General features: G+C 41.5%; 9 protein-coding genes across 13 annotated transcripts; 8 read left to right on the forward strand and 1 right to left on the reverse strand.

Annotated features, from left to right (window-relative positions):
• The first annotated feature begins 269 nt into the window (after window positions 1-269).
• fbxo3 (F-box protein 3) lies at window positions 270-14,421 on the forward strand. 2 transcript variants are annotated; one of them, XM_014175162.2, is made up of 11 exons: window positions 270-410; window positions 4,522-4,611; window positions 4,928-5,091; window positions 5,516-5,630; window positions 5,772-5,976; window positions 6,958-7,003; window positions 7,499-7,583; window positions 12,688-12,810; window positions 12,932-13,047; window positions 13,264-13,454; window positions 13,666-14,421. In XM_014175162.2, exons 1-11 carry the CDS (start codon window positions 319-321, stop codon window positions 13,798-13,800), a joined length of 1,362 nt encoding a protein of 453 aa, XP_014030637.1. In that variant the 5' UTR covers window positions 270-318; the 3' UTR covers window positions 13,801-14,421. The 2 variants fall into 2 exon arrangements, with proteins under 2 accessions (XP_014030637.1, XP_014030638.1); XM_014175163.2 differs by having other exon boundaries at window positions 13,669-14,421.
• Window positions 14,422-19,005: 4,584 nt separating this feature from the next.
• LOC106587124 (CD59 molecule (CD59 blood group)) lies at window positions 19,006-22,684 on the forward strand. Of its 3 annotated transcripts, none has more exons than XM_014175164.2 (4): window positions 19,006-19,422; window positions 20,982-21,063; window positions 21,587-21,688; window positions 21,777-22,684. In XM_014175164.2, the coding sequence occupies exons 2-4, from the start codon at window positions 21,009-21,011 to the stop codon at window positions 21,974-21,976; spliced, it is 357 nt and encodes a 118-aa protein (XP_014030639.1). In that variant the 5' UTR covers window positions 19,006-19,422; window positions 20,982-21,008; the 3' UTR covers window positions 21,977-22,684. The 3 variants fall into 3 exon arrangements, with proteins under 3 accessions (XP_014030639.1, XP_014030641.1, XP_014030640.1); XM_014175166.2 differs by lacking the exon at window positions 19,006-19,422 and adding an exon at window positions 20,468-20,571; XM_014175165.2 differs by lacking the exon at window positions 19,006-19,422 and adding an exon at window positions 20,704-20,890.
• Window positions 22,685-24,984: 2,300 nt separating this feature from the next.
• Window positions 24,985-27,352, forward strand: aplnr2 (apelin receptor 2). The gene is made up of 2 exons (XM_014174779.2): window positions 24,985-25,113; window positions 25,243-27,352. The coding sequence occupies exon 2, from the start codon at window positions 25,403-25,405 to the stop codon at window positions 26,723-26,725; it is 1,323 nt and encodes a 440-aa protein (XP_014030254.1). The 5' UTR covers window positions 24,985-25,113; window positions 25,243-25,402; the 3' UTR covers window positions 26,726-27,352.
• A 2,514-nt stretch (window positions 27,353-29,866) lies between these two features.
• On the forward strand, window positions 29,867-39,996 carry prs6a (26S protease regulatory subunit 6A). 2 transcript variants are annotated; one of them, XM_014174749.2, is made up of 12 exons: window positions 29,867-30,141; window positions 30,655-30,735; window positions 30,928-31,053; window positions 31,263-31,367; window positions 33,286-33,348; window positions 33,474-33,611; window positions 33,708-33,851; window positions 33,993-34,141; window positions 34,276-34,372; window positions 39,192-39,337; window positions 39,480-39,561; window positions 39,710-39,996. In XM_014174749.2, the coding sequence occupies exons 1-12, from the start codon at window positions 29,917-29,919 to the stop codon at window positions 39,818-39,820; spliced, it is 1,467 nt and encodes a 488-aa protein (XP_014030224.2). In that variant the 5' UTR covers window positions 29,867-29,916; the 3' UTR covers window positions 39,821-39,996.
• Window positions 39,997-40,086: 90 nt separating this feature from the next.
• mtch2 (mitochondrial carrier homolog 2) lies at window positions 40,087-56,070 on the reverse strand. Its single transcript, XM_014175167.2, has 13 exons — window positions 55,746-56,070; window positions 54,682-54,766; window positions 45,009-45,115; window positions 44,657-44,683; window positions 44,468-44,524; window positions 44,041-44,098; window positions 43,860-43,911; window positions 43,708-43,767; window positions 43,354-43,447; window positions 42,787-42,834; window positions 42,268-42,335; window positions 40,928-41,003; window positions 40,087-40,781 (listed from the first exon to the last, which is right to left on the reverse strand). The coding sequence occupies exons 1-13, from the start codon at window positions 55,830-55,832 to the stop codon at window positions 40,695-40,697; spliced, it is 906 nt and encodes a 301-aa protein (XP_014030642.1). The 5' UTR covers window positions 55,833-56,070; the 3' UTR covers window positions 40,087-40,694.
• Window positions 56,071-81,550: 25,480 nt separating this feature from the next.
• On the forward strand, window positions 81,551-85,720 carry LOC123724004 (low choriolytic enzyme). The gene is made up of 9 exons (XM_045708961.1): window positions 81,551-81,717; window positions 81,828-81,867; window positions 83,518-83,595; window positions 83,684-83,836; window positions 83,963-84,080; window positions 84,245-84,423; window positions 84,798-84,879; window positions 85,036-85,160; window positions 85,438-85,720. Exons 1-9 carry the CDS (start codon window positions 81,649-81,651, stop codon window positions 85,452-85,454), a joined length of 861 nt encoding a protein of 286 aa, XP_045564917.1. The 5' UTR covers window positions 81,551-81,648; the 3' UTR covers window positions 85,455-85,720.
• A 12,157-nt stretch (window positions 85,721-97,877) lies between these two features.
• Window positions 97,878-102,007, forward strand: lce (Low choriolytic enzyme). The gene is given in 9 exon segments (NM_001165261.2): window positions 97,878-97,979; window positions 98,090-98,129; window positions 99,836-99,913; window positions 100,002-100,154; window positions 100,259-100,376; window positions 100,542-100,720; window positions 101,095-101,176; window positions 101,333-101,457; window positions 101,732-102,007. Coding segments are annotated over 9 exon segments (861 nt in total). The 5' UTR covers window positions 97,878-97,910; the 3' UTR covers window positions 101,749-102,007.
• Window positions 102,008-112,794: 10,787 nt separating this feature from the next.
• Window positions 112,795-116,913, forward strand: LOC106586984 (high choriolytic enzyme 1). The gene is made up of 9 exons (XM_045708864.1): window positions 112,795-112,961; window positions 113,072-113,111; window positions 114,738-114,815; window positions 114,904-115,056; window positions 115,182-115,299; window positions 115,465-115,643; window positions 116,018-116,099; window positions 116,256-116,380; window positions 116,658-116,913. Exons 1-9 carry the CDS (start codon window positions 112,893-112,895, stop codon window positions 116,672-116,674), a joined length of 861 nt encoding a protein of 286 aa, XP_045564820.1. The 5' UTR covers window positions 112,795-112,892; the 3' UTR covers window positions 116,675-116,913.
• Window positions 116,914-127,686: 10,773 nt separating this feature from the next.
• On the forward strand, window positions 127,687-131,831 carry LOC123723643 (low choriolytic enzyme-like). Its single transcript, XM_045708482.1, has 9 exons — window positions 127,687-127,853; window positions 127,964-128,003; window positions 129,656-129,733; window positions 129,822-129,974; window positions 130,101-130,218; window positions 130,383-130,561; window positions 130,936-131,017; window positions 131,174-131,298; window positions 131,576-131,831. The coding sequence occupies exons 1-9, from the start codon at window positions 127,785-127,787 to the stop codon at window positions 131,590-131,592; spliced, it is 861 nt and encodes a 286-aa protein (XP_045564438.1). The 5' UTR covers window positions 127,687-127,784; the 3' UTR covers window positions 131,593-131,831.
• The last annotated feature ends 11,594 nt before the right edge of the window (window positions 131,832-143,425 follow it).

The raw sequence follows: 143,425 nt of genomic DNA on the forward strand, positions 1-143,425 counted from the left end.
ACCATAACCGTAGGTGCACACAATGCCTATAATAGGAAATTCCCTGAATAGGGCATACAGTTGGTGAAAGTATTTTATGATGATTCATATCAACCACCTACGTAAGCATCCTACTAGTTTGAAGTAATCCATTACTAATATGTGTAAATGTTTACACAGGAAGCTGAGATAGATGAGAACAACCTGATCACATTTTTCATATCAACTTCTCCCTAGCCCCACTCCCCATGTGCGAACTATTTGATAACAAGAAAGCATGCGGAAACGCTCTGTCACAATAGATGGGGCGGGACTTGAAGCAAAACTCCAGGTTCCAAAATGGCAGCGTCCATGGAGCTAAGCTTGAACAATTTACCCTCCGATCCTTTGCTCTTAATGTTATCCTTTCTTGACTTTAGAGATTTGATAAGGTATGTATAACACGCTTCAGAGGGATAAAGGCCTGTGCACAAAATACCATACGAGTTTATGTTGTGTAATAGAGCTATGCTTAGCTACAAAAGCTGGCTATAGTTAACGTTCTCAAGATGTTGTTAGCTAAGCAAATATTTCACTTTTGTTTACTAGCTAGCTTGCTATTGCATGCCAATGTGTTGTCTTTCCTGATTGTTTGGTCATTAGTCTTATTCAATATGACAGTTGCAGGTATATTTATTGCATAAAAATGTAACTTTCAATTAGCCGTGAGCTAATTTACCGTCGCTAGCTAGGGTTGGCTAGTAGCTAGGCTAATGCTGCGTTTCTAACCAAGTGGGAAGGTGGTATTTAGTAGTTAAATAAATAATCCACTTTAACGCCCCTCCAATTACTAGTGGGAAATGTGTCTATCATCCATGTGCTGACCCCTGACGTCATCTACTAAGAAATTACCTAGATAACAGCATTTTCGGCAGTAACACATTATTTATAAAAAATAAATGTCTGTTTTTTTTTTAACACTAATTTGTTTACAAGCATGATAGCGCTACTTTAAGTTAATTGAGCTTGTTGGCCATCAGCCAATCAGTGTTTCTCAACGAGTTCAAAGCACTTGAACGCAGCCAACTTGTATTTACGACTTCACAGCTGATAATTACCTCCTTCCCACTTTGATATTAAAGCAGCATAATGGTTTGTTTTGGTTTCAGATGCCTTGTTGTTGTAGCTAGCTAATGTTACTTCTCCACTATCCCATTCAAATTAGATGGTAAATGTTATTAGACATTATACCGCGTCTATACACAAAGCTGTCTGCCGCCTGTAGACGCTCCGACGGTGTACAAAAATGCTCTGTATAGACAAAAAGAGCCCAGCACGAGATACAATTTTCGAAACATTTGGAACTTAAAGGTGCAATATGCAGAAATCGCTCCGCCATTTCCTGGTTGCAAATTGTTTTGTTTAAACCGCTGTGAAATATATTTTCAATAACCGAACAATATTGTTTTTTCAGCTGTTTGAACCTTGTGTACAAAACCGAAAGTAAAAGACTAAAAACGAAATTTAGGAAGAGGAATCATAGAAATAGCACACAGAACATATCTATCGCTTCTTGTACTTGCTTTAAAGACAGCATGACAGATACAGCCACAATGGGCATAAACTGGTCGTTCCTGGGTGAGAGTACTTGAATCTAAATCATTATTTGTCCATATTTGGTTTTTGTGCTGCTGAATAAGATGAATTTACATGGAAAAACTGCAGACCTTAAGTGTATATTTTGAATTTGAAAGATTCTTTCTCCCTAGTATGAAAGTTAAGTTCCAAAAGTTTACAAAACCTTATCGCTGGTGAAGTGTATTTGCATTTAGACAGAGCGTCAGTATTAAACGGAGAGCAGGAATTATAGTTCATGAGGGAGTCAACTTTGATCAGTACCATGAGCAGAGAACCCAAGGGGGGGGCAAACTGTAATCTGGGTATGCCCAAAGACGAAGAGAGGCCCAACTCGGCTGAAAATCTTTGTCCCTCCAGCGGGTGGTGTTGTTTTGCCCACCAAGCAAGAAGTTTTTGTATGGAGGTCAATGAGAGAGTGTCAAATTTGGTCGTCAAAAAAATGTATGGCTTATTTGTTCCGCAAGATTTATTTGATCGAATAGAAGTTTGGTAATGCTTATGTTGTTACGGAGTGTATTGATATAAGTAATACATTTACATCCTGGCAACTTTGAGATAACACTTTATATCGGAATGGCAATGCATATTCATGACATGAGGCTAGTAGAACAGCATCTCTCTCCATTGAAAACAGGCGGAAACGATAGGCTGGAGCTTGACAGCCCGCAGTGCCGCTTTGTGGACATTGTTTTTTATTTTTATTTAACAAGGCAAGTCAGTTAAGAACAAATTCTTATTTACAATGACGGCCTACCAAAAGGCCTCCTGCGGGGAAGGGGGTTGTGATAAAAAAAATATTTATTTATTTATCAGGACAAAACACATATCACGACAAGAGACAACGCAATACTACATAAAGAGAGACCTAAGACAAAAACATAGCAAGGCAGCAACACATGGTAGCAACACAACATGGCAGCAGCACATTATTGGGCACAGACAACAGCACAAAGGGCAAGAAGGTTAGGGCGAAGAGACATGTATCTTTACAGTATATCGATAATCTTTGGTATACACCTTGGGTTCTTGAGAGCTACTTATTTGCCAGACTATTAGCGTCCGAGCTAGCTAATGCTAACCTGGGTCTGTTGATTTTATAAGCCTCAAATGATTCTCCCCTGTATGAAGTGGGATTTCAAGAGAAATTGGCTAGTTAGTATAAATAGCAAGCTAGCTTTGCCGTCTTATACAGTTGAAGTCGGAAGTTTACATACGCTTAGGTTGGAGTCATTAAAACTCGTTTTTCAATCACTCCACAAATTTCTTGTTAACAAACTATAGTTTTGGCAAGTCGGTTAGGACATCTACTTTGTGCATGACACAAGTAATTTTTCCAACAATTGTTTACAGACAGATTATTTCATTTATAATTCACTGTGTCACAATTCCAGTGGGTCAGAAGTTTACGTACACTTAGTTGACTGTGCCTTTAAACAGCTTGGAAAATTCCAGAAAATGATGTCATGGCTTTAGAAGCTTCTGATAGGCTAATTGACATAATTTGAGTCAGTTGGAGGTGTACCTGTGGATGTATTTCAAGGCCTACCTTCAAACTCAGTGCCTCTTCGCTTGACATCATGGGAAAATCAAAAGAAATCAGCTAAGACCTCAGAAAAAAAAATTGTAGACCTCCACAAGTCTGGTTCATCCTTGGGAGCAATTTCCAAACGCCTGAAGGTACCATGTTTATCTGTACAAACAATAGTACGCAAGTATAAACACCATGGGACCATGCAGCCGTCATACCGCTCAGGAAGGAGAAATGTTCTGTCTCCTAGAGATTAACGTACTTTGGTGCGAAAAGTGCAAATCAATCCCAGAACAACAGCAAAGGACCTTGTGAAGATGCTGAAGGAAAAAGGTACAAAAGTATCTATATCCACAGTAAAACGAGTCCTATATCAACATAACCTGAAAGGCTGCTCAGCAAGGAAGAAGCCACTGCTCCAAAACCACCATAAAAAAGTCAGACTACGGTTTGCAACTGCACATGGATCGTGCTTTTTGGAGAAATGTCCTCTGGTGTGATGAAACAAAAATAGAGCTGTTTGGCCATAACCATCGTTATGTTTGGAGGAAAAAGGGGGAAGGTGGCAAGTCGAAGAACACCATCCCAACTGTGAAGCACAGGGGTGCTTTGCTGCAGGAGGAATTGGTGCACTTCACAAAATAAATGGCACCATGAGGAAGGACAATTATGTAGATATATTGAAACAACATCTCAAGACATCAGTCAGGAACTTAAAGCTTGGCCGCAAATGGGTCTTCCAAATGGACAATGACCCCAAGCATACTTCCAAAGTTGTGGCAAAATGGCTTAAGGACAACAAAGTCAATGTATTGGAGTGGCCATCACAAAGCCCTGACCTCAATCCCATAGAAAATTTGTGGGCAGAACTGAAAAAGCGTGTGCGAGCAAGGAGGCCTACAAACCTGACTGTTACACCAGCTCTGTCAGGAGGAATGGGCCAAAATTCACCCGACTTATTGTGGGACGCTTGTGGAAGGCTACCTGAAACGTTTGACCCAAGTTAAACAATTTAAAGGCAATGCTACCAAGTACTAAATGAGTATGTAAACTTCTGACCCACTGGGAATGTGATGAAAGAAATAAAAGCTAAAATAAATGATTCTCTCTACTATTATTCTGACATTTTACATTCTTAAAATAAAATAGTGATCCTAATTGACCTAAGATGGGACATTTTTACTAGGATTAAATGTCAGGAATTGTGAAATACTGAGTTAGACAAATATATTTAAGGTGTATGCAAACTTCCGACTTCAACTGTAACAGCTCATTTGAGCTAGCTAGCTGCCAGCTGATTGAATTTCTACAGGTATCGCACCATCACATCCTGATATACTGAAATTCATGCGAAGAACCTGCTAACTAGCAATAACTTTTTTATTTTCTATCCATAGTTGCAGTTTTGTGAGTAGACGACTCAACGAGCTTTCCGGCCACAACCCATTATGGAAAGGCCTCTGTTTGAAACATTGGCTCTTAACTGAGTAAGTCTGATCAACAACAAAAAAACATGGATTTCATCAGCCTATGGACAGTGTAAAGCCTGTGTATGAGAATCTTGTCTGTAGCAAAGAGTAGAGTTGTAGTTAACTTGCTCTGGTTTGTGGTGAAGAGTAACAGCAAAACATTCACATAAAAACGTTTCAAATTTAAAAGGATTCAAAATGGCTTGTACCAACATTCTTTTGAGCTCTTATTTGCTGTAATAATCAGGAATGTTTGTACTGAATGTGTTTATTTTCCAAACGGAATAGTACTGATATGTTTTATTTAGCTAAATATTTTGTTGTTGTTGAGCAGGTCAGACAAAATTCAGAAGGTTCAAACCTGGAAGGAACTCTTCCGAGAGTTCTATACTGACTTGGGTCGTTACATTGATCACTATGGCACACTGAAGAAAGCCTGGGATGACCTGAAGAGATACCTTGACCAGCAGTGCCCCAGGATGATTGCCTCTCTCAAAGGTAAACCTCCACAAGGAATACACATCACCACTTTAGGGGATTTGATCGCTGTGGGATGGTTCAATGGAACCATTAGGCCTTATTGGGGCGGCAGGTAGCCTAGTGGTTAGAGAGTTGGGCCACTAACTGAAAGGTTGCTAGATCGAATCCCCGAGCTGTCAAGGTAAAAATCTGTCGTTCGGCCTCTGAACAAGGCAGTTAACCCACTGTTCCTAGGCCTTCATTGTAAATAAGATATTGTTCTTAACTCACTTGCCTAGTTAAATAATTTTGTACTTTTTTTAATTTAACCTTTATCTTAAAACCTTCAACCAATATGCTGATGGATTTCCAAATGTATTGGATAGAAAATCCTTACCTTTTTAAAATTATTTATTTATTGTAGTTTGTTTGCCTAAGTCATTTGATGATTTCCCCTGAGCAGAGGGAGCAAAGGAAGAAGAGCTGGATGGCATTGAGGCCCAGATTTGTTGCAAGCTTTCAGATGACTACCGGTGCTCATACCGGATACACAATGGGCAGAAGCTGGTCGTTCCTGGGTATGAGAATTCATCAATTCAAATAATTGTTTGTCTATATTTTTATTTTGTGCTGCTGAGCTGAATAAGATGAATTTACATTAACAAATTGACATAAAAGTATACTTATGGTAAAAATGATCTACCCCTATTTTCTTCCAGGTTAATGGGAAGCATGGCCCTGTCTAACCACTACCGCTCAGAGGACCTGCTTGATATTGAAACGGCAGCAGGTGGATTTCAGCAGCGCAAGGGCATGAGGCAGTGTTTGCCCCTCACCTTCTGCTTCCACACAGGCCTCAGCCAATACATGGCCCTTGAGGGCACTGAGGGCCGCAGCCGCAGCGAGATCTTCTACCACTGCCCGGTCAGTTTTCATATGAGACCTCGGCCCCCTCCCCAATTACAACTGGGAGACAGCCTTTTATTCTCACACACAGGTTAAGGATGAAAAGAATAAGGAAGTGGGTAGCATCGCTTAGTAATAATAAACCACTCCTTAATTTGAGCTTTATATAACTTTTAGTATTTATGTTTCCTAAGTTATTTGGGACAGATATAACTCATTGCAACTGGGGGGAGCCATTTTCTAGCTATCTCACCACGTCAGTTGCAAACAGCTTCCAGTGTTTACGTTTCATAAATTGTCTGGGGCAGGACAACTCTTTGCCACTGGGGGTAGCCCTTTTCTAGCTATGGTATCTCACCACAGGCAGGAGATAATGTTGAATAATGGAAATTAACTAATGGCAGTGGTGGAAAAAGTACCCAATTGTCATACTTGAGTAAAAGTAAAGATATCTTAATAGAAAATGACTCGAGTAAAAGTCACCCGTTAAAATAATACTTGAGTAAAAGTATAAAAGTCTTTGGCTTAAAATATACTTAAGTATCAAAAATAAAAGTATAAATAATTTCACATTCCATATATTAAGCAAACCAGACAGCACAATTTTATTTTTAAATTTAATGATAGCCTGGGACACACTCCAACACTCAGACATCATTTACAAACAAAGCATTTGTGTTTAGTGAGTCCGCCAGATCAGAGGCAGTAGGGATGACCAGGGATGTTCTCTTGATAAGTGTGTGAATTTGACAATTTTCCTGTCCTGCTAAGCATTTGAAATGTAACGAGTACTTTTGGGTATCAGGAAAAATGTATGAAGTAAAAAGTACATTATTTTCTTTAGGAACGTAGTGGAGTAAAAGTTGTCAACACTATTTATATTTAAGTACAGATTAGCCCAAAACTACTTAAGTAGTACTTTAAACAATTTTACTTAAGTACTTTACATCACTGACTAATGGATGACTAATAGGATTGTTCTACATTTTTCTATTATAGGATCAAATGGCACAAGATCCATCTGCAATTGACATGTTCATCACAGGTATGATGAGCTATTAGTTTGTTACATATATTATACAAATATTTCAGTTAGGTTGTGTGAAAATGTTTCATTGCAACATGTCACTGCAAGTTGAGCAATTGTAAACTTTTATATGGATGCTTAACAACTAGGTTATTATGCACTTCTTGGAATTGTTCAAGGTACAGAGGATGCAGTGCCCGGTTAATCTCTCCCCAATCAGACTTAAACAGGAAGGCACTGCTCCCATTCTTCAAATATAAATAAATAAACTGTTGTATTGCAACATAGCACTCCATGAATGGATTAATTTAATTAAAGGTTAACTAGGCAAGTCAGTTAAGAACAAATTCTTATTTACAATGAATAAAAAAATGGAACTCTGGATTATTTGCTAAATTAATATTTCTTGATATTCAATGTGTTAGTTCCTCAACATATGGGTTTGAACTTCTAATGCAGTGTCTCACACTTTCTCATTATTTTGCTTCCTCTCACTTTAATTTCTCACCTTAGGGTCCAGCTTTACTGAGTGGTTTACCTCATACGTCCATAACGTGGTAACAGGAGAATACCCCATCATCCGGGATCAGATCTTCAGGTAATCTCCATTAACTTTCCCTTTCTGGAATACATAACAGGCACATGCAGGAAGGTCATAGTTTCTGTGTCATTATTGCAATACTCAACAATATGTAGTAAGGCTGACCCCATGTAGTCGACTGGTCGATTGTTTGGTTGATAGGCTGTTGGTCGACCAAGATTTCTTTAGTCGAGCAGTAGCAAAAAAAGATATACAGTACCAATCAAAAGTTTGGACACACCTACTCATTCAAGGGTTTTTCTTTATTTTTACTATTTTCTACATTGTAGAATAATAGTGAAGACAAACTATGAAACTATGGAATCATGTAGTAACCAAAAAAGTGTTTAACAAATAAATCTATTTTATATTTGAGAATCTTCAAAGTAGCCACCCTTTGCCTTGATGACAGCTTTGCAGACTCTTGGCATTCTCGCAACAGCTTCACCTGGAATGCTTTTCCAACAGTCTTGAAGGAGTTCCCACATATGCTGAGCACTTGTTGGCTGCTTTTCCTTCACTCTGCGGTCCAACTCATCTCAAACATCTCAATTGGGTTAAGGTCGGGTGATTGTGGAGGCCAGGTCATCTGATGCAGCACTCCATCACTCTCCTTCTTGGTCATTGTCCTGTTGAAAACAAATGATAGTCCCACCCTAAGCACAAACCAGATGGGATGGCGTATTGCTGCAGAATGCTGTGGTAGGCATGCTGGTTAAGTGTGCCTTAAAATCCAAATAAATCAGACAGCGTTACCAGCAAAGCACCATCACACCTCCTCCTCCTCCATGCTTCACGGTGGGAACCACACATGCGAACATCATCCGTTCACCTACTCTGCATCTCACAAAGACACAGCGGTTGGAACCTAAAATCAAAAAATTTGCACTCTTCAGACCAAAGGACAGATTGCCACTGGTCTAATGTCAATTGCTTGTGTTTCTTGGCCCAAGCAAGTCCCTTCTTCTTATTGGTGTCCTTTAGTAGTGTTTTCTTTGCCACAATTTGACCATGAAGGCCTGATTCACGCAGTCTCCTCTGAACAGTTGATGTTGAGATGTCTGTTACTTGAACTCTGTGGCTTTTATTTGGGCTGCAATTTCTGTGGCTGGTAACTCTAATGAACTTATCCTCTGCAGCAGAGGTAACTCTGGGTCTTCCATTCCTGTGGCGGTTCTCATGAGAGCGTTCTCACGTTCTGCTAGCGGAACCCCGTTCTGCTAGCGGAACCCCGTTCCGCCTGCGGAACTCCAAGCCAACAGCCAATGGCATCGCACGGCGCGAAATACAAAACCAACTAAAATACCACAATTCAATTTTCGCAAACAATCAACTATTTTACACCATTTTAAAGATAACTCTCGTTAAAATCTAACCACATTGTCCGATTTCAAAAAGGCTTTACAGCGAAAGCAAAACATTAGATTATGTTAGGAGAGTACATAGACACAAATAATCACACAGCCATTTTCCAAGCATGCATATATGTCACATAAACCCAAACCACAGCTAAATGCAGCACTAACCTTTGATGATCTTCATCAGATGACACTCCTAGGACATTATGTTATACAATACATGCATGTTTTGTTCAATCAAGTTCATATTTATATCAAAAACCAGATTTTTACATTAGCATGTGATGTTCAGAACTAGCATACCCACCGCAAACTTCCGGTGAATTTACTAAATTACTCATGATAAACGTTGACAAAATGCATAACAATTATTTTAAGAATTATAGATACAGAACTCCTTTATGCAATCGCTATGTCCGATTTTAAAATAGCTTTTCGGCGAAAGCACATTTTGCAATATTCTGAGTACATAGCTCGGCCATCACGGCTAGCTATTTTGACATCCGCCAACTTCAGGGTCACCTAAACTCAGAATTACTATTAGAAAAATTGGATTACCTTTGCTGTTCTTCGTCAGAATGCACTCCCAGGACTTCTACTTCAACAACAAATGTTGTTTTGGTTCCAAATAATTCATAGTTATATCCAAATACCTCCGTTTTGTTCATGCGTTCAGGTCACTATCCGAAGGGTAACGCGCGAGCGCATTTCGTGACAAAACAATTCAAAATATTCCATTACCGTACTTAGAAGCATGTCAAACGCTGTTTAAAATCCATTTTTATGCTATTTTTCTCGTAAAATAGCGATAATATTCCAACCGGGCAACGTTGTATTCATTCAAAGAGAGAAAGAAAAAAATTGAGAAGTCTCGTGAACGCGCATCTCAGTCTCACTGTCCCCAGACTGACCACTTACAAACTCTGCTGCTGTACTTTGCCCAGAGACAGCAGACACCCCATTCCACTTTCTGGTGGCTTTAGAGAGCCAATGGAAGCTTTAGAAAGTGTCACGTTATAGCACATATGCTGTAATGTCGATAGAGATGCAACAGAAGGACAACAAATTGTCAGACAGGGCACTTCCAGTATGGAATCTTCTCAGGTTTTGGCCTGCCATATGAGTTCTGTTATATTCACAGACATCATTCCAACAGTTTTAGAAACTTTAGAGTGTTTTCTATCCAAATCTACTAATTATATGCATATTCTAGTTTCTGGGCAGGAGTAGTAACCAGATGAAATCGGGTACGTTTTTTTAACCGGCCGTTAAAATACTGCCCCCTATCCCAAAGAAGTTAATTTAAATGCATTCCAGGTCACTACCTCATGAAGCTGGTTGAGAGAATGCCAAGTGTGTGCAAAGCTGTCATCAAGGCAAAGGGTGGCTACTTTGAAGACTCTAAAATAAATGTAGATTTAACACTTTTTTGGGTTACAACATGATTCCATATGTGTTATTTTATAGTGTTGATGTCTTCACTATTATTCTTCAATGTAGAAAATTGTCAAAATAAAGAAAAAAGGTGTGTCCCAACTGTTGACTGGTACTGTATATCTACAAAAATAAGACATCCTGCTTCTGTTGCATGTTTGAGTGCTTGTTTAATAGCCTACTGATTCCATGTGCACCAAGCGTCACGCAATGACATGTCAAGTACACAATTTCACAAATTCGGCTGTTTTTAATCTTTGCTTTGCTGTAATAAAGGCTTTAGACTTAATTTTGTTAGAACAGCATATCTGGTGTTTATAATTTATTGTGTTTACACTGTTCAAATTATATTATTAATAAAAATAATAATACTCCATGTAATGTCATTATCATTAATATGCTTAATAGACTTGTATAACCACCATTAGATTTTTAGGCCTAAGAGCGCATCCTGTTTAGTCTTAATACCATAACTTACTTAGGCAGAAAAACATTCCCACAGCATGATGCTGCCACCACCATGCTTCACCGTAGGGATGGTGCCAGGTTTCCTCCAGACGTGACGCTTGGCATTCAGGCCAAAAAAGTTCAGTCTTGCTTTCATCAGACCAGAGAATCTTGTTTCTCATTGTCTGAGAGTATGTGCCTTTTGGCAAACTCCAAACGAGCTGTCATGTGCCTTTTACTGAGGAGTGGCTTCCGTCTGGCCACTCTACCATGAAGGCCTGATTGGTGTGTGCTGAGTGCTGCAGAGATGGTTGTAAACAATTGTTGGAAAAGTTACTTGTGTCATGCACAAAGTAGATGTCTTAACCGCCTTGCCAAAACTATAGTTTGTTAACAAGACATTTGTGGAGTGGTTGAAAAATGAGTTTTAATGACTCCAACCTAAGTGAATGTGAACTTCCGACTTCAACTGTAGTTTTGGCATGGCGGTTAGGACATCTACTTTGTGCATGACACAAGTAATTTTTCCAACAATTGTTTACAAACAGATTATTTCATTTATAATTCACTGTATCACAATTCCAATGGGTCAGAATTTTATATACACTAAGTTGACTGTGCCTGTAAACAGCTTGGAAAATTCCAGAAAATTATGTCATGCCTTTAGAAGCTTCTGATAGGCTAAGTGACATAATTTGAGTCAATTGGAGGTGTACCTGTGGATGTATTTCAAGGCCTACCTTCAAACTCAGTGCCTCTTTGCTTGACATCATGGGGAAATCAGCCAAGACCTCCAGAAGAAAAAAAACAAGCATACTTCCATAGTTGTGGCAAAATGGCTTAAGGACAACAAAGTCAAGGTATTGGAGTGGCCATCACAAAGTCCTGACCTCAATCCTATAGAACATTTGTGGGCAGAACTGAAAAAGCGTGTGTGAGCAAGGATGCCTACAAACCTGACTCAATTACACCAGCTCTGTCAGGCGGAATGGCCAAAATTCACCCAACTTATTGTGGGAAGCTTCTGGAAGGCTACCCGGAACGTTTGACCCAAGTTAAACAATTTTAAAGGCAATGCTACCAAATACTAAATGAGTATGTAAACTTCTGACCCACTGGGAATGTGATGAAAGAAATAAAAGCAAAAATAAATGATTCTCTCTACTATTCTTCTGACATTTTACATTCTTAAAATAATATGGTGATCCTAACTGACCTAAGACGGGGAATTTTTACTAGGATTAAATGTCAGAAATTGTGAAAAAGAGTTTAAATGTATTTGACTAAGGTGTATGTAAACTTCCGGATTTCTGTTTTATTTTTTAATACATTTTCAGAAATGTCATACCTGTTATTGCTTTGTCATTATGGGGTATTGTGTGTAGATTGGTGAGGGGAAAATGTATGTAATCCATTTTAGAATAAGTCTGCAATGTAACAAAAAGTTGGAAAAGTCCAGGGGTCTGAAATTTTTATTTATTTAAACCTTTTATTTAACTAGGCAAGTCAGTTAAGAACAAATTCTTATTTACAATGACGGCCGACGCTGGGCCAATTGTGTGCCGCCCTATGGGACTCCCAATCCTGGCCGGTTGTGATACAGCCTGGAATCGAAACAGGTCTGTAGTGACGCATCTAGCACTGAGATGCAGTGCCTTAGACCGCTGCGCCACTCGGGAGCCCCGAATGCACTGTACTTGATTCGATTAAAACACATAGGATGTGTTTAAAAAATGTTGACCAATCGATTGGTCGAATGAACAGACAACACTTGGTCGACCAAGATTTTTGTTGGGTCGGGACAACCCTAATATGTAGTTAACATTTAAAGCTAGGCTTCCAACGGATTTTGAAGGTTTAATAAGCTTTGTCACTATTCACAGGTACGTCCATGATAAGCAGTGTGTTGCCACCACGGGGGATATTACTGTTTCAGTGTCTACCTCATTCTTACCGGAGCTTAGCTCAGTGCATCCTCCACATTTCTTCTTCACCTATCGGATCAGGTACCACTATTTCCCCTACTGATTTCAGCTCCTGATAATGATTACAAATATAAATGTGTAAATGGATCATAATACAGCTGTCGTAACTTCCCTAACCTTATGCATTAAATTCTACCCTCAGGATTGAAATGGCAAAGGATGCCCTCCCTGAGAATGCTTGCCAACTGGACAGTCGTTATTGGAAGATCACCAATGCTAATGGCAACGTGGAGGAGGTCCGTGGGCCAGGCGTTGTTGGTAGGTGACTAGAGAGGATTCTGTGGACTTACCATAATGTTTAATTCTTAATTGTCTCCATTTGGTAGCAGTGTGGAAAAACCTGTTACGATCTAAGAATGATTTACAGCTAACAGATTACTAATGTAATTGTCATGTTATATACTAATTAAATAAGTTAACATTTCATGAGTAACTTATGCATGAGATATACTAACCACATGACATTGTCTGCAGGAGAGTTCCCGGTGATGACTCCGGGTAAAGTACATGAGTACGCCAGCTGCACGACCTTCTCTACTACCTCAGAGTACATGGAAGGCCACTACACCTTCCACCGCCTCAAGAACAAAGAGGAGATCTTCGACGTCTGCATCCCCCGCTTTCACATGGTTTGCCCTCCGTTCCGTGAGTCAATTGTACGGTCGGTAAGTGTTTATGGTTTATGAGATGGCGATGAGTAACAATTGGATTCAGTTTTAAGGAACTTGGTAAATCAATGATCAGGGCCACCTTTTAGGTTAGGGTTATTATATTAAAATGTTTTGTTGGTCTTTTTATTTGTCCATTTTTGGTAATACAATAAATGGTAAAGTTTTGAAACAAGAACTTGGTTTAATATTTGCTCCCCCCCATCAGCAGGGATCGGCAAGGGATGTTTCAAGTGCATCTTTTAACGAAGACAACTCGTCAGACACCGACGATCATAATGAGGGTGAGCTTCGAGGCATTAACATGGCAGCCCCAGGGGGACGATGCCCACGCCACATCTGACACACTTTTCTCACCACAGGACTCAATTAGGAAAGGGGCTAGGAAGGACTTTCACAATTACATAAGAGTAAAGTTTGTTTTTATTGTTTGTAAAGCTGTATTTACCATTGGCTGATAGTCATTGCCCTGTGTGAACTTTTCCACCCCAGCTCGATGAGATACAACCACAGCCTCTGCAATATGCCCTCCCATGTAAATCCAAGATCGCTCCATTGTTTGTTTTCTATTTTTTTCAACAATGGAGCGATCTGGAACTGGACATTGTCTATTGAGAGCAGGGTTGTCACCTCTTTTTCAATAGTAGCATTGTTCATTCTCTAGCTGGCTGACTAGTGCATAGAGCTAAAGTGCAGATTGGTGCTCTATCTAAATCCTGAGTATTCCCTTTTTTCCTTGGCATATGTAGTGTGTGTGTGTAGTCATATTCCTTATATAAAAAGCCACAGCATCTCTACAGGTCCACTGTAGGTGTATTGGCGATGCATCATCAAAAATGACATTTATTTTACATTGCAGCTGTTTTTGCAGCAGTGTTAAACATGTTTAACTATGACGATCTTAATCAGAGATGGTCACTGCCAGTGGTTTTCAAACCAAAAAAAAAAAGGAATTATATGGAAACACACAACTCATAAAAGCTGGGATGTTTGCATATGCTAATGACAAAGAGAAGCCCACATCAAAGCTGTTGAGCTACATTGGATGCTGTCTGTATATCTAATAGATATTCAGGAACATGTTAATGTGGGCTTGACTCTGTCATGCATTAACTCTGTCATGCATTAATGCATATCATATCTTATTAATTGCAATGTGATTATGACTATGATCCTTTGAAAGTCTGCAGAAACAAACAACTGTTTAGTAAAGCAGCCAATCAGTGTGCAGTTTCTCATAGAAATCTGAATGTTTGAACAATGAGCTACAGCATCACACCCCTCTGTATTTATTTGGACAGTGAAGCTAAAGTTAGTCAAATTTTGCTCTATACTCCAGCATTTTCAATTTGAGATCAAGTGTTTTATATGAGGCGACAGTACAGAATGTCACCTTTTATTTGAGAGTATTTCTATACCTGTCTGTTTTGCCGTTTACAAATGAATGCACTTTATGTACAGTGCCTTCAGAAAGTATTCCCACCCATTTACTTTTTCCACATTTTGTGTTACAGCCTGAATTTTAAAATGGATTAATTTGAGATTTTGTGTCCCTGGCCTACACATAATACCACAATGTCAAAGTTGAATTATGTTTTTAGAAATGTTTACAAGTTAATTAAAAATGAAAAGCTGAAATGTCTTGAGTCTAAGTATTCAACCCCTTTTGTTATGGCAAGACTAAATAGGTTCAGGAGTAAATTTGTAAGTCATTTGCTTAACAAGTCACATACGTTGCATGGACTCACTCTGTGCAATAATAGTGTTTAACATGATTTTTGAATAACTACCTCATCTCTGTACCCCACACATACAATTATTTGTAAGGTCCCTCGGTTGAGCAGTGAAAGCCACACAGATTCAACCACAAAGACCAGGGAGGTTTTCCAATGCGTCGCAAAGAAGGGCACCTGTTGGTAGATGGGTAAAAATTAAAAAAAAGCAGACATTTAATATCCCTTTGAGCATGGTCAAGTTATTAATTACACTTTGGATGGTGTATCAATTCAACCAGTCACTACAAATATACAGGTGTCCTTCCTTACTCAGTTGCCGGAGAGGAAGGAAACCGCTCAGGGATTACACCATGAGGCCAATGGTGACTTTAAAACAGTTAGAGTTTAATGGCTGTGATAGGAGAACACTAAGGATGAATCAACAAGATAGTATGCTGAACAAAAATATTAACCCAACATGCAACAATTTAAGCAATTGTATTGCGTTATAGTTCTTATAAGGAAATCTCATTAGGCCCTAATCTATGGGTTTCACTTGACTGGGCAGGGGCGCAGCAATGGGTGGGCCTGGGAGGGCATAAGTCCACCCACTAGGGAGCCAGACCCAGCCAATAAGTATTCGTTTTTCCCCACAAAAGGGCTTTATTACAGACAGATCTGCGGTTTTGAGGCCGGTTGGACGTACTGCCAAATTCTCTAAAATGATGGTAGATAATTTAATGTTCATTTATCTGGCATCAGCTCTAGTGGACATTCTTGCAGTCAGCATGACAATAGCACGCTCCCTCAACTTCTGTGTTGTGTGACAAAACTGCACATTTTAGAGTGGCCTTTTATTGTCCCTATCACAAGGTGCCCCTGTGTAATGATCATGCTATTTGATCAGCTTCTTGACATGCTACACCTGTCAGGTGGATGGATTATCTTGGTAAAGGAGAAATGCTCACTAGAAGGGAGGTAAACAAATATGTGCACACATTTCAAGAGAAGCTTTTTGTCTGTATGGAAAATTTCTGGGATATTTTATTTCAGCTCATGAAACATGGGACCAACTCTTTACATGCTGTGTTTATATTTTTGTTCAGTATAGTTACTCCATAATACTAACCTAATTGACAGAGTGAAAAGAAGGAAGCTTGTACAGAATAGCAAATATTCCAAAACATGCATCCTGTTTGCAATAAGGCACTAAAGTAAAACTGCAAAAAATGTGTCAAAGAAATTAACTTTATGTCCTGAATACAAAGAGTTATGTTTGGGGCAAATGCATCACTGAGTACCACTCTCATATTTTCAAGTAGGTGGTGGCTGCATCATGTTTTGGGTGTGCTTGTCATCGGCAAGGACTAGGGAGTTTTTTTTTAGGATAAAAAGAAACGGCATAGAGCTAAGCACAGGCAAAATCCTAGAGGAAAACCTGGTTCAGTCTGCTTTCCAACAGACACTGAGAGACAAATTCACCTTTCAACAGGACAATAACCTAAAACACAAGGCCAAATCTACACTGGAGTTGGTTACCAAGATGACATTGAATGTTCCTGAGTGGCCTAGTTACTGCTTTGACTTAAATAGCCTTGAAAATATATGGCAAGACTTGGAAATGGCTGTCTAGCAATGATCAACAACCAATTTGACCGTCGAAAAATAATGTGCAAATATTGTACAATCCAGGTGTGCAAAGCTTAGACTTACCCAGAAAGACTCACAGCTGTAATCACTCCCAAAGGTGATTTTAACATGTATTGACTCAGGGGTGTGAATACTTATGTAAATGTTTTTCATTTTCAATACATTTGCAAAAATGTCTAAAAACATATTTTCACTTTCTCATTATGGGTTTTTGTGTGTAGATGGGTGATAAAAAAATGTATTTAATCCATTTTGAATTCAGGCTGTAACACAACAAAATGTGGAATAAGTCAAGGGGTATGAATACTTTCTGAATGCATTGTATCTAGTCTCATTTGTTTTTTTCCCTCAAGTCTTTGGACAAATTCAAAGAATTTACAGAAGAACAAGAGGAAGTGTAAGTTACAGAGGAAGAAAGATCATACCCCCGCAAAATACTCCCCTCTCACAATTACCATTAACAGAGGCGGTTCGCATTTTTTCCGGGGTATGATCTTTGTTCTTCTATAACTTTCGCAGTCTTTATTATTCACTATTCATTCATGATGATCCATAAGCATTAATGTAGAAGTATTCTGAAACATCTATTCTTATTTACAATAAAAGTGACTCTAAAATGACATTACATTATTCACTATTCAGTTCCTATTGGGTGAAACATAATCTGAAACACAACCAAAACAAACTGCAAATACATCCAACAAGTATCTAGTCACAAGCTTGATGTATTCATTGCATGCTAGGAATATGGGGCCAAATACTAAACTGTTGACTACTTTAATATAATATACTTAAAGTTCTTTCATTTCTAAACGGTAAAACAGGTATGTTTGAAAATACCCTCAAATAAAAGGAGACATGTGCTGTCGCCTCATATGAAACGTTTGATCTCAAATAATGAAATGCTGGAGTATCGAGCCACATTTAAAACATTTTGCTTGACTGTCCAAGTAAAATACATCGGAAAGTGTATATTGTCTGGTTTATATTGCTTTCTGGTGCAATTTCAGGTCATTAGAGGGACATTATCTCAGCTTTGAGCACACGTGTATCACTCATCTCAGCACGTACTTAACTGGACATGAAAATACCCTGGCTCAGCTGAGCAAATTCAGTTTTCCCAAGGAGATGTTTTAGCTTTGACATTGTTGCCAGGAAGATGTGCTGTTATGTATTATTTGAAAATAATTTCCTCTAAATATGGAATTAAGGCGTTTTGCCTTCTGTTCTTCTCGTCTATGAATGGCAAAACATATTTTGTGGGTAATAACTGATTATTTTAATCCTGTTTTCCCCTTGTACTTAGCTAAGCTGTGCAATAGTGTCTGGCTATTCTCTATGATAATTTCAAACCTCATTTGATTTGCATTTAGGTATTTGTTCAGTATCACTGTTTTTTACTTCATAAAAGTGTGTTTTTGTTTTTCTATGTTTGGGGTAAATAAACACTAAATGCTGAATTTGTAAGCACATTGATTTTTGTTCATGAATTGTTGTGATGGATTCATTTCATCGATATCATTGGTGTTTTTATATTCTATTACCTGCGGCTACTGAGAAATAGATTCATAAGAATCAGTTCGAAATTGGATGCGATCAGTGTTTTTAAGACTATCTTTGATAGAGAACAATTGTGCATACAGTACATTATACAATCTCTACAGAAGTAAACGTTGAACCAAGATGCCTATTGAAGAACATTGTACAAAATGTTTCTTAATAGGCCGATCTTAGTTCAACTTTCACTTCTGCAGAGATTGTGTCAGGTTGAAAGCACAATTCACAAAGAAATTCATCAAATTGTTTCATTAAAATAACTAGGGTGATCCCACACAAATGGCATACAGAGACAAGCTCACAATTGTCTATTGTTTGTTTTGGAATGTGTCTTGATGGTGCCAGATATTCTTCAAGTGTTCTCTGTTGTGGCCCGACCAATGTTCCTTTGTTCAACTGTTTGGTTGGCCTACTGGTGTAAACCAATAGCCTCATTTCACCCATTCATGACATGATAACTAATGTAAAGTAGGGTGCAATAAGTTGGTCTTATGACTATTATTCAGTCTGATATGACAACTGTATTACAGTTGTCAGTTTCAGTTTATTTTGTCTTCTATTCCAATGAATATAGCACATTCCAAGGATGCATTGTACAACCCAGCTGTTCATTTTGCCCTGATATTCATTTTCTGAAACAGACCGGTGTTGACAGTTGTGGGGTAATCAGTTAGTCTACCTGAAGATAGGAGTTTCGGCCCAAATAGTTGGCCATTTTGAAATGCATTTCAACCTCCAGCTTGGTATGGTTCATGTCATATGTAGATGAATAAATAATGAATCAGTCATTAAATTACTAATGCTTCCTCATACAGTATTAGGAAATGGAAATTGTTGTACCCTGAATATAACATCACACCTTGAATAATACTGCATTTATTTAATAGGTTGGTGTGTCACCACCAATCAGGATAAAATAAGGTCACCGCCGAACCACGCTCCCCAGTAGTGGTCAGTTTATTTTATAAAGGGGAGGGGCCATGGTTATTTTGGGTTCCGAAGCGCTTGCATGTCATTTTGCTTTCGTTGTTCGATGAAGCAGGGTAAGTAAATACCTCTTTCGTTAAAAATGTCCAGCTTCATAATAATTACTTAGCAATAACTATAGGTGTATTTGAACCAAAAATATGAACAATGTATGGACTAACGTAGCTATTTGAGAGTTAATGTGATGTGGTTGGCTATCTAGCATGCATAGATTTGAGCTAACATTACAGAACTAATGTTAGCTACTGTAGTTAATCTAATTTTAGTACGGCCAGTTGATCAAGTTGTTTGGCCATCACTAGCTACTCTGTTGGTCAGGTTACTGTAAACCATATCATATGCATATAGAAATATAAAGCTGTCTCATCTCTGCAGTGTTTTAACAAGGCATGGGCCATAGGCAATTCCATTAGGCAATACATTTGTGTGTAATTCGTAATCGCAATTTAGCTAGACATAGGAATTGCCAGTGACCTCACGATACGATATTATGTGTGTTCGTAAATTCGATCTGGAGTGCCCTACCTACTCCTCGGCGAGATCTTCCAGGAATGTGGGCTCTGAATTTACGAACGGACAATATGAGCGCACACTGGCACTCCAGATTGAATTTACGAACATGCGAGTCGATGTTCCAAATTTATCTCACCATATGTCTGCTGCCATATGGCTGCTGCCGAGGGACAAGAGAAAGCCATGATAACTATTTTTGATCAGTCAGGGAAATGATGGTACTGAAAACAAAATTAGCTGCCTATTTAAAAAGATGGTGAACAAACTATGAAGGAAACATACTGTCACGTCCTGACCAGTGAAAGAAGTCATTTGCCATAGTAGAGTGGTCAGGGCGTGGCAGGTGGGTTTGTTTTGTAGGTATTTTGGGTTTTCTGTTTCTATGTGGGTTTGTTCTAGTTATCATTTTCTTTGTGTTGGTTTTCATGTTCGGCCGTGTATGGTTTCCAATCAGAGGCAGGTATCTTTCGTTGTCTCTGATTGGAAGCCATACTTAGGCAGCCTGTTTTTCCTTTGGGGTTGTGGGTAGTTGTTTTCCGTTTAGTCTTAGTACCTGATGGGACTGTTGTTGGTTGTTTTCTTGTTTTGCTGTTGTAGTGTTTTCATTAAAAGATTAAGAATGAGCACTATCCACGCTGCGTCTCGGTCTCCATTTTACGACCCCTGTGACACATTCTGAGGTTTTGGTGAAGGTACAGAAAACTAGAGCAAAATGTATATTGCGACATTGTCAAAATTCTATGATATATCGTCAAACATAATATCCCGATATGTAACTTAATAGATTTTTACTCCCATCACTAGTTAAAGCCAGTCCTTAATCGAGACAATGGCAAAGCAGTCACCACACCCCAGTTTTAGTAACACGATGAGGGGTGGGGCCTGGAGAAATGGAACCAATTTACATTGTTTACAAACAGATTAAAACAAGTTTATATTTTGGGCTCTGATGGTGTACAGCAGTTGAACTAAGCTTATGAGGCATTTATGTTATTCTTCAATAATTAATTGGTATATATCATTAATTTATAAATCCAAAAATTGATGTAGCAACTAAGGATTCCAGCTTTAAATGATTCTTCTCTCTTTTTTTTTTCTCCAGGCGTGACAGTCAGCAGAAATCAAAATCATGAACAATTATTCTGGGATATGCTTAGTGTTCTGTTTTGCAATATTTGGATTGGGTAAGCAATCATTTTTGTTGTCTTCACACTCTGCCATTGAAGTTGGTTCTTTTGATACTGTTGAGTCTCGCCTAGCTCTCGAACTGAAAGCCATATAGCCATAGGGTTCGCATTTACAATGCTCTGTCTAACCATTAATAATCACTGCATGCAATACGGTTTTGGAAACCTCAAACTGTACTTTCATAGCACCCGGAAATCATTTTACAAATACAAAAGATGCATTTACTGTGTGCCGTTTTAAGATTCCCACAGAAGTTTTTTGACTAGCTCAGGAAGTGCAATACAAACACATCTGTGGAAATGTGTGTTAAAACAGTAAGTTTCTGTTTTGTATTTGTGAAGTTATTTTTGGATGATGATCAAGTTGAGTGTTCAAGTTTTCCAAAACTGTATCGCAATCAAGGATGCATGTTTTTCTAGATGAATCACTCCGCTTCCCTTGATTAGCTGCTGGGATTTGGTCAAATGTGAAATGCTCCTAGTCATGAGAAGGGCTAAGTGTCTCCCCTTGTTTTCTCAGGATCTGCCATCCGCTGTGTCAAATGCAAGGATTACACAGGGAGCTGCACAAAAACACAGGACTGCACTTATGATGATGCCTGCCTGACACTGACTGAGAGAGGTGCAGTAAAATGTGTAATCTGAAACGAATTATGAAAATCCTCCCATGTCTCTGCGTTACCCTGTAACTCCTATGTTCTTTGGCACAGGGGGACAGACGTATCGGCAGTGCGTCAAGTACTCTGACTGCGACTACAATCGACTGGCCCAGATGTTCCCAGCTGTACCAAACTTCAACTTCAACTGTTGCACCGGTGATCTATGCAACGGAGCCACATCCATTGGCACTGGCAAGCCCTTGCTGGGCCTTCTTGCCTCATTGGCAGTGATGTGGTGGTGTATGCACTAACCGCTCCTCACACTTCCGCCTTAGAAGCTCTAATGCTGCCATTCGACTGAACAGAAGCCACTGATGGAACGGCAAGCAGGAAGATATGGGTTAATGGCTCATGCTGAAATTCTGCCGTATTAGTATTTGCCTGATTTACTACTGCACATTTCTAATATTGAATTTGACTCTTTACACTAATAGGATTTGTAATGCTTTCTATGATAACCCATTTGTTGATTACCAATGCTTTGTGCTTCAGCCCAAAGGCTGAAAATATGAAATGTGCTCACAGCTCATGAGTTTGAAGAAGGTATATCATTCAAACAATCCTCTTTTGAGGCTAGTAAAATAGACTTTGGCACTTAACAATTTCCATCTATAGGTTGTCTATAGTTTGCCGACCAAAGTTACTGTAATGTGCTTAAATGTAAGGGATAATTTGAGAAAATTGTTGAGTTTTTGTGTGTCTGTGATTGAGTGGACAAAGTATTGTATAATTGAAAATGCAAATACTGTAGAATTCATGATGTGGAATTTAGAACTGAAGGTTGATCCATTTGGGAGAGACGTTTGTTCACACGCAATGCCTTCACTGCTTTTTTACTGCCTAGCGGCATACCCTGTTTCATAACATTGCTTTTCCTGTTTAATAGGAATCTATTAAACCAACCTGTCTCTTTTAAAGGGCACAGTAAAGACCTTTTTGGATTAAATATTTCACGTGGATGGTGTTGTCTTTTTATTTTAATCTCTGGCCAATAAAAATAAATTAAAAAAGATTGCCAAATAAGCCATATTTATTTGTCAGAAGGCTGCCTTCATGTTTACCCTCATGTTTTGATTCAGAGGAATGTAGAGCTTCGTTTGACAGTGGACTACAACAATCTTAGTATTGACGAATGGAGTTTGTTTTGTAATGTTCTCAGCATCTTCGGTTAGAAAGGAGCTAGAAGAGTAGTGCAGACTGGCATAATTATTCATTTTCCTAATCTACAGCATAACCCAAGGAGTCCCTGTAGTGGTGAACTAATGGGGTATCTTATAAGTGAAAATGGCATGTTCTTGAATGTGATTCGATATATGTTTCTGAAATTTGTTTCATAATGTATGCTAATATCTCAGCAAAATTGTTGATTATAGACTTTTATGAACAAGGCAGGATCTCAATGTGTTGAATACTCCATTACTTTCAGTATGTTAATTAAGAGTTAAACTGAGCAAGCATTGAGAAATGCATCATACAGAACATTTGCGGAGTGGTTTAATGTTATCCGGTGAATTTGATCTCCCAAAATGCCTACCTGGATGGCAGTCAGAGAAGTCTGACTTTGAAATTAGTGCATGTAATCCATTCAGTTTAATTTCCCCATTTCCTTTTACACTCCTACTGATACGTTCTGTTGTGCGGGAGTTTGTCACAGAGTTGGCTTTACTTATCAGTACTACAGCCAAATCCAAGGTCCTTAACTATGACAACATCCATGGCTTATCATTTACCTAGTAGAGAGATGCCAGAGGCCATATTCCCCCATACCCTACTGTTCGACCCCATGCCCTTCATAAACGTCATCCTGTTTGGACAGCTGGATGAGCCAAATAGCAGAGAACAAGAAAGGAAGTAAGTGAGAAAGCAGAGAGCAATAGCAAATAGAGGAGTGAAAAGGACACACAGTGGTAGGAACTTGGTTTTGGTGCATTGTTAAGAGGTTACAAGTTAGTATGGCTTGAGTGGGCACTATCAAACAGCTTTTACTTGGTGGCTTGACGCCTGATACTTGATACTTTTCTAAATAGCACGATCAACAGCTATTAATAAAGTAACCCATGATACAGAGCACAGCAACAAAATGCATTATGGCCATGGGCCTGTGTCAAGTAGAATTTGTCAAATGCGATTTTCAAAACTTGGACGTGAGATTTGAAATATTCCTTCATATAAATGCTGTGTATCAATCTGAGCAACCTAATTTGCCAGAATAAGCCTAAATCACAGTGTTTCAAAAAAAGTTGCTGAGATAAACCATTCTGGGGACAAGATGTGGCCCCATGTTGTTCTTTCACACATTTGAGAGGAGAAAGTGGTGTTTCAATATTTACACAGTGTCACAGTGACATCCTATAAACCATTGGTCCATTGGTTATGCTAACGACATGCCACAGTCTTAACTCAAAGGTACTCATCCTCTGTTGACGTGGTCTTTTCACTCTCCAGGCCACAGAAATAGGGCCCAGTGTTGTGTAAGATGCCTCAATGTTTGTGCTATTTACTGTTAAATGAAAAGAATGTGGGGATGCTCTGGCAACAGATGTGTGCCATCACAACTAGCAAATAAAATTGTAACCCTTCGGGTCAAATCATGATGCTGACCAAGCCTGTAGAGACACATTATTACAGGAATGAACTGTTAGTCAGTTTCCAGGATATAGGAACAACCGAAGGCTGTACAGTATGACACAATTATGTGTATGTCCATATTGCCAGTAGTAACAATAGTAGGATTTATGTGTTAACCTAGTGTTATTAACCTGTTATTAACATTTCTTTGTTTTCTGCTGAAGCACTTATTGGATCTATTTCTTTATTTAAAATGCCCCAAAAGTTTGCTGGCATAGTAAGTCACTAGTCTAAAACAGGATACACAGCCATCCATTCCCAGAAATTCAAATGTTAGTACTCCCCTGAGTGTCATCAAGACAACAGCACAGACTGTTGTCTGAGCATCTATTAACAGACGGTTCAATGTTTGCAACTCTTATTGTCTTTTAGGCTTCAATGTGACTGGCATTGTTCAGACATTGTGCAAATGAGAGTCTTGGTAGGTATACATTGTGTATATTTTGTTATATTTGTGCACAGTTAGTGTGTACTGTGGGACAGGGATAATGAGGTCTGTTTGCAGGTCTCACAAAGCTTCTCTGGGGTGGTCCGAGAAGGGGAGAGCAGGGGAGTGGGAGGGGCTGAGGGACAGGGAGATCTACTATATCTGGAGCAGGGGGATTCACAGAGCACTAGCGAGACACACCTCCAAGCCTGGACAAAAAGGACCTGAGACAAGAGAAGAGGGGTTTCAGTGGAATATGGGAACAGGCTATCATCACTAAAGTCCGTTTTCAACAAGTTCAGAAGAAGAAAACCCTGATCTTCAGGTGTTGAGGTAAGCCTTGTAAACATTTACGTAGATATTGTTATTTGATGTACATAGTCTTCTTGTCAAACACTAGATTCTTATTTGCTTGACCGATATATATATATATACTTAAAAAAAATCTATTTTGTTCTTCAGATGCTGTGTACAAGACTCAATACAGAAGTTGCCATAAAAGCAGAGACATTGACCTGGAAACATTGAAAACAAGAGAAAGAATAGTATTTTCTTAACTCTGCAACAGGAGACAGTGGCTGTTCATAGACTCACACATTTATCCACTCTGCCCATTCCATTTATGTCGGACTCTGAGCTGCTGCCCTCGGCATCCCCCTCTCCACCCCCATTGCACCAGTGCGACTACAGAGAATGGAGACCCACATGGGTAATCATACCCTCAGTCTATCTCCTGGTATTTGTTTTGGGCTCCCTGGGAAATGGGCTTGTCCTCTGGTCATACCTGGATCGACCAGAGGGTAAACCAGCCGGCGTGGGGACCTGCACCAAGCGGCGTCTTCAGGAATCTGGAAGGAGTTCTACCCCCAAGTTGCCTGACTCCTCTCGTTCCCTTACTGACTCACTCATTGCCAGCCTGGCAGCAGCAGACCTGGCTTTTGTGGTAACCCTGCCCTTATGGGCAGCACACACAGCGCTAGACTACCACTGGCCCTTTGGCAAGTCTCTTTGCCAAGTCAGCAGCTATTTAGTGGCCCTCAACATGTATGCCAGTGTGTTCTCCCTCACGGTCCTGAGCATGGAGCGTTACTGGGTTATTGCTGGCCGACGGCGGTCTAGTAGGGCCCAGGGGAGTGGAGTCTGCCGAGCTGCTTGGGTAGTGGGGAGCGTTTGGGTGGTGGCAGGTATCCTTGCTCTTCCTGCGCTGCTACTGAGGACTGTAAGGGAGGTGGATGTAGGGGTTGAGTATGAAGAAGACTGGCAGACAGCTGAGGAAGAGGAACACTCAGATCATGATCACATGCCCATGTTCATATCTTCCTGTATGATGGACTACTCTGGTCTGATCTCAGCAGAGCTGGAGGAAGATGACAGGGAGCAGGCAGAGCTACTGTGGACGGCGGCTCTAGGACTTAAATCCACCTTGGTTGGCTTTCTGTTGCCTCTGATCATCTTATTGATATGTTACTGCTCCCTAGGCCGCCTCCTCAGCCGCCATTTTGGACAGGGTCCTCGCCCCGACCGCCGACGCCAACGCCGCCTTTTGCGAGTTATCGTCACCTTAGTGCTAGCCTTCTTCCTCTGCTGGCTTCCCTTTCATGCCAACAAAACACTTTCCATGCTCGTGGATTTAGAGCTGCTGCCCTACTCCTGCCCATTTGACCGGACTCTGGTTGCAGCTCACCCCTATGCTACCTGTCTAGGGTATGTCAATAGTTGCCTCAACCCCCTTCTATATGCTTGTTGTGATGTGGCCTTTCGGAAGCGCTGCCGGGCCTTACTGCAGTGGTTGTGGTGCAGGGGTAGGTGTGGGAGTCCAATGACAGTAGATGATGATGACAATAGGGAACAGGCCAGCCGGAGTTCTGCAATTCCTTCTGGAACACGCAAGGAAACAGGAGATGGAATTGAGGGGAAGGATGACGTGAGGCATGGCAGAGACTGAGAGGAGGGTAGGAGTGCTGTGGAACCTCAGTTGGAAGAGGATACCAATAAACAGAGACGGATATCCTGGGAAATGTGCAACCCTTACTGTATTCACGTAACCCCTCAGGAGATACATAAACTCAATAAATTCCACTGGGAATGTGATTGATTGAAAAACTGTCATTTCTTCCAAGGAGATAGAAAGGAAACCTTCTAGAAAGACACTGGCAATAAAGAAAAGGTATATTATGTGCTATCAAGCCAACAGATGGGGTTTCTGTATATATTTTTTGATATACAGTACCAGTCAAAAGTTTGGACAAATGTGTCCAAACTTTTGACTGGTACTATAGCTGCATAACAATAATAATGAAATACACATTACATTAAATACTAAGAATTGTGAATGTAGTATCCCATTTTTTCTAAGTGTAGTGCAATAAAATGAATGCTTCTCTGTTAAGGACAGTGATGTTCACACAAGCTTTCTCCAGTCCATGAGAATCATGTGTCCCGCTGAGGTGGAGGCGGCAGAAATGTTGTTACCAAATGAAATCCTTTAGCCATGGAATTGGTACAGCTCATAGTTTCTCACGGAGACACATGGCACTCTCCCTGACACGGACACGGACACGGACACACACACACACACACACACACACACACACACACACACACACACACACACACACACACACACACACACACACACACACACAGAGCCAGAGCCAGAAGGAGGTTTTCAGTTTATAAGGATGTGAATGATGTGTTCCTTTGTGACTCATAAGATTGTATTAATGCAGAATCTTTAGGGCCAAACTTTCATTGAGGAAGCTTGACTAGATGTGGCATTGGAGGCCGCCTGGTTTCAGAGCATTTCGTATTATTCTGTATGTAAACCAAAACACTCCATTTAGTATGCGTTACATTTCATATGTTATGTATACATTTTGGGATGTCCACCATCCATTTCATATGATATGTTACGAATTACAATTCGTATCCTATGTTATGAATTTGCAAAACGAATGATATGTTACGAATTCCAATTTGTTGTGGCTGATGTTAGCTAGGTGGCTAGGTGATTGATGCTAACGTTAGCTAGCTGGCTAACGTTAGCTAGGCTAGGGGTTGGGGTTAGGGGTTAGGGTTAGGAGTTAGGGTTAAGGTTAGGGTTATGGGAAGGGTTAGCTAAAAGGGTTAGGGTAAGGGGAAGGGTTAGCTAACATACTAAGTAGTTAAAAGGAAGTAAGTAGTGTCTTCCCTGTGGCTCAGTTGGTAGAGCATGGTGTTTGCAACGCCAGCAAAAAAAAAACATTAATAAAAAACTAAAAACTAAATATATATATATTTATTTATAAAAAAGGAATTGCATGAAATGAAATGTATGCATTCACTGCTGTAAGTCGCTCTGGATAAGAGCATCTGCTAAATGACTAAAATGTAAATGTATTTGAAAAGTTGCTAATTAGCAAAAAGGCTAAAGTTGCCCGTGATGAGATTCGAACACGCGTTATACATCCACCCCGACCAACCACCACCAGACAGAAGTAACCTGTCTGGTGTAACCATGCAAAACATAACATGTCATATCTAGTCTATGAGACCAGGCTGCCAGAGGTGGTGAGAAGACTGGAAGAAGGGAACAATTTTGAATAAACCATGGTAGGTGGATTAGAGACACCATTAAATGTTCTATGTTGTATGTTAAAAAGTTGCACTTTGTATCGTTTATTTTATTGGTTATAAACTGCACAGCACAAACAAAGAGGAAATCTGAGAAAATAGGCATCATAGTGATTCTGGCTGAACATTTTTTGGGACTCAGGGATTTTACAGCAGAGGTATTACAATCAAATAAATTAAAATAAAATGTTATTTGTCACAGGTTTTGTAAACAACAGGTGTAGATTAACAGTGAAATGCTTACTTACGGGTCCTTTTCCAACAATGCAGAGTTAAAAATAGGAGGAATAAATAACAATAACGAGTAGGCATAAAAATAACATGTCTATACACAGGGAGAACCAGTACAGAGTTGATGTGCAGTAGTACGAGGTAATTGAGGTAGCGATGTACATATGGCATGGGTAAAGTGACTAGGCAACAGGATAGATAATAGACAGTATCAGCAGCATACTGTGTGTGTGTGTGTGTGTGTGTGTGTGTGTGTGTGTGTGTGTGTGTGTGTGTGTGTGTGTGTGTGTGTGCGTGCGTGCGTGCGTGTGTGTGTGTGTGTGTGTGTGTGTGTGTGTGTGTGTGTGTGTGTGTGTAGTGTCAGTATGCATGTGTGTGTGTGTTATGTGTGCAGTTATGTGGACTGTGTGGGTAGAGTCTAGTGTGCACATAGAGTCAGTGCAGGAGAGTCGGTGCAAAAAAAAGTGTATGTGTGAGTTGGGTTTCAGTGTAAGTATGTGTGAGTGTGCAAGTAGAGTCCAGTGTTTTCATGGAGTCAGTGCAAGAGAGTTAGTGCAAAAAAGGGACAATGCGGTGATGTACTGGGCTGTACTCACCACCCTCTGTGGCGCCTTGCGGTCGGGTGCCTTGTAGTTGCCATACCAAACGGTGATGCAACCAGTCAAGATGCTTTCAATGGTGAAGCTGTAGAATTTTTTGAAGGATCTGAGGGCCCATGTCAAATCTTTTCAGCCACTTGAGGGGGAAGAGGCACTGTCATGCCTACTTCACAACTGTGTGGGTGTGTGAGGACCATGTTAATTCCTTAGTGATGTGGACACAGAGGAACTTGAAGCTCTCGACCCTCTACACTACAGCCCCATCGATGTGGATGGGGGTGTTGAATGTTGAGTTGTAGCCAATGAACAGCATACTTACATAGTTATTAGTTTTGTCCAGGTGGGTGAGGGAAGTGTACAGTGCAATAGAGATTGCGTCATCTGTGGATCTATTGGGGCGGTATGTGAATTGTAGTGGATCCAGGGCTCACATCAACACCATCATCCCAGACAGGATGATGGTGTTGATGTGAGCCATGACCAGGCTTTCAAAGTATTTCATGGCTATAGATGTGAGTGCTCTGGGGTAATAGTCATTTAGGCAGGTTAACTTGGCGTTCTTGGACACGGGGACTCTGAGTCTGGCCCTGCAGCCTTGCAAATGTTAACCTGAATCCTGTCAATGAATGTTTAGTCCTCTCAGGCCCTTAAGCCTGTGTAGGGCTGTGATTTGAACTATGACTATAGGAGTGGGATGCTGTTTTACATTTATTTAATTGTTGTATTGTATCTGATGTGTTTTTCCCCCTTTCCTGCAATGGAAAACATTTATCTCAGTCACTACCCGTACAGTAGGTGGTGGCAATACACCTCATCGGTTGTAGTCTGCGCATTTAACCTCAAAGAAGAAGTAGAAGCGACTACCAAGAAGACAAGAGGAAAGATGGCGTCGCTGAATGACAGATCAGTTTGGGATGAGGTGGAGGTTTGTTCCTTGAATTAACAGATTTTAATGTGTTCATCATTTTAATTTGATTACAACATCTATTATTTGAATATGATCGTAATTATGAAGTTAACACGTATCCAATAAACGAAAGGGCTTATCCTGACGTCAGCTAGCATAGCTACAAGCTAACGTTAGCTAGCCTGTTAAATTGATGGGAGAGTGACACAGGAAATTTGCAAGTTTTCTTAACGTTAGCTTGGTCACATAAAACAAATGTTTAGCTTGGTATTTAGCCTGTTAACGAACTGTTATCAACTGTCTGGTCACTTAACGTTGTTAGCTAGTAACTAACGTTACACACACTGAGATTCGTAAATCTATCTGCAAGTTGTTAGCTAACGTTAGCCTGGCTATTTTGCTTGTGTTATTAGCCGCTAGCTAGTTAGCTTATAGCTAGGAGTCATGATTACTGTATACCGTTAGCGGTAGTAGCTAAATAGCTACGTGGTATCATAACATTACAATTTTGCTTATCAACAATAGGATGGGATCGGCGAAGAAGTCCTCAAAATGTCCACTGAAGAGATCGTTCAGCGGACACGTCTTCTGGACAGTGAAATAAAGGTAGATAGCTAGCTAGTCATTTTAGCTGCAATTGGTGTATCAGATGGCCCTCACTGTTCTTATTTTTTTTCAGCTTCTTATCTGTTATGTCTCCACCATATACTTTACCCTTCCATTTTTTAAATGATGATATGAAAATGCTGAATAAGTTGTGCCTAGGTCTATACATTCAGTTGGACTCTTATGTTGTAGATCATGAAGAGTGAGGTATTAAGGGTAACCCATGAGCTGCAGGCCATGAAGGACAAAATAAAAGAGAACACAGAGAAGATCAAAGTGAACAAGACCCTGCCATACCTGGTCTCCAATGTTATCGAGGTAGGAGCATGAAGAAATATGTACACTTTCGTCTCAATGCCACATTGTTTTATTGTATTGAACAGTTTAGTATCAAAAGCGCAATTCTCGTGAAACTCACTTTTGTGATGGGTGTTGAGCTGTGTTGAGCTAATTGTCTGTTTATGACCATACAACAGTGTCTGGATCATCACAGGTTAGGTTTGAGATGTCTTAAAACTGTCTTGTAGCTTTTGGATGTGGACCCAAATGACCAGGAGGAGGATGGAGCAAACATTGATCTAGATTCCCAGAGGAAGGGCAAATGTGCTGTCATCAAAACATCTACAAGACAGGTAAGTAACAACTAGAAATATGTCCAATCCAGTGTTTTCTGCAGCAGTCATTTAGCTGTGGCGCTGCGCACCGACAAAATCATTGCCGCCACGCCAACAAAATATGGAACATTAAAAAATATTTATTTCAAGGAGCACTTTGAAGATGCTGGAACAGTTCACATTTACTTTTCCTCTGCAAACAAAACAAGTAATGAATAGAAATGTCTGACAACCCCATAATGGAATAGTTTATCCATTTACCTAGTCGGCTTGTTTTGTGTTCTATGCGAGATTAATAATCATTTTGATGTGCATTCAAATTACGAGTGCCATAGGGAGGGAATTCCCAAAATTGAATATAGGCTGTGAAAATAGGTTATTTATTTAGTAGGCTACTAAAACTTATACCAGCCACGCCGGTTTATACATTATATGGCCTGCGTATGTGTCAAAGGAATTTTCTATCCTAATGATAATAATTAACAATCAATAAGCCTTGACTAATCCCCAGGGTTTGTAAGACACTGGGTTAATAATTAGGCAAGGACGCCGCTTTCTGCAAAAGGTTAATACGGCTTTATTCAGAGAACGTTCTGCCCAACATACAAAAAGATGTTCATTTTATCCTCTCTCTCTCTCCGCTTACGCACCCACCTCCACACCAACCGTAGACAACCTATGCACACACATACGCACAGACAGTAGGTGAACAGTATCTCTTCCTTGACCTCCCACCACTGTTCCAGTACTGCCTGTTCCTTTCTCCATAGATTAGGAGAACCTTGAAGGCTACTCCCGGTATCTCACACACCCATGTCTAGACTTGATGGGACTAACGTTCAGTACATTGACTTACAGTTTATTATCCATGCTACATAACTACTAATTCATAATGGATTATTGATTCATTTACCTTCATTAGATAATTCTCTTATCAGTATGGTATAATGAACTAATGCCTGAATTAATGTAATAATGAACTGAATTATCTAAAACCAATAGGCCTACCTGCTTACGGGCTGTGTATCCATCTACTGTGTTGTCCTTCCAAACTGGGGATTTCACTCGTGCAGCACCGTTTCCACTATATTTTTGTAGCCTGTTCCCTTATCGTAACTGTTATTTTTATTTCTCCGCTTAGGCCTACGTTAGCCATTTTCACGTGAGCTAGGCTATCCAGGGAAAGTAAACATGGCAAAGTTTTGTATTATCACGTGGAGGGAGGGAACGTTTTAGCACCACACAAATAAGGGACAGTTCCCGGCTCCACACTCTCAATGCGTGTGTGGCTGGTAGCCTTATGTCTGGCTCGCCGCTCACAGAATGGAATTCGCAACACAACAAACTCCTGGGTTTTTAAAATGTGTATTATCTTGATTTAAAATGTTTCCGACCATCATGTAATTGTTCTGAACTGTGAGACGACCCACGGGGTCGACAGAATGTGGGTATCCGACCAGATGCTTGACTCTACTAATGATTAGCCCAATAGGGTAAATGCAGATAGGAAACCCCGTTCTTCAGCCTATTTATTTATAGCCATTAAGCTGCATCAGTTGGGCTACAGGTGATCATATGCTATTAGCAATATGTAAAAATAATTGTAATTTTACCAATATGTTATTTTCGTCATTTCTGGAGGTTTAAATTATATTTTAGATGGTATCAGCATAATTTTCTTTTCATTCCTTTTAGACTAAAATGTATTTTTTTTAAAGTCACCAGAACAAAATAAAATAAATCAGCCCCTCCGTGACATTTTCCCCACACTGCTACCAATTTTCCCAGAGGAAACACCGGTCTGATCTCCTCCCAAGTTCAACTGCATTTTGATCAGTACTTTTCCTGTGTCATTCTTAGTAAATTAAAACAGTTTTTAATAGGAGTTATTCAGCAGTTGTAGTTGACAGCAGTTGCCCCTTTTGTGCTCTTGCAGACATACTTCCTCCCGGTCATTGGCTTGGTGGATGCAGAGAAACTGAAGCCGGGAGACCTCGTGGTAAGCCCCTTTATATGTTCACTTGAGTGTCCTTGAATTGCAGCTCCCTCTGCTCAACAAGCTATGGATTTATTTTTTGTTTTGCTTGAGTGTCGATTTTTCTCTTTCCCTGTGGTGATGACCAGGGGGTAAACAAGGACTCATACTTGATCCTGGAAACCCTGCCCACGGAGTATGATTCCAGGGTCAAAGCCATGGAGGTGGACGAGCGCCCCACTGAACAGTACAGTGACATTGGTGGATTAGACAAACAGATCCAGGAGGTCCGATATTATCATTTGTATCTTATCTCTTTAGACACTCATATGTGAATGTAATTGCAGTTTAACAACATGTGATGCTATTATTTTGACTTTCAGCTGGTGGAAGCAATCGTTCTGCCCATGAACCACAAGGAGAAGTTTGAGAACCTGGGTATTCAGCCACCTAAGGGGGTATTGATGTATGGCCCCCCAGGCACAGGGAAAACCCTACTGGCTAGGGCCTGTGCTGCCCAGACCAAGGTAAAACAAAACCTTGACCTTATGGCTTGCATTTTAGCAAGGGATTATTTGTTTGTGCAGGAGTGCAAACTCCTTTTCTGCTTTAGGTAAAATTGTGTAGACAGGCAGAGTTTGAGTTATTTATCTTTCATCCTACTACAGGCCACATTTCTCAAGCTGGCTGGCCCACAGCTGGTCCAGATGTTCATTGGTGATGGTGCCAAGCTGGTCCGAGACGCCTTTGCCCTGGCCAAGGAGAAGGCCCCCTCTATCATCTTCATAGATGAGCTGGACGCCATTGGAACCAAACGGTGAGTGGTGCAGTTAAACTGTATGAGTCCTACACACTGTAAACCAGCTACCGACACGAGAAGTTTCACAGTTGCTTTCCATAGCTGTTTTAATAGCATCGACACAAGCCTCTGATCCCTTTTGATTTCTCCAGGTTTGACAGTGAGAAAGCAGGTGACAGGGAGGTTCAGAGAACTATGCTTGAGCTCCTCAACCAGCTGGATGGGTTCCAGCCCAACATGCAAGTTAAGGTATTACTCAGCTCTTTAAATTGTTTTCTTAATCAGCTGTACTTGAGGTACCCAAGAGACCTGGTACCTAAGGAGAACTGGCTGTTTCACTATGCTATGAGGAGGCCCTATATTGTTAGCCTGGCTGACGTGACTCAGAGCGCAGGGAGAGCTGTGACGTACTGGTCTGGATAGGAGACCGTTGTAAATGCATTATCGATTGGTTCTCTTCGCTGAATTTGTGCAGCGCGAACACTCCAAAGGAACTCAGACCCCTCAAGAGCCCCCGAACCGAACTGAGACCATCGCGAGAGGTGGTCTGAGTTCAGTTTGCTTGAATTCCGCGGTCCGGGTTCCTTTTTTTAAGGGCAATGTGAACACAAAGCACCATTTCCTGTGCCATAACCACGAGAGATGATGTGCAGGTTTGTGGAAAAAACGTTTGCTGTTTTTTGGATATTGATTAGCGATTGTTATGGATGCATAGACATGACAAAATATGTTTTATGCTGACACGATGTTCAGATTGTTTGTTTGCAATATGTTCTCTTTAGACTAGAGGTCTTCACAGGTCCAACAGACCCGAAATTCTAACAGACCCGAAACCCAGAGAGGGTCTGGGTCCTAAATTCTGACTTTTGTCTCGGATCAGTCAACCAATTGCAACTCAATAAAACTTATAGCTTATGTCCAGCTGAAACTGGTTCCAGCTGCTCACCTCACAGGCTCCTGCTGCTGAGGAGAGAGGGTAAAAGGAGCCTTGGACTAGGCTACTGTTGATTGTGAAGATGGGAGTTATTTTTCATTGAAGTAAAATGGAAGTTGGAGGAAAAAGAGTACAGTGAAAAGAAGCTGACAAGTTTTAATGTTGTAGTGGACAAAGATGAGAAGAAAGTTGGCGGGGCCAAATGGACTGTGTGCGACTCACTATTCAAGTTTGATACAATTTTATACCTGTCATTTATGTATTTCTGAATTTATTATAAATTGTTTAGTCATCAATAATTATTATAAGCTTGTTGTAAAATAAATAGCATTAGCCTATTGCTGTCGTTTGGTAGGCCGACATTAGGTATTGCCTTTGTTGATAATAGCTGCAATATAGGCCGAGCCTGTCAAACTTTTTTTTTTTTCTTTTTTTTTCTGTTGAGCCATTTTCATTAGCCAAATTAAATTCCAGCTGTAATGTTTGCCATAATATAATTACCGGTAGGCCTACTATGCGTTTCGCACTAAAACCATGAAAAGGATCAACCAAAGAGGGCAAAATGTAATTTAATGCCGCAATATAATAACCTGTTTGTGTTTTCCCTATAAACAATGACTTGACTTTTATTACCCTAATAAAGCTAAGCAACTTCTTGTGGAGGTATGGTTATTATTAGGCTTCGCTACTGCAGGCCTATGAAGGCAGTGCGCACTGGCACTCCCAACAGTTGAGGTGAGAATGCTTTATGAGTTACTAACAATATAATGCTTATCTTCATTTAGAATATTCGGATCGAAACTTAATGAATTAGCCTCCTCCTGTACACAAATCAAATCAAATTTATTTATATAGCCCTTCGTACATGAGCTGATATCTCAAAGTGCTGTACAGAAAGCCAGCCTAAAACCCCAAACAGCAAGCAAAGCATGTGAAAGAAGCACGGTGGCTAGGAAAAACTCCCTAGGAAAAAACTCCCTAGAAAGGCCAAAAACCTAGGAAGAAACCTAGAGAGGAACCAGGCTATGAGGGGTGGCCAGTCCTCTTCTGGCTGTGCAGGGTGGATATTATAACAGAACATGGTCAGGATGTTAAAATGTTCATAAATGACCAGCATGGCCAAATAATAATAATCATAGTAGTTGTCGAGGGTGCAACAAGCACGTCCGGTGAACAGGTCAGGGTTCCATAGCCGCAGGCAGAACAGTTGAAACTGGAGCAGCAGCACGGCCAGGTGGACTGGGGACAGCAAGGAGTCATCATACCAGGTAGTCCTGAGGCATGGTCCTAGGGCTCAGGTCCTCCGAGAGAAAGACGGAAAGAGAGAATTAGAGAGAGCATATTTAAATTCACACAGGACACCGGATAAGACAAGAGAAATACTCCAGATGTAACAGACTGACCCTAGCCCCCCGACACATAAACTACTGCAGCATAAATACTGGAGGCTGAGACAGGAGGGATCAGAAGACACTGTGGCCCATCCGATGATACCCCCGGACAGGGCCAAACAGGCAGGATATAACCCCACCCACTTTGCCAAAGCACAGCTCCCACACCACTAGAGGGATGTCTTCAACCACCAACTTACCGTCCTAAGACAAGGGTATAGCCCACAACGATCTCCGCCTTGGCACAACCCAAGGGGGGGCGCCAACCCAGACAGGAAGACCACGTCAGTGACTCAACCCACTCAAGTGACGCACCCCTCCCATGGACGGCATGGAAGAACACCAGTAAGCCAGTGACTCAGCCCCTGTAAAAGGGTTAGAGGCAGAGAATCCCAGTGGAAAGAGGGGAACCGGCAAGGCAGAGACAGCAAGGGCGGTTTGTTGCTCCAGCCTTTCCGTTCACCTTCACACTCCTGGGCCAGACTATACTTAATCATAGGACCTACTGAAGAGAGCAGTCTTCAGTAAAGACTTAAAGGTTGAGACTGAGTCTGCGTCTCTCACATTGGTAGGCAGACCATTCCATAAAAATGGAGCTCTATAGGAGAAAGCCCTACCTCCAGCCGTTTGCTTAGAAATTCTAGGGACAATTAGGTGGCCTGCGTCTTGTGACCGTAGCGTACGTGTAGGTATGTACGGCAGGACCAAATCGGAAAGATAGGTAGGAGCAAGCCCATGTAATGCTTTGTAGGTTAGCAGTAAAACCTTGAAATCAGCCCTTGCCTTAACAGGAAGCCAGTGTAGGGAGGCTAGCACTGGAGTAATATGATCAAATTTTTTGGTTCTAGTCAGGATTCTAGCAGCCGTATTTAGCACTAACTGAAGTTTGTTTAGTGCTTTATCCGGGTAGCCGGAAAGTAGAGCATTGCAGTAGTCCAGCCTAGAAGTAACAAAAGCATGGATTAATTTTTCTGCGTCATTTTTGGACAGAAAGTTTCTGATTTTTGCAATGTTACGTAGATGGAAAAAAGCTGTCCTTGAAACAGTCTTGATATGTTCTTCAAAAGAGAGATCAGGGTCCAGAGTAACGCTGAGGTCCTTCACAGTTTTATTTGAGACGACTGTACAACCATCCAGATTAATTGTCAGATTCAACAGAAGATCTCTTTGTTTCTTGGGACCTAGAACAAGCATCTCTGTTTTGTCCGAGTTTAAAAGTAGAAAGTTTGCAGCCATCCACTTCTTTATGTCTGAAACACAGGCTTCTAGCGAGGGCAATTTTGGGGCTTCACCATGTTTCATTGAAATGTACAGCTGTGTGTCGTCCGCATAGCAGTGAAATTTAACATTATGTTTTCGAATGACATCCCCAAGAGGTAAAATATATATATAGTGAAAACAATAGTGGTCCTAAAACGGAATCTTGAGGAACACCGAAATTTACACCCATATCTATTTAGCAGTAGTAGCCTATCTGACTAGTGTAAAGAAGTTGGTGTCGGGAACATGGCACCGGCGTAGTTCTATCTTTCTCTAGGGCTAGGCCTAAGCTTGGCTCCCTTAATTAATATATATATATAATTATACAGTGGATGCCTATATGCATGCAATGCCCTGATGCATTTGGCGCTCATATATCCAACAGCTAAACCGTGAGGTAGACAATTGATTGTTTTAGGAAAAAATACAGTTTTTAACATCGAAACACAATGAATAGTTTTTATAGTCATTTGTTATTGGAGGTTTATAAGGACACCTAACTGGATAATTTGGCCAATACCACTTGTTTGTTGATGGCGCTGGCAGCGACCAGTTGGAGGTTTCTTTCTCTTTCTACTCTCAGATCCAAACCAGCACAGGTCTGTTTGCCATGGTCCTTTTCGGAACGGGTCAGACTGTCCTCGGGTCCATTCGGAACAGGTCTCCGTTTAAAAATACAATTTTAACGCATATCGGGTCAGGTGGGAAAGCCACAGATCCATTTCGGAACGGGTTCAGTTTTTTGTACTCGTGAAGACCTACTTTAGACTGACTTTCATAAGCTGTTTATTCGATTGTGGGGTTTGAATAGTGAGAAGACAACCACATTTGGTCCCAACATAGAGTACAAAGTCAATGCTAGTTAAAGGGGCAGTAGCCTACATTGGGTGTACAATTTTCAATTACAGCGATATTTAATCTGCAACCAATAATATTGACATGTTAATATAATATTATAATCTGATTATAATTCTCTTCTAGCTTCCAAAATGTGAGTAGGTATATCTAGATGTACGATAAAGTTCTGATGGAATGGCTGGTCCTGCACTTTGTAAAAACCTAGAGTGCATTGAGTGGGACCACAAAGTAGGTGAAGTTAACTGGCAAAAGAGTTGAGTCCTCATTCAAAGGCAAGGGCAGTGTGAATACAAAGTTTATTTTACCACAGAGTTCATGTTAAAGAGGACTGAGATTGGTTATTTTAAACACCCTCAAATGTTTTATTTTTCCTCGGGGGTTGACACTTCTCATTGTTTGGATTTGAAAATCCAACAGTTGTAATGGAAGGGGTTGGCGATCAGGGGCTGTGTTTGAGTGAGAAAGGCATGGAGGAGAAATGATTGGTTAAAAAAAGCACAGCCCCCTTCATTATTGACGTATCGCGCCGACATCAAGTCTTTCCAGACTGAGGTCTGGAGGACTTAGGTGTTAGGCAGACTATATTGTACGCTGACACCTTGACTTTCTGATCCTCTTCTGCCAGGTTATCGCTGCCACTAACAGGGTGGATATCCTAGACCCCGCACTGCTGCGTTCTGGACGTCTGGACCGTAAGATTGAGTTCCCAATGCCCAATGAGGAAGCACGAGCCCGCATCATGCAGATTCACTCACGCAAGATGAACGTCAGGTTTGGACCAATCCACTGCTTCATCCTACATTAGCCAAATTGATATGCATGTTATGATTTATAATTAAATATGCTCAAGCTCTACACTGATTCCTCAGAAGTGTTTCATGTATTATTCAGAATCTGATTGGTGTTCCCACAGCCCTGATGTCAACTACGAGGAGCTGGCCAGGTGCACTGATGATTTCAATGGCGCCCAGTGCAAAGCAGTGTGTGTGGAGGCGGTGAGTCATACTAAACATGCACAAATTTGTGAAAGAACAAACCAGCCCAATAATGAAATTAGTTACGGTGTTCACTGACTTAATTTGCCCATTTTCTTTAAAGATGCAGTTAGGAACAAACATGGATTTAACTTTATTTCTCTTCCAGGGTATGATTGCCCTTCGCAGGGGGGCAACTGAGCTCAATCATGAGGACTACATGGAAGGCATCTTAGAAGTACAGGCCAAGAAGAAGGCCAACCTGCAGTACTATGCCTAAGGCCCTGGAGCTTCAGGGGAAGGGTGCATGTGATACTCTCCAGTTGTGTCCAAAACATGAACCAATCTCTACTGTTAGTGTGCAACATTAACACTAATTGTCACTTCTCTCTTTGGTGTGAGACATGTTTTGGCTTGTTTATGGTCCATGAAAGAATAAAGGCTTTTTACATTTGCCCTTTGGCTGGATGGAAAGAAGTTCTAGCAAAGATATCTCTGCATTGTATTTCAGATGTTCCCATTTGGGGAAATCAAAAGCTTATAGGGTTTTATAAGTCAAAAAAAGCATCTTTATTTGGATCAGTCAATGAGTTAATACAAGCACCTGACTGCTTCGACAAGGCGATAGACATGTCAACTCTCCATAGCTCAGTGTGGCCCAAAGTTACCTTAACTTCACATGGACCCTTTGAAGTTGTAGCATGATCACATCAATAACAAGGTCCCAATTCCCTTTGAATTAAACATTACATGCAAATTTTCAATAAAACTTCCATCTTAAACTCGTCAACAAGGAGATTACGGGGAGAGCCTCCATTCCACACATACAGGGTATTCCGAAAGTTTGTATATAGTGGTAATAGGTGACATAAGATTCAGTCTCCCATCACAGAAAGGTGAACTGGGCACTATTGCGATCTTGTTTGTTCCTGGATTTAGGTGAAACGACTCCATTTAATTAACATGTCTTAAAGGAAGTTCTTCACATTTCCAATCAAAGCAGTTTTATCTTTACTTGATGATAGGTTGTTAAAAAAAAAAAAAAAGTGTAGTAAACAAGTGCATACAAAGGATTAGATGCCGGCGATCCACCCCCATTCAGGCAATGTCAATTTATATAATTACAATTAGATTCTATGCAGGTAGTTCAAGACTTAAAAAAATCTCTTCTGGTCGATTGCATACGTCTTCCCCACAGGCAGCTTCCGGAAAAATAAACTGTTGCCTCTGCTCATGTTTCCCTATAAATAGAGAGGGAATACAAAGACAAAACAGGAACATCTTAAATGGCACCAATTTATTATCCATAATAATTCACCAATTTAGTGTCACTTAACCAAGGATCTTGTTTTTGTGTAGCATTAACATTTTGAAAGCAGCAACCCACCTCTAGGCTCAGGTGCCTCCAGCAGTCCACCCAGGTTGGATATATTGAAGCATAGGGAGGGAGGCCGCCAGCCAGCCTGTAAAAGACAGGAGTACTTATGTGGAAAGCCAGCCTAAGACAAACCACTCAATACAGGGAAACTTTAAAAAAGGTTAATGGTCTCCAGCAAGAATTTTGTTAGGATGGTCTGAGTGAGGGACTTATTTGGGGTAGCCTAGTGGTTAGAGCGTTGGACTTGTAACCGAAAGGTTGCAAGATCAAATCCCCGAGCTGATAAGGTAAAACATCTGTCGTTCTGCCCCTGAACAAGGCAGTGAACCCACTGTTCCTAGGCCGTCATTTAAAATAAGAATTTGTTAACTGATTAGCCATGTTAAATAAAGGTAAAATAAATAATGTGAAGGATATGTAACCTGAAAACTAGCTGTCATTGGCAGAGAGGGTTGAAAATATGACCTAAAAGTCATTTTTTACTTAGGCCGGTTTCACGATTTATCTAAATAAGCTTTGTTGTACAATTAAATGTCATACACTGCATTTCAAACAGTCAGCAATAATTAAATGAATTCAGGGCTTGTGAAATTACACCTAGGCTAAATAAGCCTTCCACAACCATAGACCCACTCATAATATAATCTAGTTCAACCTTTTTATGAATAATTACTGATCTGGTATTAAAATGCCCTTTTTGTTAATTTAACCAGAACCACGCATAATGCACATTCACTAATAATGACTAACGTCTTAACGGCTTGCTAGACAATTAACACAGGTCTCTATCTCAAGCCCACGTACTATGAGTAGCCAGCTAATCTTCATACAGTATTTCCAGTTTAGCCATTTAGAATTTATTTTCTAGCTAACAAGGCAGAACAGTCAAATTGTTATGAACACACTTCTGTCCTTCAACTGTTTGAACAGAATGCTAGCCTGTACACTTTGTTCAGATGTTGAAATCAAGTGACCTACCTTACGCTTATTGCACATTTACAGAACAGACTACTAGGCAGATAGTATAAGTCTTTGGCTAAAATGCTGCTGGCGGTAAACTGATCCTTCATTTTCCAGAATCGATATTCCCATTTGAGTAGTGGAAAAATATATCAAACACTGGGCCTTTAAACCAGAAATGTTTTGTTTAAGGCAGATTAAGATCCAAATGTGTACCTGCACAGAACTAGTTATTCCAGGAAAAACAATGAGGAAATAAAGGCTTCCTCAAATGTCATGAAAACCGGTAATGCCAATACACGCATTGCAACTTGACATCTTTCAAAGCTTTCTTCATTTTGTAAATAAACAGAAAGATTAAAAAAAGACATCCAAACATAGCTACTTACCCGCAGTCATTGACAGCCATGAGGTTTGACACCAAAACAAAGGGGTATGTGAGCATACTGGCGAAAAACTGGAACACAAGAGGGAGATACTAAATTGACAGAACATGAGCAACCAAAGCAATACATTAACATTTGTCATTTAGCAGACGCTCTTATAAATAACGACTTACAGTAGTGAGTGCATACATTTATTCTATTATGTACTGGTTGTTAACTCGAAATGACAACGACAAGGTTCCAGTTTAACAAAGTTTACTATACTGTATGAACACACTACAAGGTAGCCATTCCACTCAAGGCTAGGTCCATCAACCACAAGGCTTCCCGCGCAGGCGTACTCTTGACTGAGTGATAGCCCCGTAATAACAGAAATATAGGGATACTTAACACTGGTCCCCCGTGGGAATTGAACTCACAACCCTGGCGTTGCAATCGCCATGCTCCACCAACAGCCACACCGGGACCCAATAAAAATCCCATCAACTGTTCATTATTTAAAAACACATGTTTTACACTTACCCCAGTCACAGCCTGAGAGCAGTTCTTTATTTCTCCTGTGTGACTCATCTGTGAAGAAAGGATGAAAAAAATGTCAATGTCATAATTCACTTACCCATGCATTCTACACTGACGTACAGGGTATTTTTTTTACTTTAAAGGCCCAGCGCAGTCACAAACTTGCTTTTCCTACGCTAAAAAAACATACATAGAATACCACACTATGAGGTTGGAATAATACTGTGAACATTATGATGCCCGTTTATTTTAGTGTAAGAGCAATTTGAAAAGGCCACCTGAATGCTCTTTTGGTAGGATGGTGTTTTGGCCTGCCTGGTGATGTCACCAGGTGGTACATTAGTTAGACCAATAAACGAGTTCCAAACCTTTCTGCCAATAACGGATAGTTTTCAGTTTCCCACTCAGACCACTCCCAGACAGTCCTAACAAAACTGTTGCTTGAGAAAATGCTCTTTGCTAAGAAGCTTAGGTACTTAATTGTTACCCAGAAGTGATTTGAGATGACGATAAAGACGGCTGCATTGGACCTTTAAACAAGCGGCAAAATCCCAAATCCATCTGACTTACTGAGTCATCAATGGCGTATGTGTTGATGAGGTGGGCAAGCATGTTGCAGATCCACAGAGAGAGCACGTCACCCAGCAGACGAGGAATAAGGCCCCTGCATGAGAGCACAGCTATTAGTCAGAGGTTAAGACGACAAGGAAAGAGAGGTCATGGTACAGACATCCAGAGGAAACGTCATTCAGAAAACAACAAAACATTTGCAAGATTCAGGAGCAAGCATAAACCTACTAAAAATAACTTCAAAAGGATTGACTGAATTTACTGAGGTCAAATGTATTCTAGTAATTTAGCAAGTCAAGAGTAAAGGATGCCCTTGAGACATTGGTCATGTAGCCAAAGGCAGATCATACTTACGCAAAGAATCCCAGAACTCCTTCATTCTTGTAGACAGTGACGATGGAATCAAACACTCCACTGCAAGACAACAAGAAACACTTGTAATATTCAGTATTAGATGGCTATAAATCGTATAAACACACAATGAATTTAGGTTAAGAGAAACTCACCTGTACTTGGTTTCTCTACCGATAAACTGGACCATGCATCTCAAGGTGATCACTTTGGTACAAACAGAAAATAACCATTAAGAGCCCAGCATCCATGCAGTAGTCGTTATCCTATGAGAACACGCATTCAGGGAAAAGGGCGACAAGACAAAAAGTTGCTCGACACAAACAGTACAATTACCATGGAAGGGGTGCGTGACGATCGTGGCACAGGAGCGGGCTATCATCTCTTTGGTTGTCTGTGGTAAAAGAAAAAACAGAAAGAATGGTGATGCAGAATTTGGGCGGAAACATAAATCCAGTTTAGACAGATTTAGCTGGGGATAATTCCCCTTACACCAAGAACCATCTGCGCTCCAGATATTAACTTACTTGCGTACGGTGAAAAAAAACAAATGAAAAAAAAAAAAACACAGCCAAGCGATTAGACATGCTCAGATGATGTCCATGGCAATAAGCTACAACTCAATTTATAGATTACGGTCTGTTCAAACCACGTCTAACAGAACTGTGAAACAAATCGGAATATTTCGATTGGAACGGCAATAACATGCTAAAAAACAAACATCTGTCAAACCATCTGCTTTACTGGATAAATTAATACATACCTCATTCACAACATGCTGTAAGGATCCCTCTTCAGCTTTCTGACTGGTTCCAGAGACCTAAAAAGGATTGAAAACCGACCATAAATATCCACAGCCTGCATTTAAAAAGATAAAAGTTAACTTTAAATTTAATAAAATAAATAAAAGTCAATTATACAATGAATTCATAACCAGGCCAAAAATCTTTACCTCATATTTGCCTGCATCCTGGCATCTCTGTAAAAGACAGCAGTGATTAGTTCAGAGATCCATTCTCATAATGGTGTGTCGACACTTTGCCATCCAGAGCATTTGTCAGTTCATGAATTTAGAAACAAATAGCATTTGTCAAACTCACCATCCTAAAAAACTGTGAAAGGCCAATCCAGTTCAAGTCACACAGAGTCAATTCCCAAGCCAGTATATAGCTTATTCTCTGACTAGCACGACTTTCCATACAGAATGTGATCACATTTAGGGATTGAGGCTAGACTATTGCTGAAAACATCAGATAACATTTATTTCGGAAGCTACATTAAGCCAGCGTGTTTGTTAGACCCACCTGCAAGACTCTGCTGTGTACAAGGGTGCCGATGGTCCCTGCACAGAGCCTGGGGGCTAGGCCATTAAAGAGACCTGCCTTGCCATCAATCTTGATGATGTGCTTTGCTAAAACACAGAAATTACAGGATCAAAGAACAGACGCATAGAAAATCAACACGCTCATTGGCCTGTCCGTACCATACAGTCTGACTAGTCTTATTTCCAGTTGCCTACTAGTTGGAGTTTAACATCAAGATAAGTCAAGTTTAAATCCATCAATATTAGTGACGCGCAGGTTGACTTAATACCCGCAGTCCCAGCAGTTATATTTGCGGGGTGGGCTGGTTTAGGGTCATTAAATAGTCTGGATGAAGTCCAGGTTGAATAAAGACCAAACAATACTTTAAAAAAATATATAAAATGTATAATGCTTGAGCAATAATATCTATAGGCAAAAAATATTTGTTTTCTTTCATTATTTTAGGCTATCTGGCATTAGCTTGTAAGCCTATAAGCTTTAGGGCCTACACGCCAATTGTCAAATGCTTTTGCGAACGGGCAGAAAGAGTTAACGTCGATCCACGGAGGCAAAAAGGACAATGTCGGAGTTTAATTCAATAAGAGAAAAGCTGCGAAATGGAGAGTTGAAAATAAAAGAGAATCGAAGGCCAGAAAAGTAAATGTTCGGGAAAGATTTGGTGAAGTGGTAAAAGAGGATGATATGTTGTGTGATATGATTGTGAGGTGTTATACAAATTGGACAGTCAAGACAGGGACTTCAAATAGACCTATTGCACGTCAAGGGAACTGTAGCCTACTGTTCTGATGGGTTAAATGAAAACTGAAATCTGGACACAGACTGTAGGTCTATAACCTCTCACATAGCCTTAATATTAACTCCTGCAGAATTAAGCATTTCTTGCAGTAAAACACACGCTAGGACACATTTTGACTCTGAAATAGGAGTGGAGAAATATGATTTATTTCTTTCAGCATTTTGAGAGCATGCGAAAGTGCATTTAGATGCCGTCTGTAGACATGCTATCGTTATCAGCGTCATAAAAGCTGATAGTATTTCAACCACATAAAATATGCATCCATTGGGGCAGCAGGTAGCCTAGCTCTTAGAGCGTTGGTCCAGTAACCGAAAGGTTGCTAGATCAAATCCCCGAGCTGACAAGGTAAAAATCTACCCCTGAACAAGGCAGTTAACCCACTGTTCCTAGGCCGTCATTGTAAATAAGAATTTGTTCTTAACTGACATGCCTAGTTAAATAAAGGTTCAATAAAATAAAAATAAAACAAAATCTTATTAGAAACATGTTGGGTCATTTTCAGATCTTTCTATTTCTTTACAACCGGTCAAACAAATGTCATTTGGACATTTGGCTAAATCTTTCCTTTTTGTTTGGAATTTATTGCATTTTCTTCCCATGCAGAGGCCAAATTGAGAGCCGTACCAAATGTTCTAACAACGCGGAGGGCTCTGTATAGCTCTGGATTGACATGATTGGTTGACGGTAGGTGGGGGGGTGGGAGGTCCTGTATAAACAGAAACTCACTTCTTTGACAACTTCCTTCACAACAGCTCTGCGCTGCTCCATAAAGTGCAAGTACACTACATGACCAAAAGTATGTAGACACCTGCTCGGCCAACATCTCACCGCAGAATTATGGGCATTAATATGGAGTTAGTCCCCCCTTTTCTGCTATAACAGCCTCCACTCTTCCGGGAAGGCTTTTCACTAGATATTGGAACATTGAAGCGGGGACTTGCATTCATTCAGCCACAAGCGCATTAGTGAAGTCGAGTATTGATGTGGGGCGATTAGAACTGGCTCGTAGTCGGCGTTCCAAATCATCCCAAAGGTGTTCGATGGGGTTGAGGTCAGGGCTCTGTGCACTCCAGACAAGCTCCTTCACAACAATCTCGACAAACCATTTCTGTATGGACCTCACTTTGTGCATGGGGGCAATGTAATGCTGGGGAAAAAAAGGGCAACCTCCAAACTGTTGCCACAAAGTTGGAAGCACGGACTAATCTAAAATGTCATTGTATGCTGTAGCGTTAAGATATCCCTTCACTGGAAGGAACTAAGGGGCCTAGCCCAAACGATGAAACACAGGCCCACACCATCATTCCTCTAACAAACTTTACAGTTGGCACTATGCATTGGGGCAGGTAGCCTTGTCCTGGCATTCGCCAAACCCAGATTTGTCCGTCGGACTGCCAAATGGTGAAGTGTGAATCATCACTCCAGAGAACGCGTTTCCACTGCTCCAGAGTCCAATGGCGGCGAGATTTACACCACTCCAGCAGACGCATGGTGATTTTAGGCTTATGAGCGGTTGCTTGGCCATGGCAACCCATTTCATGAAGCTCCGAACAAATAGTTCTTGTTCTGACATCGCTTCCAGACGCAGTTTGAAACTCGGTAGCGAGTGTTGCAACCGAGGAAAGACGATTTTTACGCTCTTCAGCACTAGGGTGGTCCCGTTCTGTGAGCTTGTGTGGTCTACCACTTCGCAGCTGAGCCGTTGTTGCGAGCTAGAAGTTTCCACTTCACTATAACAGCACTTACAGTTGACCGGGGCAGTTCGAGTAGGGCAGAAATTTGATTAACTGAATTGTTGGAAAGGTGGCATCCTATGACGGTACCACGCTGAAAGTCACTGAGCTCTTTAGTAAGGCCATTCTACTGCCAATGTTTGTCTATGAAGATTACATGGCTGTGTGCTCGATTTTATACACCTGTCAGCAACGGACGTTTCTGACTTCGAATATGTGGACAACTACAAATACCTAGGTGTCTGGTTAGACTGTAAACTCTCCTTCCAGACTCACATCAAACATCTCCAATCCAAAGTTAAATCTAGAATTGGCTTCCTATTTCGCAACAAAGCATCCTTCACTCATGCTGCCAAACATACCCTCGTAAAACTGACCATCCTACCGATCCTCGATTTCGGCGATGTCATTTACAAAATAGCCTCCAATAACCTACTCAACAAACTGGATGCAGTCTATCACAGTGCCATCCGTTTTGTCACCAAAGCCCCATAAACTACCCACCACTGTGACCTGTACACTCTTGTTGGCTGGCCTTCCCTTCATAATCGTCGCCAAACCTACTGGCTCCAGGTCATCTACAAGACCCTGCTAGGTAAAGTCCCCCTTATCTCCGCTCACTGGTCACCATAGCAGCAACCACCTGTAGCACGCGCTCCAGCAGGTATATCTCTCTGGTCACCCCCAAAGCCAATTCCTCATTTGGCCGTCTCTCCTTCCAGTTCTCTGCTGCCAATGACTGGAATGAACTACAAAAATCTCTGAAACTGGAAACACTTATCTCCCTCACTAGCTTTAATCACCAGCTGTCAGAGCTGCTCACAGATCACTGCACCTGTACATAGCCCATCTATAATTTAGCCCAAACTACTACCTCTTCCCCTACTGTATTTATTTATTTAGCTCCTTTTCACTTTCTCCTACTACAAATCTACCATTCCAGTGTTTTACTTGCTATATTGTATTTACTTTGCCACCATGTCCTTTTTTGCCTTTACCTCCCTTATCTCACCTCATGTGCTCACATTGTATAGACTTATTTTTGTACTGTATTATTGACTGTATGTTTGTTTTACTCCATGTGTAACTCTGTTGTTGTATGTTGTCGAACTGCTTTGCTTTATCTTGGCCATGTCGCAATTGTAAATAAGAACTTGTTCTCAACTTGCCTACCTGGTTAAATAAAGGTGAAATAAAATTCAAAAATAAAAATGGGTGTGGCTGAAATAGCCGAATCCACTAATTTGAAGGGGTGTCCACATACTTTTGTTATTTGTAGTGTATGAATGCCCCGACTTCTGCAGAAGCAGTATCCCCGTAAATGCTGCATGGCCAATGCAGACATTGGATTGACCATGCAGCGCAGTTTAGGGTCGGTTGGGGGCCTCAACCCATATAGTTGGGTGGATGGGTTATTAGCAATAGCAGGCGGGTGTGGGTGAACAAACAGCTGACCCGAACACCACTAAATCATTTAGTACCATCAAGGAACAAGGGCTGATTGCACCAGTCGGATATAAAAAGTTGGTCTTAAATGTTAGGTCGGCGTAGCTGCATCTGACTTTGGGATCAGAATTTACACCTGCTGCGCCAAACAAAAATAAGACTAGTCGTAGCCAAGCCAGGCGTAAGCAATGCACGTTCATGAGATTTGATGCTTGATAATGATGGTTGCTAGGCAGCGCCCTTTACCATGTTTTACGATATACCGGTATTGATGCATGGCTTGGGTTTTACTTCACCTTCTAAGGGTATTTGAATGTTTGGTTTGTTAAAATGTGATACGCTGTGTGTAACGTCCATTTTTACAGTTTACTTCGCTACCCTGTACCCTCTCTCTATGCCTTCTTTCCACACAGACCTAGCCCCGACCGCTGTCAATCAAGGAGCACATTTGGTGTTCCGCTACCATGACACTTGTGTTCAGTCTCTGCATGGTCAATGCAGCACATGAAACAATGTTGTTCTTAATATAAATCCACTAGCGTTATATAATTACACTATTAGTTTGTGTTTCTTACATCTGCAAACAGCTAGTTTGTATTTTCTTAGTAAATTGGGCCTAAATCTCATTAGCCGCTAATGCTAATCGTCAGGGCAACCGTAACTAGCTATACAGCCTAATAATACCAGTGATGGTGTAGACCTACAGTACCAGTCAAAAGTTGACACCTACTCATTTAAGGGTTTTTATTTTTACTATTTTCTACATTGTAGAAAAATAGTGAAGACATCAAAACTATGTAATAACACATATGGAATCATGTAGTAAAATTAAACAAATCAAAATATATTTTATATATTTCAGATTCTTCAAAGAAGCCACCCTTTGCCTTGATGACAGCTTTGCACACTCTTGGCATTCTCTCAACCAGCTTCATGAGGCAGTCACCTGGAATGCATTTGAATTAGCCTTGCCTTAATGCGTTTGAGTCAATCAGTTGTGTTTTGACAAGGTAGTGGGGATATACAGAATGTATTTTTTACTTTATTTAACCTGTTGGGGCTAGGGGGCAGTATTTGCACAGCTGGATAAAAAAACGTACCCGATTTAATCTGGTTACTACTCCTGCCCAGTAACTAGAATATGCATATAATTATTGGCTTTGGATAGAAAACACCCTAAAGTTTCTAAAACTGTTTGAATGGTGTCTGAGTATAACAGAACTAATTTGGCAGGCCAAAACCTGAGAAGATTCCTTACAGGAAGTGGCCTGTCTGACCATTTCTTGCCCTCCTTGATCATCTCTAACAAATACAGGGGATCTCTGGCATGACGTGACACTTCCTACGGCTCCCATGGGCTCTCAGAAGGCGGGAAAAAGCTGAACGATGTAATTCCATCCCCAGGCTGAAACACATTAGCGCGTTTGGCAAGTGCTCTATCAGAGGGCCATTAGACTGAGGCTCGTGCATGAGGGGATAGCATGCTTTTACTTTCACTCCCTTTGTAATAAAAAAACGATTTCCCGGTCGGAATATTATCGCTTTTTTACGAGAAAAATTGCATAAAAATTGATTTTAAACAGCGGTTGACATGCTTCGAAGTACGGTAATGGAATATTTAGAAATTTTTTGTCACGAAATGCGCCATGCTCGTCACCCTTATTTACCCTTTCGGATAGTGTCTTGAACGCACGAACAAACCGCCGCTATTTGGATATAACAATGGATTATTTGGGACCAAACCAACATTTGTTATTGAAGTAGAAGTCCTGGGAGTGCATTCTGACGAAGACAGCAAAGGTAATAACATTTTTCTTATAGTAAATCTGACTTTGGTGAGTGCTAAACTTGCTGGGTGTCTAAATAGCTAGCCCTGTGATGCCGGGCTATCTACTGAGAATATTGCAAAATGTGCTTTCACCGAAAAACTATTTTAAAATCGGACATCGCGAGTGCATAGAGGAGTTCTGTATCTATAATTCTTAAAATAATTGTTATGCTTTTTGTGAACGTTTATCGTGAGTAATTTAGTAAATTCACCGGCAGTGTTCGGTGGGAATGCTAGTCACATGCTAATGTAAAAAGCTGGTTTTTGATATAAATATGAACTTGATTGAACAAAACATGCATGTATTGTATAACATAATGTCCTAGGGTTGTCATCTGATGAAGATCATCAAAGGTTAGTGCTGCATTTAGCTGTGGTTTGGGTTTGTGACATTATATGCTAGCTTGAAAAATGGGTGTCTGATTATTTCTGGCTGGGTACTCTGCTGACAATCTAATGTTTTGCTTTCGTTGTAAAGCCTTTTTGAAATCGGACAGTGTGGTTAGATTAACGAGAGTCTTGTCTTTAAAATGGTGTAAAATAGTCATATGTTTGAAAAATTGAAGTTTTTGCATTTGAGGTATTTGAATATCGCGCCACGGGATTACACTGGTTGTTGAGTAGGTGGGACGCAAGCGTCCCACCTAGCCCATAGAGGATAACAAGGCAAGTCAGTTAAGAACAACATTTTATTTTCAATGACGGCCTACCGGGGAACAGTGGGTTAACTGCCTTGTTCGGGGGTAGAATGACAGATTTTTAACCTTGTCAGCTCGGGATTCGATCCAGCAACCTTTCGGTTACTGGCCCAACACTGTAACCACTAGGCTACTTGCCGCTATTTGGTAAAAGACCAAGTCGATATTATGGCAAAAACAGCTCAAATAAGCAAAGAGAAACGACAGTCCATTACTTTAAAACATGAAGGTCAGTCAATACGGAAAATTTCAAGAACTTTGAAAGTATCTTCAAGTGCAGTCGCTAAAAACCATCAGGTGCTATGATGAAACTGGCTCTCATGAGAACCGCCACAGGAAAGGAAGACCCAGAGACACCTCTGCTGCAGAGGATAAGTTCATTAGTTAACTCCACCACAGATTTCAGCCCAAATAAATGCTTCAGAGTTCAAGTAACAGACATCTCAATATCAACTGTTCAGAGGAGACTGCTTGAATCAGAACTTCATGGTCGAATTGCTGCAAAGAAACCACGACTAATGGACCAACAAGAAGAGACTTGCTTGGGCCAAGAAACACGAGTAATGGACATTAGACCGGTGGAAATCTGTCCTTTGGTCCAAATTTGAAGCATGAAGGAACAGGTGTGAAGGTGTGGGGGTGCTTTGCTGGTAACACAGGCTGATTTACTTAGAAATCAAGGCACACTTAACCAGCATGGCTACCACAGCATTCTGCAGCAATACGCCATCCCATCAGGTTGGCGCTTAGTGGGGCTACCATTTGTTTTTCCACAGGACAATGACCCAAAACACACCTCCAGGATGTGTAAGGGCTATTTGACCAAGGATAGTGATGGAGTGCTGCATCAGATGACCTGGCCTCCACAATATCCTGACCTCAACCCAATTGAGCTGGTTTGGGATGAGTTGGACCGCAGAGTGAAGTAAAAGCAGCCAACAAGTGCTCAGCATGTAGGAACTCCTTCAAGACTGTTGAAAAAGCATTCCTCATGAGGCTGGTTGAGAGAATGCCAAGAGTGTGCAAAGCTGTCATCAAGGCAAAGGGTGGCTACGTTGAAGAATATAAAATATATTTTGGATTTGTTTAATGCTTTTTTGTTATTACATGATTCCATATGTGTTATTTCTTCACAATTATTCTACAATGTAGAAAATAGTAAAAACAAAGAAAAACCCATGAATGAGTAGGTGTGTCAACTTTTGACTGGTACTGTACATCTGCATGTTTTTTTTGTGAAGCAGTAGCTTCTAAATCAAAGAGGAATATGCAAAGCAACAATATGTTAGCAAAATTAAGTAGTTAAGAGAAAACATTCAATGTAGCCAAAGATTATAGTGTCCCCTAGGAAACACTTGTCAACACTTCGGTTCCCTTTTTTTTTTTTACCTTCATTTAACTAGGTAAGTCAGTTAAGAACAAATTCTTATTTACAGTGACGGCCTACCAAAAGGCAAACGGCCTCCTGCGGGGACGGGGGCTAGGATTAAAAATAAAATATAGGACAAAACACACATCGACAAGAGACAACACTACATAAAGAGAGACCTAAGACAACAACATAGCAAGGCAGCAACACATGACAACACAGCATGGTAGCAACACAACATGGTAGCAACACAACATGGTAGGAGCACAAAACATGGTACAAACATTATTGGGAACAGACAACAGCACAAAGGGCAAGAAGGTAGAGACAACAATACATCACGCAAAGCAGCCACAACTGTCAGTAAGTGTCCATGATTGAGTCTTTGAATGAAGAGATTGAGATAAAACTGTCCGGTTTGAGTGTTTGTACCCTGTCACAATAACGCCTCCCTGACATTGTAATTTGTTGTCATATCAAACACTGTATTCAAAGTGCCCACTATTATATTCTAAGTATAGAATTTTAATAATCATAACATTTCCACGATTCCAACAGTTCACTGAACTGTTTTACTCTAAATCACAAGTCAAATTGCAACATGTGGTTAAAAATAAGGCCTAAATTGTTTGCACACATAGTGCAGCCCTACGTGGCACTGTGGGAATTATCTCAAATGAGTGCAGGAAATGCAGAACCTCTACGTGATCGGTGTACCTCCACCGGGACGGTTGAGCTAACGTAGTTAAGCTAATGCGATTAGCAAGAGGTTGTAAGTAACAAGAACATTTCCCAGGACAGAGACATATCTGATATGGGCAGAAAGCTTAAATTCTTGTTAATCTAACTGCACTGTCCAATTTACGGTAGCTATTACAGTGAAATACCATGCTATTGTTTGAGGAGAGTGCACAGTTATGAACTTGAAAATGTATTAATAAACCAATTAGGCACATTTGGGCAATCTTGATATAACATTTTGAACATAAATGCAATGGTTCATTGAATCAGTCTAATACTTAGCACATACACTGCTGCCATCTAATGGACAAAATCTAAATTGCGCCTAACCTGGAATATTACATTTTGTCCTTTCTCTTGCATTTCAAAGACGCATGTTTTTTTCTTTGTATTATCTTTTACCAGATCTAATGTGTTATATTCTCCTACATTAATTTCACATTTCCACAAACTTCAAATTGTCTCCTTTCAAATAGTATCAAGAATATGCATATCCTTGCTTTCAAATAGTATCAAGAATATGTATATCCTTGCTTTCAAATAGTATCAAGAATATGCATATCCTTGCATCATTTGACCCATTGAAATCAATTAGAATGTATGTGTTGCCACCGTAGGGTCGGTCACACACTACTCAAAGCAAACGTTGAACTTTTATTATTCACAAACATTTAAATACCATTATATGATATTTTGGCCATATGGCCCAGCATAATCTTAATACTGTACTGTCTTTGGTATTATTTTGCTATTGAATCGCGCATAGGCACCTCGAAAAGCGGTTGTGAAATATGAACACTCACATCCTATTGAAAAAAAAAAGTATATTATTTTCTGTGCATATCATGAAATATAGTCGCAATTTAACACCCTACGCCTGCTCCCTACTGGGCGTCAGGCGTAGCTCATAGAAGGGCTTACGCCCAGGTGGGTTAGCCCGGAGTTACGACCCACTTACAACTAACTGGTGCAACCAGCCCGATGCTAATTGAAAACTAGCTAACCATTTTGCAAGTGGGTAGACTGGAATTTAGGTCTCACCATAGGCAAACAATCCAGGCAGCTGGTACACTTGTCTACCAAACAGGTTTCTTCCAAGGGAGGGAGGGAGAGGTTCATGGCCAACCTGAAAAGGAGTACATGAGCAATTGCCACTTATTAGGCTATCTGGGTAATCACATAATACATTGAAGTGAACGCCAGTATATAAGGCCAAGTGCTAGTCAGTTATAGTTAGGGCTAGTACCATTTCCCAAGCTAGTTAGCTAGATTAACAATATGCAAAATTTGTTTTACTTTCTTTGCAGACATTTGACACAGTACAATTATCATCCAGCTTATGATAACAGCGCACACAGTAATGCATTATGATCCAGCGAAATACCCTTTCGTTTTATAACCTTAGTTAGCGTTACACGGGTGAGTGGGCCAAAGGGCGCCCATTGTGTCCTGAACGAGACGTAGCTAGTTACGTTAGCCAGTCGTTATTATCATGGTATTTATAACGTCGCACAAATGAACATGATAGCTGGCTAAATAGGGGCTTGTCTAATTTGGAAGAGTTTGTCAAATGTAGGTAAAAGGCAGATTTTTTTTGTTGCATTTTAGCTAACCCTAACCTAATTCTCCCAACCTGTTACTTTGATTCTCATAACCTGATACCTAAAGTACATTTTGACAAAAGCTGTATCCCTTTTAGACATAACCGCTAGATAGAAATAATTGTATAACAAGGTAATTGTTTATCTGCGGCAAAATGTCGAAACCCACTTCCTTAGTCAGCTAACAAGCTAGCTTAGCTCTTTGACCTTTTCGTGATGTCTACCCCCTAGCTACTAATTTTAGCTAGTTATAGAAACATACTGATTGAAACGATAAGTGAACTGCTGTTTAGGTCATATTTTAATGAGATCAGTTTGAATTTATCGGCTGTGTGGAGTATGGAAAGTTCAACACCGGAATGTAACGTGAGTTCTATTTAGCTAGCTAGTCGTTACGGCTGTTGTGGCAGCTAGCTACAGTAGCCTGTCAGTTACAGAACCGGCCTCGTAGTAAAGATAGCTGGATCAAAACATTCTGGTTTGTTTAATCTCAATATATCTTACCTGAATTAGAACTTTGATGTACATGAGGGGGTGGGAAAGGACCGTTAATCCAGACCCCAGAAGTACTTGGCCACACGTGTCCGCCATTATGGAGCAAACTGACAGGATTCTTCTCCTCCCACCAGCCGGAAAGAGATGAAGGAAGCTTCAGTAGGTTAGCCACTCTACTCACATGACACAGGAGGGACCGCCCGGATCGGACAGGCCGCAGATTCTTCAGATGACTTTGGCCAAGACTTCATAGGACCCTACTGTGCTAGAGTATAGACGTTTGAAATAATTAGTTTTCATCCTCTCTGAAAGATTAGTGTTTAAGTAGGCCTAGACACTTGCAGGAATAGTGTTATGCTCTTAGCATCTTGAGGTGAAAAAAAGACCATGAAGATAAAAGTAAGCCCACCCACCGTCGACCAGACCAGCCGACCTTCGACCATTGACCAGACCAGCATTGAGCCACCCAACCAGACCAGTGTTGACCAGCCGACCATCGACCAGTTGACTGACCAGCTGACCGCCGACCATACCATTTACATTTACGTAATTTAGCAGAGGCTCTTATCCAGAGCAACTTACAAATTGGTGCATTCACCTTATGATATCCAGCGTTGACCAGCCGACCAGACCAGAGTTGACCTGTTGACCAGACCAGCGCAAAGCCACCCAACCAGACCAGCGTTGACCTGCTGACCGTTGACCAAACTAGCTCTGAGCCACCCGACAAGAACAGAGCTGAACCACCTGACCAGACCAGCATTAACCACCTGTTGACCAGACCAGTGCTGACCAGCATTGACCTGCACACAGTGATAAAGAAGCCTCCATTGATTTGTCTTCTTCATTGAAGTAGCGAGCAATCTTTGCCAGCATAGATGGGTGAATTTGGCTTCAATACGATGTGCAAGTGACGTCATCCTACGTCATACTTCCGGGTCCTGTCCCTTAATATTTTGAATAGGCTTGATGATTATATCATAATATTTTTGAAAACGCTGTAATTTATTAAGATATATACAGTTGAAGTTGGAAGTTTACATACACCTTTGCCAAATACATTTAAACTCAGATTTTCACAATTCCTGACATTTAATCTGAGTAAGAATTCCCTGTTTTAGGTCAGTTAGGATCACCACTTTATTTTAAGAATGTGAAATGTCAGAATAATAGTAGAGAGAATGATTTATTTCAGCTTGTATTTCTTTCATCACATTCCCAGTGGGTCAGAAGTTTACATACACTCAGTTAATATTTGATAGCATTGCCTTTAAATTGTTTAACTTGGGTCAAACGTTTCAGGTCGCCTTCCACAAGCTCCCACAATAAATTGGGTGAATTTTGGCCCATTCCTCCTGACAAAGCTGGTGTAACTGACCAGGTTTGTAGGCCTCCTTGCTTGCACACGCTTTTTCAGTTCTGCCCACAAATTTTCTATAGGATTGAGGTCAGGGCTTTGTGATGGCCATTCCAGTACCTTGACTTTGTTGTCCTTAAGCCATTTTGCCACAACTTTGGAAGTATGCTTGGGGTCATTGTCCATTTGGAAGACCCATTTGCGACCAAGCTTTAACTACCTGTCTGATGTCTTGAGATGTTGCTTCAATATATCCACATAATTGTCATGACGCCATCTATTTTGTGAAGTGCACCAGTCCCTCCTGCAGCAAGGCACCCCCACAACATGATGCTGCCATCCCCGTTCTTCACGGTTGGGATGGTGTTCTTCGGCTTGCAAGCCTCCAACTTTTTCTTCCAAACATAACGATCGTCATTATGGCCAAACAGTTCTATTTTTGTTTTATCAGACCAGAGGACATTTCTCCAAAAAGTACGATCTTTGTCCCCATGTGCAGTTGCAAACCGTAGTCTGGCTTTTTTATAGCAGTTTTGGAGCAGTGGCTTCTTCCTTGCTGAGCGGCCTTTCAGGTTATGTCGATATAGGACTCGTTTTACTGTGGATATAGATACTTTTGTACATGTTTCCTCCAGCATTTTCACAAGGTCCTTTGCTGTTGTTCTGGGATTGATTTGCACTTTTCTCACCAAAGTACGTTCATCTCTAGGAGCGGTATGACGGCTGCGTGGTCCCATGGTGTTTATACTTGTGTACTATTGTTTGTACAGATGAGCGTGGTACCTTCAGGCGTTTGGAAATTGCTCCCAATGATGAACCAGACTTGTGGAGGTCTCCAATTTTTTTTCTGAGATCTTGGCTGATTTCTTTTGATTTTCCCCTGATGTCAAGCAAAGGGGCACTGAGTTTGAAGGTAGCCCTTGAAATACATCTACAGGTACACCTGCAATTGACTCAAATGGTGTCAATTAGCCTGTCAGAAGCTTCTAAAGCCATGACATCATTTTCTGGAATTTTCCAAGCTGTTTAAAGGCACAGTCAACTTAGTATATGTAAACTTCTGAGCCACTGGAATTGTGATACAGTGAATTATAAGTGAAATAATCTGTCTGTAAACAATTGTTGGAGAAATTACTTGTCATGCACAAAGTAGATGTCCTAACCGACTTGCCAAAACTATAGTTAACAAGAAATTTGTAGAGTGGTTGAAAAAAAAGTTTTAATGACTCCAACCTAAGTGTATGTAAACTTACGACTTCAACTGTATATATGTGTGTCTGTGTATATATTCAAAAGGCACTCGCACATTTGAGCTATCTTTTTTGCAGGTGCATGGTAACAGTTGAATAAAATTAGAAAAAAGAAGGAACCCACACACTGCTCTTGATAGTATCACTGCTCTTTAATAAGCTTTACGTATCGGCCTCACGGCCTTCGTCAGAGCTTTTGTGAGTTTTTTCAATTAGAACCCTTTTGTAGACCTTGCTCCACCCACATCCGTTCCACGCATCGATGCGCAATAGGTTTCTAAGAAGAGGCTATTCTCCACAATGTGTGGATGAAGCTCTTAATTTGGCACTGGGGAAAACACGAGATGAACTGCTACAAAAAATACCCACTAGAGCTAAACCCACATATACTTTGAACTTGCGAAAAGTGGGAGAATCCACCACTTATTGTATATCGGAGAGGTCGCAATTTACTCAATAAATTGGTTCTCATTAAGATATATATACAATTACACAGAACAAAAATATAAACACAACATGTCTAGTGTTGGTCCCTTGTTTCATGAGCTGAAATAAAAGATTGCAGCAATTTTTCATATGCACAAAAGGCTTATTTCTCTAATTTGGTGCACAAATTTGTTTACATCCCTCTTAAGGAGCATTTCTCCTTTGCCAAGATAATCCATCCATCCACCTGACTAAATAGCATGATCATTACACAGGGGCTCCTTGTGCTGGGGACAATAAAAGTCCACTCTAAAATGTGCAGTTTAGTCACACAACACAATGCCACAGATGTCTCAAGTTTTGAGGGAGCCAGATAAATGAATGTTAATTTCTCTACCATAAGTCACCTCCAATGTCGTTATAGAGAATTTGGCGTCCAACTGGCCTCAACCCAGGACCTCGACATCTGGCTTCTTAACCTGCGGGATCGTCTGAGACCAACCACCCGGACAGCTGATGAAACTGAGGGTTTGCACAACCAAAGAATTTCTGAAAAACTGTCAGAAACCTTCTCGGGGAACCTCATCTGCGTGCACGTTGTCTTCACCAGGGTCTTGACCTGACTGCAGTTCGGCGTCGTAACTTGGGTTGCACATTTTGGGGAATATTCAGAGGTGGAAACTCTCCGTGGGAATTAACGGGAATATTTGGGAATTCACTGAAGTATATGCAAATTAATATTAATACCATTTAAATGTAGAGGTTTTTTCTATTGGATATATTTTCCATATCATGTGGAGACATAAACCTTTTACCTTATCATAAGTAGACATAATTGCAAATGATTAAATCCTTCCAATAGAAATAAAAAAAAACTATTTAGGTATGAATTGAACTTAATCAAATGAGTTGACTCTTCACATGGGATGATTTCACTGAACAACAAAAAAAAGGGAATATTGAATGATCCCCAATGATCCATCGCATCTCCCAAAAACGTTTTAAACATACATCTGTAAAATGATGGTCTAGAAACTAAAGCTTTGGTTGTCTTCCTCTCAGGCTTCCATGTCTTCTCCCTGGACCTCCTCAATGTCCACCTCTTGAACATCAGACTCTGAGGTCTCATCTTCACTGTCACTTTCCAACCTTGTTGAGGATGGCTCGTTGTCAGGCTCAAAAAGCCAAAAATTTGCCCGGATGGCCACCAAGTTTTTGACGCTTGTATTGGTCAGCCTGTTGCGTGCTTTGGTGTGTGTGCTCCCAAACAAGGACCAGTTGCGCTCTGAGGAGGCTGATGTTGGTGGGATTTGGAGGATGATGAAGCCAACAGGGGAAAGAGCCTCAGATCCACAAAGTCCCTTCCACCAGGTGGCTGAGGAGATATGTTGGCACGACTGCCATATTGCATCTACATCCCAAAGCCCTTGCTTGGAAGTGTACTTCACCAGACTGCCAAGAACCTTGCCCTCATCCAGGCCAAGGTGGCAAGACATGGTAGTGATGACACCATAGGCCTTGTTGATCTCTGCACCAGACAGGATGATCTTGCCAGCAAACTTGGGGTCCAACATGTACGCTGCAGCATGTATGGGCTTCAGGCAGAAGTCTTCACGCTTTTTGATGTATTTCATAACTGCAGTTTCCTCTGCTTGGAGCAACAGTATAGTGGGCAGGGAAGTACGGATTTCTTCTCTTACATCTGCAAGCAGAGTCTGAACATCAGACAGGATGGTATTGTCTCCCTCAATCTGTGCAATGGCTACTGCTATAGGTTTCAGGAGTTTCAGACGGCTTACCACTCTCTTCCAAAATACATAATCCAGGAGGATTCTCTTGATGGGACTGTCCATATCGGCAGACTGTGATATGGCCATTTCTTGGAGAGACACCTTCCCCTCCAGAACACTGTCAAACATAATGACAACACCACCCCAAAGGGTGTTGCTGGGCAGCTTCAATGTGGTGCTCTTATTCTTCTCACTTTGCTTGGTGAGGTAGATTGCTGCTATAACTTGATGACCCTTCACATACCTAACCATTTCCTTGGCTCTCTTGTGGAGTGTATCCATTGTTTTCAGTGCCATGATGTCCTTGAGGAGCAGATTCAATGCATGAGCAGCACAGCCAATGGGTGTGATGTGAGGGTAGGACTCCTCCACTTTAGAGCAAGCAGCCTTCATGTTCGCAGCATTGTCTGTCACCAATGCAAATACCTTCTGTGGTCCAAGGTCATTGATGGCTGCCTTCAGTTCATCTGCAATGTAGAGACCGGTGTGTCTGTTGTCCCTTGTGTCGGTGCTCTTGTAGAATACTGGTTGAGGGGTGGAGATTATGTAGTTAATTATTCCTTGCACACAAAGATTCGAGCACCCATCAGAGATGATTGCAATACAGTCTGCTTTCTCTATGATTTGCTTGACCTTCACTTAAACTGTTGAACTCTGCACCCAGCAAATTAGTAGATAAAGCATGTCTGGTTGGAGGGGTACATGCTGGCCGAAGAACATTCAGAAATCTCTTCCAATACACATTGCCTGTGAGCATCAGAGGTGAACCAGTTGCATACCCAGCTCGAGCAAGATATTCATCAGCATTTCTCTGACTATATTCCTCCATTGTAAAAACTTCTGGTTCCAGGAGGACCATGAGCTGTTGCTATCGATAAGGTGTCTGATTCATCATTTTCACCTCGAATAGAAGAAGAGGGACTTTTGTCAGAGGTGGCTTTTTGTGAGCGCTGAGCGAACTTTATGCACTTGGCCAGATGATTCTGCATCTTTGTTGCATTCTACACGTATGATTTGGCACAGTATTTGCAAATGTACACAGCTTTTCATTCCACATTAGCTGCAGTGAAATGTCTCAGCACATCAGATAGAGCGTGTGGCATTTTCCTGTAAACATTAGGAAACAATGAGTAAAAAAACGAAAATATAATTCCATGTACAGATAAATAGTTAAGCAGTTTGATTAAACAACTCATTTGTTTAATCATGTTTCATTTAAAATGTTTTAAAATGAAACATGTATGGAAACAGGTGAATTAAACTCCTCAGTTAGCAGGCTCAAGCAAGCTAAAACCCGCAAGGTAGCAAAAACTAACTAGCAGAAATTGCTAACAAGTTAGAAATGATTTAAACACACTTTGCTGTAGGTTACTATTTACGAGTTAACAAAAAATCATGTAGGTCATATAAAATATATTCACCCCACCCTGTATTGTAATCAAAACTTACTAGAAAGCATGTAGTCCTTGGCTCAGATAGTGTAGTAGTGTGGGCTCAATAGCATATCATTAGTGTGATGGAAGAGTGCACTGTGCATGCAAAGGGTTGCAATTCCATTGAATTGGGGATAGTTTAACCAAAATATGCCACAAGATCTAGAATTGCCTTATGTGTATCCCACAAAAAAGGTTCACTGTTATAAGCTAACTTTTTTGATGAATGTAAGCAAAATTCACCAAATTCCTGGGCTTAACTTCCCATGGAAATTTACCAGAAAGTTTCCGACCCTTTGCAACCCTAGTCGTAACCGACTTCAGTGGGCAAATACTCACCTTCGATGGCCACTGAAACGCTGGAGAAGTGTGCTCTTTACAGATTAATCCCGGTTTCAACTGTACCGGCAGAGGGCTTCGTGTGGGCGAGCGGTTTGCTGATGGGGTTATGGTATGGGCAGGCATAAGCTACGGACATCAAACACAATTGCATTTTATCGATGGCAATTTGAATGCACAGAGATACCGTGACAAGATCCTAAAGCTCATTGTCGTGCCATTCATTCACCACCATCACCTCATGTTTCAGCATGATAATGCACAGCCCCATGGCACAAGGATCTGTGCACAAATCCTGGAAGCTGAAAATGTCCCAGTTCTTCCATGACCTGCATACTCACCAGACATGTCACCCATTGAGCATGTTTGCGAGGCTCTGGATCAACATGTGCAACAGCATGTTCCAGTTCCTGCCTATATCGCTTTGACAACAACAACATCGAGCTGGGTGTGAAGGCCGTCGCCAACCCAGAGGACTGGGTGTTCTCGCTCTCCTAGGCCGATGTGAGAAGGGTCTTTAATCAGGTCAACACCTGCAATTCTGTGGCCCCTGACGGTATTCCAGGGCGCGTTCTCAGAGTGTACACAGAACAGCTGGCAGGCATATTCACTGTAATTTTCTACCTCTCCTTGTCCCAGTCTGTAATCCCTACGTGTTTTAAGATGACCACAATCATCCCTGTTCTTAAGAACTCTAAGGATTCATGCCATAATGATTACCGCCCTGTAGCACTCACTTCTGTAATCATCAAATCAAATCAAATTGTATTTGTCACATGCGCCGAATACAACAGGTGTAGACCTTACCGTGAAATGCTTACTTACAAGCCCGTAACCAACAGTGCAGTTCAAGAAATAGAGTTAAGAAAATATTTACTAAATAAAGTTCAAATAAAATGTGACACAGTAGAATATGTCGTGTCTTTGCTATGCCGGATTAAGTGATATGACATGCTATTCTATAAAATAATTTCTCTGTAATTAATATTACCTGATTAAACTAATCATGTAAATGTCATTAACTAGAAAGTCGGGGCACCACGAAATAATCTTTATAGAGCTGTTATGTTCCGAATAAACTCTTGAAGACCTGGTAATCTTTTACATCAATAGCAGTCAATTCTTAATCGTCACCTTATTCAGTCTCATCTCAAGTCGTAGAATTCTTGGTTATCTTCACGAACCCTGGCTAACAAGTTGAATCAGCAATACAAAATTTGGTTTAATTCTTTATTTACTAAATACCTAAACAATCACACAGAATTACGCATACCCAGGATGGGTCATACATTGATTACTAATTATGTCATAAAATAAAATGTCCCTAGCGGACGGAACAAATATGACGGTTGGTTACACAAAGAAAGGGGGTTGGGTTTTGAATGAAAGCGGGGGAAGACCGAGGAACAAAGGAATAAGTGCTCTGATTGGACCTTGTAAAGCTATGCTATCGAAAATACAGAATCTTATGCATTTTTAATAACCGCCCATTTGGAAAAGGAAAATGCAAGGAATATTTACTCTGAGCAGAGCTTCAATAGGTTGGTCGTAGATGGAAGGCCGTGTTGCCCAACAGAGATCTTCCTATCCTCTGAAGAATGTCTGGTAGAATGGGTGTGTTGTAGTACCATCGTGTGTTTGGTAGAAGAGATACCTTGTCCGTCCTTCCCTAGCCCACGTTTACAGCTGCTGCTGCTCACTCAACGGCTAGGAGGTATCACTTCTTTAGTGAATAAGAGTTCAAAGTTAATACCAAGTTGCCATACTTTAAGCTCACGCTGAAGTTGGCTTAGTTCTGTAGTTTGATATTAGCCCTTTTAACGTATTGACTGTTGTCCTCACGTCCTCGGGAACAGAAATGTTCAATTTTCGTAAAAGGCTTACAGTGAGGGAAAAAAGTATTTCATCCCCTGCTGATTTTGTACATTTGCCCACTAACACAGAAATGATCAGTCTATAATTTTGATGGTAGGTTTATTTGAACAGTGAGAGACAGAATAACAACCAAAAAATCCAGAACAACGTATGTCAAAAATTTTATAAATTGATTTGCATTTTAATGAGGGAAATAAGTATTTTACCCCCTCTGCAAAACATGACTTAGTACTTGGTGACAAAACCCTTGTTGGCAATCACAGAGGTCAGACGTTTCTTGTAGTTGGCCACCAGGTTTGCACACATCTCAGGAGGGATTTTGTCCCACTCCTCTTTGCAGATCTTCTCCAAGTCATTAAGGTTTCCAGGCTGACGTTTGGCAACTCGAACCTTCAGCTCCCTCCACAGATTTTCTATGGGATTAAGGTCTGGAGACTGGCTAGGCCACTCCAGGACCTTAATGTGCTTCTTCTTGAGCCACTCCTTTGTTGCCTTGGCCGTGTGTTTTGGGTCATTGTCATGCTGGAATACCCATCCACGACCCATTTTCAATGCCCTGGCTGAGGGAAGGAGGTTTTCACCCAAGATTTGACAGTACATGGCCCCGTCCATCGTCCCTTTGATGTGGTGAAGTTGTCCTGTCCCCTTAGCAGAAAAACACCCCCAAAGCATAATGTTTCCACCTCCATGTTTGATGGTGGGGATGGTGTTCTTGGGGTCATAGGCAGCATTCCTCCTCCTCCAAACACGGCGAGTTGAGTTGATGCCAAAGAGCTCCATTTTGGTCTCATCTGACCACAACACTTTCACCCAGTTGTCCTCTGAATCATTCAGATGTTCATTGGCAAACTTCAGACGGGCATGTGTATGTGCTTTCTTGAGCAGGAGGACCTTGCGAGCGCTGCAGGATTTAAGTCCTTCACGGCATAGTGTATTACCAATTGTTTTCTTGGTGACTATGGTCCCAGCTGCCTCGAGATCATTGACAAGATCCTTCTGTGTAGTTCTGGGCTGATTCCTCACAGTTCTCATGATCATTGCAACTCCACGAGGTGAGATCTTGCATGGAGCCCCAGGCCGAGGGAGATTGGCAGGTCTTTTGTGTTTCTTCCATTTGCGAATAATCGCAACAACTGTTGTCACCTTCTCACCAACCTGCTTGGCGATGGTCTTGTAGCCCATTCCAGCCTTGTGTAGGTCTACAATCTTGTCCCGGACATCCTTGGAGAGCTCTTTGGTCTTGGCCATGGTGGAGAGTTTGGAATCTGATTGATTGATTGCTTCTGTGGACAGGTGTCTTTTATACAGGTAACAAGCTGAGATTAGGAGCACTCCCTTTAAGAGTGTGCTCCTAATCTCAGCTCGTTACCTGTATAGAAGACACCTGGGAGACAGAAATCTTTCTGATTGAGAGGGGGTCAAATACTTATTTCCCTCATTAAAATGCAAATCAATTTATAATATTTTTGACATGCGTTGTTCTGGATTTTTTTGTTGTTATTCTGTCTCTCACTGTTCAAATAAACCTACCATTAAAATTATAGACTGATCATTTCTTTGTCAGTGGGCAAACGTACAAAATCAGCAGGGGATCAAATATGTTTTTTCCCTCACTGTATATAGTGGTGGAGAGAAGGACGTGTTTCATAGTTTACAACCAATGTCTGTTCACATGGGCGGGGGCACTGAGTTGAGCCTAGTTCACTTATGAAAACAAATTCTCTCATTTAGAAGCTAAAATTACAGTTCATCTTTTCACAAATAGTTTCATATTTAAACATTTAAATTGCACAACAATTCCATGTGAATCTGACAACTAGAATGTGTAGACTTTCCAAGATACAGTTTATGTCATCCTATCATCAGTAATGTCTCAGATGACAACTGATCTGATATCATATTCTTTAAGTACCAACGCATATTTTCAAGTAGTTGGATTACCTAAATATGGTTCTGGTCCCCACCCTTTTGATGTTTTCAGACTCTCTATGTTAACAAAGGGCTTTCCAAGAGTCACTCTGTAGAGTAGAGAGAGAGAGGAAAGGGGGAAAGGTATTTATGGGGGTCATAAACCTCACCAACAGGCCAACGTCATGACAAATAACATAACAATAACTAGGCTATATACAGGGGGCCCGGTACCGAGTAAATGTGCGGGGTACAGGTTAATCGAGGTAATTTGTACATGTAGTTAGGGGTAAAGTGACTATGCATAGATGATAAACAGTGAATAGCAGCAGTGTAAAAAGAAAGGGGGGGTCAATGTAAATAGCCTGGGTGACCATTTGATTAATTGTTCAGCGGTCTTATAGCTTGGGAGTAGAAACTGTTAAGGAGCCTTTTTCACCTTGACTTGGCACTCCGTACCACTTGCCGTGCTGTAGCAGAGAGAACTGTCTATGACTTGGATGACTGGAGTCTTTGAGAATTTTTTGGGCCTTCCTCTGACACCGCCTGGTAATGAGATCCTGGATGGCAGGAAGCTTGGCCCCAGTGATGTATTGGGGCGTACGCACTACCCTCGGTAGTGCCTTACGGTCGGATACCGAGCAGTTGCCATACCAGGCGGTGATGCAATCAGTCAGGATGCTCTCGGTGGTGCAGCTGTTGAACCTTTTGATGATCTGGGGACCCATGCCAAATCTTCTCAGTCTCCTGAGGGGGAAAAGGTGTTGTCGTGCCCTCTGTACGACTGTCTTGGTGTGTTTGGACCATGATAGTTTGCTGGTGATGTGGATACCGAGGAACTTGAAACTCTCGACCTGCTCCACTTCAGCCCCGTCGATTTAAATGGGAGCCTGTTCAGCCCTCCTTTTCCTGTAGTCCACGATCATCTCCTTTGTCTTGCTCACATTGAGGGAGAGGTTGTTGGCCTGGCACCACACTGACAGGTCTTTGACCTCCTCCCTACAGGCTGTCTCATCGTTGCCGGTGATCAGGCCTACCACTGTTGTGACAGCAACAAACTTAATGATGGTGTTGGAGTCATGCTTGGCCACGCAGTTGTAGGTGAACAGGGAGTACAGGAGGGGACTAAGCATGCTCCCCTGAGGGGAACCGGTGTTGAGGATCAGCGTGGCAGATGTGTTGTTGCCACCTGAGGGCGGCCCGTCAGGAAGTCCAGGATCCAGTTGCAGAGGGAGGTGTTTAGTCCCAGGGTCCTTATCTTAGTGATGAGCTTTGTGGGCACTATGGTGTTGAACGCTGTGCTGTAGTCAATAAACAGCATTCTCACGTAGGTGTTCCTTTTGTCCAGGTGGGAAAAGGCAGTATGGAGTGCGATTGACTAGGCATAGATGATAACCAGACTTCTTTAATATTAGATATCGTGCACCAGCAGTTAATGACAAATAGACACACACCCCCACCCCTCGTCTTACCAGACGTAGCTACTCTGTCCTGGCGATACTCAGAAAAAACAGCCAGCTCTACATTATCTGTGTCATCGTTCAGCTACGACTTGGTGAACATAAGATATTACAGTTTTTAATGTCCCGTTGGTAGGATAGTCTGGAGTGTAGATTGAGTTTGTTTTCCAGTGATTGCACGTTGGCCAATAGAGCCGATGGTAATGGTGATTTACTCACTCGCCTACGAATCATAACAAGGCATCCCAACCTTCTCCCTCGATATCTCTGCCTTTTCTTCACGCGAATGACGGGGATTTGGACCTGTTCTCCAGAAAGCATACAGTTGAAGTCGGAAGTTTACATACACTTAGGTTGGAGTCATTAAAACTCGTTTTTCAACCACTCCACAAATTTCTTGTTAACAAACTATAGTTTTGGCAAGTTGGTTAGGAAATCTACTTTGTGTATGACACAAGTCATTTTTCCAACAATTGTTTACAGACAGATTATTTCACTTATAATTCACCGTATCACAATTCCAGTGGGTCAGAAGTTTCTCTACATTAAGTTGACTGTGCCTTTAAACAGCTTGGAAAATTCCCAAAAATGATGTCATGGCTTTAGAAGCTTCTGATAGGCTAATTGACATCATTTGAGTCAATTGGAGGTGTACCTGTGAATGTATTTCAAGGCCTACCTTCAAACTCAGTGCCTCTTTGCTTGACATCATGGGGAAATCAGCCAAGACCTCAGAAAAAGAATTGTAGACCTCCACAAGTCTGATTCATCATTGGGAGCAATTTCCAAACGCCTGAAGGTACCACGTTCATCTGTACAAACAATAGTACGCAAGTATAAACACCATGGGACCACGCAGCCGTCATACCGCTCAGGAAGGAGAAGTGTTCTGTCTCCTAGAGATGAACGTACTTTGGTGCGAAAAGTGCAAATCAATCCCAGAACAACAGCAAAGGACCTTGTGAAGATGCTGGAGGAAACGGGTACAAAAGTATCTATATCCACAGTTAAACAAGTCCTATATTGACATAACCTGAAAGGCCGCTCAGCAAGGAAGAAGCCACTGCTCCAAAACCGCCATTAAAAAGCCAGAATACGATTTGCATCTGCACATGGGGACAAAGACTGTACTTTTTGGAGAAATGTCCTCTGGTCTGATGAAACAAAAATAGAACTGTTTGGCCATAATGACCATCGTTATGTTTGGAGGAAAAAGTTGGAGGCTTGCATGCCGAAGAACACGCTCCCAACCGTGAAGCATTGGGGTGGCAGCATTATGTTGTGGGGGTGCTTTGCTGCAGGAGGGACTGGTGCACTGGTGCAAATGGCTTAAGGTCAACAAAGTCAAGGTATTGGAGTGGCCATCACAAAGCCCTGACCTCAATCCCATAGAACATTTGTGGGCAGAACTGAAAAAGTGTGTGCGAGCAAGAAGGCCTACAAAACTGACTCCGTTACACCAGCTGTCAGGAGAAATGGGCCAAAATTCACCCAACTTATTGTGGGAAGCTTGTGGAAGGCTACCTGAAACGTTTGACCCAAGTTAAACAATGTGAAGGCAATGCTACCAAATACTAATTGAGTGTATGTAAACTTCTGATCCACTGGGAAAGTGATGAAAGAAATAAAGCTGAAATAAATCATTCTCTCTTCTGTTATTCTGACATTTTACATTCTTAAAATAAAGTGGAAATCCTAACTGACCTAAGACAGGGAATTTTTACTAGGGCTAAATGTCAGGAATTGTGAAAACCTGAGTTTAAATGTATTTGGCTAAGGTGTATGTAAACTTCCGACTTCAACTGTAGGTGACATTATTTTCTGTGAGCTTGATGAAGCCTGAACTGTGCGATGTAGTAGGGAGTTGTAGTTTCCAACAGGCCAAAATTCTACATATTTTAGCGCATAAAATGTGGTAATTAACTACAATGACCAAAATCCATTGCGTGCCCGCTTAAACTTGTTTGGTCTTTGAGGAGCAGACTCAGAGACTGAGAGAAGAAAGAACAATAGATCGAGAGGGTTAGAAAGCAGTTGCTTCCTGAGCCTGAAAATGCCTGATCCGTGTGATTGATAGTTGGTATTGCGCAGTCATATAAGTATGCTTATTTACCTTGAAGAACTACTCAAATTGTGATTTTGTCAGAAAGCATAGGCACTAGTTGTGTAGAGATGACTTAGAATTTAATAAAGTCATCAAATAAAACAACTAATGTGAATAAATTGTTTTAATAAGTGATAAATCAAATAAAATCAAATTGTATTGGTCACATACACATATTTAACAGATGTTATTGCGGTTGTAGCAAAATGCTTGTGTTCTTAGCTCCAAGAGTGCTTTACTATCTAACAATTCACAACAATACACACAAATAAGATGGTGCCAACAGATGTGGCAGCTCTGCTTCTAGCTCCTAAGCAACTTTGCAGTATTTTGTTTCTTATATTAATATCCCAGAACCTTTTTTGTGTGATTACATACAGCCGGAAATAACTTTTAGATATCAGAGTGGCGGTAACTCACCAACATTTCAACTAGGAATATGAATTTCCCGAATTGGATCCTTTGTTCGTATCCCCCAGGGCAATTTAACATATTCCAGAGGTTGCTTTGAGGGCTGATACCACGACGGCCCTCAAAGAACTACACTGGACTTTATGCAAACTGGAAGCCACATATCCTGAGGCCGCATTTATTGTAGCTGGGGATTTTAACAAAGCAAATTTGAGGAAAACGCTACCGAAGTTCTACCAACACATTGACTGTAGTACTCGCGCTGGTAAAACATTGGACCACTGCTACACAACTTTTCGAAATGCCTTCAAGGCCCGCCCCCTGCCCTCCCTTCGGCAAATCTGATCACGACTCCATTTTGACCCACCCTTCCTATAGGCAGAAACTCAAACAGGAAGTACCCGTGCTAAGGTCTATTCAACGCCGGTCTGACCAATTGTAATCCATGCTTCAAGATTGTTTTTATTACGCGGACTGGGATATGTTCCCTGTGGCTCAGATGGTAGAACAAGTTGTTTGCATGGTGTTTGCAACGCCAGGGTTGTGGGTTCGATTCCCACGGGGGACCAGTACAGAGAAGGAAAAAAAAAAATGTATTCAATGAAATGTATGAAATGTATGCATTCCCTACTGTAAGTCGCTCTGGATAAGAGCGTCTGCTAAATGACTAAAATGTAAATGTAAAATGGGTAGCCTCTGAGAATAACATTGATGAATACATGGATATGGTGACTTTGTTCATCAGGAAGTGTATAGGAGATGTTGTATCCACTGTGACTATTAAAACCTACCCAATGCATGTGCAGACCAGCTGGCTGCATGCTGCCCTATCCAATCTGGATTTGTGTTCCATTATTAAAGTGAGCAGTGATTCCATGTCTATGTATATAGAGCAGTAGTCTCTAAGGTGCAGGGTTGAGTGGGGTGGGAGCTGGCAAGTGATGGCTATTTAACAGTCTGATGGCCTTGAGATAGAAGCTGTTTTTCAGTCTCTCGGTCCCAGCTTTGATGCAGCTGTTCTGACCTTACCTTCTGGACGATATCGGGGTGAACAGGCTGTGGCTCGGGTGGTTGATTATCTTTTTGGCCTTCCTGTGACATCGGGGCTGTAGGAGTCCTGGAGGGCAGGCAGTGTGCTAACTGTGATGCGTTGGGCAGACCGCACCACCCTCTGGAGAGCCCTTCGGTTGCGGGCGGTGCAGTTGCCATACCAGGCGGTGATACAGCCCGACAGGATGCTCTCAATTGTGCATCTATAAAAGTTTGTGAGGGTCTTCTTCACCACACTGTCTGTGTGGGTGGACCATTTCAGATTGTCAGTAATGTGTACGCAGAGGAACTTGAAGTTTTCCACCTTCTCCACTGCGGTCCCGTCAATGTGGATAGGGGTTTGCTCCCTCTGCTTTTTCCTGAAGTCCATCATCAGCTCCTTCGTTTTTTTGACATTGAGGGAGAGGTTATTTCCTGGCACCACTCCACCAGGGCCCTCACCTCCTCTCTGTAGTCTCTCGTCATTGTTGGTAATGGTTGTGTGGTCTACAAACTTGATTGAGTTGGAGGCGTGTGTGGCCACGCAGTCATGGTTGAATAGGGAGTACAGGAGGGGGCTGAGTATGCACCCTTGTGGGGGCCTTGTGTTGAGGATCAGTGAAGTGGAGGTGTTGTTACCTCCCTTCACCACCTTGGGGCGGCCTGTCAGGAAATCCAGGACCCAGTGTGTTGAGGATCAGTGAAGTGGAGGTGTTGTTACCTCCCTTCACCACCTTGGGGCGGCCTGTCAGGAAGTCCAGGACCCAGTGTGTTGAGGATCAGTGAAGTGGAGGTGTTGTTACCTCCATTCACCACTTGGGGGCAGCCTGTCAGGAAGTCCAGGACAGGGCGGGGTTCAGACCCAGGGCCCCAAGCTTGTTGATGAGCTTGGAGTTACTATGGTGTTGAAGTTTGAGCTATAGTCAATGAACGGCATTCTTACATAGGTATTCCTCTTGTCCAGGCACAAGCATTTCACTACACTCGCATTAACATCTGCTAACCATGTGTATGTGACCAATAACATTTGATTTGATTTGATTTAATGCATAGTACATTTAATGTAAGTACTAATTAACCCTACGTTCAAAGGTTAGATTACTAGTTAGCTAGAGTGCTAATCCAAATAGCTAGTGAAACGAATTGCATGGAAATTCTGGCATGTTGATGTTATCTAGCAAAGCTACCTAACCAGCAAACATGCTATTCTAAGCTAGCTAACTATATAATGCAAAAGATTATCTCATGCTAAATCGTCTAGCAACAACTTTTTAGGTTTTCACCTAATGCTAGCTAGCTAGCTAACGATTTCTAGCTAGCTAGGTAGTTTCTTTTGCACAATCTCTTCTGTCTGACCTTTATCCTTTTACGACACACTGTCACTTGATGTCAGTGTCAACAAAATACTCGGGCACGTTCCAGGCCGTCTTTTTTTACAGTTTGTTTCACAGATGGGCAGATCTCACAAATTCAGGGGAAATCCGCAAATATCAATAATATGGCTTGAAATCTTCAGATGAAGCCTTCATTCCTGGAATAAATAAGTGTACCAATGCAACATCAGAGTTTCAAATTTGGGACAAGGCAAATCATGGGAGTTGACCATTGGTCTGAAAACCAACCATATCTGTTCCTGCAGAAGGCCGCGGTTCCCTGAAAGTACTCCAGAGCACGTTCTCAGAGCTTGTGGGGAAACACCTTGCAGGCATATTCACTGTAATTTTCAATCTCTCCTTGTCCCAGTCTAATCTTTTGGGACGTGAGCACTCAGTTTGTTTGTTTGACCTGATGCAGATCAGTTTCTGATCGAAACGTTTTCATTCAAATGGTGAATTGGGAGCTATAACAGTGTTAACGCAACAATCCCAGCCGCACTATACCCTCTCCCATTTGCATGCTCCTTCAACAGATCCCTAGACGACGCGATCTCAATTGCTCTTCACACTGCTCTCACGCACCTAGATAAGAGGAATATCTATGTGAGTATGCTGTTCATTGACTACAGCTCAGTGTTCAACAACTTTATCCCCTTCAAGCTCGTCACCAAACTTAGGACTCTGGGTCTGAACACCTCCCTCTGCAACTGAATTCTAGTTTCCTGACGGGCCAACCCCAGGTGGTGAGGGTAGGGAATATCACGTCCACCCCGCTGACCCGTAACACAGGGGCTCCACAGGGGTGTGTGCTTAGTCCCCTCCTCTACTCCCTGTTCACCCACAACTGTGTGGCCACGCACATCTCCAACACCATTATCAAGTTCGCTGACGATGCAACGGTGGTAGGCCTGATTACCGGCGGCAATGAGTCAGCCTACAGGGAGGAGATCAGGACCTCTATATCAAACGGTGGAAAAGAAGGCCCAGATAATCGTAAAACACCCCAACCACCCAAGCCATAGACTGTTTTCTCTGCTACAGCACGGGTAAAGGTGCATCAATTTCTACACCAACAGGCTCTTGAACGGCTTCAATCCCCAAGCAATACGACTAATAAATAGCTAACAAAATTGCTACACGGGTAGCATCATTATTGATAATTTATTTAAATATTTGCACTGTGTTTATGCAAACTCACAGGGCTCTACAGTACTTACTCACACACACTGTCACTCTAACACATACAGAAACACCCACTCCATCACTTGCTCACTCACACATAATATGCACATACAATTTATACTGACTCTACAGACCCGCACACCCATTCACAGGCAAGCTGCTTCTACTCTGTTTATCTCAAATGTTGTTGCCTAGTCCTCTAACCCCTAAACATATTGTATCTACCTCCATCACTCCAGTATCCCTGCACATGTAAATTTGGTATTGGAATTGACTTTTGAAATACTTCCTGTGTATAGTATATTTGCTTACTTACTTTATTGTGTATTTCATATTTCCTTGTGTGTGTTTTTTCCAAATAATACAGTGTTATTGACTGCGTTATTGGGTTTTAAGTTTGCAAGAAAATCATTTCCCTGTACTTGTACATGTGACATTAAAACCTATCCAGGAAATTCACACAGCCATTGAAGATGAGTGGGATAATATTCCACAGGCCACAATCAACAGGCCACAATCAACAACAATCAACTCTATGCAAAGGAGATGTGTCGCTCTGCATGAGGCAAATGTTGGTTACACCAGATACTGACTGGTTTTCTGATCCACGCCCCTACTTTTAAAAAAAAGGCTACTTCCTGAAAAGTGAAGCGCCACTTTCATACAGTATAGTGTCTCATATGGTTACCAGCTATGGGGCCCAATGTGGAAGAACATGTAACTTTGTGATGTGTGAGATTAGTGTGGGAAACACTGGGCTAATGTTATTTAAGGGCCATCTCCGCAGATGAGAGTAAAGTAGAAAAGCAATACAGTTATTTTGGGTCGCCTACTGCAGAATATTGCTTTGTTATTGGACAAATTCAGTATCCCCCCGTTTCACACAGTTTCAAACCGTTTTGTCAATACTGAATACAACTCTGTTCTCAATTGGTCCAGTAGGTGGTAGTGTTGGACCTAACAGATGACAATGTTTGATCATTAGTCTACAGGTGGGATCCCCAGTTGGGAGACAGGATTTTCTCTATGTGGATTTTTTCTTAATCCTCAATAGTTATTATTATACTGTGCTCTATTCTAGATGTTCTGCTACTACACTGTAGGCTACATTTAATTTGTAGGCTACAATGACTCCACACATCATATGTCCAATAATCCAATCTGGACAGTAGTCTCAGCGAGCACCGTAAACACTTAATTAACAGAAAAAGTAAAGGAGACTGAATTACTTGGTGTTACCTTAGATTGTAGGCTGTCACGGTGAAAACATTGATTCAATGTTTGTAAAGATAGGGAGAAGTCTGTCCGTGATAAAGAGATGCTCTATTTTTTGACACCACACAATGCAAGTTCTGCCTGCTCTAGTTTTATCTTATCTTGATTATTGTCTAGTCATAAGGTCAAGTGCTGCAAAGAAAGACCTAGTTAAGCTACAGCCTGCCCAGAACAGAGCGGCACATCTGATTGTAGTCAGAGGGCTAATATTTATACTATTCATGCCAGTCTCTCTTGACTAAGAGTTGAGGAAAGACTGACCGGGTCACTTCTTGTTTTTTTATAAGAAACATGAATGTGTTGGAAATTCCAAATTGTTTGCATAGTCAACTTACACACAGCACTGACACACAGCACTGACACGTTCACCATACATGCCACCAGGGGTCTTTTCACAGCCCCCAGGTCCAGAACAAATTAAAGGAAACGTATAGTACTATACAGAGTCATGAGTGCATGGAACTCCCTTCCTTCTTATATAGCGCAGGTGAACCGCAAACCTGTTTTTAAAAAATATATAGAAATCAACACCTCACGGCACAACGCCTCTCCCCCATGTGACCTACTTCTGTGTATTTGCTGACATGAATGTGTAACTGATAGATGCCCACACACTGCATGTTCATGTGTTTAAACGTATGTAAATTGTAAAGTCTTTTGTCTGTAATGTATTTTTTGTTACATGTCGGACCCCAGTAAGACTAGCTGTTGCCATTGGCGTCGGCTAATGGGGATCCTAATTAATCAAATAAAAAATTAAACAGAAGGGCATTCAAATTGTGGCTTTGATAGGCTTGTGGTTATAAATAAAACATTAATAAATGTCTCAGAAACACAAGATAATGGAGAAGACACATGGACTGTTAGTTAGACATCACAAGCAGGAAGGTAACACGTTTCAATTTGTTTTGCTCAGACACTCGAAAAGAACTGATCACAATTAAATGTTTTTTTTTGTGTGTGTTTTGGGAATGTAGGTTGGAGTTGGGGCGGGATTTTGTGAAGGGGTAAAATGTACAACTATTTACTTCCAGTGGATTTTTGATTGAAAACAATGAATAAAAGCCCTGTGATTTGATTAGTGTAACGGCCGTCGTAGGAAGTGGACCAAAACGCAGCGGGTACGTGAATGCTCATATTTACTTTATTACGAACACCACACAAAAACAACAAAACGAAAACATGAATGACAGCCAACAGCTCTGCAGGCTAAACATAGCAATGCATGAATACAACTTCCCACAAAGGGACAGGTGAAACAGGGGTACCTAAGTATGACTCTCAATCAGCAACAACGATGTACAGCTGTTCCTGATTGAGAGCCATACCAGGCCAACAAAGAAATACACAACATAGAAAACCATAGAAATACAAAACAAGAACATTATTCAAAAACCCTGGAACACATAAATCAAACACCCTCTTACATAAATACATATTCCATTAAACCCCGAAACACATAAAACCAATACCCCCTGTCACGTCCTGACCAAACTACAATAACCAATAACCCCTTATACTGGTCAGGACGTGACAGTACCCCCCCCCCCCCCAAAGGTGCAGACCCTGGATGCACTTCACACAAAATAAACCCCCCAAACTAAAGGGAGGGAAGGTGGCTGCCGTCACCGACGGTTCCTGTGCTACACCCCCCGTCCCTAATCCTCCTACTGTGGAGGTGGCTCAGACTCTGGCCTTAGTCCACCACCTAACCTGGCCACCCCCGCAGAATACCTCTGGCTGAGGCACGTCGCTGTAGACCTCGGGCTGAAGCACTTCGCTGTAGACCTCAGCCAGAAGGACGATTCTGGGAGCTCCGGACTGTAGGGCGACTCTGGGAGTTCCGGACTGTAGAGCGACTCTGGGAGCTCCGTACTGTAGGCCGTCTCACTCGGTTCCGGACTGTGGGCCGTCTCACTCGGTTCCGGACTGTGGGCCGTCTCACTCGGTTCCGGATTGTGGGCCATCTCTAGACGGGGCACTGTCGTCGGACACTCTGGACGGGGCACTGTTTCCGGAATCTCTGGACGGGGTACTGTCGTCAGAAACTCTGGACGGGGACAGCGCACTGAAAGCCTGATGCGTGGGGCTGGTAGTGGAGGTACCAGACTGGAGACACGCACCCCAAGGCTAGTGCGAGGAGCAGGAACAGGACGAGTTGGACTGGGCTGACGCACTGGAGGCCTGGTGCGTGGGGCTGGTACTGGAGATGCCAGACTGGATACACGCACCCCAAGGCTAGTGCGGGGAGCAGGAACAGGACGAGTTGGACTGGGCTGACGCACTGGAGGCCTGGTGCGTGGGGTTGGTACTGGAGATGCCAGACTGGATACACGCACCCCAAGGCTGTCGGCAGAACAACGTTATCTGACTCACTGAGGCCTGGTGCGTGGGGTTGGTACTGGAGATGCCAGACTGGATACACGCACCCCAAGGCTAGTGCGGGGAGCAGGAACACGACGAGTTTGACTGGGCTGACGCACTGGAGGCCTGGTGCGTGGTGCTGGCTTTGGATGTGCCAGACTTGAAACACGCACCTCAGGGCTAGTGCGAGGAGCAGGAAGAGGACGAGTTGGACTGAGCTGACGCACTGGAGGCCTGATGCGTGGTGCTGGCTTAGGAGACGCCAGACTGGATACACGCACCTCAGGGCTAGTGCGAGGAGCGGGAACAGGATACACTGGGCCGTGAAGGCGCACTGGCGGTCTTGAGCGCAGTACTGGCACCACCCTTACTGGCTGGATGCCCGCTTCCCCCTGGCAAATGCGGGGCGCTGGCACCGCGCACACCGGCCTGTGAATGCTCGGCCTCGATGCCGTGCGCATCCCCCCCATAGCACGGGGCCTGACCAGTAACAAGCTGACTCCGATAAGCACGGGGAGTTGGCTTGGGGCTCAACCCTGGCCCAGCCAAACTACCCGTGTCCCCCCCCCAAAATGTTTTTATTGGGGCTGCCTCTCATGCATTCTACGTTGGGCCCGCTCTTCATTCCACCTTCGCTGTCTCCACCTGTTTCCATGGCAGGGTCTTGTCCCCTGCCATTACTTCCTCCCATGTCCAAAATGTCCTCCACTCCCTTCTCTCCCTGGCCCAGGATCCTTCCTCTTCCTGGGCTCGCTGCTTGGTCCGTTGGTGGTGGGAAGTTCTGTAACGGCCGTCGTAGGAAGTGGACCAAAATGCAGCGGGTACGTGAATGCTCATATTTACTTTATTACGAACACCACACAAAAACAACAAAATGAAACCACGAACGACAGCCAACAGTTCTGCAGGCTAAACATAGCAGTGCACGAATACAACTTCCCACAAAGGGACAGGTGAAACAGGGCTACCTAAGTATGACTCTCAATCAGCAACAACGTTGTACAGCTGTTCCTGATTGAGAGCCATACCAGGCCAACACAAAGAAATACACAACATAGAAAACCATAGAAATACAAAACAAGAACATTACCCAAAAACCCCGGAACACATAAATCAAACACCCCTCTTACATAAATACATATCCCATTGAACCCCGAACCACATAAAACAAATACCCCCTGCCACGTCCTGACCAAACTACAATAACCAATAACCCCTTATACCGGTCAGGACGTGACAATTAGATTGATGTTTTAGTTCCTTTGTGGAACTATTGTTAGCATCAAATAGGATAGTTGCCATTCCTAATGTGTGTAGATGGGCAGATACATTTCCAACACAAATACAAGCAAGTAATGAAGATAGAAAAATAGCTTAAAGTATGCATTTTTTATGATTATTACTTCATGTACAGTTCTGTTTAGTTTTTACATTGTATTTTCAACACTTTAGGTTTCAGCTTTATTTCACTAATTAAACTAAACTTAACTGTGTCACGCCCTGATCTGTTTCACCTGTCCCTTTGATTGTCTCCACCCCCTCCAGGTGTCGCTTATTTTCCCCGAGAGTGCCTGGAATCGGGGTCTCTTCGATACTTTTCTTCACGGATTTTCTGAGGAGGTAAAGGATGAGCTAGCTGCTCGGGAATTGCCGGTGGACCTCGACTCCCTTATCGCCCTAACGAGCCAACAAGACCTGAAAACCACCTTGAGATGCCTGGTCTCAACCAACCCCACTACCTGGAGCCGTTAACTGGTCTGGGTGGAGTATGCCCAGAACACCCTTCCCTTTTCTGCCACGGGACTCTCCTCTTTCGAGTGCTCCATGGGGTATCCGTCTCCACTCTTCCCAGAAAAAGAGCAGGTGGTCAGCGGACCCTCGGCCCAGATGTTTGTCCGCCGCTGTCGACGTACCTGGAGAAGAGCCAGGGCGGTTATTCTCAAGACCAACTCCAGGTATCGTCGACAAGCGGACCGTTGCCGGACCCCAGCTCCCCGCCACCGCATTGGGCAGAGGGTATGCTTTCCACCCGGGACCTGCCCCTGCGGGTAGAGTCCTGCAAACTGTCTCCCCATTTCATTGGTCCTTTTCCCATCTCTAGAGTCCTTAGTTCCACTGCTGTCTTGTGTTACCCCATACCCTCCGTATCCACGCTACTTTCCATGTGTCCAGAATTAAACCCGTGTCTCACTGTCCTTTGTCTTCTGTTTCCAGGCCCATACCTCCCCCGGGGTAATCGATGGCCTGCCAGCGTATACGGTGAGACGCCTCCTGAGGGTTCGACCACGGGGCAGGGTTTCCAGTAACTGGTTGACTGGGAGGGTTATGGCCCGGAGGAGAGGTGCTGGGTTCCTGCTAAAGACATCTTGGACCTGGCACTCATTGCCAATTTCCTCCGCCGTCAGCCAGGTATGCGCCCAGGTAGGACACCAAGTGGCATCCCTGGGGGGGGGCACTACTGTCACGCCCTGATCTGTTTCACCTGTCCCTGTGATTGTCTCCACCCCCTCCAGGTGTCACTGATTTTCCCCAGTGTATTTATCCCTGTTTCCTTTCTCTATGTGACAGTTCGTCTTGTATGTTTAGTCAAGTCAACCAGCGTGTTTTCCCCCGTATTCCTTTTCTATTTTCTTTTGCTAGTCTTCCTGGCTTTGACCACTGCCTGACCATCCTGCCTGCCCTTCGGTATCTATTGGACTCTGAACGGGTTGTGACCTTTCGCCTGTACACAACCATGCTCTTGCCTACCCCTTTTTGGATTAACATTGTAAGACTCCAACCATCTGCATCTGGGTCTCGCCTTGACAAACTGTTTTAATTTAGATTTCATGTGATCTTTAATGCATCTTCTATATTTTATTTGATCTTTGATGTGCCTTTGTACAAGATCAAGAGCATCTCGGGACAGTTACTGTCTGTGTTTTGTCTGGAAGAGTTTCTTCATGTGAGTGTGCAAAGACACCAACATTGTGCAAATAACTGAAGACATTCACTTACATTTTGTAAAAAAAATGTTTCTGTCTCTCACATGGTAGAGGTTTGATATGATGACAACATAATGTGCTATCTTTTTCAGTCTGTGTTAACAAACTCCCATGGTCAGATAACATGTCTTATCAAGCGTAAAACATAACCTCCTAACATTATGCAACAGTTTCCATGAAAACAATACAGGAACAAAGCAAAAAGGTATTTCAACATTGATTTCATAACATAAACCACCTTTTGGGAGTTTGCTTAAGTCTCAACCTGCCAAAGGCCATCTGTCATGTCTGCTTAACGTTCACTGATACTGTCACGGGTGTCGTATGAATTGGACCAAAATGCAGCGGGTACGTGAATGCTCATAATACTTTTATTAGAACATTTACACAAAACAAGAAAACGAAAGACAGCTAAACAGTATTGCAGGCCTAGCAGTGCAAAAACAACTTCCCACAAAAGACAGGTGAAAAAGGGCTACCTAAGTATGACTCCAAATCAGCAACAACGATGTAGAGCTGTTCCTGATTGAGAGCCATACCAGGCCAACACAAAGAAATACACAACGTAGAAAAAAACATAGAAATACAAAACATAGAACAATACCCAAAAACCCGACAACCCAAAACAAACACACCCCTGCCACGCCCTGACCAAACTACAATAACAAACAGCCCCTTTACTGGTCAGGACGTGACAGATACCTACGTAACCTGCAAACTAGACTGCAATAGAGTTTGTATATGTTAATGACCAAGTCCTTAAGTGACTATATAATGAAAACGTATATAGCTGCCAGTAAAACAGGATCAACATATTTAATCACGTACAATGGCCAACTTCACTGCATCAAAACTTCATCCCCATCAGCATCCTCAGGAACTCTGGTTCTTCTGTCCAAATATCAGACATGGGGCATATGGAATGCCCACCTGAGAAATCGGGTAGGTTACTATTCTGTCCTCTTACAAGTGAAAAAAAATGACACATCTCATTACTGTGTGACCTGAGTGCACTTATTCCTTTACGCATGCACTTTAGTTTTCAATATTTGAGTTCAGTGGCATCTGTACGTTATTGTACAGTTGTATAGTATTTAACTTATTAATTACCAATGACATGTAGGCGTATGCAATATTATCACACTCACTGTACATCACAAAACCACACTCCCCCATGTTTGAGAATTTTTTCTGAAGCAAGACTTTGGTTGACTTGGTTGACATCTGATGCTTTTTTGAAATGTACCAATATTCTGAGGAACAACCGCATCTGTCTGCCTACAGTATAAAAACTGCACGTCTATCATGTTCACAACAGACTGATCCTGGGCATCCTGCAGTCATTCACCATGGCACCTGTCTTTGTGCTGACCATTTTCATCGCCGTTCTCTGCTCAGTTCAGGGCCGATCTACAGGGGTAAGTGTCTATCTGAGACTATTGGGAAAACCCTGTGCATGATGAATTATTTGCGTTTTAAACATTTTAACCTATTTTGTTGCATATTTCCTTCTGCTGTTGGCATACAGAAAGCTCCATTTGAAAGGAGTGAAGAGGACATGGAAATTGGTATGTTCATCCTGTCTTTATAAACATTTAGTTTCTGACATTGTATTATGTATCTAAATATCATGTTCCATAAATGAAACCTGGTTTTATTAATCATTCATTTTTAGAATGTATATGACGTACAGTACCAGTCAAAGTTTGGACACACCTACTCTTTCAAGGCTTTTTCTTCATTTGCACAATTTTCTACATTGTAGAATAATAGTGAAGACATCAAAACTATGAAATAACACATGGAATCATGTAGTAACCAAAAAAGTGTTAAACAAATCAAAATATATTTGAGATTCTTGAAAGTAGCCACCCTTTGTCTTGATGACAGCTTTGCATACTCTTGGCATTCTCTCAACCAGCTTCATGAGGTCGTCACATGGAATGCATTTCGAAAAACTGGTGTGTCTTGTTAAATACATTTGTGGAATTTCTTTCTTAATGCGTTAGAGCCAATCAGTTGTGTTGTGACAAGGTAGGGGTGGTATACAGAAGATAGCCCTATGTGGTAAAAGGCCAATTCCAAATAATGGCAAGAACAGCTCAAATAAGATAAGAGAAATGACAAAGTTTCTTCAAGTGCAGTCGCAAACACCATCAAGCGCTATGATGAAACGAGCTCTCGTGAGGACCCCCACAGGAAAGGAAAACTCAGAGTTACCTATGCTGCAGTTAATTAGAGTTACCAGCCTGAGAAATTGCAGCCCAAATAAATGCTTCAGAGGTCAAGTAACAGAGGAGACTGCGTGAATCAGGCCTTCATGGTTGAATTGCAGCAAAGAAACCACTACTAAGAGACCCCAATAAGAAGAGACTTGCTTGGACCAAAAGATGAGCAATGGACATTAGACCGGTGGAAATCTGTCCTTTGGTCTGAGTCCAAATTTGAGAATTTTGGTTCGAACCACCTTGTCTTTGTGAGATGCAGAGATGGTGAACGGATGATGTCCGCATGTGTGGTTCCCACCGTGAAGCATGGAGTAGGAGGTGTGATGGTGTGGGGGTGCTTTGCTGGTGACACTGTCAGTTATTTATTTAGAATTCAAGGCACACTTAACCAGCATGGCTACCACAGCATTCTGCAGCAATACGCCATCCCATCTGGTTTGCGCTTAGTGGGACTCATTTGTTTTTCAACAGGACAATGACCCAACACACCTCCAGGCTGTGTAAGGGCTATTTGACTAAGAAGGAAAGTGATGGAGTGCTGCATCAGATGACCTGGCCTCCACAATCCCCTGACCTCAATCCATTTGAGATGGCTTGGGATGAGTTGGACCGCAGAGTGAAGGAAAACCAACAAGTGCTTAGCGTTTGTGGGAATTCCTTCAAGACTGTTGCAAAAGCATTCCAGGTGAAGCTGGTTGAGAGAATGCCAAGAGTGTGCAAAGCTGTCAAGACAAAGGGTGGCTACTTTGAAGAATCTCAAGTATAAAATATGTTGAACAATCTTTTTGGTTACTACATGATCCCATATGTGTTATTAGATAGTTTTGATGTCATCACTATTATTTTACAATGTAGAAAAGAGAAAAAATAAAAACACTTGAATGAGTGGCTGTGTCTAAACGTTTGACTGGTACAATATATTATCTTATTGTAATATTAGTTATTAGGGACACAGTTGCATTTAAGCAATTTTTTTATCCCATTCCGCAGACAGCACCCGCACCAATAACATTGAGGAGGAGGATTTTTCTGCTTCAACGCTCATTGAGAAGGCCAACAGAAATCTTGGTAAGGCAGCCTGAATATTCCTACCCTGCATTTAATGACACCGAGAATGAAACACAGATAATAACCTTCACTTGGTGTTGTTTTCTAGGGAAAAGACTTGACGAGCCACTAGTCATGTTTGGGGACATTGCAGTAAATACTGGGTTCATGAACGCTGACCCCTGCACAGCTCACACCTGCAAATGGCCGAAGTCCTCTGATGGGAAAGTTTACGTGCCCTATGTGATCTCTAATCAATACTGTAAATATTTTTCTTCTCTGAAATGATTTTCTTCTGAGCTTAATGGTTTGGTTTTACTATACTATATGAGTCTGTGTGTGCGTGTGTGTATTGAGTTTCTGACTTTCTTGTTGCTCCATTGAGCAGCGCCCCAGGAGAGGTCCGTTATTGAAGGTGGGCTGCAAACTTTTGCTGCATCAACCTGCGTCCGATTCTTTCCGCGAACCAATCAGAGGGACTTTGTGGACATCCAGTCTCTGTCAGGGTATGACCGCTGCACATTACGAGACCTGTTATACTTGTCTTCTGCCACTCTTATTTACTTAGTGTTTACATGACAATTTACTTTACCGTTATTGCTACAAAAAACAATACTTTACTACTTTTAGAAATGACCTTTATGTCTTCCGTATACACTCTTGTTTGTAGCTGTTACTCGTATGTTGGACGCCAGCAAAATGGCCAGGTGGTGTCTCTGAATAGGAACGGATGTGTCCATCTGTCTGTGGTGCAGCATGAACTGCTGCACGCCTTGGGCTTCAGACACGAGCATTCGCGCAGTGACCGTGACAGCCATGTTCAAATCCTGACTCAGAACATTTTGCCTGGTTAGTGCTTTCTACATCCACAGATGCTGAATTTATAATATATATTTTTAAATAACTTCGTAGGTAAATAATAAATACTATTGTTTACAAGATATGTAAATATTATTCCTGCCCATTTTGAGTAAGACATATTAGTAAAACTTTAAGAACTTGAATGTAAACTTTAGTGTACTTCTATCTGATTATAATAATACATTAGTATTTCATTATTTGTAAACATGTAGAAACACTGACATGGATTTATAAGCTTTTCAATTAATAAGCATTTATAACATTCATAACAATCTGTAAAGCATTTCTTTATAAGCGTGACTTATTCATGAAAGTTATTATACTGTGTAAGAACATGATTTATCATGCATTTTCCATCATAGGAAAGGAATCCAATTTCAATAAGGTCAACACGATAAACTTGGGGACTCCATATGACTATAATTCTGTCATGCAATACTCAAGGTAAGTTGAGGACATAATGGAAAGGTTTTCTTTACTGCAATAACAGCTATAATGTTGTATGGCTAAAATAATTTGACCTTTCATAGTCTACTCATGTTATCCTTTAATTTCAATTGATGGTGTGCGAGCTTTCTGCCCAATGTTGTCTGGTTCCAGGTTTGCCTTCTCCAAGAACAATCAGCCCACCATTCTTCCAATCCCTGACAATAATGCAGTTATTGGCAAGGCAACTCAGATGAGCCCTATGGACATTCTGCGGATCAATCGTCTCTACAACTGCAGTAAGTGCCATTTTAAGAAGACCTGTTTATCATAACTGCAAAGAATAAGAGTTGTGATTATTATACCTGCCTGTAAACTTCACGATACCGTTGCTCAATCAATTTGAGATATGTGGGAATATAGTATTTGAATTGAATTTAGTGATATTCTGTATTTATACTGTTATAAATTGGTGTATAGATTATTTTTTAAAGCTTTGAGCACCATCAACTCAAAAGGCAGAAATACAGCATGTCAATTCTAATAATATTTTATTTTTCCCTTCTCTTTTATTAGGAAAGCAGTTGGACTGATTTGAAAAGTGCGAGGGTAGAGCGTCTGCTGAGGATTGTAACTGCAGTTATAGCTTGCTTTTCAACTTTGAACATGAATTTAAGAAACAAATGATGTTTTATGCTGATAGAATGAATTGAGATGCAGATTAAAAAAAAATTTTCAAGTATATCTTTACGTCCGTATATCAGATATGTTATGGCTTATCATAGAACATTGGTATGGCAAAGCAAAGTGCTGTGGTCTACTGAAACATTATCACAATAAACATGTGTAGCAACGTGTATTTGATAGCCCGTTCTACGTTTGTTATGGTTTATGTTTATTTTTCTGATTGCAAAGGGTACATTGATGGTGATTATCATATAACGTGCACAGGTGTGCAAGTGGATTAGTGGGTAAAACTAAAACCTTCTGTATATTTTTAGGGGAGTTAACAAGGCTCTCTCACCACAGACTACAGTAATGACACATGTCCCAACTCCCACACGCACAGAATATCCTGTATTATACAGCAAATTTAACATTCTGTTACTTTTGCATTTTGGAAGTCTGAAACAACGACATGAGCTTAAAATCGTTGTAGAGTGAGTGTCCAGTAATACTTTACAACATGGTTACATTTGTAAAAGGTTTATAAAGGGCGTATAATTAGGTTATTAATGATTATTTCATCATTTGTAAATGCATTTTTTGCATTATAAACCATTAATTAAGATAAACCCTTATATATTGTCATACAACCTTATTTCTCACTTTTGGGTGTGATGCATTGGTGTTCTGTTCCATGAACAGAGGAGGATGGTTTTAATGATGTGTCTTGACCCACTTTTGATGCCCTGGTCAAATGTACATTATTCAATCATTCTTAATATATTACCTCTTACCAGATTATATAAACACAGGTAATACCTTTGATTGGTGAAACAGTGGAGGAGTTATCCTCTCACAACGTTGAATGTTTTTGTTATCACACCCACCACACACTGACTGAATATGTTTAACAAAGTGTTGAATCTTCTCTCATGTGTGTCGCGATTATTACCCAATAGTGCCTATAAGTACAGTATATCTAAGCTCTGAGTGAACTCTAAAATCATCTATAAATGACTTACTCACATGTACCCAATAAGGTATATCTTATTTTAAAGTGACATACCTATGAATATTTATAACTGATTCATCAACATTTATAACTGCTAAAATTATGTCTTGTTTTAAAGTGGCAATCCGCTGACCAGGAACAAATGAGTTACCAACATTTATAACTGCTGAAAATATATATTTAAAGAAAGTACACTGCTCAAAAAAATAAAGGGAACACTTAAACAACACAATGTAACTGCAAGTCAATCACACTTCTGTGAAATCAAACTGTCCACTTAGGAAGCAACACTGATTGACAATAAATTTCACATGCTGTTGTGCAAATGAAATAGACAACAGGTGGAAATTATAGGCAATTAGCAAGACACCCCCAATAAAGGAGTGGTTCTGCAGGTGGGGACCACAGACCACTTCTCAGTTCCTATTTTTCCTGGCTGATGTTTTGGTCACTTTTGAATGCTGGCGGTGCTTTCACTCTAGTGGTAGCATGAGATGGAGTCTACAACCCACACAAGTGGCTCAGGTAGTGCAGCTCATCCAGGATGGCACATCAATGCGAGCTGTGGCAAGAAGGTTTGCTGTGTCTGTCAGCATAGTGTCCAGAGCATGGAGGCGCTACCAGGAGACAGGCCAGTACATCAGGAGACGTGGAGGAGGCCGTAGGAGGGCAACAACCCAGCAGCAGGACCGCTACCTCCGCCTTTGTGCAAGGAGGAGCAGGAGAAGCACTGCCAGAGCCCTGCAAAATGACCTCCAGCAGGCCATAAATGTGCATGTGTCTGCTCAAACGGTCAGAAACAGACTCCATGAGGGTGGTATGAGGGCCCGACGTCCACAGGTGGGGGTTGTGCTTACAGCCCAACACCGTGCAGGACGTTTGGCATTTGCCAGAGAACACCAAGATTGGCAAATTCGCCACTGGCGCCCTGTGCGCTTCACAGATGAAAGCAGGTTCACACTGAGCACATGTGACAGACGTGACAGAGTGTGGAGACGCCGTGGAGAACGTTCTGCTGCCTGCAACATCCTCCAGCATGACCGGTTTGGCGGTGGGTCAGTCATGGTGTGGGGTGGCATTTCTTTGGGGGCCGCACAGTCCTCCATGTGCTCGCCAGAGGTAGCCTGACTGCCATTAGGTACCGAGATGAGATCCTCAGACCCCTTGTGAGACCATATGCTGGTGCGGTTGGCCCTGGGTTCCTCCTAATGCAAGACAATGCTAGACCTCATGTGGCTGGAGTGTGTCAGCAGTTCCTGCAAGAGGAAGCCATTGATGCTATGGACCGGCCCGCCCGTTCCCCAGACCTGAATCCAATTGAGCACATCTGGGACATCATGTCTCGCTCCATCCACCAACGCCACGTTGCACCACAGACTGTCCAGGAGTTGGCGGATGCTTTAGTCCAGGTCTGGGAGGAGATCCCTCAGGAGACCATCCGCCACCTCATCAGGAGCATGCCCAGGCGTTGTAGAGAGGTCATACAGGCACGTGGAGGCCACACACACTACTGAGCCTCATTTTGACTTGTTTTAAGGACATTACATCAAAGTTGGATCAGCCTGTAGTGTGGTTTTCCACTTTCATTTTGAGTGTGAGTCCAAATCCAGACCTCCATGGGTTGATAAATTGGATTTCCATTTATTATTTTTGTGTGATTTTGTTGTCAGCACATTCAACTATGTAAAGAAAAAAGTATTTAATAAGATTATTTCTTTCATTCAGATCTAGGATGTGGTGTTTAAGTGTTCCCTTTATTTTTGGAGCAGTATTTAAACCTACTGACAATTTATTAAAGAGTTAGGTGGACCAATATTTATACCTTCTAAAAACATACTTTAAAAGGCAGTGGAAACCTTCTGGCAATTTATGAATGAGTTGCAAATATTTATAACAGCATTTAATCTCCTCAAACAAGCAATACATAGTAAGAACAAAATGTAATTTAATAGAATGACACATTGGGAAACGAATTTTAGCCTATCATTGGTATAGTGAGTAGCCTAGCTAATTCAGATAAACAGGGGGTTTGTTTTACTCCCCTTTTTAACATTACAAGTCAGAATATAAATTGGAAACAGATTAACTATTTAAAAATACAACATTAACATAGGGTCTCATGGTCCTCTTCTGTGTCTTTCTTGTTAAGCATTTTCCCATCCTGGAGTCAGACCTTATGGGAATTTAGCATAGACACTCTTGCTACATATAGCTCTACTATCATCATTATCATGATTTATACAATTTATGCTTAGCTAGTTGTGTTATCCACTGCTAGCTAATAGTAATAATAGCTAGCTAGTGTTTAACATTACTTGCTAACACTAATAGCTAGTTACCACAGATTAAAGGGGTTAGCTAGTTATCACAATTTTTGCTAATACACTAGCTACTAAGTAAGAGTCTGAGTGAAGAAAGCAGGCGATCATAAACAGTGCCTCTGGAAAGTATTCAGACCCCTTGACTTTTTCCACATTTTGTGATATTACAGCCTTATTGTAAAATTGATTAATTTGTTTTTTTCTCATCAATATACACAAAATACCCCATAATGACATCGCAAAAACAGGTTTTTAGTAATTTGAGCTGATTTATACATTTTTTAAAACTGAAATATCACATCTTCATAAGTATTCAGACCCTCTACTGAGTAATTTGTTAAAGCAGATCTTCTCAAGCTTTGTCAGGTTAGATGGGGAGCGATGCTGCACATCTATTTTCAGGACTCTCCAGAGATGCTCGACTGGGTTTAAGTCCGGGCTTTGGCTTGCCGCTCAAGGACATTCAGAGACTTGTCCCGATACCACTCCTGTGTTGTCTTGGCTGTGTGCTTAGGGTCGTTGTCAGGTTGGAAGGTGAACCTTCACCCCAGTCGGAAGTCCAGAGCGCTCTGGAGCAGGTTTTTCTCTCTGTACTTTGCTCCGTTCATCTTTGCCTTAGTCCTGACTAGTCTCCCAGTCCCTGCCGCTGAAGAATGGTTCTGGAAGGTTCTCCCATCTCCACAGAGGAACTCTGGAGCTCTGTCAGAGTGACCATCAGGTTCTTGGTCACCTCCCTGAGCTAGGCCCTTGTCCCCTGATTTCTCTGTTTGGCCCGGACAGCCAGCTATAGGAAGAGTCTTGGTGGTTCCAAACTTCTTCCATTTAAAAATGATGCAGGCCACTGTGTTCTTGGATACTTTCAATGCTGCAGAAATGTTTTGGTACCCTTCTGTGCCTCGGCACAATCCTGTCTCGGAGCTCTACGGACAATTCCTTCAACCTCATGGCTTGGTTTTTGCTCTGATATGCACTGTCAACTGTGGGACCTTATATACTGTAGACAGGTGTGTGCCTTTCCAAATAATGTCCAATCAATTGAATTTACCACAGGTGGACTCCAATCAAGTTGTAGAAACAACTCAAGGATGATCAATGGAAACAGACTGCACCTGTGCTCAATTTCGAGTCTCATAGCAAATGGTCTGAATACTTATGTAAATAAGGTATTTCTGTTTTTAACCAGTTTTTGCTTTGTCATTATGAGTTATTGTGTGTAGATTTCTAAGATTTAAAAAAATGCATTTTAGAATAAGGCTGTAACATAACAAAATGTGGAAAAAGTCAAGGGGTCTGAATACCTTCCGCAGACACTGTAAGTATGATTTATTTACTTTGAAGAACTGCTAAAATAGTGATTTTGTCAGACAGCACATGACCTTGCTGGAAACCTTCACAATCTTCTCCAGTCTGTTCTTGTTGCACACGTTCAAATGACTAAACCAGGCCACCATAGAGAAAGACTGAGTATATAAACACAACAGTAAGGAGAGATTGCTACTTTTAGCCCCCATCCATACTATGTAATCCCTATTATGATCTGCACAACATTTGACTCTTTCATTACGCTATTTGTTCAGGTAAATGTAATATCTATGTTGAATGAGAGAACCCACTGACACGTGATGGAGTGTTTGGGCTGCCATCAAAGAGTTCACAGCAGCCGATATTACATCAGAAGTATTCACAAGGTGTAATTGTTGTCCCTTGCGGCTCAATTGGTGTAGCTTGCACTTGAAATGCAAAGGTTGAGGGGTTTAATTCCCACGGGGGATGAGTGCGAACTAATAAGTTTGCACTCACTTCTGTAAGTCGCTCTGGATAAGAGCTTCTGCTAAATTATTAAATGTCACCCCTGATATATTTCACCTGTCTTGTGCTTGTCTCCACCCCGTTCCAGGTGTTGCACATTTTCCCCATTATCCCCTGTACCTTTATACATGTGTTTTCTGTTTGTCTGTTGCCAATTCGTCTTGTCTCGTCTGGCCTACCAGCGTGTTTTTTCCCATAATCCTGTTCTTTCCAGTCCCTGTTTTCTAGGTTCTTCCGGTTTTGACCATTCTGCCTGCCCTGACCCTGAGCCTGCCTACTGTTCTGTACCTTACTGACTCTGCTCTGGATTACTGACCTCTGCCTGCCCTTGACCTGTCGTTTGACTGCCCCCTGTTTTGTCAATAAACATCTGCAATTCGAACTGTCTGCATCTGGGTCTTATCCTAAGTAGTGATACTAAAATGTTATTTGAGGGAACTTTTGGAGACTGCCAACATGTGAATTGGATTTGTTTTCAAATTTGTTCAATAAGAAAATTTGAAAATATTCCATCAGTACATTTGAACAGTTATAACACAACTATCACACCTCAATCTATACCTACTATTTCTGAATATGAACAAATGCAATGAATAAAACCAGAAGAAAAATCTAACACTAAATATATATACATACAGCTGGAAATATACATACAGCCAGAAAAAACTTTTAGATATCAGTGTGGCGGTAACTCACCAACATTTCAACTAGGAATATGAATTTCCCGAATTGGATCCTTTGTTCGTATCCCCCAGGGCAATTTAACATATTCCAGAGGTTGCTTTGAGGGCTGATACCACGACGGCCCTCAAAGAACTACACTGGACTTTATGCAAACTGGAAGCCACATATCCTGAGGCCGCATTTATTGTAGCTGGGGATTTTAACAAAGCAAATTTGAGGAAAACGCTACCGAAGTTCTACCAACACATTGACTGTAGTACTCGCGCTGGTAAAACATTGGACCACTGCTACTCAACTTTTCGAAATGCCTTCAAGGCCCTCCCCCTGCACTCCCTTCGGCAAATCTGATCACGACTCCATTTTGACCCACCCTTCCTATAGGCAGAAACTCAAACAGGAAGTACCCGTGCTAAGGTCTATTCAACGCCGGTCTGACCAATTGTAATCCATGCTTCAAGATTGTTTTTATTACGCGGGCTGGGATATGTTCCCTGTGGCTCAGTTGGTAGAACATGGTGTTTGCATGGTGTTTGCAACGCCAGGGTTGTGGGTTTGATTCCCACGGGGGACCAGTACGGAGAAGAAAAAAAAATGTACTCAATGAAATGTATACATTCACTACTGTAAGTCGCTCTGGATAAGAGCGTCTGCTAAATGACTAAAATGTAAATGTAAAATGGGTATCCTCTGAGAATAACATTGACGAATACATGGATATGGTGACTGAGTTCATCAGGAAGTGTATAGGAGATGTTGTATCCACTGTGACTATTAAAACCTACCCAATGCATGTGCAGACCAGCTGGCTGCATGCTGCCCTATCCAATCTGGATTTGTGTTCCATTATTAAAGTGAGCAGTGATTCCATGTCTATGTATATAGAGCAGTAGTCTCTAAGGTGCAGGGTTGAGTGGGAGCTGGCATGTGATGGCTATTTAACAGTCTGATGGCCTTGAGATAGAAGCTGTTTTTCAGTCTCTCGGTTGCAGCTGTACTGACCTTGCCTTCTGGACGATATCGGGGTGAACAGGCTGCGGCTCGGGTGGTTGATGTCCTTGATTATCTGTTTGGCCTTCCTGTGACATCGGGGCTGTAGGAGTCCTGGAGGGCAGGCAGTGTGCCCCCTGTGATGCGTTGGGCAGACCGCACCACCCTCTGGAGAGCCCTTCGGTTGCGGGCGGTGCAGTTGCCATACCAGGCGGTGATACAGCCCGACAGGATGCTCTCAATTGTGCATCTATAAACGTTTGTGAGGGTCTTTTTCACCACACTGTCTGTGTGGGTGGACCATTTCAGATTGTCAGTAATGTGAACGCAGACGAACTTGAAGTTTTCCACCTTCTCCACTGCGGTCCCGTCAATGTGGATAGGGGTTTGCTCCCTCTGCTTTTTCCTGAAGTCCATCATCAGCTCCTTCATTTTTTGACGTTGGGGGAGAGGTTATTTCCTGGCACCACTCCACCAGGGCCCTCACCTCCTCTCTGTAGTCTCTCGTCATTGTTGGTAATGGTTGTGTGGTCTACAAACTTGATTGAGTTGGAGGCGTGTGTGGCCACGCAGTCATGGGTGAATAGGGAGTACAGGAGGGGGCTGAGTATGCACCCTTGTGGGGGCCTTGTGTTGAGGATCAGTGAAGTGGAGGTGTTGTTACCTCCCTTCACCACCTTGGGCGGCCTGTCAGGAAGTCCAGGACCCAGTGTGTTGAGGATCAGTGAAGTGGAGGTTTTGTTACCTCCCTTCACCACCTTGGGGCGGCCTGTCAGGAAGTCCAGGACCCAGTGTGTTGAGGATCAGTGAAGTGGAGGTGTTGTTACCTCCATTCACCACTTGGGGGCAGCCTGTCAGGAAGTCCAGGAAGGGGGGGGTTGTTGATGAGCTTGGAGTTACAATGGTGTTGAAGTTTCTCTGGCACCCCAATGGTGGAACAAGCTCCCTCACGACGCCAGGACAGCGGAGTCAATCACCACCTTCCGGAGACACCTGAAACCCCACATCTTTAAGGAATACCTAGGATAGGATAAAGTAATCCTTCTAACCCCCCCCCCCCCCCCTTAAAAGATTTAGATGCGCTATTGTAAAGTGGTTGTTCCACTGGATATCATAAGGTGAATGCACCAATTTGTAAGTCGCTCTGGATAAGAGCGTCTGCTAAATGACTTAAATGTAAATGTAAGTTTGAGCTACAGTCAATGAACGGCATTCTTACATAGGTATTCCTCTTGTCCAGGCACAAGTATTTCACTACACTCGCATTAACATCTGCTAACCATGTGTATGTGACCAATAACATTTGATTTGATTTGATGCATAGTACATTTAAAGTAAAAAAAATAATGAACCCTACGTTCAAAGGTTAGATAACTAGTTAGCTAGAGTGCTAATCCAAATAGCTAGCGAAATGAATTGCATGGAAATTATGGCATGTTGATGTCATCTAGGAAAGTTACCTAACCAGCAAACATGATATTCTTAGCTAGCTAACTATATAATGCAAAAGATTATTTCATGCTAAATCGTCTAGAAACAACTTTTTAGGTTTTCACCTAATGCTAGCTAGCTAGCTAACGATTTCTAGCTAGCTAGGTAGTTTCTTTTGCACAATCTCTTCTGTCTGCCCTTTATCCTTTTACGACACACTGTCACTTGATGTCAGTGTCAACAAAATACTCGGGCACGTTCCAGGCCGTCTTTTTTTCAAGTTTGTTTCACAGATGGGCAGATCTCACAAATTCAGGGGAAATACGCAAATACCAATAATATGGCTTGAAATCTTCAGATGAAGCCTTCATTCCTGGAATAAATAAGTGTACCAATGCAACATCAGAGTTTCAAACGTGGGGCAAGGCACATCATGGGAGTTGACCATTGGTCTGAAAACCAACCATATCTGTTCCTGCAGAAGGCCGCGGTTCCCTGACAGTACTCCAGGGCACGTTCTCAGAGCTTGTGGGGAAACACCTTGCAGGCATATTCACTGTAATTTTCAATCTCTCCTTGTCCCAGTCTGTAATCTTTTGGGATGTGAGCACTCAGTTTGTTTGTTTGACCTGATGCAGATCAGTTTCTGATCGAAACGTTTTCATTAAAATGGTGAATTGGGAGCTTTAACAGTGTTAACGCCACAATCCCAGCCGCACTATACCCTCTCCCATTTGCATGCTCCTTCAACAGATCCCTAGACGACGCGATCTCAATTGCTCTCCACACTGCTCTCACGCATCTAGATAAGAGGAATATCTATGTGAGTATGCTGTTCATTGACTACAGCTCAGTGTTCAACAACTTTATCCCCTCCAAGCTCGTCACCAAACTTAGGACTCTGGGTTTGAACACCTCCCTCTGCAACTGAATCCTAGTTTCCTGACGGGCCAACCCCAGGGGGTGAGGGTAGGGAACATCACGTCCACCCCGCTGACCCATAACACAGGGGCTCCACAGGGGTATGTGCTTAATCCCCTCCTCTACTCCCTGTTCACCCACAACTGTGTGGCCACGCACATCTCCAACACCATTATCAAGTTCGCTGACGATGCAACGGTGGTAGGCCTGATTACCGGCGGCAATGAGTCAGCCTACAGGGAGGAGGTCAGGACCTCTATATCAAACGGTGGAAAAGAAGGCCCAGATAATCGTCAAACACCCCAACCACCCAAGCCATAGACTGTTTTCTCTGCTACAGCACGGGTAAAGGTGCATCAATTTCTACACCAACAGGCTCTTGAACGGCTTCAATCCCCAAGCAATACGACTAATAAATAGCTAACAAAATTGCTACACGGGTAGCATCATTATTGATATTTTATTTAAATATTTGCACTGTCTTTATGCAAACTCACAGGGCTCTACAGTACATACTCACACACACTGTCACTCTAACACATACACAAACACCCACTCCATCACTTGCTCACTCACACATAATATGCACATACAATTTATACTGACTCTACAGACCCGCACACCCATTCACAGGCAAGCTGCTTCTACTCTGTTTATCTTAAATCTTGTTGCCTAGTCCTCTAACCCCCATACATACTGTATCTACCTCCATCACTCCAGTATCCCTGCACATGTAAATTTGGTATTGGAATTGACTTTTTAAATACTTCCTGTGTATAGTATATTTGCTTACTTACTTTATTGTGTATTTCATATTTCCTTGTGTGTGTTTTTTCCAAATAATACAGTGTTATTGACTGCGTTATTGGGTTTTAAGTTTGCAAGAAAATAATTTCCCTGTACTTGTACATGTGACATTAAAACCTATCCAGCAACTTCACACAGCCATTGAAGATGAGTGGGACAATATTCCACAGGCCACAATCAACAGGCCACAATCACCAGGCCACAATCAACAACAATCAACTCTATGCAAAGGAGATGGAGGTATTTGGACATAAATATGGACTTTATTGAAACAAAACTAACATTTATTGTGGAACTGGGAACTCTGGGAGTGCATTCCGATGAAGATCATCAAAGGTAAGTGAATATTTATAACGCTATTTCTGACTTCTGTTGACTCCACAACATGGTGGGTATCTGTATGGCTTGTTTTGGTGTCTGAGCGCTGTACTCAGATTATGGCATGGTGTGCTTTTGCTGTAAAGCTATTTTGAAATCTGACACAGCGGTTGCATTAACCTCTCTGGGTTACGTGGGACACTATTCAACAGCCAGTGAAATAGCAGGGCGGCAAATTCAAAACATCCCAAATCTCATAATTCAAATTTCTCAAACATTTCTCAAACATTTCCCATTTTAAAGATACACTTCTCGTTAATCCAACCACATTGTCCAATTTCAAAAAGCCTTTACGGCGAAAGCATAACATTAGATTATGTTAGGACAGCACCTATACAAGAAAAACCACACAGCCATTTTCCAAGCAAGGAGAGGCGTCACAAAAACCAGAAATACAGCTAAAATTAATCACTAACCTTTGATCTTCATCAGATGGCACTCATAGGACTTCATAGGACTTTGCTCAATAAAGTTCATATTTATATAAAAAAAAACATTTTACATTGGCGTGTAATGTTCAGAAATGTTTTGCCTCCCATAACATCCAGTTAATGAGCATATCAATTTACAGAAATACTCATCATAAATGTTGACAAAATATTAAACTGTTATTCAAAGAATTATGGGTACACTTCTCCTTAATGCAACCGCTGTGTCAGATTTCAAAAAAACTTTACAGCAAAAGCACACTTTGCAATAATCTGAGTACAGCGTTCATACACGAAACCAAACCCGCCATTTTGTAGAGTCAACAAAACTCAAATAATATTATAAATATTCAGTAGAGATACTGGGGTGCAAAGGAGCAAGATAAATCAATAAATACAGTATGGGGATGAGGTAGGTAGATAGATGGGCTGTTTACAGATGGGCTATGTACAGGTGCAGTGATCTGTGAGCTGCTCTGACAGCTGGTGCTTAAAGCTAGTGAGCGAGATATGAGTCTCCAGCTTCAGAGATTTTTGCAGTTCGTTCCAGTCATTGGCAGCAGAGAACTGGAAGGAAAGACGACCAAAGGAGGAATTGGCTTTGGGGGTGACCAGTGAGATATACCTGCTGGAGCGCGTGCTACGAGTGGGTGCTGCTATGGTGACCAGTGAGCTAAGATAAGGCGGGGCTTTACCTAGCAGAGACTTGTAGATAACCTGTAGCCAGTGGGTTTGGCGACGAGTATGAAGCGAGGGCCAACCAACGAGAACGTGGTCAGATAACATGCCTTTTCAGGCGTAAAACAACCTCTTAACATTATGCAACAGTTTCCATGAAAACAATACAGGAACAAAGCAAAAAAGTATTTCAACATTGATTTCATAACATAAACCACCTTTTGGGAGTTTGCTTAAGTCTCAACCTATCAAAGGCCATCTGTCATGTCTGCTTAACGTTCACTGATACCTACGTAACCTGCAAACTAGACTGCAATAGAGTTTGTATATGTTAATGACCAAGTCCTTAAGTGACTATATAATGAAAACGTATATAGCTGCCAGTAAAACAGGATCAACATATTTAATCACGTACAATGGCCAACTTCACTGCATCAAAACTACATCCCCATCAGCATCCTCAGGAACTCTGGTTCTTCTGTCCAAATATCAGACATGGGGCATATGGAATGCCCACCTGAGAAATCGGGTAGGTTACTATTCTGTCCTCTTACAAGTGAAAAAAAATGACACATCTCATTACTGTGTGACCTGAGTGCACTTATTCCTTTACGCATGCACTTTAGTTTTCAATATTTGAGTTCAGTGGCATCTGTACGTTATTGTACAGTTGTATAGTATTTAACTTATTAATTACCAATGACATGTAGGCGTATGCAATATTATCACACTCACTGTACATCACAAAACCACACTCCCCCATGTTTGAGAATTCTTTGAAGCAAGACTTTGGTTGACAACTGCTGCTTTTTTTAAAAATTGACCAATATTCTGAGGAACAACCGCATCTGTCTGCTTACAGTATAAAAACTGCACGTCTATCATGTTCACAACAGACTGATCCTGGGCATCCTGCAGTCATTCACCATGGCACCTGTCTTTGTGCTGACCATTTTCATCGCCGTTCTCTGCTCAGTTCAGGGCCGATCTACAGGGGTAAGTGTCTATCTGAGACTATTGGGAAAACCCTGTGCATGATGAATTATTTGAGTTTTAAACATTTTAACCTATTTTGTTGCATATTTCCTTCTGCTGTTGGCATACAGAAAGCTCCATTTGAAAGGAGTGAAGAGGACATGGAAATTGGTATGTTCATCCTGTCTTTATAAACATTTCGTTGCTGACATTGTATTATGTATCTAAATATCATATTCCATAAATGTAACCTGGTTTTATTAATCATTCATTGTTAGAATGTATATGACGTACAATACCAGTCAAAGGTTTGGACACACCTACTCTTTCAAGGCTTTTTCTTCATTTGCACAATTTTCTACATTGTAGAATAATAGTGAAGACATCAAAACTATGAAATAACACATGGAATCATGTAGTAACCAAAAAAGTGTTAAACAAATCAAAATATATTTGAGATTCTTCAAAGTAGCCACCCTTTGTCTTGATGACAGCTTTATGTACTCTTGGCATTCTCTCAACCAGCTTCATTAGGTCGTCACATGGAATGCATAACGAAAAACTGGTGTGCCTTGTTAAATACATTTGTGGAAGTTCTTTCTTAATGCGTTAGAGCCAATCAGTTGTGTTGTGACAAGGTAGGGGTGGTATACAGAAGATAGCCCTATTTGGTAAAAGACCAATTCCAAATAATGGCAAGAACAACTCAAATAAGAAAAGAGAAATGACAGTCCATCATTACTTTAAAACATGAAGGTCAGTGAAAATGGAACATTTCAAGAACTTTGAAAGTTTCTTCAAGTGCAGTCGCAAAAACCATCAAGCGCTATGATGAAACGGGCTCTCATGAGGAACCCCACTGGAAAGGAAAACGCAGAGTTCCCTATGCTGCAGTTAATTAGAGTAACCAGCCTGAGAAATTGCAGCCCAAATAAATGCTTCAGAGTTCAAGTAACAGAGGATACTGTGTGAATCAGGCCTTCATGGTTGAATTGCAGCAAATAAACCACTACTAAAGGACACCAATAAGAAGAGACTTCCTTGGACCAAAAAGATGAGCAATGGACATTAGACCGGTGGAAATCTGTCCTTTGGTCTGAGTCCAAATTTGAGAATTTTGGTTCCAACCGCCATGTCTTTGTGAGATGCAGAGAAGGTGAACGGATGATGTCCGCATGGGTGGTTCCCACCGTGAAGCATGGAGTAGGAGGTGTGATGGTGTGGGGGTGCTTTGCTGGTGACACTGTCAGTTATTTATTTAGAATTCAAGGCAGACTTAACCAGCGTGGCTACCACAGCATTCCGCAGCAATACGCCATCCCATCTGGAGTGCGCTTAGTGGGACTAATTTGTTTTCAACAGGACAATGACCCAACACACCTCCAGGCTGTGTAAGGGCTATTTGACTAAGAAGGAAAGTGATGCAGTGCTGCATCAGATGACCTGGCCTCCACAATCCCCCGGCCTCAACCCATTTGAGATGGCTTGGGATGAGTTGGACCGCAGAGTGAAGGAAAACCAACAAGTGCTTAGCGTTTGTGGGAACTCCTTCAAGACTGTTGCAAAAGCATTCCAGGTGAAGCTGGTTGAGAGGATGCCAAGAGTGTGCAGTGCTGTCAAGACAAAGAGTGCCTACTTTGAAGAATCTCAAGTATAAAATATGTTGAACAATCTTTTTGGTTACTACATGATCCCATATGTGTTATTTAATAGTTTTGATGTCATAAATTATTTTAAAATGTAGAAAAGAGTAAAAATAAAAACACTTGAATGAGTAACTGTGTCTAAATGTTTGACTGGTACAATATATCTTATTGTAATATTAGTTATTAGGGACACAGTTGCATTTAAGCAATTTTTTTTATCCCATTCCGCAGACAGCACCCGCACCAATAGCATTGAGGAGGAGGATTTTTCTGCTTCAACGCTCATTGAGAAGGCCAACAGAAATCTTGGTAAGGCAGCCTGTATATTCCTACCCTGCATTTCATGACACTGAGAATGAAACACAGATAATAACCTTCACTTGGTGTTGTTTTCTAGGGAAAAGACTTGACGAGCCACTAGTCATGTTTGGGGACATTGCAGTAAATACTGGGTTCATGAACGCTGACCCCTGCACAGCTCACACCTGCAAATGGCCGAAGTCCTCTGATGGGAAAGTTTACGTGCCCTATGTGATCTCTAATCAATACTGTAAATATTTTTCTTCTCTGAAATGATTTTCTTCTGAGCTTAATGGTTTGGTTTTGTGCGTGTGTGTATTGAGTTTCTGACTTTCTTGTTGCTCCATTGAGCAGCGCCCCGGGAGAGGTCCGTTATTAAATGTGGGCTGCAAACCTTTGCTGCATCAACCTGCGTCCGATTCTTTCCGCGAACCAATCAGAGGGACTTTGTGGACATCCAGTCTCTGTCAGGGTATGACCGCTGCACATTACGAGACCTGTTATACTTGTCTTCTGCCACTCTTATTTACTTAGTGTTTACATGACAATTTACTTTACCGTTATTGCTACAAAAAAATAATACTTTATTACTTTTAGAAATGACCTTTATGTCTTCCGTATACACTCTTGTTTGTAGCTGTTTCTCGTATGTTGGACGCCAGAAAAATGGCCAGGTGCTGTCTCTGAAGAGGAAAGGATGTGTCCATCAGTCTGTGGTGCAGCATGAACTGCTGCACGCCTTGGGCTTCAGACACGAGCATTCGCGCAGTGACCGTGACAGCCATGTTCAAATCCTGACTCAGAACATTTTGCCTGGTTAGTGCTTTCTACATCCACAGATGCTGAATTTATAATATATATTTTTAAATAACTTCGTAGGTAAATAATAAATACTATTGTTTACAAGATATGTAAATATTATTCCTGCCCATTTTGAGTAAGACATATTAGTAAAACTTTAATAACTTGAATGTAAACTTTAGTGTACTTCTATCTATTTATAATAATACATTAGTATTTCATTATTTGTAAACATATAGAAACACTGACATGGATTTATAAGCTTTTCAATTAATAAGCATTTACAACATTCATAATAATCTGTAAAGCATTTCTTTATAAGCGTGACTTATTCATGAAAGTAATTATACTGTGTAAGAAAATGATTTATCATGCATTTTCCATCATAGGAAAGGAATCCAATTTCAATAAGGTCAACACGATAAACTTGGGGACTCCATATGACTATAATTCTGTCATGCAATACTCAAGGTAAGTTGAGGACATAATGGAAAGGTTTTCTTTACTGCAATAACAGCTATAATGTTGTATGGCTAAAATAATTTGACCTTTCATAGTCTACTCATGTCATCCTTTAATTTCAATTGATGGTGTGCGAGCTTTCTGCCCAATGTTGTCTGGTTCCAGGTTTGCCTTCTCCAAGAACAATCAGCCCACCATTCTTCCGATCCCTGACAATAATGCAGTTATTGGCAAGGCAACTCAGATGAGCCCTATGGACATTCTGCGGATCAATCGTCTCTACAAATGCAGTAAATGATTTTCTAAGGAGATCTGTTTATCATAACTGCAAAGAAGAGTGTTGATTATTATACCTGCCTGTAAACTTCACGATACCGTTGCTCAATCAATTTGAGATATTTGGGAATATAGAATTTGAATTGAATTTAGTGATATTCTGTTTTTATACTGTTATAAATTGGTGTACAGATTATTTTTTAAAGCCTTGAGCACCATCAACTCAAAAGGCAGAAATACAGCATGTCAATTCTAATAATATTTTATTTTTCCCTTCTCTTTTATTAGGAAAGCAGTTGGACTGATTTGAAAAGTGCGAGGGTAGAGCGTCTGCTGAGGATTGTAACTGCAGTTATAGCTTGCTTTTCAACTTTGAACATGAATTTAAGAAACAAATGATGTTTTATGCTGATAGAATGAATTGAGATGCAGATTTAAAAAAAAAGTTCAAGTATATCTTTACGTCCGTATATCAGATATGTTATGGCTTATCATAGAACATTGGTATGGCAAAGCAAAGTACTGTGGTCTACTGAAACATTATCACAATAAACATGTGTAGCAACGTGTATTTGATAGCCCGTTCTACGTTTGTTATGGTTTATGTTTATTTTTCTGATTGCAAAGGGTACATTGATGGTGATTATCATATAACGTGCACAGGTGTGCAAGTGGATTAGTGGGTAAAACTAAAACCTTCTGTATATTTTTAGGGGAGTTAACAAGGCTCTCTCACCACAGACTACAGTAATGACACATGTCCCAACTCCCACACGCACAGAATATCCTGTATTATACAGCAAATTTAACATTCTGTTACTTTTGCATTTTGGAAGTCTGAAACAACGATATGAGCTTAAAATCGTTGTAGAGTGAGTGTCCAGTAATACTTTACAACATGGTTCCATTTGTTAAAGGTTTATAAAGGGCGTATAATTAGGTTATTAATGATTATTTCATCATTTGTAAATGCATTTTTTGCATTATAAACCATTAATTAAGATAACCCTTATATATTGTCATACAACCTTATTTCTCACTTTTGGGTGTGATGCATTGGTGTTCTGTTCCATGAACAGAGGAGGATGGTTTTAATGATGTGTCTTGACCCACTTTTGATGCCCTGGTCAAATGTACATTATTCAATCATTCCTAATATATTACCTCTTACCAGATTATATAAACACAGGTAATACCTTTGATTGGTGAAACAGTGGAGGAGGTATCCTCTCACAACGTTGAATGTTTTTGTTATCACACCCACCACACACTGACTGAATATGTTTAACAAAGTGTTGAATCTCTCTCGTGTCGCGATTATTACCCAATACTGCCTATAAGTACAGTTTATCTAAGCTCTGTGTGAACTCTAAAATCATCTTTAAATGACTTACATGTACCCAATAAGGTATATCTTATTTTAAAGTGACATACCTATGAATATTTATAACTGATTCATCAACATTTATAACTGCTAAAAGTATACCTTGTTTTAAAGTGGCAATCCGCTGACCAGGAACAAATGAGTTACCAACATTTATAACTGCTGAAAATATATATTTAAAGAAAGTATAAACCTACTGACAATTTATTAAAGAGTTAGGTGGACCAATATTTATACCTTCTAAAAACATACTTTAAAAGGCAGTGGAAACCTTCTGCCAATATGTGAATGAGTTGCAAATATTTATAACAGCATTTAATCTCAAACAAGCAATACATAGTAAGAACAAAATGTAATTTAATAGAATGACACAGGAAAACAATTTTAGCCTATCATTGGTATAGTGAGTAGCCTAGCTAATTCAGATAAACAGGGGGTTTGTTTTACTCCCCTTATTAACATTATAAGTCAGAATATAAATTCGAAACAGATTAACTATTTAAAAATACAACATTAACATAGGGTCTCATGGTCCTCTTCTGTGTCTTTCTTGTTAAGCATTTTCCCATCCTGGAGTCAGACCTTATGGGAATTTAGCATAGACACTCTTGCTACACATAACTCTACTATCATCATTATCATGATTTATACAATTTATGCTTAGCTAGTTATGTTATCCACTGCTAGCTAATAATAATAATAGCTAGCTAGTGTTTAACATTACTTGCTAACACTAATAGCTAGTTACCACAGATTAAAGGGGTTAGCTAATTATCACAATTTTTGCTAATACACTAGCTACTAAGTAAGAGTCTGAGCGAAGAAAGCAGGCGATCATAAACAGTGCCTCTGGAAAGTATTCAGACCCCTTGACTTTTTCCACTTTTGTTATGTTACAGCACTTATTCTAAAATGGATTACATCGTTTTTTTTCTCATCAATATACACAAAATACCCCATAATGACATCGCAAAAACAGGTTTTTAGTAATTTGAGCGAATTTATAAAAAAATGTAAAACTGAAATATCACATCTACATAAGTATTCAGACCCTCTACTGAGTAATTTGTTAAAGCAGATCTTCTCAAGCTTTGTCAGGTCAGATGGGGGAGAATTGCTGCACATCTATTTTCAGGACTCTCCAGAGATGTTTGATTTGGTTTAAGTCCGGGCTTTGGCTTGGCCGCTCAAGGACATTCAGAGACTTGTCCCGATGCCACTCCTGCGTTGTCTTGGCTGTGTGCTTAGGGTCGTTGTCAGGTTGGAAGGTGAACCTTCACCCCAGTCGGAAGTCCTGAGCGCTCTGGAGCAGGTTTTTCTCTCTGTACTTTGCTCCGTTCATCTTTGCCTTAGTCCTGACTAGTCTCCCAGTCCCTGCCACTGCAAAATGGTCCTGGAAGGTTCTCCCATCTCCACAGAGGAACTCTGGAGCTCTGTCAGAGTGACCATCAGGTTCTTGGTCACCTCCCTGAGCAAGGCCCTTCTCCCCTGATTGCTCTGTTTGGCCCGGACAGCCAGCTGTAGGAAGAGTCTTGTTGGTTCCGAACTTCTTCCATTTAAAAATGATGGAGGCCACTGTGTTCGTGGATACTTTCAATGCTGCAGAAATGTTTTGGTACCCTTCTGTGCCTCGGCACAATCCTGTCTCGGAGCTCTACGGACAATTCCTTCAACCTCATGGATTGGTTTTTGCTCTGATATGCACTGTCAACTGTGGGACCTTATATACTGTAGACAGGTGTGTGCCGTTCCAAATAATGTCCAATCAATTGAATTTACCACAGGTGGACTCCAATCAAGTTGTAGAAACAACTCAAGGATGATCAATGGAAACAGACTGCACCTGTGCTCAATTTCGAGTCTCATAGCAAATGGTCTGAATACTTATGTAAATAAGGTATTTCTGTTTTTAACCAGTTTTGCTTTGTCATTATGAGTTATTGTGTGTAGATTTCTAAGAAAAAAAAATGCATTTTAGAATAAGCCTGTAACGTAACAAAATGTGGAAAAAGTCAAGGGGTCTGAATACAGACACTGTAAGTATGATTTATTTACTTTGAAGTACTTCTAAAATAGTGATTTTGTCAGACAGCACATGACCTTGCTAGAAACCTTCACAATCTTCTCCAGTCTGTTCTTGTTGCACACGTTCAAATGACTAAACCAGGCCACCATAGAGAAAGACTGAGTATATAAACACAACAATAAGGAGAGATTGCTACTTTTTTTTTTACTTTTTTACTTTTCTGCACAACATTTGACTCTTTCATTACGCTATTTGTTCAGGTAAATGTAATATCTATGTTGAATGAGAGAACCCGCTGACACGTGATGGAATGTTTGGGCTGCCATCAAAGAGTTCACAGCAGCCGATTTTACATCAGAAGTATTCACAAGGTGTTATTGTGGTCCCTTGTGGCTCAATTGGTGTAGCTTGCACTTGAAATGCAAGGGTTGAGGGGTTTAATTCCCACGGGGGACGAGTGTGAACTAATAAGTTTGCACTCACTTCTGTAAGTCGCTCTGGATAAGAGCTTCTGCTAAATTATTAAATGTCACACCCTGATATATTTCACCTGTCTTGTGCTTGTCTCCACCCCGTTCCAGGTGCACATTTTCCCCATTATCCCCTGCCTGCCTACAGTTCTGTACCTTACTGACTCTGCTCTGGATTACTGACCTCTGCCTGCCCTTGACCTGTCCTTTGACTGCCCCCTGTTTTGTCAATAAACATCTGCAATTCGAACTGTCTGCATCTGGGTCTTATCCTAAGTAGTGATACTAAAATGTTATTTGAGGGGACTTTTGGAGACTGCCAACATGTGAATTAGATTTCTTTTCAAATTTGTTCAATAAGAAAATTACAAAATAATCCATCAGTACATTTGTACACTTATAACACAACTGTCACACCTCAATGTATATCTACTATTTCTGAATATGAACAAATGCAATGAATAAAACCAGAAGAAAAATCTAACATTAAATATGAGGCTTCATTAATTGAATTACTTATATGCATCCTGAAAAGGAAGAATGACACACAGAGAAGGGGACACCTGTTTGGAAATCCTCAAGGTCAAACATATTTAGCCATGATATGATGTCATGGTACAAAATGTTTACATGCACAACTCACACATGTCATGTTTCACACACACGTTTCAAGGATGTCCTATAGAACTCCCACCTGATTTGCAGCAACCTCGACTCAAGTCAAAATGTCCTGACCTGTCAGCGTATTTTTGTGCCCGTATTCACTTATTTGGGGGTCCGTTATCTACTTGTATATGCCTGATGAAAGAGTATAAAAAACAAGCCTAGCTACTGCCATTTCACCCATTCCTTGTCAGAGCTCTGAGGTAAGCGCTGTGCTCAGTATTCGTACAGTATGTGTGTGAGCTGCAATGACTAACACTATAGCTGGTATTAACGGTTTTCCCTTTGTGTTTGCATGTATCCTACAGTCCTTTTATCCTACAGCCAGGGTCTCCTGGCTCTGATGATGGTGTCCTCTGCCTGGGTTGAGAAACTGCCTGAGGTGAGTGACACAGGATACGGAGCAACCATGCCATAAGATCACTGATTTGCTAAACTCAATCGAACAGTGAACGCATATTCAAAGCAACACTGACCTACTGGGACCCCAGTAACATTGGGGCTTTAAAAATACTTCAAACAATAAATAGTGATGTGCAGTTTCTTTAGAGAGAAATCAGATGAAGCCTGAACTGTGCGATGTAGTAGGGAGTTGTAGTTTCCAACAGGCCAGAATTCTACATATTTTAGCACATAAAATGTGGTAATTAACTACAATGACCATAATCCATTGCGTGCCCGCTTAAACTTGTTTGGTCTTTGAGGAGCAGACTTGGAGACTGAGAGAAGAATGAACAATAGATCGAGAGGGTTAGAAAGCAGTTGCTTCCTGAGCCTGAAAATGCCTGATCCATGTGATTGATAGTTGGTATTCCACAGTCATATAAGTATGCTTATTTACTTTGAAGAACTACTCAAATTGTGATTTTTTCAGAAAGCATAGGCACTAGCTGTGTAGAGATGAGATGACCTGCAATTAAATAATAAAGTCATCAAATAAAACAACTAATGTGAATAAATCAAATATAAATCAAATCAAATCAAATTGTATTGGTCACATACACATATTTAACAGATGTTATTGTGGTTGTAGCAAAATGCTTGTGTTCTTAGCTCCAAGAGTGCATTACTATCTAACAATTCACAACAATATACACAAATAAGATGGTGCCAACAGATGTGGCAGCTCTGCTTCTAGCTCCTAAGCAACTTTGCAGTATTTTGTTTCTTATATTATTATCCCAGAACCTTTTTTGTGTGATTACCTACAGCCGGAAATAACTTTTAGATATCAGAGTGGCGGTAACTCACCAGCATTACAACCAGGAATACGAATTTCCAGAGGTTGCTTTGAGGGCCGATACCACGACGGCCCACAAAGAACTACACTGGACTTTATGCAAACTGGAAGCCACATATCCTGAGGCCGCATTTATTGTAGCTGGGGATTTTAACAAAGCAAATTTGAGGAAAACGCTACCGAAGTTCTACCAACACATTGACTGTAGTACTCGCGCTGGTAAAACATTGGACCACTGCTACTCAACTTTTCGAAATGCCTTCAAGGCCCTCCCCCTGCCCTCCCTTCGGCAAATCTGATCACGACTCCATTTTGACCCACCCTTCCTATAGGCAAAAACTCAAACAGGAAGTGCCTGTGCTAAGGTCTATTCAACGCCGGTCTGACCAATTGTAATCCATGCTTCAAGATTGTTTTTATTATGCGGACTGGGATATGTTCCCTGTGGCTCAGTTGGTAGAACATGGTGTTTGCATGGTGTTTGCAACACCAGGTTTGTGGGTTTAATTCCCACGCGGGACCAGTACGGAGAGGGAAAAAAATGTATTAAATTAAATGAAATGTATGCATTCAGTACTGTAAGTTGCTCTGGATAAGAGCGTCTGCTAAATGACTAAAATGTAAATGTAAAATGGGTAGCCTCTGAGAATAACATTGACGAATACATGGATATGGTGACTGAGTTCATCAGAAAGTGTATAGGAGATGTTGTATCCACTGTGACTATTAAAACCTACCCAATGCTTGTGCAGACCAGCTGGCTGTACGCTGCCCTATCCAATCTGGATTTGTGTTCCATTATTAAAGTGAGCAGTGATTCCATGTCTATGTATATAGAGCAGTAGTCTCTAAGGTGCAGGGTTGAGTGGGGTGGGAGCTGGCAAGTGATGGCTATTTAACAGTCTGATGGCCTTGAGATAGAAGCTGTTTTTCAGTCTCTCGGTCCCAGCTTTGATGCACCTGTACTGACCTTACCTTCTGGACGATATCGGGGTGAACAGGCTGGGGCTCGGGTGGTTGATGTCCTTGATTATCTTTTTGGCCATCCTGTGACATCTGGGCTGTAGGTGTCCTGGAGGGCAGGCAGTGTGCTCCCTGTGATGCGTTGGGCAGACCGCACCACCCTCTGGAGAGCCCTTCGGTTGTGGGCGGTGCAGTTGCCATACCAGGCGGTGATACAGCCCGACAGGATGCTCTCAATTGTGCATCTATAAACGTTTGTGAGGGCTAATATTTATACTATTCATGCCAGTCTCTCTTGACTAAGAGTTGAAGAAAGACTGACCGGGTCACTTCTTGTTTTTTATAAGAAACATGAATGTGTTGGAAATTCCAAATTGTTTGCATAGTCAACTTACACACAGCACTGACACACTTACACACAGCACTGACACATACACCATACATGCCACCAGGGGTCTTTTCACAGCCCCCAGGTCCAGAACAAATTAAAGGAAACGTATAGTACTATACAGAGTCATGAGTGCATGGAACTCCCTTCCTTCTTATATAGCGCAGGTGAACCGCAAACCTGTTTTTAAAAATTATATAGAAATCAACACCTCACGGCACAACGTCTCTCCCCCATGTGACCTACTTCTGTGTATTTGCTGACATGAATGTGTAACTGATAGATGCCCACACACTGCATGTTCATGTTTTTAAACGTATGTAAATTGTAAAGTCTTTTGTCTGTAATGTATTTTTTGTTACATGTCGGACCCCAGTAAGACTAGCTGTTGCCATTGGCGTCGGCTAATGGGGATCCTAATTAATCAAATAAAAAAATAAAAAGAAGGGCATTCAAATTGTGGCTTTGATAGGCTTGTGGTTATAAATAAAACATGAATAAATGTCTCAGAAACACAAGATAATGGAGAAGACACATGGACTGTTAGTTAGACATCACAAGCAGGAAGGTAACACGTTTCAATTTGTTTTGCTCAGACACTCGAAAAGAACTGATCACAATTAAATGTTTTTTTTTTGTGTGTGTTTTGGGAATGTAGGTTGGAGTTGGGGCGGGATTTTGTGAAGGGGTAAAATGTACAACTATTTACTTCCAGTGGATTTTTGATTGAAAACAATGAATAAAAGCCCTGTGATTTGATTAGTGTAACGGCCGTCGTAGGAAGTGGACCAAAACGCAGCGGGTACGTGAATGCTCATATTTACTTTATTACGAACACCACACAAAAACAACAAAACGAAAACATGAATGACAGCCAACAGCTCTGCAGGCTAAACATAGCAATGCATGAATACAACTTCCCACAAAGGGACAGGTGAAACAGGGGTACCTAAGTATGACTCTCAATCAGCAACAACGATGTACAGCTGTTCCTGATTGAGAGCCATACCAGGCCAACAAAGAAATACACAACATAGAAAACCATAGAAATACAAAACAAGAACATTACCCAAAAACCCCGGAACACATAAATCAAACACCCCTCTTACATAAATACATATCCCATTGAACCCCGAACCACATAAAACAAATACCCCCTGCCACGTCCTGACCAAACTACAATAACCAATAACCCCTTATACCGGTCAGGACGTGACAATTAGATTGATGTTTTAGTTCCTTTGTGGAACTATTGTTAGCATCAAATAGGATAGTTGCCATTCCTAATGTGTGTAGATGGGCAGATACATTTCCAACACAAATACAAGCAAGTAATGAAGATAGAAAAATAGCTTAAAGTATGCATTTTTTATGATTATTACTTCATGTACAGTTCTGTTTAGTTTTTACATTGTATTTTCAACACTTTAGGTTTCAGCTTTATTTCACTAATTAAACTAAACTTAACTGTGTCACGCCCTGATCTGTTTCACCTGTCCCTTTGATTGTCTCCACCCCCTCCAGGTGTCGCTTATTTTCCCCGAGAGTGCCTGGAATCGGGGTCTCTTCGATACTTTTCTTCACGGATTATCTGAGGAGGTAAAGGATGAGCTAGCTGCTCGGGAATTGCCGGTGGACCTCGACTCCCTTATCGCCCTAACGAGCCAACAAGACCTGGAAACCACCTTGAGATGCCTGGTCTCAACCAACCCCACTACCTGGAGCCGTTAACTGGTCTGGGTGGAGTATGCCCAGAACACCCTTCCCTTTTCTGCCACGGGACTCTCCTCTTTCGAGTGCTCCATGGGGTATCCGTCTCCACTCTTCCCAGAAAAAGAGCAGGTGGTCAGCGGACCCTCGGCCCAGATGTTTGTCCGCCGCTGTCGACGTACCTGGAGAAGAGCCAGGGCGGTTATTCTCAAGACCAACTCCAGGTATCGTCGACAAGCGGACCGTTGCCGGACCCCAGCTCCCCGCCACCGCATTGGGCAGAGGGTATGCTTTCCACCCGGGACCTGCCCCTGCGGGTAGAGTCCTGCAAACTGTCTCCCCATTTCATTGGTCCTTTTCCCATCTCTAGAGTCCTTAGTTCCACTGCTGTCTTGTGTTACCCCATACCCTCCGTATCCACGCTACTTTCCATGTGTCCAGAATTAAACCCGTGTCTCACTGTCCTTTGTCTTCTGTTTCCAGGCCCATACCTCCCCCCGGGTAATCGATGGCCTGCCAGCGTATACGGTGAGACGCCTCCTGAGGGTTCGACCACGGGGCAGGGTTTCCAGTAACTGGTTGACTGGGAGGGTTATGGCCCGGAGGAGAGGTGCTGGGTTCCTGCTAAAGACATCTTGGACCCGGCACTCATTGCCAATTTCCTCCGCCGTCAGCCAGGTATGCGCCCAGGTAGGACACCAAGTGGCATCCCTGGGGGGGGGGGCACTACTGTCACGCCCTGATCTGTTTCACCTGTCCCTGTGATTGTCTCCACCCCCTCCAGGTGTCACTGATTTTCCCCAGTGTATTTATCCCTGTTTCCTTTCTCTATGTGACAGTTCGTCTTGTATGTTTAGTCAAGTCAACCAGCGTGTTTTCCCCCGTATTCCTTTTCTATTTTCTTTTGCTAGTCTTCCTGGCTTTGACCACTGCCTGACCATCCTGCCTGCCCTTCGGTATCTATTGGACTCTGAACGGGTTGTGACCTTTCGCCTGTACACAACCATGCTCTTGCCTACCCCTTTTTGGATTAACATTGTAAGACTCCAACCATCTGCATCTGGGTCTCGCCTTGACAAACTGTTTTAATTTAGATTTCATGTGATCTTTAATGCATCTTCTATATTTTATTTGATCTTTGATGTGCCTTTGTACAAGATCAAGAGCATCTCGGGACAGTTACTGTCTGTGTTTTGTCTGGAAGAGTTTCTTCATGTGAGTGTGCAAAGACACCAACATTGTGCAAATAACTGAAGACATTCACTTACATTTTGTAAAAAAAAATGTTTCTGTCTCTCACATGGTAGAGGTTTGATATGATGACAACATAATGTGCTATCTTTTTCAGTCTGTGTTAACAAACTCCCATGGTCAGATAACATGTCTTATCAAGCGTAAAACATAACCTCCTAACATTATGCAACAGTTTCCATGAAAACAATACAGGAACAAAGCAAAAGGTATTTCAACATTGATTTCATAACATAAACCACCTTTTGGGAGTTTGCTTAAGTCTCAACCTGCCAAAGGCCATCTGTCATGTCTGCTTAACGTTCACTGATACTGTCACGGGTGTCGTATGAATTGGACCAAAATGCAGCGGGTACGTGAATGCTCATAATACTTTTATTAGAACATTTACACAAAACAAGAAAACGAAAGACAGCTAAACAGTATTGCAGGCCTAGCAGTGCAAAAACAACTTCCCACAAAAGACAGGTGAAAAAAGGGCTACCTAAGTATGACTCCAAATCAGCAACAACGATGTAGAGCTGTTCCTGATTGAGAGCCATACCAGGCCAACACAAAGAAATACACAACGTAGAAAAAAACATAGAAATACAAAACATAGAACAATACCCAAAAACCCGACAACCCAAAACAAACACACCCCTGCCACTCCCTGACCAAAATACAATAACAAACAGCCCCTTTACTGGTCAGGACGTGACAGATACCTACGTAACCTGCAAACTAGACTGCAATAGAGTTTGTATATGTTAATGACCAAGTCCTTAAGTGACTATATAATGAAAACGTATATAGCTGCCAGTAAAACAGGATCAACATATTTAATCACGTACAATGGCCAACTTCACTGCATCAAAACTTCATCCCCATCAGCATCCTCAGGAACTCTGGTTCTTCTGTCCAAATATCAGACATGGGGCATATGGAATGCCCACCTGAGAAATCGGGTAGGTTACTATTCTGTCCTCTTACAAGTGAAAAAAAATGACACATCTCATTACTGTGTGACCTGAGTGCACTTATTCCTTTACGCATGCACTTTAGTTTTCAATATTTGAGTTCAGTGGCATCTGTACGTTATTGTACAGTTGTATAGTATTTAACTTATTAATTACCAATGACATGTAGGCGTATGCAATATTATCACACTCACTGTACATCACAAAACCACACTCCCCCATGTTTGAGAATTTTTTCTGAAGCAAGACTTTGGTTGACTTGGTTGACATCTGATGCTTTTTTGAAATGTACCAATATTCTGAGGAACAACCGCATCTGTCTGCCTACAGTATAAAAACTGCACGTCTATCATGTTCACAACAGACTGATCCTGGGCATCCTGCAGTCATTCACCATGGCACCTGTCTTTGTGCTGACCATTTTCATCGCCGTTCTCTGCTCAGTTCAGGGCCGATCTACAGGGGTAAGTGTCTATCTGAGACTATTGGGAAAACCCTGTGCATGATGAATTATTTGCGTTTTAAACATTTTAACCTATTTTGTTGCATATTTCCTTCTGCTGTTGGCATACAGAAAGCTCCATTTGAAAGGAGTGAAGAGGACATGGAAATTGGTATGTTCATCCTGTCTTTATAAACATTTAGTTTCTGACATTGTATTATGTATCTAAATATCATGTTCCATAAATGAAACCTGGTTTTATTAATCATTCATTTTTAGAATGTATATGACGTACAGTACCAGTCAAAGTTTGGACACACCTACTCTTTCAAGGCTTTTTCTTCATTTGCACAATTTTCTACATTGTAGAATAATAGTGAAGACATCAAAACTATGAAATAACACATGGAATCATGTAGTAACCAAAAAAGTGTTAAACAAATCAAAATATATTTGAGATTCTTGAAAGTAGCCACCCTTTGTCTTGATGACAGCTTTGCATACTCTTGGCATTCTCTCAACCAGCTTCATGAGGTTGTCACATGGAATGTTAAATACATTTGTGGAATTTCTTTCTTAATGCGTTAGAGCCAATCAGTTGTGTTGTGACAAGGTAGGGGTGGTATACAGAAGATAGCCCTATGTGGTAAAAGGCCAATTCCAAATAATGGCAAGAACAGCTCAAATAAGATAAGAGAAATGACAAAGTTTCTTCAAGTGCAGTCGCAAACACCATCAAGCGCTATGATGAAACGAGCTCTCGTGAGGACCCCCACAGGAAAGGAAAACTCAGAGTTACCTATGCTGCAGTTAATTAGAGTTACCAGCCTGAGAAATTGCAGCCCAAATAAATGCTTCAGAGGTCAAGTAACAGAGGAGACTGCGTGAATCAGGCCTTCATGGTTGAATTGCAGCAAAGAAACCACTACTAAGAGACCCCAATAAGAAGAGACTTGCTTGGACCAAAAGATGAGCAATGGACATTAGACCGGTGGAAATCTGTCCTTTGGTCTGAGTCCAAATTTGAGAATTTTGGTTCGAACCACCTTGTCTTTGTGAGATGCAGAGATGGTGAACGGATGATGTCCGCATGTGTGGTTCCCACCGTGAAGCATGGAGTAGGAGGTGTGATGGTGTGGGGGTGCTTTGCTGGTGACACTGTCAGTTATTTATTTAGAATTCAAGGCACACTTAACCAGCATGGCTACCACAGCATTCTGCAGCAATACGCCATCCCATCTGGTTTGCACTTAGTGGGACTCATTTGTTTTTCAACAGGACAATGACCCAACACACCTCCAGGCTGTGTAAGGGCTATTTGACTAAGAAGGAAAGTGATGGAGTGCTGCATCAGATGACCTGGCCTCCACAATCCCCTGACCTCAATCCATTTGAGATGGCTTGGGATGAGTTGGACCGCAGAGTGAAGGAAAACCAACAAGTGCTTAGCGTTTGTGGGAATTCCTTCAAGACTGTTGCAAAAGCATTCCAGGTGAAGCTGGTTGAGAGAATGCCAAGAGTGTGCAAAGCTGTCAAGACAAAGGGTGGCTACTTTGAAGAATCTCAAGTATAAAATATGTTGAACAATCTTTTTGGTTACTACATGATCCCATATGTGTTATTAGATAGTTTTGATGTCATCACTATTATTTTACAATGTAGAAAAGAGAAAAAATAAAAACACTTGAATGAGTGGCTGTGTCTAAACGTTTGACTGGTACAATATATTATCTTATTGTAATATTAGTTATTAGGGACACAGTTGCATTTAAGCAATTTTTTTTATCCCATTCCGCAGACAGCACCCGCACCAATAACATTGAGGAGGAGGATTTTTCTGCTTCAACGCTCATTGAGAAGGCCAACAGAAATCTTGGTAAGGCAGCCTGAATATTCCTACTCTGCATTTAATGACACCGAGAATGAAACACAGATAATAACCTTCACTTGGTGTTGTTTTCTAGGGAAAAGACTTGACGAGCCACTAGTCATGTTTGGGGACATTGCAGTAAATACTGGGTTCATGAACGCTGACCCCTGCACAGCTCACAACTGCAAATGGCCGAAGTCCTCTAATGGGAAAGTTTACGTGCCCTATGTGATCTCTAATCAATACTGTAAATATCTTCTTCTCTGAAATGATTTTCTTCTGAGCTTAATGGTTTGGTTTTACTATACTATATGAGTCTGTGTGTGCGTGTGTGTATTGAGTTTCTGACTTTCTTGTTGCTCCATTGAGCAGCGCCCCAGGAGAGGTCCGTTATTGAAGGTGGGCTGCAAACCTTTGCTGCATCAACCTGCGTCCGATTCTTTCCGCGAACCAATCAGAGGGACTTTGTGGACATCCAGTCTCTGTCAGGGTATGACCGCTGCACATTACGAGACCTGTTATACTTGTCTTCTGCCACTCTTATTTACTTAGTGTTTACATGACAATTTACTTTACTGTTATTGCTACAAAAAAACAATACTTTATTACTTTTAGAAATGACCTTTATGTCTTCCGTATACACTCTTGTTTGTAGCTGTTACTCGTATGTTGGACGCCAGAAAAATGGCCAGGTGCTGTCTCTGAATAGGAACGGATGTGTCCATCTGTCTGTGGTGCAGCATGAACTGCTGCACGCCTTGGGCTTCAGACACGAGCATTCGCGCAGTGACCGTGACAGCCATGTTCAAATCCTGACTCAGAACATTTTGCCTGGTTAGTGCTTTCTACATCCACAGATGCTGAATTTATAATATATATTTTTAAATAACTTCGTAGGTAAATAATAAATACTATTGTTTACAAGATATGTAAATATTATTCCTGCCCATTTTGAGTAAGACATATTAGTAAAACTTTAAGAACTTGAATGTAAACTTTAGTGTACTTCTATCTGATTATAATAATACATTAGTATTTCATTATTTGTAAACATGTAGAAACACTGACATGGATTTATAAGCTTTTCAATTAATAAGCATTTATAACATTCATAAAAATCTGTAAAGCATTTCTTTATAAGCGTGACTTATTCATGAAAGTTATTATACTGTGTAAGAACATGATTTATCATGCATTTTCCATCATAGGAAAGGAATCCAATTTCAATAAGATCAACACGATAAACTTGGGGACTCCATATGACTATAAATCTGTCATGCAATACTCAAGGTAAGTTGAGGACATAATGGAAAGGTTTTCTTTACTGCAATAACAGCTGTAATGTTGTATGGCTAAAATAATTTGACCTTTCATAGTCTACTCATGTTATCCTTTAATTTCAATTGATGGTGTGCGAGCTTTCTGCCCAATGTTGTCTGGTTCCAGGTTTGCCTTCTCCAAGAACAATCAGCCCACCATTCTTCCGATCCCTGACAATAATGCAGTTATTGGCGAGGCAACTCAGATGAGCCCTATGGACATTCTGCGGATCAATCGTCTCTACAACTGCAGTAAGTGCCATTTTAAGAAGACCTGTTTATCATAACTGCAAAGAATAAGAGTTGTGATTATTATACCTGCCTGTAAACTTCACGATACCGTTGCTCAATCAATTTGAGATATGTGGGAATATAGTATTTGAATTGAATTTAGTGATATTCTGTATTTATACTGTTATAAATTGGTGTATAGATTATTTTTTAAAGCTTTGAGCACCATCAACTCAAAAGGCAGAAATACAGCATGTCAATTCTAATAATATTTTATTTTTCCCTTCTCTTTTATTAGGAAAGCAGTTGGACTGATTTGAAAAGTGCGACGGTAGAGCGTCTGCTGAGGATTGTAACTGCAGTTATAGCTTGCTTTTCAACTTTGAACATGAATTTAAGAAACAAATGATATTTTATGCTGATAGAATGAATTCAGATGCAGATCTGTATCCGTATGTCAGATATGTTATGGCTTATCATAGAACATTGGTATGGCAAAGCAAAGTACTGTGGTCTACTGAAACATTATCACAATAAACATGTGTAGCAACGTGTATTTGATAGCCCGTTCTACGTTTGTTATGGTTTATGTTTATTTTTCTGATTGCAAAGGGTACATTGATGGTGATTATCATATAACGTGCACAGGTGTGCAAGTGGATTAGTGGGTAAAACTAAAACCTTCTGTATATTTTTAGGGGAGTTAACAAGGCTCTCTCACCACAGACTACAGTAATGACACATGTCCCAACTCCCACACGCACAGAATATCCTGTATTATACAGCAAATTTAACATTCTGTTACTTTTGCATTTTGGAAGTCTGAAACAACGACATGAGCTTAAAATCATTGTAGAGTGAGTGTCCAGTAATACTTTCCAACATGGTTCCATTTGTAAAAGGTTTATAAAGGGCGTATAATTAGGTTATTAATGATTATTTCATCATTTGTAAATGCATTTTTTGCATTATAAACTATTAATTAAGATGAACCCTTATATATTGTCATACAACCTTATTTCTCACTTTTGGGTGTGATGCATTGGTGTTCTGTTCCATGAACAGAGGAGGATGGTTTTAATGATGTGTCTTGACCCACTTTTGATGCCCTGGTCAAATGTACATTATTCAATCATTCCTAATATATTACCTCTTACCAGATTATATAAACACAGGTAATACCTTTGATTGGTGAAACAGTGGAGGAGGTATCCTCTCACAACGTTGAATGTTTTTGTTATCACACCCACCACACACTGACTGAATATGTTTAACAAAGTGTTGAATCTGTGTCGCGATGATTACCCAATACTGCCTATAAGTACAGTTTATCTAAGCTCTGTGTGAACTCTAAAATCATCTTTAAATGACTTACATGTACCCAATAAGGTATATCTTATTTTAAAGTGACATACCTATGAATATTTATAACTGATTCATCAACATTTATAACTGCTAAAAGTATACCTTGTTTTAAAGTGGCAATCCACTGACCAGGAACAAATGAGTTACCAACATTTATAACTGCTGAAAATATATATTTAAAGAAAGTATAAACCTACTGACAATTTATTAAAGAGTTAGTTGGACCAATATTTATACCTTCTAAAAACATACTTTAAAAGGCAGTGGAAACCTTCTGCCAATATGTGAATGAGTTGCAAATATTTATAACAGCATTTAATCTCAAACAAGCAATACATAGTAAGAACAAAATGTAATTTAATAGAATGACACAGGAAAACAATTTTAGCCTATCATTGGTATAGTGAGTAGCCTAGCTAATTCAGATAAACAGGGGGTTTGTTTTACTCCCCTTATTAACATTATAAGTCAGAATATAAATTCGAAACAGATTAACTATTTAAAAATACAACATTAACATAGGGTCTCATGGTCCTCTTCTGTGTCTTTCTTGTTAAGCATTTTCCCATCCTGGAGTCAGACCTTATGGGAATTTAGCATAGACACTCTTGCTACACATAACTCTACTATCATCATTATCATGATTTATACAATTTATGCTTAGCTAGTTATGTTATCCACTGCTAGCTAATAATAATAATAGCTAGCTAGTGTTTAACATTACTTGCTAACACTAATAGCTAGTTACCACAGATTAAAGGGGTTAGCTAATTATCACAATTTTTGCTAATACACTAGCTACTAAGTAAGAGTCTGAGCGAAGAAAGCAGGCGATCATAAACAGTGCCTCTGGAAAGTATTCAGACCCCTTGACTTTTTCCACTTTTTGTTATGTTACAGCACTTATTCTAAAATGGATTACATCGTTTTTTTCTCATCAATATACACAAAATACCCCATAATGACATCGCAAAAACAGGTTTTTAGTAATTTGAGCGAATTTATAAAAAAATGTAAAACTGAAATATCACATCTACATAAGTATTCAGACCCTCTACTGAGTAATTTGTTAAAGCAGATCTTCTCAAGCTTTGTCAGGTCAGATGGGGAGAATTGCTGCACATCTATTTTCAGGACTCTCCAGAGATGTTTGATTTGGTTTAAGTCCGGGCTTTGGCTTGGCCGCTCAAGGACATTCAGAGACTTGTCCCGATGCCACTCCTGCGTTGTCTTGGCTGTGTGCTTAGGGTCGTTGTCAGGTTGGAAGGTGAACCTTCACCCCAGTCGGAAGTCCTGAGCGCTCTGGAGCAGGTTTTTCTCTCTGTACTTTGCTCCGTTCATCTTTGCCTTAGTCCTGACTAGTCTCCCAGTCCCTGCCACTGCAAAATGGTCCTGGAAGGTTCTCCCATCTCCACAGAGGAACTCTGGAGCTCTGTCAGAGTGACCATCAGGTTCTTGGTCACCTCCCTGAGCAAGGCCCTTCTCCCCTGATTGCTCTGTTTGGCCCGGACAGCCAGCTGTAGGAAGAGTCTTGTTGGTTCCGAACTTCTTCCATTTAAAAATGATGGAGGCCACTGTGTTCGTGGATACTTTCAATGCTGCAGAAATGTTTTGGTACCCTTCTGTGCCTCGGCACAATCCTGTCTCGGAGCTCTACGGACAATTCCTTCAACCTCATGGATTGGTTTTTGCTCTGATATGCACTGTCAACTGTGGGACCTTATATACTGTAGACAGGTGTGTGCCGTTCCAAATAATGTCCAATCAATTGAATTTACCACAGGTGGACTCCAATCAAGTTGTAGAAACAACTCAAGGATGATCAATGGAAACAGACTGCACCTGTGCTCAATTTCGAGTCTCATAGCAAATGGTCTGAATACTTATGTAAATAAGGTATTTCTGTTTTTAACCAGTTTTGCTTTGTCATTATGAGTTATTGTGTGTAGATTTCTAAGAAAAAAAAATGCATTTTAGAATAAGCCTGTAACGTAACAAAATGTGGAAAAAGTCAAGGGGTCTGAATACAGACACTGTAAGTATGATTTATTTACTTTGAAGAACTGCTAAAATAGTGATTTTGTCAGACAGCACATGACCTTGCTGGAAACCTTCACAATCTTCTCCAGTCTGTTCTTGTTGCACACGTTCAAATGACTAAACCAGGCCACCATAGAGAAAGACTGAGTATATAAACACAACAATAAGGAGAGATTGCTACTTTTTTTTTTACTTTTTTACTTTTCTGCACAACATTTGACTCTTTCATTACGCTATTTGTTCAGGTAAATGTAATATCTATGTTGAATGAGAGAACCCGCTGACACGTGATGGAATGTTTGGGCTGCCATCAAAGAGTTCACAGCAGCCGATTTTACATCAGAAGTATTCACAAGGTGTTATTGTGGTCCCTTGTGGCTCAATTGGTGTAGCTTGCACTTGAAATGCAAGGGTTGAGGGGTTTAATTCCCACGGGGATGAGTGTGAACTAATAAGTTTGCACTCACTTCTGTAAGTCGCTCTGGATAAGAGCTTCTGCTAAATTATTAAATGTCACACCCTGATATATTTCACCTGTCTTGTGCTTGTCTCTACCCCGTTCCAGGTGCACATTTTCCCCATTATCCCCTGCCTGCCTACAGTTCTGTACCTTACTGACTCTGCTCTGGATTACTGACCTCTGTCTGCCCTTGACCTGTCCTTTGACTGCCCCCTGTTTTGTCAATAAACATCTGCAATTCGAACTGTCTGCATCTGGGTCTTATCCTAAGTAGTGATACTAAAATGTTATTTGAGGGGACTTTTGGAGACTGCCAACATGTGAATTAGATTTCTTTTCAAATTTGTTCAATAAGAAAATTACAAAATAATCCATCAGTACATTTGTACACTTATAACACAACTGTCACACCTCAATGTATAGCTACTATTTCTGAATATGAACAAATGCAATGAATAAAACCAGAAGAAAAATCTAACATTAAATATGAGGCTTCATTAATTGAATTACTTATATGCATCCTGAAAAGGAAGAATGACACACAGAGAAGGGGACACCTGTTTGGAAATCCTCAAGGTCAAACATATTTAGCCATGATATGATGTCATGGTACAAAATGTTTACATGCACAACTCACACATGTCATGTTTCACACACACGTTTCAAGGATGTCCTATAGAACTCCCACCTGATTTGCAGCAACCTCGACTCAAGTCAAAATGTCCTGACCTGTCAGCGTATTTTTGTGCCCGTATTCACTTATTTGGGGGTCCGTTATCTACTTGTATATGCCTGATGAAAGAGTATAAAAAACAAGCCTAGCTACTGCCATTTCACCCATTCCTTGTCAGAGCTCTGAGGTAAGCGCTGTGCTCAGTATTCGTACAGTATGTGTGTGAGCTGCAATGACTAACACTATAGCTGGTATTAACGGTTTTCCCTTTGTGTTTGCATGTATCCTACAGTCCTTTTATCCTACAGCCAGGGTCTCCTGGCTCTGATGATGGTGTCCTCTGCCTGGGTTGAGAAACTGCCTGAGGTGAGTGACACAGGATACGGAGCAACCATGCCATAAGATCACTGATTTGCTAAACTCAATCGAACAGTGAACGCATATTCAAAGCAACACTGACCTACTGGGACCCCAGTAACATTGGGGCTTTAAAAATACTTCAAACAATAAATAGTGATGTGCAGTTTCTTTAGAGATAAATCAGATGAAGCCTGAACTGTGCGATGTAGTAGGGAGTTGTAGTTTCCAACAGGCCAGAATTCTACATATTTTAGCACATAAAATGTGGTAATTAACTACAATGACCATAATCCATTGCGTGCCCGCTTAAACTTGTTTGGTCTTTGAGGAGCAGACTTGGAGACTGAGAGAAGAATGAACAATAGATCGAGAGGGTTAGAAAGCAGTTGCTTCCTGAGCCTGAAAATGCCTGATCCATGTGATTGATAGTTGGTATTCCACAGTCATATAAGTATGCTTATTTACTTTGAAGAACTACTCAAATTGTGATTTTTTCAGAAAGCATAGGCACTAGCTGTGTAGAGATGAGATGACCTGCAATTAAATAATAAAGTCATCAAATAAAACAACTAATGTGAATAAATCAAATATAAATCAAATCAAATCAAATTGTATTGGTCACATACACATATTTAACAGATGTTATTGTGGTTGTAGCAAAATGCTTGTGTTCTTAGCTCCAAGAGTGCATTACTATCTAACAATTCACAACAATATACACAAATAAGATGGTGCCAACAGATGTGGCAGCTCTGCTTCTAGCTCCTAAGCAACTTTGCAGTATTTTGTTTCTTATATTATTATCCCAGAACCTTTTTGTGTGATTACCTACAGCCGGAAATAACTTTTAGATATCAGAGTGGCGGTAACTCACCAGCATTACAACCAGGAATCCGAATTTCCAGAGGTTGCTTTGAGGGCCGATACCACGACGGCCCACAAAGAACTACACTGGACTTTATGCAAACTGGAAGCCACATATCCTGAGGCCGCATTTATTGTAGCTGGGGATTTTAACAAAGCAAATTTGAGGAAAACGCTACCGAAGTTCTACCAACACATTGACTGCAGTACTCGCGCTGGTAAAACATTGGACCACTGCTACTCAACTTTTCGAAATGCCTTCAAGGCCCTCCCCCTGCCCTCCCTTCGGCAAATCTGATCACGACTCCATTTTGACCCACCCTTCCTATAGGCAAAAACTCAAACAGGAAGTGCCTGTGCTAAGGTCTATTCAACGCCGGTCTGACCAATTGTAATCCATGCTTCAAGATTGTTTTTATTATGCGGACTGGGATATGTTCCCTGTGGCTCAGTTGGTAGAACATGGTGTTTGCATGGTGTTTGCAACACCAGGTTTGTGGGTTTAATTCCCACGCGGGACCAGTACGGAGAGGGAAAAAAATGTATTAAATTAAATGAAATGTATGCATTCAGTACTGTAAGTTGCTCTGGATAAGAGCGTCTGCTAAATGACTAAAATGTAAATGTAAAATGGGTAGCCTCTGAGAATAACATTGACGAATACATGGATATGGTGACTGAGTTCATCAGAAAGTGTATAGGAGATGTTGTATCCACTGTGACTATTAAAACCTACCCAATGCTTGTGCAGACCAGCTGGCTGTACGCTGCCCTATCCAATCTGGATTTGTGTTCCATTATTAAAGTGAGCAGTGATTCCATGTCTATGTATATAGAGCAGTAGTCTCTAAGGTGCAGGGTTGAGTGGGGTGGGAGCTGGCAAGTGATGGCTATTTAACAGTCTGATGGCCTTGAGATAGAAGCTGTTTTTCAGTCTCTCGGTCCCAGCTTTGATGCACCTGTACTGACCTTACCTTCTGGACGATATCGGGGTGAACAGGCTGGGGCTCGGGTGGTTGATGTCCTTGATTATCTTTTTGGCCATCCTGTGACATCTGGGCTGTAGGTGTCCTGGAGGGCAGGCAGTGTGCTCCCTGTGATGCGTTGGGCAGACCGCACCACCCTCTGGAGAGCCCTTCGGTTGTGGGCGGTGCAGTTGCCATACCAGGCGGTGATACAGCCCGACAGGATGCTCTCAATTGTGCATCTATAAACGTTTGTGAGGGCTAATATTTATACTATTCATGCCAGTCTCTCTTGACTAAGAGTTGAAGAAAGACTGACCGGGTCACTTCTTGTTTTTTTATAAGAAACATGAATGTGTTGGAAATTCCAAATTGTTTGCATAGTCAACTTACACACAGCACTGACACACTTACACACAGCACTGACACATACACCATACATGCCACCAGGGGTCTTTTCACAGCCCCCAGGTCCAGAACAAATTAAAGGAAACGTATAGTACTATACAGAGTCATGAGTGCATGGAACTCCCTTCCTTCTTATATAGCGCAGGTGAACCGCAAACCTGTTTTTAAAAATTATATAGAAATCAACACCTCACGGCACAACGTCTCTCCCCCATGTGACCTACTTCTGTGTATTTGCTGACATGAATGTGTAACTGATAGATGCCCACACACTGCATGTTCATGTTTTTAAACGTATGTAAATTGTAAAGTCTTTTGTCTGTAATGTATTTTTTGTTACATGTCGGACCCCAGTAAGACTAGCTGTTGCCATTGGCGTCGGCTAATGGGGATCCTAATTAATCAAATAAAAAATAAAAAGAAGGGCATTCAAATTGTGGCTTTGATAGGCTTGTGGTTATAAATAAAACATGAATAAATGTCTCAGAAACACAAGATAATGGAGAAGACACATGGACTGTTAGTTAGACATCACAAGCAGGAAGGTAACACGTTTCAATTTGTTTTGCTCAGACACTCGAAAAGAACTGATCACAATTAAATGTTTTTTTTTGTGTGTGTTTTGGGAATGTAGGTTGGAGTTGGGGCGGGATTTTGTGAAGGGGTAAAATGTACAACTATTTACTTCCAGTGGATTTTTGATTGAAAACAATGAATAAAAGCCCTGTGATTTGATTAGTGTAACGGCCGTCGTAGGAAGTGGACCAAAACGCAGCGGGTACGTGAATGCTCATATTTACTTTATTACGAACACCACACAAAAACAACAAAACGAAAACATGAATGACAGCCAACAGCTCTGCAGGCTAAACATAGCAATGCATGAATACAACTTCCCACAAAGGGACAGGTGAAACAGGGGTACCTAAGTATGACTCTCAATCAGCAACAACGATGTACAGCTGTTCCTGATTGAGAGCCATACCAGGCCAACAAAGAAATACACAACATAGAAAACCATAGAAATACAAAACAAGAACATTACCCAAAAACCCCGGAACACATAAATCAAACACCCCTCTTACATAAATACATATCCCATTGAACCCCGAACCACATAAAACAAATACCCCCTGCCACGTCCTGACCAAACTACAATAACCAATAACCCCTTATACCGGTCAGGACGTGACAATTAGATTGATGTTTTAGTTCCTTTGTGGAACTATTGTTAGCATCAAATAGGATAGTTGCCATTCCTAATGTGTGTAGATGGGCAGATACATTTCCAACACAAATACAAGCAAGTAATGAAGATAGAAAAATAGCTTAAAGTATGCATTTTTTATGATTATTACTTCATGTACAGTTCTGTTTAGTTTTTACATTGTATTTTCAACACTTTAGGTTTCAGCTTTATTTCACTAATTAAACTAAACTTAACTGTGTCACGCCCTGATCTGTTTCACCTGTCCCTTTGATTGTCTCCACCCCCTCCAGGTGTCGCTTATTTTCCCCGAGAGTGCCTGGAATCGGGGTCTCTTCGATACTTTTCTTCACGGATTATCTGAGGAGGTAAAGGATGAGCTAGCTGCTCGGGAATTGCCGGTGGACCTCGACTCCCTTATCGCCCTAACGAGCCAACAAGACCTGGAAACCACCTTGAGATGCCTGGTCTCAACCAACCCCACTACCTGGAGCCGTTAACTGGTCTGGGTGGAGTATGCCCAGAACACCCTTCCCTTTTCTGCCACGGGACTCTCCTCTTTCGAGTGCTCCATGGGGTATCCGTCTCCACTCTTCCCAGAAAAAGAGCAGGTGGTCAGCGGACCCTCGGCCCAGATGTTTGTCCGCCGCTGTCGACGTACCTGGAGAAGAGCCAGGGCGGTTATTCTCAAGACCAACTCCAGGTATCGTCGACAAGCGGACCGTTGCCGGACCCCAGCTCCCCGCCACCGCATTGGGCAGAGGGTATGCTTTCCACCCGGGACCTGCCCCTGCGGGTAGAGTCCTGCAAACTGTCTCCCCATTTCATTGGTCCTTTTCCCATCTCTAGAGTCCTTAGTTCCACTGCTGTCTTGTGTTACCCCATACCCTCCGTATCCACGCTACTTTCCATGTGTCCAGAATTAAACCCGTGTCTCACTGTCCTTTGTCTTCTGTTTCCAGGCCCATACCTCCCCGGGGGTAATCGATGGCCTGCCAGCGTATACGGTGAGACGCCTCCTGAGGGTTCGACCACGGGGCAGGGTTTCCAGTAACTGGTTGACTGGGAGGGTTATGGCCCGGAGGAGAGGTGCTGGGTTCCTGCTAAAGACATCTTGGACCTGGCACTCATTGCCAATTTCCTCCGCCGTCAGCCAGGTATGCGCCCAGGTAGGACACCAAGTGGCATCCCTGGGGGGGGCACTACTGTCACGCCCTGATCTGTTTCACCTGTCCCTGTGATTGTCTCCACCCCCTCCAGGTGTCACTGATTTTCCCCAGTGTATTTATCCCTGTTTCCTTTCTCTATGTGACAGTTCGTCTTGTATGTTTAGTCAAGTCAACCAGCGTGTTTTCCCCCGTATTCCTTTTCTATTTTCTTTTGCTAGTCTTCCTGGCTTTGACCACTGCCTGACCATCCTGCCTGCCCTTCGGTATCTATTGGACTCTGAACGGGTTGTGACCTTTCGCCTGTACACAACCATGCTCTTGCCTACCCCTTTTTGGATTAACATTGTAAGACTCCAACCATCTGCATCTGGGTCTCGCCTTGACAAACTGTTTTAATTTAGATTTCATGTGATCTTTAATGCATCTTCTATATTTTATTTGATCTTTGATGTGCCTTTGTACAAGATCAAGAGCATCTCGGGACAGTTACTGTCTGTGTTTTGTCTGGAAGAGTTTCTTCATGTGAGTGTGCAAAGACACCAACATTGTGCAAATAACTGAAGACATTCACTTACATTTTGTAAAAAAAAATGTTTCTGTCTCTCACATGGTAGAGGTTTGATATGATGACAACATAATGTGCTATCTTTTTCAGTCTGTGTTAACAAACTCCCATGGTCAGATAACATGTCTTATCAAGCGTAAAACATAACCTCCTAACATTATGCAACAGTTTCCATGAAAACAATACAGGAACAAAGCAAAAAGGTATTTCAACATTGATTTCATAACATAAACCACCTTTTGGGAGTTTGCTTAAGTCTCAACCTGCCAAAGGCCATCTGTCATGTCTGCTTAACGTTCACTGATACTGTCACGGGTGTCGTATGAATTGGACCAAAATGCAGCGGGTACGTGAATGCTCATAATACTTTTATTAGAACATTTACACAAAACAAGAAAACGAAAGACAGCTAAACAGTATTGCAGGCCTAGCAGTGCAAAAACAACTTCCCACAAAAGACAGGTGAAAAAAGGGCTACCTAAGTATGACTCCAAATCAGCAACAACGATGTAGAGCTGTTCCTGATTGAGAGCCATACCAGGCCAACACAAAGAAATACACAACGTAGAAAAAAACATAGAAATACAAAACATAGAACAATACCCAAAAACCCGACAACCCAAAACAAACACACCCCTGCCACGCCCTGACCAAACTACAATAACAAACAGCCCCTTTACTGGTCAGGACGTGACAGATACCTACGTAACCTGCAAACTAGACTGCAATAGAGTTTGTATATGTTAATGACCAAGTCCTTAAGTGACTATATAATGAAAACGTATATAGCTGCCAGTAAAACAGGATCAACATATTTAATCACGTACAATGGCCAACTTCACTGCATCAAAACTTCATCCCCATCAGCATCCTCAGGAACTCTGGTTCTTCTGTCCAAATATCAGACATGGGGCATATGGAATGCCCACCTGAGAAATCGGGTAGGTTACTATTCTGTCCTCTTACAAGTGAAAAAAAATGACACATCTCATTACTGTGTGACCTGAGTGCACTTATTCCTTTACGCATGCACTTTAGTTTTCAATATTTGAGTTCAGTGGCATCTGTACGTTATTGTACAGTTGTATAGTATTTAACTTATTAATTACCAATGACATGTAGGCGTATGCAATATTATCACACTCACTGTACATCACAAAACCACACTCCCCCCATGTTTGAGAATTTTTTCTGAAGCAAGACTTTGGTTGACTTGGTTGACATCTGATGCTTTTTTGAAATGTACCAATATTCTGAGGAACAACCGCATCTGTCTGCCTACAGTATAAAAACTGCACGTCTATCATGTTCACAACAGACTGATCCTGGGCATCCTGCAGTCATTCACCATGGCACCTGTCTTTGTGCTGACCATTTTCATCGCCGTTCTCTGCTCAGTTCAGGGCCGATCTACAGGGGTAAGTGTCTATCTGAGACTATTGGGAAAACCCTGTGCATGATGAATTATTTGCGTTTTAAACATTTTAACCTATTTTGTTGCATATTTCCTTCTGCTGTTGGCATACAGAAAGCTCCATTTGAAAGGAGTGAAGAGGACATGGAAATTGGTATGTTCATCCTGTCTTTATAAACATTTAGTTTCTGACATTGTATTATGTATCTAAATATCATGTTCCATAAATGAAACCTGGTTTTATTAATCATTCATTTTTAGAATGTATATGACGTACAGTACCAGTCAAAGTTTGGACACACCTACTCTTTCAAGGCTTTTTCTTCATTTGCACAATTTTCTACATTGTAGAATAATAGTGAAGACATCAAAACTATGAAATAACACATGGAATCATGTAGTAACCAAAAAAGTGTTAAACAAATCAAAATATATTTGAGATTCTTGAAAGTAGCCACCCTTTGTCTTGATGACAGCTTTGCATACTCTTGGCATTCTCTCAACCAGCTTCATGAGGTCGTCACATGGAATGCATTTCGAAAAACTGGTGTGTCTTGTTAAATACATTTGTGGAATTTCTTTCTTAATGCGTTAGAGCCAATCAGTTGTGTTGTGACAAGGTAGGGGTGGTATACAGAAGATAGCCCTATGTGGTAAAAGGCCAATTCCAAATAATGGCAAGAACAGCTCAAATAAGATAAGAGAAATGACAAAGTTTCTTCAAGTGCAGTCGCAAACACCATCAAGCGCTATGATGAAACGAGCTCTCGTGAGGACCCCCACAGGAAAGGAAAACTCAGAGTTACCTATGCTGCAGTTAATTAGAGTTACCAGCCTGAGAAATTGCAGCCCAAATAAATGCTTCAGAGGTCAAGTAACAGAGGAGACTGCGTGAATCAGGCCTTCATGGTTGAATTGCAGCAAAGAAACCACTACTAAGAGACCCCAATAAGAAGAGACTTGCTTGGACCAAAAAGATGAGCAATGGACATTAGACCGGTGGAAATCTGTCCTTTGGTCTGAGTCCAAATTTGAGAATTTTGGTTCGAACCACCTTGTCTTTGTGAGATGCAGAGATGGTGAACGGATGATGTCCGCATGTGTGGTTCCCACCGTGAAGCATGGAGTAGGAGGTGTGATGGTGTGGGGGTGCTTTGCTGGTGACACTGTCAGTTATTTATTTAGAATTCAAGGCACACTTAACCAGCATGGCTACCACAGCATTCTGCAGCAATACGCCATCCCATCTGGTTTGCACTTAGTGGGACTCATTTGTTTTTCAACAGGACAATGACCCAACACACCTCCAGGCTGTGTAAGGGCTATTTGACTAAGAAGGAAAGTGATGGAGTGCTGCATCAGATGACCTGGCCTCCACAATCCCCTGACCTCAATCCATTTGAGATGGCTTGGGATGAGTTGGACCGCAGAGTGAAGGAAAACCAACAAGTGCTTAGCGTTTGTGGGAATTCCTTCAAGACTGTTGCAAAAGCATTCCAGGTGAAGCTGGTTGAGAGAATGCCAAGAGTGTGCAAAGCTGTCAAGACAAAGGGTGGCTACTTTGAAGAATCTCAAGTATAAAATATGTTGAACAATCTTTTTGGTTACTACATGATCCCATATGTGTTATTAGATAGTTTTGATGTCATCACTATTATTTTACAATGTAGAAAAGAGAAAAAATAAAAACACTTGAATGAGTGGCTGTGTCTAAACGTTTGACTGGTACAATATATTATCTTATTGTAATATTAGTTATTAGGGACACAGTTGCATTTAAGCAATTTTTTTTATCCCATTCCGCAGACAGCACCCGCACCAATAACATTGAGGAGGAGGATTTTTCTGCTTCAACGCTCATTGAGAAGGCCAACAGAAATCTTGGTAAGGCAGCCTGAATATTCCTACCCTGCATTTAATGACACCGAGAATGAAACACAGATAATAACCTTCACTTGGTGTTGTTTTCTAGGGAAAAGACTTGACGAGCCACTAGTCATGTTTGGGGACATTGCAGTAAATACTGGGTTCATGAACGCTGACCCCTGCACAGCTCACACCTGCAAATGGCCGAAGTCCTCTGATGGGAAAGTTTACGTGCCCTATGTGATCTCTAATCAATACTGTAAATATTTTTCTTCTCTGAAATGATTTTCTTCTGAGCTTAATGGTTTGGTTTTACTATACTATATGAGTCTGTGTGTGCGTGTGTGTATTGAGTTTCTGACTTTCTTGTTGCTCCATTGAGCAGCGCCCCAGGAGAGGTCCGTTATTGAAGGTGGGCTGCAAACCTTTGCTGCATCAACCTGCGTCCGATTCTTTCCGCGAACCAATCAGAGGGACTTTGTGGACATCCAGTCTCTGTCAGGGTATGACCGCTGCACATTACGAGACCTGTTATACTTGTCTTCTGCCACTCTTATTTACTTAGTGTTTACATGACAATTTACTTTACCGTTATTGCTACAAAAAACAATACTTTACTACTTTTAGAAATGACCTTTATGTCTTCCGTATACACTCTTGTTTGTAGCTGTTACTCGTATGTTGGACGCCAGCAAAATGGCCAGGTGGTGTCTCTGAATAGGAACGGATGTGTCCATCTGTCTGTGGTGCAGCATGAACTGCTGCACGCCTTGGGCTTCAGACACGAGCATTCGCGCAGTGACCGTGACAGCCATGTTCAAATCCTGACTCAGAACATTTTGCCTGGTTAGTGCTTTCTACATCCACAGATGCTGAATTTATAATATATATTTTTAAATAACTTCGTAGGTAAATAATAAATACTATTGTTTACAAGATATGTAAATATTATTCCTGCCCATTTTGAGTAAGACATATTAGTAAAACTTTAAGAACTTGAATGTAAACTTTAGTGTACTTCTATCTGATTATAATAATACATTAGTATTTCATTATTTGTAAACATGTAGAAACACTGACATGGATTTATAAGCTTTTCAATTAATAAGCATTTATAACATTCATAACAATCTGTAAAGCATTTCTTTATAAGCGTGACTTATTCATGAAAGTTATTATACTGTGTAAGAACATGATTTATCATGCATTTTCCATCATAGGAAAGGAATCCAATTTCAATAAGATCAACACGATAAACTTGGGGACTCCATATGACTATAATTCTGTCATGCAATACTCAAGGTAAATTGAGGACATAATGGAAAGGTTTTCTTTACTGCAATAACAGCTATAATGTTGTATGGCTAAAATAATTTGACCTTTCATAGTCTACTCATGTTATCCTTTAATTTCAATTGATGGTGTGAGAGCTTTCTGCCCAATGTTGTCTGGTTCCAGGTTTGCCTTCTCCAAGAACAATCAGCCCACCATTCTTCCGATCCCTGACAATAATGCAGTTATTGGCGAGGCAACTCAGATGAGCCCTATGGACATTCTGCGGATCAATCGTCTCTACAACTGCAGTAAGTGCCATTTTAAGAAGACCTGTTTATCATAACTGCAAAGAATAAGAGTTGTGATTATTATACCTGCCTGTAAACTTCACGATACCGTTGCTCAATCAATTTGAGATATGTGGGAATATAGTATTTGAATTGAATTTAGTGATATTCTGTATTTATACTGTTATAAATTGGTGTATAGATTATTTTTTAAAGCTTTGAGCACCATCAACTCAAAAGGCAGAAATACAGCATGTCAATTCTAATAATATTTTATTTTTCCCTTCTCTTTTATTAGGAAAGCAGTTGGACTGATTTGAAAAGTGCGACGGTAGAGCGTCTGCTGAGGATTGTAACTGCAGTTATAGCTTGCTTTTCAACTTTGAACATGAATTTAAGAAACAAATGATATTTTATGCTGATAGAATGAATTCAGATGCAGATCTGTATCCGTATGTCAGATATGTTATGGCTTATCATAGAACATTGGTATGGCAAAGCAAAGTACTGTGGTCTACTGAAACATTATCACAATAAACATGTGTAGCAACGTGTATTTGATAGCCCGTTCTACGTTTGTTATGGTTTATGTTTATTTTTCTGATTGCAAAGGGTACATTGATGGTGATTATCATATAACGTGCACAGGTGTGCAAGTGGATTAGTGGGTAAAACTAAAACCTTCTGTATATTTTTAGGGGAGTTAACAAGGCTCTCTCACCAAAGACTACAGTAATGACACATGTCCCAACTCCCACACGCACAGAATATCCTGTATTATACAGCAAATTTAACATTCTGTTACTTTTGCATTTTGGAAGTCTGAAACAACGACATGAGCTTAAAATCATTGTAGAGTGAGTGTCCAGTAATACTTTACAACATGGTTCCATTTGTTAAAGGTTTATAAGGGGCATATAATTAGGTTATTAATGATTATTTCATCATTTGTAAATGCATTTTTTGCATTATAAACCATTAATTAAGATGAACCCTTATATATTGTCATACAACCTTATTTCTCACTTTTGGGTGTGATGCATTGGTGTTCTGTTCCATGAACAGAGGAGGATGGTTTTAATGATGTGTCTTGACCCACTTTTGATGCCCTGGTCAAATGTACATTATTCAATCATTCCTAATATATTACCTCTTACCAGATTATATAAACACAGGTAATACCTTTGATTGGTGAAACAGTGGAGGAGGTATCCTCTCACAACGTTGAATGTTATTGTTATCACACCCACCACACACTGACTGAATATGTTTAACAAAGTGTTGAATCTGTGTCGCGATGATTACCCAATACTGCCTATAAGTACAGTATATCTAAGCTCTGAGTGAACTCTAAAATCATCTATAAATGACTTACATGTACCCAATAAGGTATATCTTATTTTAAAGTGACATACCTATGAATATTTATAACTGATTCATCAACATTTATAAATGCTAAAATTACACCTTGTTTTAAAGTGGCAATCCACTGACCAGGAACAAATGAGTTACCAACATTTATAACTGCTGAAAATATATATTTAAAGAAAGTACACTGCTCAAAAAAATAAAGGGAACACTTAAACAACACAATGTAACTGCAAGTCAATCACACTTCTGTGAAATCAAACTGTCCACTTAGGAAGCAACACTGATTAACAATACATTTCACATGCTGTTGTGCAAATGAAATAGACAACAGGTGGAAATTATAGGCAATTAGCAAGACACCCCCAATAAAGGAGTGGTTCTGCAGGTGGGGACCACAGACCACTTCTCAGTTCCTATTTTTCCTGGCTGATGTTTTGGTCACTTTTGAATGCTGGCGGTGCTTTCACTCTAGTGGTAGCATGAGATGGAGTCTACAACCCACACAAGTGGCTCAGGTAGTGCAGCTCATCCAGGATGGCACATCAATGCGAGCTGTGGCAAGAAGGTTTGCTGTGTCTGTCAGCATAATTAAATGTAGCAATTTAGCATAGACACTCTTGCTACACATAACTCTACTATCATCATTATCATGATTTATACAATTTATGCTTAGCTAGTTATGTTATCCACTGCTAGCTAATAATAATAATAGCTAGTGTTTAACATTACTTGCTAACATTAATAGCTAGTTACCACAGATTAAAGGGGTTAGCTAGTTATCACAATTTTTGCTAATGTCACGTCCTGACCAGCAGAGGGAGTAATTGTATTATAATTTGGTCAGGACGTGGCAGAAGGGTATTTGTTTTGTATGGTTGGGGTTGTGTATGTTATTAAAGGGTTGTTTGTTTTATGTAGTCTGGGGTTTGAGTATATGTTCTAGTGTTGGTTTTCTATGGTTTTCTAGTCTGTCTATTTCTGTGTGGTTTGTGTGGCTCCCGATCAGGAACAGCTGTACGTCGTTGTTCCTGATTGGGAGTCATATATTAGGAGCTTGTTTTCACCTGGGGATTTTGTGGGTAGTTGTATTTTGCACTGCTAGTGTTCTTAGCCTGTGAAACTGTCGTCTGTCGTTCTTTTGTTTTGTTGTTTTTGATGTTCTCTTTATTTAATAAATTATTAAGATGTGCATCCACATTCCCGCTGCGTTTTAGTCATCTGTACCCAACGACACCCGTGACAGAACTACCCACCAGAAAAAGACCAAGCAGCGGAGTAAGGAGCAAAGGGAATTTGATATGGACTGGCGGGAGAAATGGACCTGGGAGGAAATTCTGCACGGGGCTGGACCTTGGCACCAGGCTGGGGAATACCGTCGCCCAAGGGAAGAAATAGAGGAAGCTAAGGCAGAGAGGCGTCGGTATCAGGCCATGTACGCGCTGAGGGAGAAGCACGAGAGGCACCCCCAATAAAAAAAAATTCGGGGGGGGCACACGGGTAGTTTGGCTGGGCCAAGGATGAGCCCTAAGCCAGCTACCCGTGCTTATATGGAGAAGTGTATGGAGTGGAGGGCGCCGAAGTTTGAAGAGATGCGCAAGATCTGGCCCATACGCACACACAGTCCAGTGCAAGTTTTTTCAGCCCCTCGCAGATGCCGTGCTAGAGTGGGCATCCAGCCTGGTAGGAGGATGAACCAGGCTACCCTACACCCGCTCTACGCACGGTAACCATCAGGCCCCTGCACAGCCCAGTTCGCCCTGTACTAGCACCCCGCTCGTACAGGGCTGCTAGTTCCATCCAGCCAGGACGGGTTGTGCAGGAGCTGCGATCAAGACCGCCTGTGCGCCTCCATGGCCCAGTATTTCCACTTCCCGCCTCTCGTGCTGACCCGGAAGTGCGAACCCCTAGTCTGGCACGTCCAGTACCAGCACCACGCATCAAGCTTCCAGTGAGTCAGCCTAGTCCTACTCAGCCTGTTCCCGCTCCTCGCACTAGCCATGAGGTGCGTGTTCCGAAACTGGCATTTCCAGTACCAGCACCACGCATCAGGCTTCCAGTGCGTAATATTAGTTCCACTCGGCCGGTTCCTGCTTCCCGCACTAGCCCTAGGGTGTGTGTCTCCAGCCTGGTACCTCCACTACCAGCCCCACGCATCAGGCTTCCAGTGCGTCAGCCCAGTCTCGAGCTTCCGGAAACAGTGCCCCGTCCAGAGTATCCGACAACAGTGCCCCATCCAGAGTATTCGGCAACAGTGCCCCGTCCAGAGTATCCAACAACAGTACCCCGTCATGAGTATCCGGTGAGAGTGTTAAGCCCGGAACCGAGTGAGACGGCCAACAGTTCGGAACCAAGGGAGACGGCCCACTGTGCAGAACCGAGTGAGATGGCCTACAGTTCGGAACCAAGGAAGATGGCCCACTGTGCAGAACCGAGTGAGTCTGCCTGCGGTCCAGAACCGAGTGAGTCTGCATGCAGTCCGGAACCAAGTGAGTCTGTGAACGGTCTGGAACCAAGTGAGTCTGCCTGCGATCCGGAACTGAGTGAGTCTGCCTGCGATCCGGAACTGAGTGAGTCTGCCTGCGATCCGGAACTGAGTGAGTCTGCCTGCGATCCGGAACTGAGTGAGTCTGCCTGCGGTCCGGAACCGAGTGAGTCTGCATGCGGTCCGGAACCAAGTGAGTCTGCCTGCGGTGCGGAACCGAGTGAGTCTGCCTGCAGTCCGGAACCGAGTGAGTCTGCCTGCGGTCCGGATCCGAGTGAGTCTGCCTGCGGTCCGGATCCGAGTGAGTCTGCCTGCGGTCCGGATCCGAGTGAGTCTGCCTGCGGTCCGGAACCGAGTGAGTCTGCCTACTGCTCGGAACCGAGTGAGTCTGCCTACTGCTCGGAACCGAGTGAGTCTGCCTACAGCTCGGAACCGAATGAGTCTGCCTACGGCCCGGAGCCAAGAGAGTCTGCCTACAGTCTGGAGGGCAGTAGGCCAGAACCTGAGCCCCCTCCAGTATAGGTGGGTTGGGGAGGGGGGGTGTAGCACAGGTGCCGTCGTTGACGGTAGCCACCCTCCCTTCCCTCCCTTTAGTTTAGGGGATTATTTTGTTTGTTTTGGGGTATGTTTTTTTTTGTGTGAGGTGCATCCGGGGTCTGCACCTTTGGGGGGAGGGACTGTCACGTCCTGACCAGCAGAGGGAGTAATTGTATTATAATTTGGTCAGGACGTGGCAGAAGGGTATTTGTTTTGTATGGTTGAGGTTGTGTGTGTTATTAAAGGGGTGTTTGGTTTATGTAGTCTGGGGTTTGAGTATATGTTCTAGTGTTGGTTTTCTATGGTTTTCTAGTCTGTCTATTTCTGTGAAAGACTAGAAAACAGGCTTTTTATTATGCTTGTGTTTCAGTATCTTATTTCAAATTTGATTTATATTGCTTCGCTTCGTTGCTGCTACTGTGCACATAATGACTTCATGTTGTTTTAGTATTTCACATTTTATAAAATTACAAATCAAACTTATCACATAAGTATTAACTTTAATTGAGTACTTGTTAAAGCAGATCTTCAAGCTTTGTCAGGTCAGATGGGGAGAATTGCTGCACATCTATATTTTCAGGACTCTCCAGAGATGTTTGATTTGGTTTAAGTCCTGGCCATTAACGCTCAAGGACATTCAGAGATTCTGTCCCATGCTACCTCTGCTTTGTCTTGGCTGTGTGCTTGAAGCCTGTTGTCAGTTGGAAGGTGAAATTTCACCCCAGTCGGAAGTCCTTGAGCGCTTCTGGAGCAGGTTTTTCTCTGTACTTTGCCTGCTCATCTTGCCTTTAAGTCCTGACTAGTCTCCTGTGTCCTCAGCCACTGCAAAAATGGTCCTGAAGGTTCTCCCACCCACAGAGGAACCTGAGCCCGTCAGGAGTGACATCAGCCCTTGGTCACCTCCTGAAAGGCCCTTCTCCCCTGACGTTCTGTTTGGCCCGACAGCCAGCTGTAGGAAGAGTCTTGTTAATTCCAACTTCTTCCATTTAAAAATGATGTGGAGGCCACCAGTGTTCCAGGATACTTTCAATGCTGCAGAAATGTTTTGTTTTCCTTCTGTGCCTCGCACAATCCTGTCTCGGAGCCTCACGGATGCACCTTCAACTCATGGATTGGTTTTTGCTCTGATATGCACTGTCAACTGTGGGAATTCTACTGGCTGTAGACAGGTGTGCTGCTCCAAATAATGTCCAATCAATTGAATTTACCACAGGTGGACTCCAACTGCTTGTAGAAACAACTCTGCTGATGATCAATGGAAACAGACTGCACCTGTGCTCAATTTCGAGTCTCATAGCAAATGGTCTGAATACTTATGTAAATAAGGTATTTCTGTTTTTAACTAGTTTTGCTTTGTCATTATATACTGTGTGTAGATTTCTAAGAAAAAATGCATTTTAGAATAAGCCCAATTGAATAAAATGTGGAAAAGTCAAGGGGTCTAAATATTGTATTAATTGTAAGTATGATTTATTTATTTGAAGAACTGCTAAAATAGTGATTTTCGTCAGACAGCACATGACCTTGCTGGAAATCCTTCACAATCTTCTCCAGTCTGTTCTTGTTGCACACGTTCAAATGACTAAAACCAGGCCACCATAGAGAAAAAGACTGAGTATATAAAACACAAACAAGGGGAGATTGCTACTTTTTTTTACTTTTTTACTTTTCTGCACAACATTTGACTCTTTCATTACGCTATTTGACTGTAAATGTAATATCTATGTTGAATGAGAGAAACCCGCTGGACACGTGATGGAATGTTTGGGCTGCCATCAAAGAGTTCACAGCAGCCGATTTTACATCAGAAGTATTCTCACAAGGTGTTATTGTGGTCCCTTTAGGCTCAATTGGTGTAGCTTGCACCCTGAAATGCAAGGGTTGAGGGGTTTAATTCCCACGGGGGATGAGTGTGAACTAACAAGTTTGCACTCACTTCGTAAGCCGCTTTCTGGATAAGAGCTTCGCTAAATTATTAAATGTCACACCCTGATATATTTCACCTGTCTTGTGCTTGTCTCTACCCCGCTCCAGGTGCACATTTTCCCAATTATCCCCGCCTGCCCACAGTTCTGTACCCACTGACTCTGCTCTGAATTACTGACCTCGTCTGCCCTTGACCTGTCCTTTGACTGCCCCTGTTTTGTCAAATAAACATCTGCAATTCGAACTGTCTGCATCTGGGTCTTATCCTAAGTAGTGATACTAAAATGTTATTTGAGGACTTTTTGGAGACTGCCAACATGTGAATTAGATTTCTTCAAATTTGTTCATCAAGAAAATTACAAAATAATCCATCAGACATTTGTACACTTATAACACAACTGGGTCACAATCTTCAATGTATAGCTACTATTTCGAATATGAACAAATGCAATGAATAAAAAAACCAGAAGAAAAATCTAACATTAAATATGAGGCTTCATTAATTGAATTACTTATATGCATCCTGAAAAGGAAGAATGACACACAGAGAAGGGGACACCTGTTTGAAATCCTCAAGGTCAAAACATATTTAGCCAAGTATATGATGTCATGGTACAAAATAAGTTTACATGCACAACTCACAATGTCATGTTTCACACACGCTTTCAAGGATGTCCTATGGTGAACCCCACCTGATTTACGCAGCAACCTCGACTCAAGTCAAAAATGTCCTGACCTTGTCAGCGTATTTTTGTGCCCGTATTCACTTATTTTGGGTCTGCTATCCACTTGTATATGCCTGATGAAAGAGTATAAAAACAAGCCTAGCTACTGCCATTTCACCCATTCCTTGTCAGAGTTCTGAGGTAAGCGCTGTGCTCAGTATTCGTACAGTGTATGTGTGTGAGCTGCAATGACTAACACTATAGCTGGTATTAACGGTTTTCCCTTTGTGTTTGCATGTATCCTACAGTCCTTTAATCCTACAGCCAGGGTCTCCTGGCTCTGATGATGGTGTCCTCTGCCTGGGTTGAGAAACTGCCTGAGGTGAGTGAGCACAGGATACGGAGCAACCATGCCATAAGATCACCACCTGGTTAAAACTCAATCGAACAGTGAACGATATTCAAAGCAACACTGACCTACTTGGGACCCCCAGTAACATTGGGGCTTTAAAAATACTTCAAACAATAAATAGTGATGCAGTTTCTTTAGAGATAAATCAGATGAAGCCTGAACTGTGCGATATGTAGTAGGAAGTTGTAGTTTCTAAATAGGCCAGAATTCTACATATTTTAGCACATAAAATGTGGTAATTAACTACAATGACTATAATCCATTAAGTGTCTGCTTAAACTTGTTTGGTCTTTGAGGAGCAGACTTGGAGACTGAGAGAAGAATGAACAATAGATCGAGAGGGTTAGAAAGCAGTTGCTTCCTGAGCCTGAAAATGCCTGATCCATGTGTGATTGATAGTTACATTCCACAGTCATATAAGTATGCCAGATGCATTTCGAATCACTCAAATTGTGTATTTTTTCAGAAAGCAAGAAATTAGCTGTAGATGAGATGACCTGGGCAATTAAATAATAGTCATCAAATAAAACAACATAATGAATAACACAAATATAAATCAAATCAAATCAAATTAGACCCATACATCACAATATATTTAACAGATGCATTAGGTTGTGAAAAATGTTTGTGTTCTTAGCCCAAGATGCATTACTATCTAACAATTCACAAATAATATATAATAAATAAGATAAGCTTAACAGATGGGTAAGCTCTTGCTTCTAGCTCCTAAGCAATTTTGCAGTATTTTGTTTCGCGGTCATCCTCAGAACCTTTTTGTGATTACCACAGTCGAAATAACTTTTAATATCAGGAGTGGCGTGTAATTCACCAGTATTAGCAACCAGGAATCCGACTTCAGAGGTTGCTTTGTGAGGGCTTATACTTCACTGACGCCAAGTAAACTTAAGCACTGACTTTATAAACCGAAGCCCACATATCTGAGGCCTATTTTTATTGTAGCTAGAATTTGAATAAAGCAAAATTTATAAAAACCCCACTGCTCAACCAACACATTGACTGGGTACTGCTGCTGGTAAAAACATTATATCACTAAGTACTAACTTTCGGGAATACCTTTCAAGGCCCTCCCTGCTCCTCCTCTCAAAATCTGATCACTTGATCCATTCTTTGACCCACCCTTCCTATAGGTAAAAACCAAACAGAAGTGTTCTCAAAGCAAGGTCTATTCAATCCACCTGACCAATTGTAATCCATAACAAGATTGTTTTTATTATGCTGACTGGGATATGTTCCTCGTGGCTCAGTTACAGAACATGGTGTTTGCATGCCGGTGTTTGGTAAATACCAGTTTGTGGGTTTAATTTCACGCTGAACCAGTAATGGAGAGGGTAAAAATGTATTAAATTAAATGAAATGTAGCGTAATTCATACCATCAAAAAGTTGTTCACAGCAAGGTTGTCTGTTCCACAACCAATGTAAATGTAAATGGTAGCCTCTGAGAATAACATTGACGAATACATGGATATGGTGACTGGAGTTCATCAGAAAGTGTATAGGGAGATGTTGTATCCACTGTGACTTATTAAAAACTCACCCAATGCTTGTGCAGACCAGCTGGCTACCAAATATCCCTATCCAATCTGGATTTGTGTTCCATTATTAAAGAGCAGTGATTCCATGTCTATGTACAGAGCAGTAGCCCCCGTGCGTAGGCTGAGTGGGGCGGAAGCTGGCAAGTAACGGCTATTTAACAGTCTGATGGCCTGAGATAGTTGCTGTATCTCTCGTGTCCCTTTGATGCACCTGTACTGACCTTACCTTCTGGACGAATATCGGGTTGAACAGGCTGGGGCTCGGGGTTTATGTCCTTGATTATCTTTTTAATATCCTGGGACATCTGGGCTGTAGGTGTCCTGGAGGGCAGGCAGGTGCTCCCGATGCGGTTAGCAGACCGCGCACCACCTCTGAGAGCCCTTCGGTTGGGCGGTGCAGCGCTGCTACCCAGGCGGTGATACAGCCCGACAGGATGCCCTCACTTGTGCACCACAACGTTTGTAGTCAGAGGGCTAATATTTATACTATTCATGCCAGTCTCTCTTGACTAAGAGTTGAGAAAAGACTGACCGGGTCACTTCTTGTTTTTTTTATAAGAAACATGAATGTGTTGGAAATTCCAAATTGTTTGCATAGTCAACTTACACACAGCACTGACACCAGCACTGACACATACACCATACATGCCACCAGGGGTCTTTTCACAGCCCCCAGGTCCAGAACAAATTAAAGGAAACGTTAGTACTATACAGAGTCATGAGTGCATGGAACTCCCTTCCTTCTTATAGCGCAGGTGAACCGCAAACCTGTTTTTAAAAATATATAGAAATCAACACCTCACGGCACAACGCCTCTCCCCATGTGACCTACTTCTGTGTATTTGCTGACATGAATGTGTAACTGATAGATGCCCACCACTGCATGTTCATGTGTTTTAAACGTATGTAAATTGTAAAGTCTTTTGTCTGTAATGTATTTTTGTTACATGCCGGACCCCAGTAAGACTAGCTGTTGCCATTGGCGTCGGCTAATGGGGATCCTAATTAATCAAATAAAAATTAAACAGAAGGGCATTCAAATTGTGGCTTTGATAGGCCTTGTGGTTATAAATAAAACATTAATAAATGTCTCAGAAACACAAGATAATGGAGAAGACACATGGACTGTTAAGTTAGACATCACAAGCAGGAAGGTAACACGTTTCAATTTGTTTTGCTCAGACACTCGAAAAGAACTGATCACAATTAAATGTTTTTTTTGTGTGTGTTTTGGGGAATGTAGGTTGGAGTTGGGGCGGGATTTTGTGAAGGGGTAAAATGTACAACTATTTACTTCCAGTGGATTTTTGATTGAAAACAATTAAAAGCCCTGTGATTTGATTCTGTAACGGCCGTCGTAGGAAGTGGACCAAAATGCAGCGGGTACGTGAATGCTCATATTTACTTTATTACGAACACCACACAAAAACAACAAAATGAAACCACGAACGACAGCCAACAGTTCTGCAGGCTAAACAGAGCAGTGCACGAATACAACTTCCACAAAGGGACAGGTGAAACAGGGCTACCTGAGTATGACTCTCAATCAGCAACAACGTTGTACAGCTGTTCCTGATTGAGAGCCATACCAGGCCAACACAAAGAAATACACAACATAGAAAACCATAGAAATACAAAACAAGAACATTACCCAAAAACCCCGGAACACATAAATCAAACACCCTCTTACATAAATACATATCCCATTGAACCCCGAACCACATAAAACAAATACCCCCTGCCACGTCCTGACCAAACTACAATAACCAATAACCCTTATACCGGTCAGGACGTGACAATTAGATTGATGTTTTAGTTCCTTTGTGGAACTATTGTTAGCATCAAATAGGATAGTTGCCATTCCTAATGTGTGTAGATGGGCAGATACATTTCCAACACAAATACAAGCAAGTAATGAAGATAGAAAAATAGCTTAAAGTATGCATTTTTTATGATTATTACTTCATGTACAGTTCTGTTTAGTTTTTACATTGTATTTTCAACACTTTAGGTTTCAGCTTTATTTCACTAATTAAACTAAACTTAACTGTGTCACGCCCTGATCTGTTTCACCTGTCCCTTTGATTGTCTCCACCCCTCCAGGTGTCGCTTATTTTCCCCGAGAGTGCCTGGAATCGGGGTCTCTTCGATACTTTTCTTCACGGATTTTCTGAGGAGGTAAAGGATGAGCTAGCTGCTCGGGAATTGCCGGTGGACCTCGACTCCTTATCGCCCTAACGAGCCAACAAGACCTGAAAACCACCTTGAGATGCCTGGTCTCAACCAACCCCACTACCTGGAGCCGTTAACTGGTCTGGGTGGAGTATGCCCAGAACACCCTTCCCTTTTCTGCCACGGGACTCTCCTCTTTCGAGTGCTCCATGGGGTATCCGTCTCCACTCTTCCCAGAAAAAGAGCAGGTGGTCAGCGGACCCTCGGCCCAGATGTTTGTCCGCCGCTGTCGACGTACCTGGAGAAGAGCCAGGGCGGTTATTCTCAAGACCAACTCCAGGTATCGTCGACAAGCCGGACCGTTGCCGGGACCCCAGCTCCCGCCACCGCATTGGGCAGAGGGTATGCTTTCCACCCGGGACCTGCCCCTGCGGGTAGAGTCCTGCAAACTGTCTCCCCATTTCATTGGTCCTTTTCCCATCTCTAGAGTCCTTAGTTCCACTGCTGTCTTGTGTTACCCCATACCCTCCGTATCCACGCTACTTTCCATGTGTCCAGAATTAAACCCGTGTCTCACTGTCCTTTGTCTTCTGTTTCCAGGCCCATACCTCCCCCCGGGGTAATCGATGGCCTGCCAGCGTATACGGTGAGACGCCTCCTGAGGGTTCGACCACGGGGCAGGGTTTCCAGTAACTGGTTGACTGGGAGGGTTATGGCCCGGAGGAGAGGTGCTGGGTTCCTGCTAAAGACATCTTGGACCTGGCACTCATTGCCAATTTCCTCCGCCGTCCAGCCAGGTATGCGCCCAGGTAGGACACCAAGTGGCATCCCTGGGGGGGCACTACTGTCACGCCCTGATCTGTTTCACCTGTCCCTGTGATTGTCTCCACCCCCTCCAGGTGTCACTGATTTTCCCCAGTGTATTTATCCCTGTTTCCCTTTCTCTATGTGACAGTTCGTCTTGTATGTTTAGTCAAGTCAACCAGCGTGTTTTCCCCCGTATTCCTTTTCTATTTTCTTTGCTAGTCT

This window comes from Salmo salar, chromosome ssa26, assembly GCF_905237065.1.
Source record: "Salmo salar chromosome ssa26, Ssal_v3.1, whole genome shotgun sequence".
NCBI lineage: Eukaryota > Metazoa > Chordata > Actinopteri > Salmoniformes > Salmonidae > Salmo > Salmo salar.

What these genes read in the sequence shown, in the direction of transcription:
- fbxo3 (XM_014175162.2), top strand. Translation starts at nt 319, where the DNA reads ATGGCAGCGTCCATGGAGCTAAGCTTGAACAATTTACCCTCCGATCCT. An exon ending in CAGAAGCTGGTCGTTCCTGG is followed by an intron (nt 5,631 to 5,771) that starts GTATGAGAATTC and finishes ATTTTCTTCCAG; the next exon opens with GTTAATGGGAAGCATGGCCC. An exon ending in AGATCTTCTACCACTGCCCG is followed by an intron (nt 5,977 to 6,957) that starts GTCAGTTTTCAT and finishes TTTCTATTATAG; the next exon opens with GATCAAATGGCACAAGATCC.
- LOC106587124 (XM_014175164.2), top strand. Translation starts at nt 21,009, where the DNA reads ATGAACAATTATTCTGGGATATGCTTAGTGTTCTGTTTTGCAATATTT. An exon ending in TTTTGCAATATTTGGATTGG is followed by an intron (nt 21,064 to 21,586) that starts GTAAGCAATCAT and finishes TTGTTTTCTCAG; the next exon opens with GATCTGCCATCCGCTGTGTC. An exon ending in CCTGACACTGACTGAGAGAG is followed by an intron (nt 21,689 to 21,776) that starts GTGCAGTAAAAT and finishes TCTTTGGCACAG; the next exon opens with GGGGACAGACGTATCGGCAG.
- aplnr2 (XM_014174779.2), top strand. Translation starts at nt 25,403, where the DNA reads ATGTCGGACTCTGAGCTGCTGCCCTCGGCATCCCCCTCTCCACCCCCA.
- prs6a (XM_014174749.2), top strand. Translation starts at nt 29,917, where the DNA reads ATGCTGTTTTACATTTATTTAATTGTTGTATTGTATCTGATGTGTTTT. An exon ending in TTCTGGACAGTGAAATAAAG is followed by an intron (nt 30,736 to 30,927) that starts GTAGATAGCTAG and finishes CTTATGTTGTAG; the next exon opens with ATCATGAAGAGTGAGGTATT. An exon ending in TGAAGCCGGGAGACCTCGTG is followed by an intron (nt 33,349 to 33,473) that starts GTAAGCCCCTTT and finishes GGTGATGACCAG; the next exon opens with GGGGTAAACAAGGACTCATA.
- mtch2 (XM_014175167.2), bottom strand. Translation starts at nt 55,832, where the DNA reads ATGGCGGACACGTGTGGCCAAGTACTTCTGGGGTCTGGATTAACGGTC. An exon ending in CGTCACGCACCCCTTCCATG is followed by an intron (nt 43,912 to 44,040) that starts GTAATTGTACTG and finishes TTTGTACCAAAG; the next exon opens with TGATCACCTTGAGATGCATG. An exon ending in GGAGTTCTGGGATTCTTTGC is followed by an intron (nt 43,448 to 43,707) that starts GTAAGTATGATC and finishes GCTCTCATGCAG; the next exon opens with GGGCCTTATTCCTCGTCTGC.
- LOC123724004 (XM_045708961.1), top strand. Translation starts at nt 81,649, where the DNA reads ATGGCACCTGTCTTTGTGCTGACCATTTTCATCGCCGTTCTCTGCTCA. An exon ending in GAAGGCCAACAGAAATCTTG is followed by an intron (nt 83,596 to 83,683) that starts GTAAGGCAGCCT and finishes GTTGTTTTCTAG; the next exon opens with GGAAAAGACTTGACGAGCCA. An exon ending in TCTGTCATGCAATACTCAAG is followed by an intron (nt 84,880 to 85,035) that starts GTAAGTTGAGGA and finishes GTCTGGTTCCAG; the next exon opens with GTTTGCCTTCTCCAAGAACA.
- LOC106586984 (XM_045708864.1), top strand. Translation starts at nt 112,893, where the DNA reads ATGGCACCTGTCTTTGTGCTGACCATTTTCATCGCCGTTCTCTGCTCA. An exon ending in GAAGGCCAACAGAAATCTTG is followed by an intron (nt 114,816 to 114,903) that starts GTAAGGCAGCCT and finishes GTTGTTTTCTAG; the next exon opens with GGAAAAGACTTGACGAGCCA. An exon ending in GACATCCAGTCTCTGTCAGG is followed by an intron (nt 115,300 to 115,464) that starts GTATGACCGCTG and finishes TCTTGTTTGTAG; the next exon opens with CTGTTACTCGTATGTTGGAC.
- LOC123723643 (XM_045708482.1), top strand. Translation starts at nt 127,785, where the DNA reads ATGGCACCTGTCTTTGTGCTGACCATTTTCATCGCCGTTCTCTGCTCA. An exon ending in GACATCCAGTCTCTGTCAGG is followed by an intron (nt 130,219 to 130,382) that starts GTATGACCGCTG and finishes TCTTGTTTGTAG; the next exon opens with CTGTTACTCGTATGTTGGAC. An exon ending in GACTCAGAACATTTTGCCTG is followed by an intron (nt 130,562 to 130,935) that starts GTTAGTGCTTTC and finishes TTTCCATCATAG; the next exon opens with GAAAGGAATCCAATTTCAAT.